Raw genomic sequence first — 144179 nt, 5'->3', positions numbered from 1 at the left:
GGTGGCACAAGAGGATGAGATAGTTAGGAAGCACAAGAAGAATTTCACGTACCACTCTTGGCTTGAAGATGGGGAGGGAGCACATGAAAAGATCTGATCATGGCCTCTGTGGTTCAGAGTGAGCCCCAGATCTCTGCCAGCAAGAATCAGGGACCTCAGTCCTGTATGGCAAGGAATGGGATTCTGCCAACACTCTGAATGAATTTGGAAGTGCATTCTGCCCCAGACTTTCTAGATGAGAACAGTTTGCTCAGAGTTTTGATTACAGCCTTTCAAGAACTAAAGGACAAAACCAACTCAAGACCCTCACAGAGCTGTGAGATAATAAATAATAAGTGGGTGTTACTTTAAGCCATTCAGTTTGGAGTAATCTGTCACATGGTGATAAACCTATTAGTGACACACTCCCTCAGTCTGTACCTCGGTCCCCATGGGGAGTACTCTCTAACCAGCGGACTGAAGAAGCAATACCTCAGGCCTGCTTTGCCGATACAGGTGAACAGCATGCAGACGCCACCTATGTTAGCTTTCAAACACAAAAGAGTGAGAGAAATCACATATAAATTGTTTACAGTGTCATTTGTTGGATTTATGCTTAGTTTACAATGTAACATACAGGAAGAGACAGTTCTGGAATCGTGAGGAAAGTCCTGTGGAAATTCACTCCTCTGTAAAACAGTGGCAAATATTGTCAACATGAACATTTTCAGGACACGGGAAAATAACGAAGCTCTGCAGCATTCTGAAGAATGTTTATTCAATAAAAATGGCTAAATCACAGTGAGCACAGCAAGCTTGGTGGCGTTTTAACTTGCCCTCTTCCCTCAGCTCCGTGGTAGCCTTGAAACCAACAAGCTCACAGCAGTGGTGGCTCTGAGCGCCAGCCAACTCTCAGCCTCTGGAGGGGGCTACTGGTTGGAGCTCCCCTAGAATGTGTGTGTCCAGACAACTGTCACTACATGACACGTCCCCAAACTCCCTGCAAAGTGCCATTCTCAGAGCTGGCGCTCAGGTAAACTGAGAGCTGGCTCTGCGTGAACAGCCCCACCTACTCTCTTCAGGTGCGAGCCGGCAACTCCTGCGGTGCAGTGCTGCCCAGAAGGGATGACAGTGGGCAAGTGTGTCCTTTGTGAGGTGACAGAGAATGCTTTTAATGTTCCTCCCCCGGGAATAATGTGTGCCGGGGGTTTCCCGTAGAGACCTTTCTTAAAAGCCTTTAATTTTTCTTCACGAGTGGCTGTTGCATTGGAACACAGGTGTTTTCTGCGTTGATTGGATGATCGTATGACTTTCCTCCTTGAATCTGCTAATGCAGTGTGCCCGTTATATAGCCTGGCAGCTCTGAATTGTCCCCTTTCTGCTGCTCTGTGGAAAGGTTCTGAGTCCCTTCATTCTTTTTGCTGTGGCAGGTGTGACCGAAGATTGTCTGTAGAGGGCGCCAGAGACAGTTAAAGGGAAAGGGGCTTCCTGGCTGTGGCAGGCTGGCACTGCAGGCCCTGCTGGGCAGGAGGCTTGTCCCCGCCAGGCTCTGGCACCTCAGGCAGCTTCCCAGTGCCCAGTCGGGGCAGGGCACGGTGGCCAGAAGCACTCTGGGCCAGCAGGCTCCCTTGCATCCCCCTTGGGCAGCGACATATCTGAGCGCTCCTGCTGAGATGCCCGCCCCCCACGCCCCCCCTCGCGCCCCCCCTCCATGCACATATTTCCCAGACACCCTAGGGAGCGCATTTCCACCCGCTCCCAGAGGGCAGATTTCTAGAAAGTTCCACCAGTGCTGGTGCTCCACAGCAGGTTTGCCGGCACCGTGTGAGGCGCTTCCAGGCTCCCTCACGGAGGTAGGGATTTCAGCAGTGGGGATGGGAACACTTTCCGTTGAGTGCTGCGTCTCGTGTGTGTCTGCGTGTCGGGGGGTGGATATTTGAGTATTCTGTAATATTTACGCTCTGTAGTGGGCAGCTGTTTGAACGCACTCTATCGCAGCAATGTTTCAGGAGAAACTTTTTCGGGGCAGTCCGTCTTAGCCCTTGGTGAAGGGATTCTTTCTTCGGTGCTACATCTCAAATTCCGGAGGGTGCATTTCCAGTGAGTTCTACTGGTGTGACGTCCCAATCACTTCTCAGCCATACACTGAGTCACAGCTTCTGTCACTATCCCCCACCAGACGGCTACACCCGTGGCAACTGATGAACCTACATTGATGCCATATGTAAAATGTATATTCTTTGAGACAGAGTCTCACTGTGTTGCCCGGGCTAAAGTGCCGTGGCGTCAGCCTCGCTCACAGCAACCTCAAACTCCTGGGCTCAAGCGATCCTCCTGCCTCAGCCTCCCGAGTAGCTGGGCCTACAGGCATGCGCCACCATGCCCTGCTAAATTTTTATGTATATTTTCACTTGTCCAGCTAATTTCTTTCTATTTTTTTTTTTTTTTAGTAGAGACCCGGTCTCCTTCTTGCTCAGGCTGGTCTCGAACTTCTGAGCTCAAAGGATCGGGCCCCCTCGGCCTCCCAGAGTGTAGGATTGCAGGCGTGAGCCACCGTGCCTGGCCCCATATGTAATATATTTAATCATTCATTTCTCAATGGTTACTTATAAGAGTGTTTTCAAATTTCTGAATGCATTTTGTTGTTGTTGCTATTGACTTCCAATTTAACTCAATTTTAGTTAAAGAATGCTCTTTTCGCAAAACTACCACGTATGTGAACATCGTTGAGACTGTGGTCCATTTTTGCACACGTGGTTGAGAAGAATTTATATTCTCGTTGTGGGTACAAGTTTCCACAAATAGCTATAAATCAAGCTTGTTAATTGTGTTGTTCACATTTATGTGTTTACTAATTTTTTTTCTGTTTGCACTAATGATAATTGAGAGAATTGTGTTTAAAATCTCCCACAATAATAGCAGATTTTTCAATTTTCTTCAAGAGTTCTACTTATTCTTGCTTTATATATTTTGAGACTTTTATTAGGTGCATACAACTATACAATTGTTAAATGTTTCTGGAGAAATAAACTTTGATTATTGTATAATGACCCTTTATACTCTAATAATGCATTTTTGTTAAAGTCTCCTTTTCTGGTATCAATATAACTTCCTCATCTATCTTTGGTTCTTTCTTTCTTTGTTTCTTGCTTCTTTCCTCTCTCCCTCCCTCACTCCCTCTTCCTTTCCTTTCCTTTCCTTTTCCTTTTCTTTTCTTCTCTTCTCTTCTTTTCTCTTATCTTTTATTTCTTTGGACAGTCTCACTCTGTCACCCGGGCTCGAGTGCTGTGCAGTGACGTCAGCCTAGCTCACAGCAACCTCAAACTCCTGGGTTCAAGTGATCCTCCTGCCTCAGCCTCCCGAGTAGCTGGGACTACAGGTGCACACCACCATACCCTGCTAATTTTTCCATTTTTAGTAGAGACGGGGTCTCACTCTTGCTCAGTCTGGTCTCAAACTGGTGAGTTCAAGAAATCCTCCCACTTTGCCCTCCCGAAGTGCTAGGATCACAGGCGTGAGCCACCGTGCCCAGCCTCTTTCCTTTTTCTAATGTTTGATACTTTGAGTTTTATTGGCACCACAAGGAGACATGTTGTTTGGATTGAAATTATAGGAGACTGGAGCACATAGAAGGTAGTACATGACAAAAGTGCTAAGCGTAACGAGAACTACATCTGGGGTCCTGCCCCTGACCACTCAAAGGACATTAGGCAAGTCATCCTTTCTCATCAGAAAAGTGAGAGAATTTGATTGGATGAGCTCCAGGTTTTATTCCTGCATTGGAACTATTCTTCCTAGCAATTAACACATGGTTGCTCTGACTCTACTCAAGTCAACTCCAATTTGATTTTGCAGCACACTCTCATACTTCCACATCTTTTTCAAGGTCATTCATATACATTGACTGTGTTCCATCCAACAGCTCTGTAAGATAAGAAAGCGAAGAGGCTGGTCTCCCAGTTAGAGACAGAGAAGACTCCGTTTTCTTTTGGTTAGTATTTGCCTCATACAAAACATTCACTTCCTTACTGTCAATCATGCTATGTTTTCATGTTTTAAATGTTTCTCTTATAAAGAGCATATAGCTAGTTGTTGTTGTTTTACAAAAGCCCGTTCTGGCAATCTGAGATGCCAAGTGTTATCTATGATTATTATTATTAGAGGTAATAGTTTGACTAGTATCTGGCAAGTCACTTTCTGCATTCTCTTTGTATTTTTATGTTTTCTCCCTTCTTTTCTATTTTTAACTTCAGATTTTCACAATGAATGAAAGTATAAATGAATATTGTCATGGGCTTCTTTCTTTTCTGATCACAAAAGCCTGCTTGTACTTGGCATTTATTGTTTGCTCATATTTAGGTCTACAATTCATTTTGGGTTAATTTTTGTATGTGGTGTAAAGAGGGGGTCCAACTTCATTCCTTTGCATGTGGATACCCAGTTCTGTCAGCCATGTTTGTTGAAAAGACTATTCTTTCCCTATTGAAGGATCTTGGCACCCTTGTCAGAATTAAGTTGACCATAAATTACATCAAGTAAGGGTTTATTTCTGGACTCTCAATTTTATTCCTCTAATCTGTATGTCAATTCTTATGCTAGTAGCAGGCGGCCATACTGTCTTGGTTATTGTAGCTTTGTAGTAAGTTTTGAAATCTGGAGATGATACTTCCTTTTATTTTTTGGTTTTCTATTTGGGATCCATTGCCTTTCCATATGAATTTCAGGATTACCTTGTCAATTTCTGCAAAAAAAAAAAAAAAAAAAAAGCCAGCTTGGATTTTGATAGGAAATGTATTGCATCTGTAGATCAGTTAGGGGAGTATTGCCAACTTGACAATAATAATTCTTTCAACCCATGAACAAGGGACATCTTTCCATTTATTTGTATGTCCTTTAAATTCTTCCAATATGTTGCATAGTTTTCAGAGTATAAGTTTTGTACTTCTTTTCATAAACTTATTCACAAGGACTTTATATTTTTAAATGCCATGGTAAATGAAATTGTTTTCTTAATTACATTTTCTGAGTGGTTATTGCTACTGTGTAGAAAACAATTGATTTTTTTATACTGCTTTGGTGTCCTGCAACCTTGCTGAACTTGATTATTAGTTCAAATATATTTTTAGTGGATTCCTTAGGATATTTCATGTACAAAATCATTTCATCTGCAAATAATGGTAGTAACAATTCTTCCTTTCCAAACTGGATGCATTTTATTATGATTTTGTGACTGGTCTCTCCTGCTAGAACTTACAGTCTGATATCAAATAGAAGTATTGAGAGTAGACATCTTTGCTTTGTTTCCAATAAGGTAGAAAGCAGTCGTTCACCGTTAAATATAATGTTAGGTCTGTGTTTTTTTTCAGGTATACTTCATTAGATTAAGAAAATTCCCCTCTCCTCCAAGTTTATTGACAGTTTTTATCATGAAAGGATTTTGATTTTGTCAGTTGCCTTTTCTGCATCTGTTGAGATGGTCCTGTGGGGTTTTGTACTCTCTGCTGTTAATATGATGATTCTAATACATTAACTAATTTTCAGAAATTAATCCAACCTTTAATTTCTGGGATAAATCCCACTTGATCTTGGTGTATAATCCTTTTTATATACTATGTAGCTGGTTTTGATTTGTTAGTATTTCACTGAAGATATTTGCTTCTATATCCCTGAAGGGTATTGATTGGTCTGTAGTTTCTTTTCTTGTGATGTCTTTGCCTGACTTTGATATCAGGGAAATGCTGTTATCATAGAATGAAGTCGTGTTCTTTCCTCCTTTACTTTCTTGAAGACTTTGCTAAGAATCGGTATTATTTCTTTTTTAAATGTTTGATAGAATTTACATGTGAAGTTCCCTGGGCTAGGCTTGTATTCGTGGGGTCATTTGAAAGTACTAATTAAATCCCTTTTCTTTCCTTTTTTCTTTTCTTTTCTTTTTTTTCTTTGGGCGGGGGACAGAGTCTTACTCTTTTGCCCAGGCTAGAGTGAGTGGGTGCCGTGGCGTCAGCCTAGCTCACAGCAACCTCAAACTCCTGGGCTCAAGCGATCCTCCTGCCTCAGCCTCCCAAGCAGCTGGGACTACAGGCATGCACCACCATGCCCTGTTATTTTTTTTCTCCATATATTTCTATCTGGCCATATAATTTCTTTCTATTTTTTGTAGAGACGGGGTCTCGCTCTCGCTCAGGCTGATCTAGAACGCCTGACCTTGGGCGATCCTCCCACTTTGGCCTCCCTGAGTGCTAGGATTACAGGCGTGAGCCACCGGGCCCGGCCTACATCACTTTTCTTACTATAGTCCTATTTAGATTTTATATTTCTTCCAGAGTCAGTTCAGTAATTTGTGTCTCCTGGGAATTTTTCCATTTCATCTAAATTGTCTAGTTTGTTGGTATAAAGTTCGTTATAATATAATACTTTTAATTTCCGTAAGGATAGTATTAATGTCCCCCCTTTCATTTTTGATTTTGATAATCTGTGTATTTCTTCCTTTTTTTCTTGGTCAGTCAAGCTAAAAGCTTGTCAGTTTTTTTTTTCATCTTTTTAGTCAACCAACTTTTGATTTCTTTGATTTTTGTCACTGTTTTTCTGTTTTCTATTTCATTGGTTTTCTGTTCTAATCTTCGTCATTACCTTCTTTCTGCTTGCTTGTATTAAATACATAAATTTGATACTTCAGGAGTAACTAAAATCATTTGTTTCATTTGAAGCAGGATTTGAAACCTCAGACATGTAGAAACGTTTATGATATTGCATATAGTGGTCACTTAGACCAGTGAACTAGAAGGAAATTTGTTTTGCTGAAAACAGAGAGGTTTTGATGTAGGACTTTTGTTGATTTTGAAAGTATCAAGTCTCTTTTGCAGAAAGGATTTAATGCATGAGTAGTTTATTTTTTTAAAATCTTAATATTTAGAATGTCCATTGTAACTGAATCACTATGTCCACCCCAAAGTTCATTTTTCTGAAGCTTAAAGGGAAGTGTGCGTTAATCAGCATATACACTATCCTCCACATGCTTCGTCTCTGGTAATCTTTCTAACAGCCTCATGAATTACATAGTGTTTTATGCCCATTGTATGGAAATAGAATCTTAGAGTAAGCATTTAAGTAGTTTCCCCAGGTTTAACCAGTTGGAAAGTAGCAGAACCTAGTTCTGTCAGATTGCAGAGACTACACACCCAAATATTATGTCACATTGCCTACCGTTAGAAGTTCAGCAGAGACTTCCTTATTTACTTGGAAATAATGAAATTGATAGTATCTGGCATAATTGAGGTCAGTTTACAAACCCTCTTTACCCTCATTTCGGTGATTTTAGGTGGGGCCGTGTGTCCACTAAATTAGGCTGGATGCACCCCTGAAACCATACACCAAATTTGTGTGTAAGGGTACTTTTCTGGGGAAAAACTTTATAGATTTAATCAAATGATCCAAAGAGGGTAGGCCCACTACTCAAAGTTGTCATATGATAAGAGAATGCCGTGGAGCCTCGTCCCTTCCAATGGGGAACAAGTATGGTTTTTGAGTTGAGATGGTGGTGTAAGGGAAGTCAGCACATTCTCAAACCTGGCTAGAGGCATAAAGGAGTTGTTCTGGACCTACTGGTTTGAACCTAGAGGCAGTGGTGATGGTGGACAGAGTAATGACTTAGATGATGGCAGATGACTCCAGATCCTAGAACATGATATAAATCCCACATATGAGATTCTAAACTCTATTTGGTGACAAGATACACATCGCTAAAACAATCTACGATCATATTCTCTCAAGAAGATCGTACATTTCAGCTGTACAGCATCAATTTCTTTTCCATTGACGTTCCACTTTTTCATCAGAGTGTTCTTGTCACACAGATAGTTACCTATGAGGAATATCTAAAGATGTGGGGTTCTCCACTTGAAGAGAGTAATCCAGATCAACCTGAAGAACTATACACTTTTGGCAATCTGATTAAAAATGATAGGCAGGTAGGATAACGATTTCTATTATTGCTCAAATTGTGACATTAATATTTTTTTTTTTTTTTTGAGACAGAGTCTCACTCTGTTGCACGGGCTAGACTGCTTTGGCGTCAGCCTAGCTCACAGCAACCTCAAACTCCTGGGCTCAAGCAATCCTCCTGCCTCAGCCTCCCGGTTAGCTGGGACTACAGGCATGTGCCACCATGCCTGGCTAATTTTTTTAATACATATATATATATATATATATATATATATATATATATTCAGTTGTCCAGCTAATTTCTTTCTATTTTTTTAGTAGACACGGTGTCTCTCTCTTGCTCAATCTGGTCTCAAACTCCTGAGCTCAAACGATTCTCCTGCCTCGGCCTCTCAGAGAGCTAGGATTACAGGCGTGAGCCACCACGCCCAGCATTAATTGTGACATTCTTACCACAATTATTTTCCTTTTGAAATGATGAATATAAATCGTAGGCATTACTTCTGTTTGTTTAAAAGATACAATATGACACAAGAATTTTTACGTGAACATAAAGCGAGAGTAGGAGCTTCCCAACCTGAGTGTGTTGGTTGAACAGAAATGGTAGTTGTAATTCATTGTACTAGAAATTGGTGTTTTTAATTACTACATTTAATGCTCACAACTGTTCTGAAAGTGAGTATTTCTATCAACTTTTTAATAAGAAGAAATCAAGACTGACAGTGTTCAAATGGCTTGCCCCGACTGACAGAGGATAAAAGATAGAGCCAGAGTTTGAACCCACATTTTTCTGAGTCTACAGTCTATACTCTATCCCACTCCCCACACTACCTACTTTAAGATCGAGATTACAGTCTACTTCCTGTGTTATTCAAGTCACTGGTGCTCTATCTAGACACTGACTAAGTCTTCCTCTTGAAATATGAAGTACTAAGTGATGTTGCCATAACTGGACTGTCCTAGTGGAAATCTCTATGTGAGGTATGTGCTGTGTGTGAGAGAGACATATTGACTTCACCATTAAAACAGGAAGACACAGGTGGTGGGAGTGGGGCAGCCCCCCACCTCCCTGAGCCCCACAGACACTAAGCTGCGACAAGTAGGACGGCCACTGCGGTCAGCCTGCCTAGGGTGTGGGCCCAGGTGGAGCCACCACAGGTGCAAATCTTGGTGGTAGTAGCAAAAAATAAAGAATAGAATCAAAACGATGAAGAAAAGAAGGGGTTGCATCTGTACTTGTGGGGGAGACATTTGATACAAAGACACAGACAGGCAATAATCTCTTCTGTAACAAAGCTAGACCTAAAGCTGTTCCACCTCAACCCCAGAAATCCTCAATTAATTGGAGTATTCCTTAATTTTCTGTGCTTTGGTTTTCTCATTTTTTACAATGCAGATAATAATCACACCTCACTCATCGGGCTTGGCCAAGGATTATGTAAAGCATTTTAACCAGCACGTGGAAGGTAGTAAATGCTCAGTGAAAATATTTTCACCCATTCTGAACTCCTCTTTTTATGGGAAATACAAATGGTTTGGAAAAGTTTTAACTAAAATTGTATTCAATAATGTAAGGGCATATTCTTGAGTTACCCTTTGATGAAAACAATTTTGAGCTAAACTACTGTACCCTTCAATTTCATCTTTTATCTACTACAGGCATTGAAGAGCATCTCCTACCCCTGCCTGGTTCCAAGGTTGACACATTTGAATCTCTATAAGGTTAGGGGTGAGAAGATTTCCGTTTTCAATCTTCCCTACCCTTCACTGTCGATATGTGTCAATTAATAAGTACTAATCAGTATTTGTTAATAAGTTTAAAGCACAACAGGACAAAAGCTATCTCCCCTTTTTCTCTCCTAACAAGGGCTGAAACAAAATCATGTGTACTTCACCAAGGAGATGACCATATGTTTATTGTTTTGGTTGATGAGAGCCACACATTCCCCAAGCATTCTCACTAAGCACGATTGTATTGTGTTTGGCTTTGGACAACACTCTGTTTTGCCTTCTTGTTTCACTGAGCATAGACAAAATTAGGTTGCATTTTTTGAAAACATGGTGTGTACTGGGTGATGATAAATCTTTGGCCTGTGATTAACACTTATATTAATGATATAAATCCATGGCTGTATATGCATATGAAGACTGCAATTTTGTAATCGTTGAATTTTGTCTGTAATGGAATATGTCCACCGATGTTTTTCAGGAAATGAGGAGTGAAGCAGATGAACTTGCAAGAGGACATCAACAAAAAAGGAAACCTCAGGGAGAACCCAACAGGCACTCATCTAAGAGAAGGCAGAGTATGTTCCTGTGGTTAAGCAAACAGGAAGGAGAGGCGGAATTCCATCTTTAGGACTCAGCCTTGTGAAAGGAAGTTTGCAGTCATGTACTTGAGGGAGGGACAGATATGAGCACATTTGCAAGTGGAAGGGCAAGGCTCTAATTAGGCCCAACAATTTGGGGCTGCTGGAAGAGTTAGAAGAATAATGTAGGTTCCTGAGACAGAGGATGATGGGCTCAGCAAGGGGATGGGTCTGCTCACTTTCTGCCTGTCCTCACATTCTACTCTAACCCACGGCAGTCTGGCTGCTTCTTACTGTGTTCCAATGGAACTTCTCTCCTCAAGTTCACCAGTACCTGCTGCACTTTGGCATTAGTTTCTCAGCAACATGTGATACAGCTGTTCATTCCCTCCTCCCTGGCAAACTTCTCGGGTTCCCAGATACCATATTGTCCTGGGTTTCTTACCCCTTACTGAAGATTCATTTTCCTTCTCCTTTTTCTGTTGTTTTCCCCCCTCTTCCTTCCCATCTCTAAATATTGCAGGGTCCCAAAGCTTGATATTGGGCCTTCTTCTCCGCGATATGCTATCCCCCTAGGTGATGCCACGTAATCTTAGAGCCTTAAATATGACCCACACTACAAGAACTCTCACCTTTATACCTCTAGACTACAGCTTGCTCCCGAAATCCAGACTCGAATACAACTGCCTATGCGGTAGCTCCATTGGGTACCTAATAGACATCTCAATTCAACTGGCTCTACGTGTTGAAACTGCTGACCTCCCTCTCTCCAAAGACATTCTACTTTCAGCCCTCACTGTCTCAGTTAGTGACACCAGCCATCGGGTGTAACATCCATAAAGCTGTAGCAACCAGCTGTTCACAGCTATGGGTCTTGAACAGTTCTGGTTTTTAGAGTTTGTAGCTATCCATAGAGTAAATAGTCCCACCATGTCCTAGTTCTTAAGCTGTCAATGTGAGGTCACGGAACCAGAATCCAGAAGGATTGGTAACAGTCCACTCTCCTGATCAGATGCCTAACACCTCCTGTACATAGCCCCGGCCCTTTTATCCGGTAGTTCAGGCCAAAACACTTAGAGTCACTCATGATTTCTCTTATTATTGTTTTATTATTCTCACACTTCCAATGTCTTGGCAAGTCCAACAATGAATGCCCACTATAAATACTGCATCTCACCATTTCTCTATAGCCCTCTATTCTACTCTGCCGTGATCTCTCAGCAAACTACTACAATAACTTCTTATTTGATCTCTCTGTTTCCTATTCCCACCCCCATCTCACCCCACACCCTGCAGCCAGAGTGATCATGTCGGCACATGTGTCACATCATGCCATGTCCCTCCTGAAAACCTGGCCTCAACTTTCCCAAGCACTCATCATAGACCCCGAGCTCCCTACTCTCTGGTCTGCAAGGCTCTGCATGGCCTGGTCCACTGCCATGTGTTCCTAACACGGGTCCCCGTGGGGCTCCTCGGGGTGCCCTCTGCCTCTGTCCTTCACTCTGTGGTGGGTGGCCTGTCCCCACTGCAGCCCCTGTCCTGGCCCTCCAGGCAGCCTGGAGCTCTCCCTGCACCTCTGCGCAGGCTGGCTCTCCCTCCTCCTCCAGGGCCTGCCCAAGGAGAACACCTCAGAAGGCCCTGCCCAGCCCCTGGGCTCCCTCTGCTGCTCTCCCAGGGGCCTGCAGGCTCCTTCCCTAAGCCCAGCCTAGCTCTGCGGCTTTCCTTTGCCCACTGTGCACTTCTTGCCTGACTTCCCCATGAGGGTGTGAGCCCAGTGAGGGCAGGCAAGTTTCTCTCTGTGCTGCTCACTGCTGATCCCTGGCTCCTGGCGGGGTGCTTGCACAGAGGAGTAATAAATGACACAGAGGGGCCAGACTTGGAGTCAGAGGAGAGTCACTTTTCTAAGACAGAAAGGAAGGATGGGGAGGATCATACACAGACGCACTTTTGGTACCACAGTGCATGTAGAACTTTCAGCCCTCATGGCCGGCTCTGTTTTCTCAGAATCCCTGAGGTAGAGGAGAGGCAGCTTGAGCAGGGCTCACTCACTCTGGCTTCCGGCTCAGTACAACATGACAGGACACTGTTAGTTTATAAGTAAATTATAAAACTCTTCACATTGAGAACTGTAAATGGCAGCAAGACGACAGTGAGCCCCGAGTACCAGGAATCTGTGAATGTTTATTAGTTGTACTGTCCTACTTGTTTTCTGTATGTATTCCTAGTGCCAGGAGGGAAAAAGTGGTTTTCTTGTATTATCTTTCCCGAGTTCTATTTGTGAGATATACCATTTCCACCTGATACATCCTTCTGTTTTATGAAGTAAATAATTCTCTAGAAATTGATGTGTAGTGGATGTTCCCCTGGCGGAGGCTGGAATAAAACACGTCTACCTCACAGCTCAACCTCTTCATTTGGTTTCCAGGTGCTACTGTCGTTCACGATGTCCACGTGAAGGAGATGGAGAATGATCAACCACCACCTGAAGGCTTCTTGTCAAAATATGTTCCACCAGAGCCTATGAATAAGGCAAAAGGCGGTATTCCACCTAACCAACTGGAGTCTTGGCCGAGTGACTCCATCAGTCACAGGGAAGATGGGCTGGTTCAGAAACCTGGTGGTAATGCACTTGGAGAAGGAACCAAACACTGCAGCGTCTCTATAGGTGACCCAAAAGTCACAGCAATGTCTTCAGTGGAAACTATGCCAAATACATGGAAAATCAGTCCTGCCATGCAAGGGAAAATTAATGATGATGTAAAATATCATTTAATGAAGGAAGTTCAAAAGTTTGAACGAAGTGAGTAGTGAAAGAACATCTATCGATAAAAGCATAGGAGTCGATCTCATTCCTGTGATTTAGAGCAGTCAAGCTACCTCTTCAGGTCATCATTTGGCTGAATTGGATTTTTACATAATTTAGGATGCTTTCTCTTTAATTTGACTAAAATTTCTAATACATAGTCTAAAATGTTTTACTTGGCTAGTATTTAATACAGTGCCCTTGGTAAATATGTACAGGTGTTGTGATTTATGCATTCAAAACCAAAACACTACATAACATTTTAGCCCATAAAGAATAAATATTGAGTTAGTGGATACAGTAAGATTGACTTCCATTTAATTTTGATAATTTTAGAAGTACTAAATGTTTTCTAATATCTTCAGACTATGAAAGAATTTTCGTTTTGCTTGGAAAAGTGCAAGGAAATTCAGAAGTCAAGAAGCAATTTGTTGAATTTACCATCAAGGAAGCTACCAAGTAGGTGTAAAAGGGAACTCTTCCATTGTTTTAAGCAATTGGGGCTAATTCACGGTGGGGGCAGGAACAGGTCCTGCCTCATTTTTCCTAAACCCTGGCCCTTGATCATACTTCATGCTATTTCCACAGGCATTTAGGTTGATAGTCTTTAAATCTAATGCATTCTTCCAAGGCCACAGAGCCTTCCAAACTTATCATAATCTGGGGTGGGCATGGGCCCTCAATTGACACACTTGCAATAATGCTGGGTGGTATCTTTACATGCGGATGTATTTTCTATTTGCATGCAGATTGTAAACTCTATTTTGTATCCACTACTATGTCTTACATATCATAGATGCTGTAGATATCTTGTGCATAACAAAATGCCTCTTTAATTCCAGGTTCAAAAGATTTGCCTTAATTCAGCAGCTTAAGGAGTTCCTTTAAAACATGGAGTCCTACCATCCTCAGCAAAAGTAATCACATGAAGGGAAGATAATTGTATTATTGCAAACAACAAAGGGAAACAAGAATAAGTTTTCTATGCTGTAGGATGGAATGGGATCTTGATGAAGCTCCCTAGAAGTTTGAAGTCAAGAGAATTCCCTTTTAGAAGCTAAGAAAAACAGTGGAGCTTTTTAAATTTTGTGGTTTGCTCTTAGTAAAAGCCCTAAAAGTTTGCTGTGAAAGTATAGTTTGTTGTTTGTTTCTTTGTGTGTTTTCCTACCTGGGTGGGGAGACTGATGAGTTAATAACTCAGCAGCTATATACTATTACAGTCCTAGTGTCTGCAGCAGATCACACGATCATAGCTGGCATTTACTACTGCCTTTTTTCACTACCCACTTCTTGTTCCTTTTGCCCTCAGATAGCACCTCCGCCGGTCACAGGTTTTGCCTGGTGGAATGACTCAAATCTTAATTGCTGAAAGGTCTGGGTCATAGATACCTTCCTCAATTGAGTTGTTGTAATTTTCCATTAACTGTAATCACAAAACATGGGAATACTAAGACAATGTCTAGATATATCAGACATACTCTTTCTTACCCCTTGTGTAGTGAGCACCCAATCTTCCTTTCATCACGGGTTTTCATCACCCCAGACAGGACAGGACTGCTTCCTTTGCCTATTGATTGAGAGGGATGAAGAGACCAAAATGGCCAGCTGGGAGTTTCAATTCCTTTTCAGTGAAATCACTATTGTGTCCCTTGGTGAAAGCATTTGTCCCTTTAGAACCAATCCCTGTAGTTCAGCAGAGCCTAAAGACAGAGGGATGGAAAGCAGTTTTGCTAGTGAATCACTGGAGGACACAGTGAGTAGAGGTAATCCTATTTCCACCCATTGATATTTGGACCCACGAATCCTGACCATGGGAGAGAACGCAAACTATGTAGGATTCTGATAAGTAGCAAACACTGCTTCCTACAAGTATTTGCTCAGCTCCGCAAGTTCTTACCATCCAGCTGGCCTCAGAACCAAGTCTTCCCAAGACCATTCCACTGTTCCAGTGATCCAGTCAATTAAAGATAACGGGGGCACATAATAAGAGCAGGGAATTCCCATAAGCATGGGCCCACTGCCGCTCTTTATTTCCTGTGAAGTGTGTCCCTTGTTTAGAGATGGTGCTGTGTGGAAATCCATCGTGGTGAATAAGGCATTTTCTACGTCCGCAAATGTTGGTTTTCTCAAAGTACTGTGGATGGGAAGGAAAATCCAAATCCAGGATAAGTGTCTATTTGAGTAACAACAAAGCACCGTCCCTTCCATAATGGAAGTGGTCCATTGTAATCACCTGCAACCAGCTAGCTGGCTGATCAGTCTGGAGACAGGTGCCACATAATGGGCTTCGTGTTGGTCTCCATTTCTGGCAGATTGAGCATTCAGCAGTGGCTGCCGTGAGATTGGCCTTGGTGAGTGGAAGTGCATGCCACTGAGCGTAACCTCCATCCCTGCCACCTTGGACACTTTGTTCTTGAGCCCATAAGATTATGACCCACTTGTTGGGGAAAGTGGCTGATTGATATCCAGATAATGGGGATCGTATCCATCAGATTATTAAAATTCTACTCTGCTGAGGTCAGGCTTTGCTGAGAACTCCCATAAGTCTCCAATATCTTCACATTGTATGTCTATTTGGACAGGTCTATGCACATACCTCTTCCCAGATCTCCTTGTCACAAATTTTCAATCATGTATCCTCAAAGTCCGTGACCATTCAGCCAATGAATGGAACAGGGCCTGTGCATTAATACGTGCTCATACCTCTGGCCATCTCTCCTCCAGGGAGAAGTAACAGCCAAGTGCACTGCTCAAAGTTCTTCCCTTTGGAAGATTTTCCCTTCACCACTGTTCCTTCAGAGCCGACCCAGTTGGGACTGTATTACTGTAGCTGTCCACTTTCGGCCTGTGTGGTAGGCAGGGGAATTTTGGTGTCCAAAGAATGCACATGCTGAAACCCTAACCTCCCATGTGATGGTATTTGGAGGTAGGGCCTTTGGGAGACAATTAGGCTTAGATGAGTTCATCAGGGTGGGGTCCCTATGATGCGATTAGTACTCTTACAATTAGAGCAGAGATAACTCGCTATTCGCCCACCCCCACACACAACATGTGAGGATATAGCAGATGGCCCAGTACAAGCCTGGAAGAGGGCCCTCACTAGAACGGCACCCTGATCTTGGACTTCCCGGTCTTCAGAACCGTAAGAAATAAATGTCTGGTGTTTAAGCCACCCAGTCTATGGGATTCTGTCATGGCAGCCTGAGATGACTGAGGCAGCAGCATTCCCATTATGCCCTTCCCAGATCCCATCTCCTGTATATTCAATCCAATACCAATGCTGGTACCTAGTAAAGGCTGCAGCTCCAGGGCACAGAGCAGTTCAAGGTGGGGCAATTACTGATTTTCAAGTATGTGTTCTGGGAAACATAGAAGACCAGCCATAAGGGCCAGAGGCAAGCTGAGTGAGGGTAACTGGGCCCTGTCTCACAGGAGGCAGCTTCCTGGGAGTACTCAGAGCTGGCAGGAGGAGGCAGAGGCAGAAATAGGAGCAGACGTGAGCTAGGCCCTCCCTCCCTGGGAGATCCTGTCAGGGAGGGTAAGTGAGAAATTTCTGGAACCAGGGTCATGTGACCAGTAGGATACCCTGGGAGACTGTGAGTCGGCAGAATCCTAAAGCTGCACCATCTGGTGAGACCCCATTGGAGGAGCGGAGAGCACTTTGGGGCCAAGACAGACCTGGCTTTGAGGTGTTGCTCTAGGTATGCCCTTAGTTGCCTCTTACCTGGGGCTACTTACCTAACCTCTGTGTTTCCATATACTCTTCTGTAAAGTGAGGGTGATCACAGCAGCTGCCTCCTAGGAATATTGTGAGGATTAATAAAATAACTCATTCATTCAATATTTACTGAAAACCATCTAAGTGTCAGGCACTTATCTAGACACGAAAAAAACAGAAAACTAAACCCTGTTCTCATGGAGCTTACACTTTACTTGAAGGCTAAGGCCCTAAACAACCAGAGCAACTGTAGAGTAACGGTAAATTCTCTGCCAAAAGCTGAAACGGGGTAAAGAGATGGAAAATGAGTAGATGATACTTTGAATTTGGTAGTCAGGGAAGGCCTCTCTGAGGAGAAGACATCTAACCTGAGACAGGAGTAAAGGGCCTCGGGCGTTTAGTTCTGCTCTGAAGGGCCTCAGCTTCTGCAGAGTCCCCTTGTCTCCAAGGTCAGAGAGAAAGAAGGGACGTGGGTTTTATAGTAAGTCTTCCCGGGGATTCCAGCCCATGTCGGTGGGTTGCAGCCAGCATGTAGTCTTTTCTTCCTGAATGTCTGCCCTGCTCCAGCATAAGATGAGGGCACAACAATCTTACAGAAACAGCTTAGTGAACTCCTGCCATTGCGTAAGACCATTTCCCTACAACAAATCTACACACACACATATTCTCTTCTACTGGTCCTGCGTTCCTGGTTGAAGCCTGATGCATACAGATTTTGGTATTAAGGATGGCTTCAGAAATACAGAATCTTAAGAGAAAATGATCTGAAATTGTTCTGGAATTCCTTCTTTAATCTGATTCAATTGAAAGACCTTAGTGACCCTGTTTGCAATGGTAAGAGGGCAGGAGTAGTCTACGGCAGGAAGTGGCAAGGGAATTTCTCAAGTGATCACATTTTGATAGCCGTGCTGACCCACCGATAGAACGCAATGGCCTAGATGACCAAGGAGGTTCTCCCTGTGAACACTGTAGCCAAAATGAGTATAATGGAAAGGACTGGTGGCCTCTGAATGTGCTGGGGAACATAGGGAAAGAAAATGATGTGCTCAGGTCCTTAAAGTCCCATATCAACGTCCACATACAGGACCTCAAACCTTCCATGACTGTCCACGAAAGAAACTCTTATCTCCTGGAGCCACAGGGCCGAGCTTTGGGAAGACTAAATCCAAAACCTAATCCTGTGATTGGCTGAATTACAATAAAGTGCAATTCCTAACGTCTCAAGGTCTCTTCTGTTAGGGCACTGATTGCCGATGAATTGGGATCCTGAAAACTGGAATGTGACACGTACAGGGACTCTGATGACTCTGGGTACCTTGAGACCCTAAATTCCATGAGATTTATTTCCCAGTAGAGAAACACACCTTCACTCCTGCCTGAGGAGTTTATTTCTGTTGAGTTATATTTTCCAGGTCATTAGCACTGCTCTAGTTATACAACTAGTAATCTAAAAGCAACATTGCTTTTCTGGAGGGACTGGAGTCATTGGTGGTACCATCAAGGGGTTAAAAGAGGAGGAGTGGTGGCTCTTCAGCAATCTCTTTTACCTTGCCTATTTGTCCTGTGCAGAAATAGATGGATCTTGGAGAACTACAGCCAATGATCATAAACATAATCAGATGGTGCCTATACAGCAGCTGCTGTGATTACTATGGCTGGTTTTATTGCTTTAGCAATCATCATACCCCTGGGCACGTGATGTACAGTATCGACTGTGTTTCAGTAATTATCACAAGGAGGAGTTTGGCTTCAGCTGCAAAGGGCAGCAATGCACCATCCCTTCCTACCTCAGGCTTATAGCAACTCTCTCACGGCTTACGTTCTAAACTAGTCCTTAGGGACCTTGATCACCTTTCCCTTACACCAGATGTGACACCATTCCTTCGCGTTGGTGACGTTATGCTGATTGAGCAGGCAGTAGCAACTAATCCAGACACATTGGCAACACAGTTGCAAGACAGAATGTGGGAAATAATTGCTACACACAATCAGGGATCTTTCAGCTGAGTGAAATTTTTAATGATCTAGTGATCTGAGGCATGTCAGGATGGTGCCTGTAAGGTCAACAGCAAGTTCCTACATCTTGCCTTATCTTACCGCTAAAAGAGGGACACAGCAACAAGTCGCCTACTACATGCTGGTTGCAGCATGCACCTCAGTGTTGTGTGCTACTATGACCCACTGACAGGGGACTGAAATCCCACTAGCTCGGAATAGGGCCCAGAAAAAGAGAAGGTTCTCTGGTCCTGTGCTTGTGGTCTCACGGGGAAATCCCTGTGATCTGCTGACTGGAAAATAAAAAATATTGTGCCTGATTTTCACTTGTTACTTCAGAATATGCAGGTACCTCCTGTATTAGCTTGCTGCTGCTGTACAAGAAACTATTCCCAATTTAGCAGCTTAAAACAACACAAATACATAATCAAGCAGTTCTATAGACTAAAAATCCTGGCAGGCCAGGCAGGGTAGCTCATGCGCGTAATCCTAGCAGTCTGAGAGGCCGAGGCGGGAGGATAAACTTGAGCTCAGGAGTTTGAGACCAGCCTGAACAAGAGTGAGACTCTGTCTCTACTAACAATAGAAATATTAGCTGGACACTGTGGTGCACACCTGTAGTCCCAGCTACCTGGGAGGCTGATGCCGGAGGATCCCTTGAACCCAGGATTTTGAGGTTACTGTGAGCTAGGCTGATACCACAGCACTCTCGCCTGGCCAACACAGTAAGACTCTGTCTCGGGAAAAAAAAAAAAGAAATCCTGGCAGGCTTGATTGGTGTGTCTGTTTAGGATCTCACAAAATAAAAGACCAGGCTGGTAATTAACTGCAGACTCAAAGAGAAACTGCTTTCAAACTCATTCGGGTTATTGGCGGGTCTGACTTCTCAACGTTGTAGAAGGCCCCCATTTGCTTGCTGTCTGTGCTGAGGCCACTCTAAGCTACTAGGAACACACCCATACTTCTTTAGGTGCACCCGTCTCTCTATAAAATGGCTAGTTTTATGAAACAAGGGCCCTGTAAATCATTGTGGAAAGGATAGTACTTTTAATAAGTCTACTTGATAACTACAGGGAAAATATAAATCTTGACTCTTACCTCTTCCCATTCTATAAAAATTTATTAGAGCTGGATGGAAAATCTAGCAAAAACTTAGGATATTATCTTCATGGCTTTAGGATAGGCAAAGAGGTTTCTAATAAGCATAAGAAAAGCACTACCCAGGCGGGGCACGATGGCTCACCTCTCTAATCCCAGTGCTTTGGTAGGGCAAGGAGGGAGGATCACTTGAGGCCAGTAGGTTGAGACTAGCCTGGGCAACATAGCGAGATCCCATTTCTTAACAATTATTAAAAATTCTGAGGTGGGAGGATGGCTTGAGTCCAGGAGTTCGAGGCTACAGTGAACTATGATTGCATCACTTCACTCCAGCCTGGGGGACAGAGTGAGACCCTGTCTCTAAAAGAAGAAAACAACACAAAAATCAAACTACTAACTATAAAGAATCAATTGTTTAATAAGACATAATTAATTTTAAAACCTTCTGTTCATCAAAAAGACACTCTCCGGAGCGTGCAAAAGCAAAGTGTATTTGTAGAAGATACTCAACATGAAATATTTTTTTCCAAAAAATATGAATGGAGTCCAGAACATACAGGGAAACAAAAATCAATTTTTAAAAGTACAAACATACTGATAAAATTGGAGGTAATAAAGCCGAAAATGCACTTCATAAAAGACATACTCAAACGGGACATAAACATATAAAATATACCCGGACTCTGACTTTATACATTCGACAAAAATTTATTTGAGATGAATGGAAGATCCAGAAGATCCACCCTAGGCTTAGAGTATCCACGGAAGCGTACCCATCCCACCCACCCCCGAGGGTGATAGAGCAAGGAAGGATGAATAGCCCTCAGCACTAAGAAAGACCACCTAGTAAGAGTCCCTGTCAGCGATGAGCACAACAAAAGAAAAGCCACCACAGCATAGCTGACATAGAGCACCCAAGGAAAAATGCTCCCCCAGTCTGACATGAGCACCCAAGGAAGAGTGTCTCACAGGCTGAGATGAAGTCCCCAAGGGAGAGTAACCCCACAGAGCAGAGACAATGCATTCAAGGGCAAGCCACCACCCCAGGGCAGACACAGAGCACCCAAGGAAGAGTTCCAGCTTCAGGGCTTACATACAGTGCCAGGAAACACTGCCATCCCCAGGAGTGAGATGGGCACCCGAGACAGAGTCCCCTCACCAGGGCTGAGGTAATATACCAGGAAAAGTCCCTCACACTACTGAGACACAGCAGCCAAGGAAGCCCACCGCCCTCCAACATAGCTGAGATAGGGTGCCCAAGGAAAAGTCCTTCCCCGGTGCTGAGATGAGCACCCAAGGAGGTTTAACCATAGAGCTGACATAGAGCATCTAAGGGACAGTACCACACACCGCACTGACAACACTCAAGGAAGGGACACCTTCAGGGGCTCAATTAGAGCACCCACGGACAAGCGTTCCCATCCACAACCCTGAAATCTTGACCTTCACACTTTACAAAATGGCAGCAAAGGTGCTGTGGAGCACCAGCACTGGTGGAACTTTCTAGAAATCTGCCCTCTGGGAGCGGGTGGAAATGCGCTCCCTAGGGTGTCTGGGAAATATGTGCATGGAGGGGGGGGCGCGAGGGGGGGCGTGGGGGGCGGGCATCTCAGCAGGAGCGCTCTGGTATGATGCAAGGGAGCCTGCTGGCCCAGAGTGCTTCTGGCCACCGTGCCCTGCCCCGACTGGGCACTGGGAAGCTGCCTGAGGTGCCAGAGCCTGGCGGGGACAAGCCTCCTGCCCAGCAGGGCCTGCAGTGCCAGCCTGCCACAGCCAGGAAGCCCCTTTCCCTTTAACTGTCTCTGGCGCCCTCTACAGACAATCTTCGGTCACACCTGCCACAGCAAAAAGAATGAAGGGACTCAGAACCTTTCCACAGAGCAGCAGAAAGGGGACAATTCAGAGCTGCCAGGCTATATAACGGGCACACTGCATTAGCAGATTCAAGGAGGAAAGTCATACGATCATCCAATCAACGCAGAAAACACCTGTGTTCCAATGCAACAGCCACTCGTGAAGAAAAATTAAAGGCTTTTAAGAAAGGTCTCTACGGGAAACCCCCGGCACACATTATTCCCGGGGGAGGAACATTAAAAGCATTCTCTGTCACCTCACAAAGGACACACTTGCCCACTGTCATCCCTTCTGGGCAGCACTGCACCGCAGGAGTTGCCGGCTCGCACCTGAAGAGAGTAGGTGGGGCTGTTCACGCAGAGCCAGCTCTCAGTTTACCTGAGCGCCAGCTCTGAGAATGGCACTTTGCAGGGAGTTTGGGGACGTGTCATGTAGTGACAGTTGTCTGGACACACACATTCTAGGGGAGCTCCAACCAGTAGCCCCCTCCAGAGGCTGAGAGTTGGCTGGCGCTCAGAGCCACCACTGCTGTGAGCTTGTTGGTTTCAAGGCTACCACGGAGCTGAGGGAAGAGGGCAAGTTAAAACGCCACCAAGCTTGCTGTGCTCACTGTGATTTAGCCATTTTTATTGAATAAACATTCTTCAGAATGCTGCAACCCTTCGTTATTTTCCCGTGTCCTGAAAATGTTCATGTTGACAATATTTGCCACTGTTTTACAGAGGAGTGAATTTCCACAGGACTTTCCTCACGATTCCAGAACTGTCTCTTCCTGTATGTTACATTGTAAACTAAGCATAAATCCAACAAATGACACTGTAAACAATTTATATGTGATTTCTCTCACTCTTTTGTGTTTGAAAGCTAACATAGGTGGCGTCTGCATGCTGTTCACCTGTATCGGCAAAGCAGGCCTGAGGTATTGCTTCTTCAGTCCGCTGGTTAGAGAGTACTCCCCATGGGGACCGAGGTACAGACTGAGGGAGTGTGTCACTAATAGGTTTATCACCATGTGACAGATTACTCCAAACTGAATGGCTTAAAGTAACACCCACTTATTATTTATTATCTCACAGCTCTGTGAGGGTCTTGAGTTGGTTTTGTCCTTTAGTTCTTGAAAGGCTGTAATCAAAACTCTGAGCAAACTGTTCTCATCTAGAAAGTCTGGGGCAGAATGCACTTCCAAATTCATTCAGAGTGTTGGCAGAATCCCATTCCTTGCCATACAGGACTGAGGTCCCTGATTCTTGCTGGCAGAGATCTGGGGCTCACTCTGAACCACAGAGGCCATGATCAGATCTTTTCATGTGCTCCCTCCCCATCTTCAAGCCAAGAGTGGTACGTGAAATTCTTCTTGTGCTTCCTAACTATCTCATCCTCTTGTGCCACCCGTTGGAGAAAGCACCCTGCTTTCAAAGGGCTCATATGTGCAGGCCAGGCCTACCGACAGAATCCCCCTATTTAGGTTAACAGATTAGTTAATTTAATTGCATCTGCTAAATCGCTTTTGTCAGGTTCTGCAACATAATCAAGGGGTGAAGTTCATGGGGATAATTTTAGGACACTGCCAAGCACAGGGGAGAAAAGTATTCAGCAGGAGTAGGATCCAGGGCATTTTGGTCACTCCTTCATGGAACTTACTTTTGCCTTCAAGACCTGCTTTAGTTCGATCTTGTACTTCCATTGATAAAAGGGTGCTTATGTGCATACATATCACTATGACATGGTGAGTCAGAAGAAAGCCAGGTTAGGCTGGGCAGTTCAGGTGGCATGGTCATGTATTCTCCCATGGTAAAGGGTTCGGTCTCTGCTAAGGCCCATTAGTAAGACAAATGTTTCTCAAAAGGACCAGAATGGCATTTATGTCTCCAGGAAATTGGTGCCAGTTCAGAGCTGGGGTCCCTAATCATTGAGAAATCTAATAATTTCTCTTCCCCCATGTACTCTCACTTCTGTAAACGGATACAGACTTTGTTTGAATAAGAATGGGGGAAAGATTAATGGTGGAAACTTTTCCAGCGTAGAAAGGTCCCTTCTCAAGGGGCCTCCTCTTAATTCATGAGGTCTTAGGTCTATAAACTCGTCAAATCTGAGATTTGATTGCAGCATAGCCACTCAATCATCATGAGGCTAAGGAGGGCTATGTCTGAAATGTACCTCTTAGTACTCCCAAGTCCAGTGATTAAGGTCAATGGAAACTGCAACAACCTAATTGATTTAGGACTGCTAATGGCCATGAACCTGAGGAATGAAGGTTTGCATCACCCCACCCGGAAATGAACCGTCACCAGGGTAGGTGCTTGCTGAGGGCAGAGGGAGTATGGAACAGGTAGTGGAAGGACTAACCACAGGACTATATGGAGAAATAAGGACTACAATAGTTACGAGTATTACTTCCTCATGTTGATATGGATTCACTCACATGTATATTAACCAAATATACTTGGTTTTGACCCTTCTTACCCCCTGATCTTCTACCACACGATGTGTTATTAAGTTAACTTCATTTTCCAGTATTTAAAATACAGGATATTGGGTGGGCGTGGTGGTGGCTCACGCCAGTAGTCCTAGCACTCTGGGAGGCCAAGGTGGCAGGATCCCCTCAGCTCAGGAGTTCCAGGCCAGCCTGAGCAAGAGCAAGACCGCATCTCTACTAAAAATAGAAAAAATTAGCCGGTCACGGTGACACATACCTGTAGTCCCAGGTACATGGGAAGCTGGGGGAGGAGGATGGCTGGAGCCCAGGAGTTTGAGGTTGCTGTGAGCTAGGCTGATGCCACGGCACTCACGCGGGCAACAGAGTGAGACTCTGTCTCAAAAGGAAATAGAATAAAATAATAATAAATAAAATAGAGGATACTAAAGGCAGGGTATGAATGAGGCAGCAGAAGAATGAACATGATTTAGAAAAATATAGGCCTGTAATATCCCCTTTGGGGAAGAGTTAGTGTTTACTCAGTTTTAGGTGGGAGAGTTGTATCATGTTAGGCAGAATTGTGACTTTGTTATTGTCTCTGCTTAGAGATTAAGAATGGTATAAGGTGATGTTCATGATACCAAAGTGACAAGGGGGGTATCACTTGTAATGTGCCAACTGGGCAAGGCCGAATTATATTACCCACAATTCTCTTTCTGGGACGTACCTGGTGTGCCACAGGAAGGTTCCTTGACGACTGCGGGTGATGGTTGAAGGACAGCGGCAGCCATTCACACACACTGCTGCTGGTCTGCCGATGCACCTTGTTGGTGTGAAGCAGCAGGCAGACCTGCAAGTTCTCTACCTTCCCCGGGATCCTTCTTCCGCTTCTCTATCTCCTGGGCCAGGTACGTGTGCTTACCTCCGTGACAAAGGGCCCTCCCTGGCTTCTGCAGGGTCTCACCAGGTCGAGGCAGCAAAAATGAACATGTCCTTGCAGGCTTGCAGATCATGTTGTGGGTTTCAGCCTGTTACCTCCCTATTCTCAGTTGAAGTGACCGAAGCCTTCTAGAGATTGCTGAACCCCCTTCCACGATTGCATAAGGCCAATTCCTTTTAACGAATCAGTCAACCTATCCCCTCCTTTCATTAAGCATCATTGTACCACCTGCTTATGGAGTTGTGTAGTTTTCCTCTGTGCTGATAGCTTGCGCACGCAGCCTGTCTTGAAAGCCAGCTTTTAAAAATTTTCCTGCTAAGTTCCATATTTCCTAATCAAGCATGAACAAATACCATTGTTGACAGTGAGTGATGTTTTGAAGTCTAAATCCTTATGCTCTCATCTTATGTTTTCAAAGAAAAGAGTACAAAGTATTTTTCAGTGAAGCAATAACAAAGCACAAGAAAGACAACTAGAAATTTCTCCAGTCTCAACGGACTTGTGAAAATCAATAAAATCTTTTATGTTTATATATGCAAAGTCATAATCCTTTTGTATACAAAATCTTTGCAAATTAATAACTTTACTGCTAAACATAAACATTAAACAAATACTACAAGATACTTTGTTTTTCTTTTTTAGTGCTTTAAAAGCATCGAATGTGCAAGTCATAGGTGGAGACACCGGCGTTATAGTAACTGCTACCACAGCTGCAAACAAGTACCTCAGGCCAAGTCCATGTAACAACTACCTTTATTATATATGTATCTGTATACACCCACAGGCACATAAGTATACATAATCACACCTCAAAATCTCCTATTAATTCTGCTTTTCTGGTTGAAGGCTGACGAATACAGATTTTAGTATTGAGACTGGTTGTAAAGGGCCAAATCTTTTTTTTTTTTTTTTTGAGACAGAGTCTTGCTCTGTTGTCCCAGCTAGAGTGCAGTGGCATCATCCTAGCTCACTGTAACATCAAACTCCTGGGCTGCGGTGATCCTCCTGCCTCAGCCTCCCGAGTAGCTGGAGCTACGGGCATGTGCCACCACACCCGGCTAATTTTCTCTACTTTTAGTAGAGACTGGGGTTTTACTCTTCCTCAGGCTGGTGTTGAACTCCTGGCCTCAAGTGATCCTCCCACCTCGGCCTCCCAGAGTGCTAGGATTACAGGCGTTTAAGTCTGGCAAAAGGGCCAGAATCTTAATGAATGATGCCTTCCTTGAATTCATTCTGTGTTTTCTGGAATGCATCTTTAATCTGATTAGAATTAGAGGCTTTAATGATCCTGTTCCCAGTGGTAAAGTGAGCACTGGTAGTCCACAGCAGGAAGTGGCAAAAGAGTTACTCAAATGTCCACCTTTAGATTCCTGTATCAAGTGCCTATAAAAGATAAGTCTCTGGGTGACCAAGTCTATGATACCTTAGAATAGTTGAATCATAATAATGAGTGTTAAGGAGTTGACTGGTTGTTTCTAAATGTGCCAGAGAACTTGAGGAAGGAAGATGATGACCGTGGGCCCTTAACATCTTGGCTCAAGGTCTGAACGGAGGACCTGAAAACTTCTATTACTGGCCTGAAACAAACTGCTGTCTCCTGTAGCCACTAGGCCAAAGTTTGGGAAAATAAAAACCAAAGTCTTTTCCTGTGAGTGGCTGAATTACAACACAAATTGAATCCACAACCTCACAGGGTGGCTTCTCTTAATGTTGGGGCACTAACTGGGAGACACAGGATACTGAAAATTGGAATGGGAAAATATGGGTGCACGCCAATGAATCTGGGCAACTTGAACCCTGTCTCAATAAGGGCTGGTATAATAAAATACCATAGACTAGGTGGCTTATAAACAACAGGAATGTATTTCCTACACTTCTGGGGGCTGGAAGTCCAAGATCAGGGTGCCTGCATGGCTGAGTTCTGGTGAGGGCCCTCTCCCAAGTTGCAGAATGTTAACTTCTTGGATCCTCACATGATGGAAAGAGGGCAGAAGAGCTCTCTGGGGTCCCTTTTAGATGGGCACTAATCCCATGCATGAGGGCCCCACCCTTGTGACCTAGTCCCCTCCCAAAGGCCCCACCTCCTAATACCACCACATTGGCATTAGGGTTCCAACATATGAATTTTAGGGCAACACAATCAGTCCATCGGAAACCCCTACATTCTGCGAGATGTCTTTGCCAACAGAAGCAGCCCTCCCACTCCTTCTTGAGAAGGTTATTTCCCCTTTGTCTGGAGAACCTGTACGGATCTCACCTGAGGTACTAGCTTTGCAAGGCACTGCTGATCCTCGTCTGGAGCTAACGCCACCATCGCTCATTGCTTCTTAACCTGCACTTAGACCCAAGTTCCCACAGGCCAAAAGAAGTGAGCTAAAAACTGAAAACCATGAGGCGTGACATTCATTACAAGAACTGCATGGTATTTTCAGTATACAGTATATACAATGGCCTAGAGTAAATGTGTGAGGATGGATCTTAAGGCTGGAGTATGAAGGCGGAAGCAATGTACTGCTGGATCTGGCATCAAATATTTGTGTACAAGTTTTTTTTAGACGTATGCTTATATTTCTCTTAGATATATAGCTGGAAGTGGAATTGCCAGGTCATTTGGTAACTTTTTAAATTGTTTTTTTGAGGCAGGGTTTCACTCTGTTGGCCCGGGCTAAAGTGCAGTGGCATCATCCTAGCTCACTGCAACCAGAATTTCCAGAGTCACCATTATCATAATATTCAAAATGTCCAGCTTTCATTAAAAACGGAGGCATACAAAGGAATAAGAAAGGATGGACCTATGATAGGGGGAGAAGAAAAATGAACAGAAAGTATCCCTCAGAAGGCGTTGCAATTGGACTTAGTAGACAAAGACTTGGTTTTAATTTCCAAACATTTGGGGGGTACAAGTGTATTTTGTTACATGGATGAATTTGTCATGCTGAAGTCTGGGCCTTTACTGTACCTGTCACCAGAATGGTGTACATTGTACCCAATAGGTAGATTTTTATCCCTCACCCCCTCCTATCCTCCCCTTCTTAATTTTCATTGTCCATTACATCACTTTAGGACCCTATATTTCCCTCGTTTGGCTCCCACTTACAAGTGAGACTATGTGGTATTTTTCCATTCCTGAGATACTTTATTTAAGATAATGGTCTCCAGTTCCATGCAAGTTGCTGCAAAAGACATAACTTCATTCCTTTTTGTGGCTCAGTAGTACTCCATGGTGTAGATATACACACCACATTTTCTTTATTCACTCATCAGTTGATGGGCACTTAGGTTGATTCCATATCTTGGCAATTGTGAATTGTGCTACTATAAACATTCAGGTGCAGGTGTCTTTTTTATAAAATCACTTATTTTCTTTTGGGGAGATACCCAGTAGTTGGATTGCTGGATCAAATGGTAGGTCTCCTTTTTTAGTTCTTTGCAGAGTCTCCATACTGTTTGCCACAGAGGTTGTACTACTTTACATTCCCATCAACTGTGTATAAGCATTTCATTTTCACTGCATCCATGCCTACATCTATTGGTTTTTTGACTTTTTAATAGTGGCCATTGTGATACGGATAAGATGGTATATACAAGTAACCAACAAGCACAGGAAAAGATGCTCAACATCATTGTTCTTTAGGGATACACAAATCAAAATTATAACGAGATAGCAATTCACACCTGCTGGAATGGCCATAATTTTTCAAAATGGAAAACAGAAATGTTCATGACAATATAGAGAAATTGGAAACCGCACACTGCTGTTGAGAGAGCAACATGGTGAAGCCACTGTGGAAAACATTTCTTCAAAAATTAAGCATTGGATTACCATATATATGACCCAGAAATTCTATTCTCATGTATGTACCCCAAAGAATTGGAGAAGAGGTGGTCAAAAGCTTGCACACAATTGTTCATAGCAGCACTATTCCCAAAGGAGAAAAGGTAAACATTGTCCAAATGTCCATCAATAGATGAGTAAATAAACAGAAAGTGATATATACATATAATGGAGTACTACTCAGCCATGAAAGGGAATGAAGTACTGATGCATGGTATAACATGGGGAACGCTGAAAACATTATGCGAAGTGAAAGAAGACAGAAAACAGAGCACATATTATGATTCCATTTTTAGGCAATATCAAGAAATGGCAAATCTACAGAGATAAAGTATGTTAGTGCTTGCAAGGGGCCAGGGAGAGGGGGAAATTGGGAGTGAGTGTCAGTGGGTACAGAGTTTCCCCTTGGGGTACCCCAAAATTCCAGAACTAGATAGTTGTGTGATGGCTGCATAACATTGTGGGTGTCCTGTAATGCCATTGAATTGTACACTTTAAAATTGTTAAAATGATGAGTTGTAGGTTGTGTGTATTTTATTCTAACAACAACAAAACTCCCCAGAGCAGCCCGGCTGCCATCTGAACACCACTGAGTGATGGCAGTTGATGCCACGTGGAGCAGAATGATTCTCCATCCCAGCGCCACTCAAATTCCTGACAGACAAGATCATGGAACGTATGGTGATATTTAAAGCAATCAGTTACCATCCGTAATGGTATTTGGTTATGCTTGATTCAAAAATGTTGAACTGAATACCAAGGAATTTATGAAAGACAGAATTTCAAAAAGTGCCTATCTACATAGAGACATATAGAGACCTATTATTATATTGATATCAGCACAGGGGGAAACAAGCAAAATTTAGAAGCAGGTGGATAATAAGGCTAATGAAGTTTTAGTGATCTTCCTGCCTATATCAATCAGAGTTCAACTGAAGAAGCAGAATGAGTAAGGGATATATATGTTTGTTGTTGCTATTTCTGCTGTTACAGAAAATTGGCCTTCTTAATTGTGGAATGCAGTTAAGAAAGAAGTCTCTATAAGGCTGCAGTCACCTCCACCGAGGTAGGGGAGAAAATAGGCTAAAACCCGCAAACGTGATCCGGAACCCCATAAAGACAGATAAATATGTCTCATTCTTGTGACCTCTGACCTTAGTGACAAGAATGTATTCAGTGGAATCTAGGACCCTGCCTAATGGAGCTAAACACAAAGACCTCATGCAAAAGTTATAGAAATTGAAGGAGAATCCAGTGGAAGATAGAGGAATCGCAGGCCTAGCTGTCCCTTCATGGCAAAAGGTGAATCAGCAAACTAGCAGCAATGGATGGCTGCTGCTTCTCGTCCTGCACATTCTCCAAATCTCTGAAGAACCTCCCTGTGGTATACTCTAGCTGGAAACATACAGGAAAGGCAATTACCTGTAATGAACTCATTTAGTCAAGTTGACACTTTACTAGGATACCTCTTCTCATCTGGGTACCGACGCACATCTCCTGAAACCATACCCAACCTCTAAATAAAGACAATTACTAAGTTGTATCTCTGTCTGACAAGAGACAAGTTTCTCTGCTCACAAATGATAACACATTAACCTTCTTCCTAAAGAGAATGCAAAGTCCAGTTGTTGTCTTGAGGACTTGTTCATTCTTCTGCTACCTGCTTTACACCCTGCCTTTAATATCCTGTATTTAAATACTTAGGAATACAGTTAACTCTTGGTAATACACTTTATGTTGACAGCTAAGGGGATGGAGGGGGTCAAAACCAAAAATGTTTGGTTAATAGATGTGTGAATGAATTCATATGAAGTTAAGGAAGTAATATTCCTAATTATTATAGTCCTTGTTTCTCCATATGGTCATGAGGGCACCTCTTCCACTCCTCATTCCATAGTCCCCTTGTCCTCAGCAAGCAGGTCCCTGGTGGTGGTTCTCTTCCTGTTGGGGTGACACACACCTACATTCCTGAGTTTCATGGCCATTAGCAGTCCTGGATGAAGAAGGGTGTTGTAGTTTCCACTGACTTTGATCACTGCACGCAGGAGCACTAAGAGGTGCTTTACAGGATCTTCTGCATTTCTGAATATTCTCCTTACTCTCATTATCATTAAGGGTCTCTGAATCAATCAAATCCCAGAGTTGACTTGGTTAAAGATCCAAAACCGTAGGTATGAAGGGGAGGCTTCTTGAGGAAGGACACTGGTACACTGAAAAGGTTCATACCATTACTTGTTCTCCCATTCTTACCCAAAAAGCCCTGAAACCCATTACTAGGGTGATGGTGCACTGGGGAGCGGAAATGGGCAACTTTACTACAGACCCCAGCCCTGAACTGGCACTAGTTTCCTAGAGACATAACGCCATTCTGGTCCTTTTGAGAAACATTTGGCTTACTGATGGGCCTTAGTAGACACTGAGCCCTTGACCCTGGGACGACACATTGCCATGCCACCTGAACTGCCCAGCCTAACCTGGCTTTTTCCTGACTCACCAAGTCATAGCGCTGTGTGTGTGCAGGAGCACCCTGTTATCACATGCAAGTGGCATGTACAAGATCGGACTCCAGCAGGTCTTGAGGGCGAAAGTAAGTTCCATGAAGGAGTGGCCAAAATACCCTGGCTCGGACTCCCGCTACGGAACTTTATCCCCCATGCCTGGCCCTATCCTAAAATGGTCCCCATGAACTTCACCCCTTGATTATGTTGCAGAACATGACAAACGCGATTTTGCAGATGCACTTAAATTAACTAATCTGTTAACCTATATATTATAGTAGGATTCTGTGGATGGGGCTAGCCTACATATATGAGCCTTTTAAAAGGCAGAGCATTTTTGACCAAACGCCAGGGCTCAGGCCTGTAATCATAGCACTCTGGGAGGCTCAGGTGGGAGGATTGCTGGAGCTGAGGAGTTCGAGACCAACCTGAGCAAGAAAGAGACCCCATCTCTACTAAAAATAGAAAACTTAGCCAGGCTTGGGAGCACGCTCCTGTAGTCCTAGCTCCTTGGGAGGCTGAGGCAGAAGGGTCCGCTGAGTGCAGAAGTTTGAGGTCATAGTGGGCTATGAGGACGCCACGTCACTCTACCTGAGGCCTGCTTTACCCATACAGGTGAACAATATGCAGACACCACCTATGTTAGCTTTCAAACCAAAAAGTAGAGAGAGATAAATAACATAAATTCTTTATAATCTCATTTGTTGGATTTGTACTTAGTTTACAATGTAACATACAGGAAGAGACAGCTCTGGAATCAGGTGGAAAGTCCTGTGGAAATCCACTCCTCTATAAAACAGTGGCAAATATTGTCGGCATGAACATTTTCAGGACACGGGAAAATAACGAAGGGTTGCAGCATTCTGAAGAATGTTTATTCAATAAAAATGGCTAAATCACAGTGAGCACAGCAAGCTTGGTGGCGTTTTAACTTGCCCTCTTCCCTCAGCTCCGTGGTAGCCTTGAAACCAACAAGCTCACAGCAGTGGTGGCTCTGAGCGCCAGCCAACTCTCAGCCTCTGGAGGGGGCTACTGGTTGGAGCTCCCCTAGAATGTGTGTGTCCAGACAATTGCGACTACGTGACACGCCCCCAAACTCCCTGCAAAGTGCCATTCTCAGAGCTGGCGCTCAGGTAAACTGAGAGCTGGCTCTGCGTGAACAGCCCCACCTACTCTCTTCAGGTGCGAGCCGGCAACTCCTGCGGTGCAGTGCTGCCCAGAAGGGATGACAGTGGGCAAGTGTGTCCTTTGTGAGGTGACAGAGAATGCTTTTAATGTTCCTCCCCCGGGAATAATGTGTGCCGGGGGTTTCCCGTAGAGACCTTTCTTAAATGCCTTTAATTTTTCTTCACGAGTGGCTGTTGCATTGGAACACAGGTGTTTCCTGCGTTGATTGGATGATCGTATGACTTTCCTCCTTGAATCTGCTAATGCAGTGTACCCGTTATATAGCCTGGCAGCTCTGAATTGTCCCCTTTCTGCTGCTCTGTGGAAAGGTTCTGAGTCCCTTCATTCTTTTTGCTGTGGCAGGTGTGACCGAAGATTGTCTGTAGAGGGCGCCAGAGACAGTTAAAGGGAAAGGGGCTTCCTGGCTGTGGCAGGCTGGCACTGCAGGCCCTGCTGGGCAGGAGGCTTGTCCCCGCCAGGCTCTGGCACCTCAGGCAGCTTCCCAGTGCCCAGTCGGGGCAGGGCACGGTGGCCAGAAGCACTCTGGGCCAGCAGGCTCCCTTGCATCATACCAGAGCGCTCCTGCTGAGATGCCCGCCCCCCACGCCCCCCCTCGCGCCCCCCCCTCCATGCACATATTTCCCAGACACCCTAGGGAGCGCATTTCCACCCGCTCCCAGAGGGCAGATTTCTAGAAAGTTCCACCAGTGCTGGTGCTCCACAGCACCTTTGCTGCCATTTTGTAAAGTGTGAAGGTCAAGATTTCAGGGTTGTGGATGGGAACGCTTGTCCGTGGGTGCTCTAATTGAGCCCCTGAAGGTGTCCCTTCCTTGAGTGTTGTCAGTGCGGTGTGTGGTACTGTCCCTTAGATGCTCTATGTCAGCTCTATGGTTAAACCTCCTTGGGTGCTCATCTCAGCACCGGGGAAGGACTTTTCCTTGGGCACCCTATCTCAGCTATGTTGGAGGGCGGTGGGCTTCCTTGGCTGCTGTGTCTCAGTAGTGTGAGGGACTTTTCCTGGTATATTACCTCAGCCCTGGTGAGGGGACTCTGTCTCGGGTGCCCATCTCACTCCTGGGGATGGCAGTGTTTCCTGGCACTGTATGTAAGCCCTGAAGCTGGAACTCTTCCTTGGGTGCTCTGTGTCTGCCCTGGGGTGGTGGCTTGCCCTTGAATGCATTGTCTCTGCTCTGTGGGGTTACTCTCCCTTGGGGACTTCATCTCAGCCTGTGAGACACTCTTCCTTGGGTGCTCATGTCAGACTGGGGGAGCATTTTTCCTTGGGTGCTCTATGTCAGCTATGCTGTGGTGGCTTTTCTTTTGTTGTGCTCATCGCTGACAGGGACTCTTACTAGGTGGTCTTTCTTAGTGCTGAGGGCTATTCATCCTTCCTTGCTCTATCACCCTCGGGGGTGGGTGGGATGGGTACGCTTCCGTGGATACTCTAAGCCTAGGGTGGATCTTCTGGATCTTCCATTCATCTCAAATAAATTTTTGTCGAATGTATAAAGTCAGAGTCCGGGTATATTTTATATGTTTATGTCCCGTTTGAGTATGTCTTTTATGAAGTGCATTTTCGGCTTTATTACCTCCAATTTTATCAGTATGTTTGTACTTTTAAAAATTGATTTTTGTTTCCCTGTATGTTCTGGACTCCATTCATATTTTTTGGAAAAAAATATTTCATGTTGAGTATCTTCTACAAATACACTTTGCTTTTGCACGCTCCGGAGAGTGTCTTTTTGATGAACAGAAGGTTTTAAAATTAATTATGTCTTATTAAACAATTGATTCTTTATAGTTAGTAGTTTGATTTTTGTGTTGTTTTCTTCTTTTAGAGACAGGGTCTCACTCTGTCCCCCAGGCTGGAGTGAAGTGATGCAATCATAGTTCACTGTAGCCTCGAACTCCTGGACTCAAGCCATCCTCCCACCTCAGAATTTTTAATAATTGTTAAGAAATGGGATCTCGCTATGTTGCCCAGGCTAGTCTCAACCTACTGGCCTCAAGTGATCCTCCCTCCTTGCCCTACCAAAGCACTGGGATTAGAGAGGTGAGCCATCGTGCCCCGCCTGGGTAGTGCTTTTCTTATGCTTATTAGAAACCTCTTTGCCTATCCTAAAGCCATGAAGATAATATCCTAAGTTTTTGCTAGATTTTTCATCCAGCTCTAATAAATTTTTATAGAATGGGAAGAGGTAAGAGTCAAGATTTATATTTTCCCTGTAGTTATCAAGTAGACTTATTAAAAGTACTATCCTTTCCACAATGATTTACAGGGCCCTTGTTTCATAAAACTAGCCATTTTATAGAGAGACGGGTGCACCTAAAGAAGTATGGGTGTGTTCCTAGTAGCTTAGAGTGGCCTCAGCACAGACAGCAAGCAAATGGGGGCCTTCTACAACGTTGAGAAGTCAGACCCGCCAATAACCCGAATGAGTTTGAAAGCAGTTTCTCTTTGAGTCTGCAGTTAATTACCAGCCTGGTCTTTTATTTTGTGAGATCCTAAACAGACACACCAATCAAGCCCGCCAGGATTTTTTTTTTTTTTCCCGAGACAGAGTCTTACTGTGTTGGCCAGGCGAGAGTGCTGTGGTATCAGCCTAGCTCACAGTAACCTCAAAATCCTGGGTTCAAGGGATCCTCCAGCATCAGCCTCCCAGGTAGCTGGGACTACAGGTGTGCACCACAGTGTCCAGCTAATATTTCTATTGTTAGTAGAGACAGAGTCTCACACTTGTTCAGGCTGGTCTCAAACTCCTGAGCTCAAGTTTATCCTCCCGCCTCGGCCTCTCAGACTGCTAGGATTACGCGCATGAGCCACCCTGCCTGGCCTGCCAGGATTTTTAGTCTATAGAACTGCTTGATTATGTATTTGTGTTGTTTTAAGCTGCTAAATTGGGAATAGTTTCTTGTACAGCAGCAGCAAGCTAATACAGGAGGTACCTGCATATTCTGAAGTAACAAGTGAAAATCAGGCACAATATTTTTTATTTTCCAGTCAGCAGATCACAGGGAATTCCCCGTGAGACCACAAGCACAGGACCAGAGAACCTTCTCTTTTTCTGGGCCCTATTCCGAGCTAGTGGGATTTCAGTCCCCTGTCAGTGGGTCATAGTAGCACACAACACTGAGGTGCATGCTGCAACCAGCATGTAGTAGGCGACTTGTTGCTGTGTCCCTCTTTTAGCGGTAAGATAAGGCAAGATGTAGGAACTTGCTGTTGACCTTACAGGCACCATCCTGACATGCCTCAGATCACTAGATCATTAAAAATTTCACTCAGCTGAAAGATCCCTGATTGTGTGTAGCAATTATTTCCCACATTCTGTCTTGCAACTGTGTTGCCAATGTGTCTGGATTAGTTGCTACTGCCTGCTCAATCAGCATAACGTCACCAACGCGAAGGCGTGGTGTCACATCTGGTGTAAGGGAAAGGTGATCAAGGTCCCTAAGGACTAGTTTAGAACGTAAGCCGTGAGAGAGTTGCTATAAGCCTGAGGTAGGAAGGGATGGTGCATTGCTGCCCTTTGCAGCTGAAGCCAAACTCCTCCTTGTGATAATTACTGAAACACAGTCGATACTGTACATCACGTGCCCAGGGGTATGATGATTGCTAAAGCAATAAAACCAGCCATAGCAATCACAGCAGCTGCTGTATAGGCACCATCTGATTATGTTTATGATCATTGGCTGTAGTTCTCCAAGATCCATCTATTTCTGCACAGGACAAATAGGCAAGGTAAAAGAGATTGCTGAAGAGCCACCACTCCTCCTCTTTTAACCCCTTGATGGTACCACCAATGACTCCAGTCCCTCCAGAAAAGCAATGTTGCTTTTAGATTACTAGTTGTATAACTAGAGCAGTGCTAATGACCGGGAAAATATAACTCAACAGAAATAAACTCCTCAGGCAGGAGTGAAGGTGTGTTTCTCTACTGGGAAATAAATCTCATGGAATTTAGGGTCTCAAGGTACCCAGAGTCATCAGAGTCCCTGTACGTGTCACATTCCAGTTTTCAGGATCCCAATTCATCGGCAATCAGTGCCCTAACAGAAGAGACCTTGAGACGTTAGGAATTGCACTTTATTGTAATTCAGCCAATCACAGGATTAGGTTTTGGATTTAGTCTTCCCAAAGCTCGGCCCTGTGGCTCCAGGAGATAAGAGTTTCTTTCGTGGACAGTCATGGAAGGTTTGAGGTCCTGTATGTGGACGTTGATATGGGACTTTAAGGACCTGAGCACATCATTTTCTTTCCCTATGTTCCCCAGCACATTCAGAGGCCACCAGTCCTTTCCATTATACTCATTTTGGCTACAGTGTTCACAGGGAGAACCTCCTTGGTCATCTAGGCCATTGCGTTCTATCGGTGGGTCAGCACGGCTATCAAAATGTGATCACTTGAGAAATTCCCTTGCCACTTCCTGCCGTAGACTACTCCTGCCCTCTTACCATTGCAAACAGGGTCACTAAGGTCTTTCAATTGAATCAGATTAAAGAAGGAATTCCAGAACAATTTCAGATCATTTTCTCTTAAGATTCTGTATTTCTGAAGCCATCCTTAATACCAAAATCTGTATGCATCAGGCTTCAACCAGGAACGCAGGACCAGTAGAAGAGAATATGTGTGTGTGTAGATTTGTTGTAGGGAAATGGTCTTACGCAATGGCAGGAGTTCACTAAGCTGTTTCCGTAAGATTGTTGTGCCCTCATCTTATGCTGGAGCAGGGCAGACATTCAGGAAGAAAAGACTACATGCTGGCTGCAACCCACCGACATGGGCTGGAATCCCCGGGAAGACTTACTATAAAACCCACGTCCCTTCTTTCTCTCTGACCTTGGAGACAAGGGGACTCTGCAGAAGCTGAGGCCCTTCAGAGCAGAACTAAACGCCCGAGGCCCTTTACTCCTGTCTCAGGTTAGATGTCTTCTCCTCAGAGAGGCCTTCCCTGACTACCAAATTCAAAGTATCATCTACTCATTTTCCATCTCTTTACCCCGTTTCAGCTTTTGGCAGAGAATTTACCGTTACTCTACAGTTGCTCTGGTTGTTTAGGGCCTTAGCCTTCAAGTAAAGTGTAAGCTCCATGAGAACAGGGTTTAGTTTTCTGTTTTTTTCGTGTCTAGATAAGTGCCTGACACTTAGATGGTTTTCAGTAAATATTGAATGAATGAGTTATTTTATTAATCCTCACAATATTCCTAGGAGGCAGCTGCTGTGATCACCCTCACTTTACAGAAGAGTATATGGAAACACAGAGGTTAGGTAAGTAGCCCCAAGTAAGAGGCAACTAAGGGCATACCTAGAGCAACACCTCAAAGCCAGGTCTGTCTTGGCCCCAAAGTGCTCTCCGCTCCTCCAATGGGGTCTCACCAGATGGTGCAGCTTTAGGATTCTGCCGACTCACAGTCTCCCAGGGTATCCTACTGGTCACATGACCCTGGTTCCAGAAATTTCTCACTTACCCTCCCTGACAGGATCTCCCAGGGAGGGAGGGCCTAGCTCACGTCTGCTCCTATTTCTGCCTCTGCCTCCTCCTGCCAGCTCTGAGTACTCCCAGGAAGCTGCCTCCTGTGAGACAGGGCCCAGTTACCCTCACTCAGCTTGCCTCTGGCCCTTATGGCTGGTCTTCTATGTTTCCCAGAACACATACTTGAAAATCAGTAATTGCCCCACCTTGAACTGCTCTGTGCCCTGGAGCTGCAGCCTTTACTAGGTACCAGCATTGGTATTGGATTGAATATACAGGAGATGGGATCTGGGAAGGGCATAATGGGAATGCTGCTGCCTCAGTCATCTCAGGCTGCCATGACAGAATCCCATAGACTGGGTGGCTTAAACACCAGACATTTATTTCTTACGGTTCTGAAGACCGGGAAGTCCAAGATCAGGGTGCCGTTCTAGTGAGGGCCCTCTTCCAGGCTTGTACTGGGCCATCTGCTATATCCTCACATGTTGTGTGTGGGGGTGGGCGAATAGCGAGTTATCTCTGCTCTAATTGTAAGAGTACTAATCGCATCATAGGGACCCCACCCTGATGAACTCATCTAAGCCTAATTGTCTCCCAAAGGCCCTACCTCCAAATACCATCACATGGGAGGTTAGGGTTTCAGCATGTGCATTCTTTGGACACCAAAATTCCCCTGCCTACCACACAGGCCGAAAGTGGACAGCTACAGTAATACAGTCCCAACTGGGTCGGCTCTGAAGGAACAGTGGTGAAGGGAAAATCTTCCAAAGGGAAGAACTTTGAGCAGTGCACTTGGCTGTTACTTCTCCCTGGAGGAGAGATGGCCAGAGGTATGAGCACGTATTAATGCACAGGCCCTGTTCCATTCATTGGCTGAATGGTCACGGACTTTGAGGATACATGATTGAAAATTTGTGACAAGGAGATCTGGGAAGAGGTATGTGCATAGACCTGTCCAAATAGACATACAATGTGAAGATATTGGAGACTTATGGGAGTTCTCAGCAAAGCCTGACCTCAGCAGAGTAGAATTTTAATAATCTGATGGATACGATCCCCATTATCTGGATATCAATCAGCCACTTTCCCCAACAAGTGGGTCATAATCTTATGGGCTCAAGAACAAAGTGTCCAAGGTGGCAGGGATGGAGGTTACACTCAGTGGCATGCACTTCCACTCACCAAGGCCAATCTCACGGCAGCCACTGCTGAATGCTCAATCTGCCAGAAATGGAGACCAACACGAAGCCCATTATGTGGCACCTGTCTCCAGACTGATCAGCCAGCTAGCTGGTTGCAGGTGATTACAATGGACCACTTCCATTATGGAAGGGACGGTGCTTTGTTGTTACTCAAATAGACACTTATCCTGGATTTGGATTTTCCTTCCCATCCACAGTACTTTGAGAAAACCAACATTTGCGGACGTAGAAAATGCCTTATTCACCACGATGGATTTCCACACAGCACCATCTCTAAACAAGGGACACACTTCACAGGAAATAAAGAGCGGCAGTGGGCCCATGCTTATGGGAATTCCCTGCTCTTATTATGTGCCCCCGTTATCTTTAATTGACTGGATCACTGGAACAGTGGAATGGCCTTGGGAAGACTTGGTTCTGAGGCCAGCTGGATGGTAAGAACTTGCGGAGCTGAGCAAATACTTGTAGGAAGCAGTGTTTGCTACTTATCAGAATCCTACATAGTTTGCGTTCTCTCCCACGGTCAGGATTCGTGGGTCCAAATATCAATGGGTGGAAATAGGATTACCTCTACTCACTGTGTCCTCCAGTGATTCACTAGCAAAACTGCTTTCCATCCCTCTGTCTTTAGGCTCTGCTGAACTACAGGGATTGGTTCTAAAGGGACAAATGCTTTCACCAAGGGACACAATAGTGATTTCACTGAAAAGGAATTGAAACTCCCAGCTGGCCATTTTGGTCTCTTCATCCCTCTCAATCAATAGGCAAAGGAAGCAGTCCTGTCCTGTCTGGGGTGATGAAAACCCGTGATGAAAGGAAGATTGGGTGCTCACTACACAAGGGGTAAGAAAGAGTATGTCTGATATATCTAGACATTGTCTTAGTATTCCCATGTTTTGTGATTACAGTTAATGGAAAATTACAACAACTCAATTGAGGAAGGTATCTATGACCCAGACCTTTCAGCAATTAAGATTTGAGTCATTCCACCAGGCAAAACCTGTGACCGGCGGAGGTGCTATCTGAGGGCAAAAGGAACAAGAAGTGGGTAGTGAAAAAAGGCAGTAGTAAATGCCAGCTATGATCGTGTGATCTGCTGCAGACACTAGGACTGTAATAGTATATAGCTGCTGAGTTATTAACTCATCAGTCTCCCCACCCAGGTAGGAAAACACACAAAGAAACAAACAACAAACTATACTTTCACAGCAAACTTTTAGGGCTTTTACTAAGAGCAAACCACAAAATTTAAAAAGCTCCACTGTTTTTCTTAGCTTCTAAAAGGGAATTCTCTTGACTTCAAACTTCTAGGGAGCTTCATCAAGATCCCATTCCATCCTACAGCATAGAAAACTTATTCTTGTTTCCCTTTGTTGTTTGCAATAATACAATTATCTTCCCTTCATGTGATTACTTTTGCTGAGGATGGTAGGACTCCATGTTTTAAAGGAACTCCTTAAGCTGCTGAATTAAGGCAAATCTTTTGAACCTGGAATTAAAGAGGCATTTTGTTATGCACAAGATATCTACAGCATCTATGATATGTAAGACATAGTAGTGGATACAAAATAGAGTTTACAATCTGCATGCAAATAGAAAATACATCCGCATGTAAAGATACCACCCAGCATTATTGCAAGTGTGTCAATTGAGGGCCCATGCCCACCCCAGATTATGATAAGTTTGGAAGGCTCTGTGGCCTTGGAAGAATGCATTAGATTTAAAGACTATCAACCTAAATGCCTGTGGAAATAGCATGAAGTATGATCAAGGGCCAGGGTTTAGGAAAAATGAGGCAGGACCTGTTCCTGCCCCCACCGTGAATTAGCCCCAATTGCTTAAAACAATGGAAGAGTTCCCTTTTACACCTACTTGGTAGCTTCCTTGATGGTAAATTCAACAAATTGCTTCTTGACTTCTGAATTTCCTTGCACTTTTCCAAGCAAAACGAAAATTCTTTCATAGTCTGAAGATATTAGAAAACATTTAGTACTTCTAAAATTATCAAAATTAAATGGAAGTCAATCTTACTGTATCCACTAACTCAATATTTATTCTTTATGGGCTAAAATGTTATGTAGTGTTTTGGTTTTGAATGCATAAATCACAACACCTGTACATATTTACCAAGGGCACTGTATTAAATACTAGCCAAGTAAAACATTTTAGACTATGTATTAGAAATTTTAGTCAAATTAAAGAGAAAGCATCCTAAATTATGTAAAAATCCAATTCAGCCAAATGATGACCTGAAGAGGTAGCTTGACTGCTCTAAATCACAGGAATGAGATCGACTCCTATGCTTTTATCGATAGATGTTCTTTCACTACTCACTTCGTTCAAACTTTTGAACTTCCTTCATTAAATGATATTTTACATCATCATTAATTTTCCCTTGCATGGCAGGACTGATTTTCCATGTATTTGGCATAGTTTCCACTGAAGACATTGCTGTGACTTTTGGGTCACCTATAGAGACGCTGCAGTGTTTGGTTCCTTCTCCAAGTGCATTACCACCAGGTTTCTGAACCAGCCCATCTTCCCTGTGACTGATGGAGTCACTCGGCCAAGACTCCAGTTGGTTAGGTGGAATACCGCCTTTTGCCTTATTCATAGGCTCTGGTGGAACATATTTTGACAAGAAGCCTTCAGGTGGTGGTTGATCATTCTCCATCTCCTTCACGTGGACATCGTGAACGACAGTAGCACCTGGAAACCAAATGAAGAGGTTGAGCTGTGAGGTAGACGTGTTTTATTCCAGCCTCCGCCAGGGGAACATCCACTACACATCAATTTCTAGAGAATTATTTACTTCATAAAACAGAAGGATGTATCAGGTGGAAATGGTATATCTCACAAATAGAACTCGGGAAAGATAATACAAGAAAACCACTTTTTCCCTCCTGGCACTAGGAATACATACAGAAAACAAGTAGGACAGTACAACTAATAAACATTCACAGATTCCTGGTACTCGGGGCTCACTGTCGTCTTGCTGCCATTTACAATTCTCAATGTGAAGAGTTTTATAATTTACTTATAAACTAACAGTGTCCTGTCATGTTGTACTGAGCCGGAAGCCAGAGTGAGTGAGCCCTGCTCAAGCTGCCTCTCCTCTACCTCAGGGATTCTGAGAAAACAGAGCCGGCCATGAGGGCTGAAAGTTCTACATGCACTGTGGTACCAAAAGTGCGTCTGTGTATGATCCTCCCCATCCTTCCTTTCTGTCTTAGAAAAGTGACTCTCCTCTGACTCCAAGTCTGGCCCCTCTGTGTCATTTATTACTCCTCTGTGCAAGCACCCCGCCAGGAGCCAGGGATCAGCAGTGAGCAGCACAGAGAGAAACTTGCCTGCCCTCACTGGGCTCACACCCTCATGGGGAAGTCAGGCAAGAAGTGCACAGTGGGCAAAGGAAAGCCGCAGAGCTAGGCTGGGCTTAGGGAAGGAGCCTGCAGGCCCCTGGGAGAGCAGCAGAGGGAGCCCAGGGGCTGGGCAGGGCCTTCTGAGGTGTTCTCCTTGGGCAGGCCCTGGAGGAGGAGGGAGAGCCAGCCTGCGCAGAGGTGCAGGGAGAGCTCCAGGCTGCCTGGAGGGCCAGGACAGGGGCTGCAGTGGGGACGGGCCACCCACCACAGAGTGAAGGACAGAGACAGAGGGCACCCCGAGGAGCCCCACGGGGACCCGTGTTAGGAACCCATGGCGGTGGACCAGGCCATGCAGAGCCTTGCAGACCAGAGAGTAGGGAGCTCGGGGTCTATGATGAGTGCTTGGGAAAGTTGAGGCCAGGTTTTCAGGAGGGACATGGCATGATGTGACACATGTGCCGACATGATCACTGTGGCTGCAGGGTGTGGGGTGAGATGGGGGTGGGAATAGGAAACAGAGAGATCAAATAAGAAGTTATTGTAGTAGTTTGCTGAGAGATCACGGCAGAGTAGAATAGAGGGCTATAGAGAAATGGTGAGATGCAGTATTTATAGTGGGCATTCATTGTTGGACTTGCCAAGACATTGGAAGTGTGAGAATAATAAAACAATAATAAGAGAAATCATGAGTGACTCTAAGTGTTTTGGCCTGAACTACCGGATAAAAGGGCCGGGGCTATGTACAGGAGGTGTTAGGCATCTGATCAGGAGAGTGGACTGTTACCAATCCTTCTGGATTCTGGTTCCGTGACCTCACATTGACAGCTTAAGAACTAGGACATGGTGGGACTATTTACTCTATGGATAGCTACAAACTCTAAAAACCAGAACTGTTCAAGACCCATAGCTGTGAACAGCTGGTTGCTACAGCTTTATGGATGTTACACCCGATGGCTGGTGTCACTAACTGAGACAGTGAGGGCTGAAAGTAGAATGTCTTTGGAGAGAGGGAGGTCAGCAGTTTCAACACGTAGAGCCAGTTGAATTGAGATGTCTATTAGGTACCCAATGGAGCTACCGCATAGGCAGTTGTATTCGAGTCTGGATTTCGGGAGCAAGCTGTAGTCTAGAGGTATAAAGGTGAGAGTTCTTGTAGTGTGGGTCATATTTAAGGCTCTAAGATTACGTGGCATCACCTAGGGGGATAGCATATCGCGGAGAAGAAGGCCCAATATCAAGCTTTGGGACCCTGCAATATTTAGAGATGGGAAGGAAGAGGGGGGAAAACAACAGAAAAAGGAGAAGGAAAATGAATCTTCAGTAAGGGGTAAGAAACCCAGGACAATATGGTATCTGGGAACCCGAGAAGTTTGCCAGGGAGGAGGGAATGAACAGCTGTATCACATGTTGCTGAGAAACTAATGCCAAAGTGCAGCAGGTACTGGTGACCTTGAGGAGAGAAGTTCCATTGGAACACAGTAAGAAGCAGCCAGACTGCCGTGGGTTAGAGTAGAATGTGAGGACAGGCAGAAAGTGAGCAGACCCATCCCCTTGCTGAGCCCATCATCCTCTGTCTCAGGAACCTACATTATTCTTCTAACTCTTCCAGCAGCCCCAAATTGTTGGGCCTAATTAGAGCCTTGCCCTTCCACTTGCAAATGTGCTCATATCTGTCCCTCCCTCAAGTACATGACTGCAAACTTCCTTTCACAAGGCTGAGTCCTAAAGATGGAATTCCGCCTCTCCTTCCTGTTTGCTTAACCACAGGAACATACTCTGCCTTCTCTTAGATGAGTGCCTGTTGGGTTCTCCCTGAGGTTTCCTTTTTTGTTGATGTCCTCTTGCAAGTTCATCTGCTTCACTCCTCATTTCCTGAAAAACATCGGTGGACATATTCCATTACAGACAAAATTCAACGATTACAAAATTGCAGTCTTCATATGCATATACAGCCATGGATTTATATCATTAATATAAGTGTTAATCACAGGCCAAAGATTTATCATCACCCAGTACACACCATGTTTTCAAAAAATGCAACCTAATTTTGTCTATGCTCAGTGAAACAAGAAGGCAAAACAGAGTGTTGTCCAAAGCCAAACACAATACAATCGTGCTTAGTGAGAATGCTTGGGGAATGTGTGGCTCTCATCAACCAAAACAATAAACATATGGTCATCTCCTTGGTGAAGTACACATGATTTTGTTTCAGCCCTTGTTAGGAGAGAAAAAGGGGAGATAGCTTTTGTCCTGTTGTGCTTTAAACTTATTAACAAATACTGATTAGTACTTATTAATTGACACATATCGACAGTGAAGGGTAGGGAAGATTGAAAACGGAAATCTTCTCACCCCTAACCTTATAGAGATTCAAATGTGTCAACCTTGGAACCAGGCAGGGGTAGGAGATGCTCTTCAATGCTTGTAGTAGATAAAAGATGAAATTGAAGGGTACAGTAGTTTAGCTCAAAATTGTTTTCATCAAAGGGTAACTCAAGAATATGCCCTTACATTATTGAATACAATTTTAGTTAAAACTTTTCCAAACCATTTGTATTTCCCATAAAAAGAGGAGTTCAGAATGGGTGAAAATATTTTCACTGAGCATTTACTACCTTCCACGTGCTGGTTAAAATGCTTTACATAATCCTTGGCCAAGCCCGATGAGTGAGGTGTGATTATTATCTGCATTGTAAAAAATGAGAAAACCAAAGCACAGAAAATTAAGGAAAACTCCAATTAATTGAGGATTTCTGGGGTTGGTTGAGGTGGAACAGCTTTAGGTCTAGCTTTGTTACAGAAGAGATTATTGCCTGTCTGTGTCTTTGTATCAAATGTCTCCCCCACAAGTACAGATGCAACCCCTTCTTTTCTTCATCGTTTTGATTCTATTCTTTATTTTTTGCTACTACCACCAAGATTTGCACCTGTGGTGGCTCCACCTGGGCCCACACCCTAGGCAGGCTGACCGCAGTGGCCGTCCTACTTGTCGCAGCTTAGTGTCTGTGGGGCTCAGGGAGGTGGGGGGCTGCCCCACTCCCACCACCTGTGTCTTCCTGTTTTAATGGTGAAGTCAATATGTCTCTCTCACACACAGCACATACCTCACATAGAGATTTCCACTAGGACAGTCCAGTTATGGCAACATCACTTAGTACTTCATATTTCAAGAGGAAGACTTAGTCAGTGTCTAGATAGAGCACCAGTGACTTGAATAACACAGGAAGTAGACTGTAATCTCGATCTTAAAGTAGGTAGTGTGGGGAGTGGGATAGAGTATAGACTGTAGACTCAGAAAAATGTGGGTTCAAACTCTGGCTCTATCTTTTATCCTCTGTCAGTCGGGGCAAGCCATTTGAACACTGTCAGTCTTGATTTCTTCTTATTAAAAAGTTGATAGAAATACTCACTTTCAGAACAGTTGTGAGCATTAAATGTAGTAATTAAAAACACCAATTTCTAGTACAATGAATTACAACTACCATTTCTGTTCAACCAACACACTCAGGTTGGGAAGCTCCTACTCTCGCTTTATGTTCACGTAAAAATTCTTGTGTCATATTGTATCTTTTAAACAAACAGAAGTAATGCCTACGATTTATATTCATCATTTCAAAAGGAAAATAATTGTGGTAAGAATGTCACAATTAATGCTGGGCGTGGTGGCTCACGCCTGTAATCCTAGCTCTCTGAGAGGCCGAGGCAGGAGAATCGTTTGAGCTCAGGAGTTTGAGACCAGATTGAGCAAGAGAGAGACACCGTGTCTACTAAAAAAATAGAAAGAAATTAGCTGGACAACTGAATATATATATATATATATATATATATATATATATATATATATATGTATTAAAAAAATTAGCCAGGCATGGTGGCACATGCCTGTAGTCCCAGCTAACCGGGAGGCTGAGGCAGGAGGATTGCTTGAGCCCAGGAGTTTGAGGTTGCTGTGAGCTAGGCTGACGCCAAAGCAGTCTAGCCCGTGCAACAGAGTGAGACTCTGTCTCAAAAAAAAAAAAAAAATATTAATGTCACAATTTGAGCAATAATAGAAATCGTTATCCTACCTGCCTATCATTTTTAATCAGATTGCCAAAAGTGTATAGTTCTTCAGGTTGATCTGGATTACTCTCTTCAAGTGGAGAACCCCACATCTTTAGATATTCCTCATAGGTAACTATCTGTGTGACAAGAACACTCTGATGAAAAAGTGGAACGTCAATGGAAAAGAAATTGATGCTGTACAGCTGAAATGTACGATCTTCTTGAGAGAATATGATCGTAGATTGTTTTAGCGATGTGTATCTTGTCACCAAATAGAGTTTAGAATCTCATATGTGGGATTTATATCATGTTCTAGGATCTGGAGTCATCTGCCATCATCTAAGTCATTACTCTGTCCACCATCACCACTGCCTCTAGGTTCAAACCAGTAGGTCCAGAACAACTCCTTTATGCCTCTAGCCAGGTTTGAGAATGTGCTGACTTCCCTTACACCACCATCTCAACTCAAAAACCATACTTGTTCCCCATTGGAAGGGACGAGGCTCCACGGCATTCTCTTATCATATGACAACTTTGAGTAGTGGGCCTACCCTCTTTGGATCATTTGATTAAATCTATAAAGTTTTTCCCCAGAAAAGTACCCTTACACACAAATTTGGTGTATGGTTTCAGGGGTGCATCCAGCCTAATTTAGTGGACACACGGCCCCACCTAAAATCACCGAAATGAGGGTAAAGAGGGTTTGTAAACTGACCTCAATTATGCCAGATACTATCAATTTCATTATTTCCAAGTAAATAAGGAAGTCTCTGCTGAACTTCTAACGGTAGGCAATGTGACATAATATTTGGGTGTGTAGTCTCTGCAATCTGACAGAACTAGGTTCTGCTACTTTCCAACTGGTTAAACCTGGGGAAACTACTTAAATGCTTACTCTAAGATTCTATTTCCATACAATGGGCATAAAACACTATGTAATTCATGAGGCTGTTAGAAAGATTACCAGAGACGAAGCATGTGGAGGATAGTGTATATGCTGATTAACGCACACTTCCCTTTAAGCTTCAGAAAAATGAACTTTGGGGTGGACATAGTGATTCAGTTACAATGGACATTCTAAATATTAAGATTTTAAAAAAATAAACTACTCATGCATTAAATCCTTTCTGCAAAAGAGACTTGATACTTTCAAAATCAACAAAAGTCCTACATCAAAACCTCTCTGTTTTCAGCAAAACAAATTTCCTTCTAGTTCACTGGTCTAAGTGACCACTATATGCAATATCATAAACGTTTCTACATGTCTGAGGTTTCAAATCCTGCTTCAAATGAAACAAATGATTTTAGTTACTCCTGAAGTATCAAATTTATGTATTTCATACAAGCAAGCAGAAAGAAGGTAATGACGAAGATTAGAACAGAAAACCAATGAAATAGAAAACAGAAAAACAGTGACAAAAATCAAAGAAATCAAAAGTTGGTTGACTAAAAAGATGAAAAAAAAAACTGACAAGCTTTTAGCTTGACTGACCAAGAAAAAAAGGAAGAAATACACAGATTATCAAAATCAAAAATGAAAGGGGGGACATTAATACTATCCTTACGGAAATTAAAAGTATTATATTATAACGAACTTTATACCAACAAACTAGACAATTTAGATGAAATGGAAAAATTCCCAGGAGACACAAATTACTGAACTGACTCTGGAAGAAATATAAAATCTAAATAGGACTATAGTAAGAAAAGTGATGTAGGCCGGGCCCGGTGGCTCACGCCTGTAATCCTAGCACTCAGGGAGGCCAAAGTGGGAGGATCGCCCAAGGTCAGGCGTTCTAGATCAGCCTGAGCGAGAGCGAGACCCCGTCTCTACAAAAAATAGAAAGAAATTATATGGCCAGATAGAAATATATGGAGAAAAAAAATAACAGGGCATGGTGGTGCATGCCTGTAGTCCCAGCTGCTTGGGAGGCTGAGGCAGGAGGATCGCTTGAGCCCAGGAGTTTGAGGTTGCTGTGAGCTAGGCTGACGCCACGGCACCCACTCACTCTAGCCTGGGCAAAAGAGTAAGACTCTGTCCCCCGCCCAAAGAAAAAAAAGAAAAGAAAAGAAAAAAGGAAAGAAAAGGGATTTAATTAGTACTTTCAAATGACCCCACGAATACAAGCCTAGCCCAGGGAACTTCACATGTAAATTCTATCAAACCTTTAAAAAAGAAATAATACCGATTCTTAGCAAAGTCTTCAAGAAAGTAAAGGAGGAAAGAACACGACTTCATTCTATGATAACAGCATTTCCCTGATATCAAAGTCAGGCAAAGACATCACAAGAAAAGAAACTACAGACCAATCAATACCCTTCAGGGATATAGAAGCAAATATCTTCAGTGAAATACTAACAAATCAAAACCAGCTACATAGTATATAAAAAGGATTATACACCAAGATCAAGTGGGATTTATCCCAGAAATTAAAGGTTGGATTAATTTCTGAAAATTAGTTAATGTATTAGAATCATCATATTAACAGAAGAGAGTACAAAACCCCACAGGACCATCTCAACAGATGCAGAAAAGGCAACTGACAAAATCAAAATCCTTTCATGATAAAAACTGTCAATAAACTTGGAGGAGAGGGGAATTTTCTTAATCTAATGAAGTATACCTGAAAAAAAACACAGACCTAACATTATATTTAACGGTGAACGACTGCTTTCTACCTTATTGGAAACAAAGCAAAGATGTCTACTCTCAATACTTCTATTTGATATCAGACTGTAAGTTCTAGCAGGAGAGACCAGTCACAAAATCATAATAAAATGCATCCAGTTTGGAAAGGAAGAATTGTTACTACCATTATTTGCAGATGAAATGATTTTGTACATGAAATATCCTAAGGAATCCACTAAAAATATATTTGAACTAATAATCAAGTTCAGCAAGGTTGCAGGATACCAAAGCAGTATAAAAAAATCAATTGTTTTCTACACAGTAGCAATAACCACTCAGAAAATGTAATTAAGAAAACAATTTCATTTACCATGGCATTTAAAAATATAAAGTCCTTGTGAATAAGTTTATGAAAAGAAGTACAAAACTTATACTCTGAAAACTATGCAACATATTGGAAGAATTTAAAGGACATACAAATAAATGGAAAGATGTCCCTTGTTCATGGGTTGAAAGAATTATTATTGTCAAGTTGGCAATACTACCCTAACTGATCTACAGATGCAATACATTTCCTATCAAAATCCAAGCTGGCTTTTTTTTTTTTTTTTTTTTTTTGCAGAAATTGACAAGGTAATCCTGAAATTCATATGGAAAGGCAATGGATCCCAAATAGAAAACAAAAAAATAAAAGGAAGTATCATCTCCAGATTTCAAAACTTACTACAAAGCTACAATAACCAAGACAGTATGGCCGCCTGCTACTAGCATAAGAATTGACATACAGATTAGAGGAATAAAATTGAGAGTCCAGAAATAAACCCTTACTTGATGTAATTTATGGTCAACTTAATTCTGACAAGGGTGCCAAGATCCTTCAATAGGGAAAGAATAGTCTTTTCAACAAACATGGCTGACAGAACTGGGTATCCACATGCAAAGGAATGAAATTGGACCCCCTCTTTACACCATATACAAAAATTAACCCAAAATGAATTGTAGACCTAAATATGAGCAAACAATAAATGCCAAGTACAAGCAGGCTTTTGTGATCAGAAAAGAAAGAAGCCCATGACAATATTCATTTATACTTTCATTCATTGTGAAAATCTGAAGTTAAAAATAGAAAAGAAGGGAGAAAACATAAAAATACAAAGAGAATGCAGAAAGTGACTTGCCAGATACTAGTCAAACTATTACCTCTAATAATAATAATCATAGATAACACTTGGCATCTCAGATTGCCAGAACGGGCTTTTGTAAAACAACAACAACTAGCTATATGCTCTTTATAAGAGAAACATTTAAAACATGAAAACATAGCATGATTGACAGTAAGGAAGTGAATGTTTTGTATGAGGCAAATACTAACCAAAAGAAAACGGAGTCTTCTCTGTCTTTAACTGGGAGACCAGCCTCTTCGCTTTCTTATCTTACAGAGCTGTTGGATGGAACACAGTCAATGTATATGAATGACCTTGAAAAAGATGTGGAAGTATGAGAGTGTGCTGCAAAATCAAATTGGAGTTGACTTGAGTAGAGTCAGAGCAACCATGTGTTAATTGCTAGGAAGAATAGTTCCAATGCAGGAATAAAACCTGGAGCTCATCCAATCAAATTCTCTCACTTTTCTGATGAGAAAGGATGACTTGCCTAATGTCCTTTGAGTGGTCAGGGGCAGGACCCCAGATGTAGTTCTCGTTACGCTTAGCACTTTTGTCATGTACTACCTTCTATGTGCTCCAGTCTCCTATAATTTCAATCCAAACAACATGTCTCCTTGTGGTGCCAATAAAACTCAAAGTATCAAACATTAGAAAAAGGAAAGAGGCTGGGCACGGTGACTCACGCCTGTGATCCTAGCACTTCGGGAGGGCAAAGTGGGAGGATTTCTTGAACTCACCAGTTTGAGACCAGACTGAGCAAGAGTGAGACCCCGTCTCTACTAAAAATAGAAAAATTAGCAGGGTGTGGTGGTGTGCACCTGTAGTCCCAGCTACTCGGGAGGCTGAGGCAGGAGGATCGCTTGAACCCAGGAGTTTGAGGTTGCTGTGAGCTAGGCTGACGTCACTGCACAGCACTCGAGCCCGGGTGACAGAGTGAGACTGTCCAAAGAAATAAAAGATAAGAGAAAAGAAGAGAAGAGAAGAAAAGAAAAGGAAAAGGAAAGGAAAGGAAAGGAAGAGGGAGTGAGGGAGGGAGAGAGGAAAGAAGCAAGAAACAAAGAAAGAAAGAACCAAAGATAGATGAGGAAGTTATATTGATACCAGAAAAGGAGACTTTAACAAAAATGCATTATTAGAGTATAAAGGGTCATTATACAATAATCAAAGTTTATTTCTCCAGAAACATTTAACAATTGTATAGTTGTATGCACCTAATAAAAGTCTCAAAATATATAAAGCAAGAATAAGTAGAACTCTTGAAGAAAATTGAAAAATCTGCTATTATTGTGGGAGATTTTAAACACAATTCTCTCAATTATCATTAGTGCAAACAGAAAAAAAATTAGTAAACACATAAATGTGAACAACACAATTAACAAGCTTGATTTATAGCTATTTGTGGAAACTTGTACCCACAACGAGAATATAAATTCTTCTCAACCACGTGTGCAAAAATGGACCACAGTCTCAACGATGTTCACATACGTGGTAGTTTTGCGAAAAGAGCATTCTTTAACTAAAATTGAGTTAAATTGGAAGTCAATAGCAACAACAACAAAATGCATTCAGAAATTTGAAAACACTCTTATAAGTAACCATTGAGAAATGAATGATTAAATATATTACATATGGGGCCAGGCACGGTGGCTCACGCCTGCAATCCTACACTCTGGGAGGCCGAGGGGGCCCGATCCTTTGAGCTCAGAAGTTCGAGACCAGCCTGAGCAAGAAGGAGACCGGGTCTCTACTAAAAAAAAAAAAATAGAAAGAAATTAGCTGGACAAGTGAAAATATACATAAAAATTTAGCAGGGCATGGTGGCGCATGCCTGTAGGCCCAGCTACTCGGGAGGCTGAGGCAGGAGGATCGCTTGAGCCCAGGAGTTTGAGGGTGCTGTGAGCGAGGCTGACGCCACGGCACTTTAGCCTGGGCAACACAGTGAGACTCTGTCTCAAAGAATATACATTTTACATATGGCATCAATGTAGGTTCATCAGTTGCCACGGGTGTAGCCGTCTGGTGGGGGATAGTGACAGAAGCTGTGACTCAGTGTATGGCTGAGAAGTGATTGGGACGTCACACCAGTAGAACTCACTGGAAATGCACCCTCCGGAATTTGAGATGTAGCACCGAAGAAAGAATCCCTTCACCAAGGGCTAAGACGGACTGCCCCGAAAAAGTTTCTCCTGAAACATTGCTGCGATAGAGTGCGTTCAAACAGCTGCCCACTACAGAGCGTAAATATTACAGAATACTCAAATATCCACCCCCCGACACGCAGACACACACGAGACGCAGCACTCAACGGAAAGTGTTCCCATCCCCACTGCTGAAATCCCTACCTCCGTGAGGGAGCCTGGAAGCGCCTCACACGGTGCCGGCAAACCTGCTGTGGAGCACCAGCACTGGTGGAACTTTCTAGAAATCTGCCCTCTGGGAGCGGGTGGAAATGCGCTCCCTAGGGTGTCTGGGAAATATGTGCATGGAGGGGGGGCGCGAGGGGGGGCGTGGGGGGCGGGCATCTCAGCAGGAGCGCTCAGATATGTCGCTGCCCAAGGGGGATGCAAGGGAGCCTGCTGGCCCAGAGTGCTTCTGGCCACCGTGCCCTGCCCCGACTGGGCACTGGGAAGCTGCCTGAGGTGCCAGAGCCTGGCGGGGACAAGCCTCCTGCCCAGCAGGGCCTGCAGTGCCAGCCTGCCACAGCCAGGAAGCCCCTTTCCCTTTAACCGTCTCTGTCGCCCTCTACAGACAATCTTCGGTGACAACTGCCACAGCAAAAAGAATGAAGGGACTCAGAACCTTTCCACAGAGCAGCAGAAAGGGGACAATTCAGAGCTGCCAGGCTATATAACGGGCACACTGCATTAGCAGATTCAAGGAGGAAAGTCATACGATCATCCAATCAACGCAGAAAACACCTGTGTTCCAATGCAACAGCCACTCGTGAAGAAAAATTAAAGGCATTTAAGAAAGGTCTCTACGGGAAACCCCCGGCACACATTATTCCCGGGGGAGGAACATTAAAAGCATTCTCTGTCACCTCACAAAGGACACACTTGCCCACTGTCATCCCTTCTGGGCAGCACTGCACCGCAGGAGTTGCCGGCTCGCACCTGAAGAGAGTAGGTGGGGCTGTTCACGCAGAGCCAGCTCTCAGTTTACCTGAGCGCCAGCTCTGAGAATGGCGCTTTGCAGGGAGTTTGGGGACGTGTCATGTAGTGACAGTTGTCTGGACACACACATTCTAGGGGAGCTCCAACCAGTAGCCCCCTCCAGAGGCTGAGAGTTGGCTGGCGCTCAGAGCCACCACTGCTGTGAGCTTGTTGGTTTCAAGGCTACCACGGAGCTGAGGGAAGAGGGCAAGTTAAAACGCCACCAAGCTTGCTGTGCTCACTGTGATTTAGCTATTTTTATTGAATAAACATTCTTCAGAATGCTGCAGAGCTTCGTTATTTTCCCGTGTCCTGCAAATGTTCATGTTGACAATATTTGCCACTGTTTTATAGAGGAGTGGATTTCCACAGGACTTTCCACCTGATTCCAGAGCTGTCTCTTCCTGTATGTTACATTGTAAACTAAGTACAAATCCAACAAATGAGATTATAAAGAATTTATGTTATTTATCTCTCTCTACTTTTTGGTTTGAAAGCTAACATAGGTGGTGTCTGCATATTGTTCACCTGTATGGGTAAAGCAGGCCTCAGGTAGAGTGACGTGGCGTCCTCATAGCCCACTATGACCTCAAACTTCTGCACTCAGCGGACCCTTCTGCCTCAGCCTCCCAAGGAGCTAGGACTACAGGAGCGTGCTCCCAAGCCTGGCTAAGTTTTCTATTTTTAGTAGAGATGGGGTCTCTTTCTTGCTCAGGTTGGTCTCGAACTCCTCAGCTCCAGCAATCCTCCCACCTGAGCCTCCCAGAGTGCTATGATTACAGGCCTGAGCCCTGGCGTTTGGTCAAAAATGCTCTGCCTTTTAAAGGGCTCATATATGTAGGCTAGCCCCATCCACAGAATCCTACTATAATATATAGGTTAACAGATTAGTTAATTTAAGTGCATCTGCAAAATCGCGTTTGTCATGTTCTGCAACATAATCAAGGGGTGAAGTTCATGGGGACCATTTTAGGATAGGGCCAGGCATGGGGGATAAAGTTCCGTAGCGGGAGTCCGAGCCAGGGTATTTTGGCCACTCCTTCATGGAACTTACTTTCGCCCTCAAGACCTGCTGGAGTCCGATCTTGTACATGCCACTTGCATGTGATAACAGGGTGCTCCTGCACACACACAGCGCTATGACTTGGTGAGTCAGGAAAAAGCCAGGTTAGGCTGGGCAGTTCAGGTGGCATGGCAATGTGTCGTCCCAGGGTCAAGGGCTCAGTGTCTACTAAGGCCCATCAGTAAGCCAAATGTTTCTCAAAAGGACCAGAATGGCGTTATGTCTCTAGGAAACTAGTGCCAGTTCAGGGCTGGGGTCTGTAGTAAAGTTGCCCATTTCCGCTCCCCAGTGCACCATCACCCTAGTAATGGGTTTCAGGGCTTTTTGGGTAAGAATGGGAGAACAAGTAATGGTATGAACCTTTTCAGTGTACCAGTGTCCTTCCTCAAGAAGCCTCCCCTTCATACCTACGGTTTTGGATCTTTAACCAAGTCAACTCTGGGATTTGATTGATTCAGAGACCCTTAATGATAATGAGAGTAAGGAGAATATTCAGAAATGCAGAAGATCCTGTAAAGCACCTCTTAGTGCTCCTGCGTGCAGTGATCAAAGTCAGTGGAAACTACAACACCCTTCTTCATCCAGGACTGCTAATGGCCATGAAACTCAGGAATGTAGGTGTGTGTCACCCCAACAGGAAGAGAACCACCACCAGGGACCTGCTTGCTGAGGACAAGGGGACTATGGAATGAGGAGTGGAAGAGGTGCCCTCATGACCATATGGAGAAACAAGGACTATAATAATTAGGAATATTACTTCCTTAACTTCATATGAATTCATTCACACATCTATTAACCAAACATTTTTGGTTTTGACCCCCTCCATCCCCTTAGCTGTCAACATAAAGTGTATTACCAAGAGTTAACTGTATTCCTAAGTATTTAAATACAGGATATTAAAGGCAGGGTGTAAAGCAGGTAGCAGAAGAATGAACAAGTCCTCAAGACAACAACTGGACTTTGCATTCTCTTTAGGAAGAAGGTTAATGTGTTATCATTTGTGAGCAGAGAAACTTGTCTCTTGTCAGACAGAGATACAACTTAGTAATTGTCTTTATTTAGAGGTTGGGTATGGTTTCAGGAGATGTGCGTCGGTACCCAGATGAGAAGAGGTATCCTAGTAAAGTGTCAACTTGACTAAATGAGTTCATTACAGGTAATTGCCTTTCCTGTATGTTTCCAGCTAGAGTATACCACAGGGAGGTTCTTCAGAGATTTGGAGAATGTGCAGGACGAGAAGCAGCAGCCATCCATTGCTGCTAGTTTGCTGATTCACCTTTTGCCATGAAGGGACAGCTAGGCCTGCGATTCCTCTATCTTCCACTGGATTCTCCTTCAATTTCTATAACTTTTGCATGAGGTCTTTGTGTTTAGCTCCATTAGGCAGGGTCCTAGATTCCACTGAATACATTCTTGTCACTAAGGTCAGAGGTCACAAGAATGAGACATATTTATCTGTCTTTATGGGGTTCCGGATCACGTTTGCGGGTTTTAGCCTATTTTCTCCCCTACCTCGGTGGAGGTGACTGCAGCCTTATAGAGACTTCTTTCTTAACTGCATTCCACAATTAAGAAGGCCAATTTTCTGTAACAGCAGAAATAGCAACAACAAACATATATATCCCTTACTCATTCTGCTTCTTCAGTTGAACTCTGATTGATATAGGCAGGAAGATCACTAAAACTTCATTAGCCTTATTATCCACCTGCTTCTAAATTTTGCTTGTTTCCCCCTGTGCTGATATCAATATAATAATAGGTCTCTATATGTCTCTATGTAGATAGGCACTTTTTGAAATTCTATCTTTCATAAATTCCTTGGTATTCAGTTCAACATTTTTGAATCAAGCATAACCAAATACCATTACGGATGGTAACTGATTGCTTTAAATATCACCATACGTTCCATGATCTTGTCTGTCAGGAATTTGAGTGGCGCTGGGATGGAGAATCATTCTGCTCCACGTGGCATCAACTGCCATCACTCAGTGGTGTTCAGATGGCAGCCGGGCTGCTCTGGGGAGTTTTGTTGTTGTTAGAATAAAATACACACAACCTACAACTCATCATTTTAACAATTTTAAAGTGTACAATTCAATGGCATTACAGGACACCCACAATGTTATGCAGCCATCACACAACTATCTAGTTCTGGAATTTTGGGGTACCCCAAGGGGAAACTCTGTACCCACTGACACTCACTCCCAATTTCCCCCTCTCCCTGGCCCCTTGCAAGCACTAACATACTTTATCTCTGTAGATTTGCCATTTCTTGATATTGCCTAAAAATGGAATCATAATATGTGCTCTGTTTTCTGTCTTCTTTCACTTCGCATAATGTTTTCAGCGTTCCCCATGTTATACCATGCATCAGTACTTCATTCCCTTTCATGGCTGAGTAGTACTCCATTATATGTATATATCACTTTCTGTTTATTTACTCATCTATTGATGGACATTTGGACAATGTTTACCTTTTCTCCTTTGGGAATAGTGCTGCTATGAACAATTGTGTGCAAGCTTTTGACCACCTCTTCTCCAATTCTTTGGGGTACATACATGAGAATAGAATTTCTGGGTCATATATATGGTAATCCAATGCTTAATTTTTGAAGAAATGTTTTCCACAGTGGCTTCACCATGTTGCTCTCTCAACAGCAGTGTGCGGTTTCCAATTTCTCTATATTGTCATGAACATTTCTGTTTTCCATTTTGAAAAATTATGGCCATTCCAGCAGGTGTGAATTGCTATCTCGTTATAATTTTGATTTGTGTATCCCTAAAGAACAATGATGTTGAGCATCTTTTCCTGTGCTTGTTGGTTACTTGTATATACCATCTTATCCGTATCACAATGGCCACTATTAAAAAGTCAAAAAACCAATAGATGTAGGCATGGATGCAGTGAAAATGAAATGCTTATACACAGTTGATGGGAATGTAAAGTAGTACAACCTCTGTGGCAAACAGTATGGAGACTCTGCAAAGAACTAAAAAAGGAGACCTACCATTTGATCCAGCAATCCAACTACTGGGTATCTCCCCAAAAGAAAATAAGTGATTTTATAAAAAAGACACCTGCACCTGAATGTTTATAGTAGCACAATTCACAATTGCCAAGATATGGAATCAACCTAAGTGCCCATCAACTGATGAGTGAATAAAGAAAATGTGGTGTGTATATCTACACCATGGAGTACTACTGAGCCACAAAAAGGAATGAAGTTATGTCTTTTGCAGCAACTTGCATGGAACTGGAGACCATTATCTTAAGTAAAGTATCTCAGGAATGGAAAAATACCACATAGTCTCACTTGTAAGTGGGAGCCAAACGAGGGAAATATAGGGTCCTAAAGTGATGTAATGGACAATGAAAATTAAGAAGGGGAGGATAGGAGGGGGTGAGGGATAAAAATCTACCTATTGGGTACAATGTACACCATTCTGGTGACAGGTACAGTAAAGGCCCAGACTTCAGCATGACAAATTCATCCATGTAACAAAATACACTTGTACCCCCTAAATGTCTGGAAATTAAAACCAAGTCTTTGTCTACTAAGTCCAATTGCAATGCCTTCTGAGGGATACTTTCTGTTCATTTTTCTTCTCCCCCTATCATAGGTCCATCCTTTCTTATTCCTTTGTATGCCTCCTCTTTTAATGAAAACTGAACATTTTTAAATATTATGATAATGGAAATTCTGACAAATCCCCAGGATTTATTGTTGTCATGTGGCTTTGGTTGTTTTTTTAAAGTCACTTGTGTGAACTACTTTTGTAAAGACTGTATTTTTTGTTGTGTATGGCTCCTGAAGTTTCTTTTCCCTGAGCTTAGTGATCAACTAGTAGTTCAACAGAAATTGCCGCAAATGCCTGGAACAAAAAATAAAAGAAAATACTTTCCAGGTCTTAGTAGACTAGCTCTATCAAAACACTCCTTCAACACTTACCCATGTTGTTTATAAGTTTGCCTTAGTATTCACTTCCTGCTTGTGCTGAGTCTAAAGATTAGCCAGAGGTGAAATCTTGTGGTCTTTTCAGGTCTTTTCTGGGTGTGAGTCTTGCCCTGGGCATGCACATGGTTTTCCAGATACCCAGGTATACATGGGAGAATGTTACAGCCCTTATTCTCCAAAGTATCTTAGTCCCCAGCTTTTCCTCCCAGTCTTTTGTCATATCTATTGTTTGCCCTAGGCAGCAGCAGCTTATTCATTTGCCTTTAAATGTTTTTGAGAAATATCTTCCACATAGCTGCTTCTGCACCCTGAGAGAGTTTGGAGTTAGGTAAAACAAAGGCAATCAATCCCCTTGTGTCATTCCAGGGAGAACCCCAGAGAGGGTTAGACTAATGCAATTCCTTGGGAATAAGGTCCTCTTTCTTCCCTCCAGAAACAGGAACCCATACTTGGAATGTAGGCTGCCATCTTCAAAACCACTGCCATGCCAGGGAGGGGAATGGGGCAAGGGTAGGTTGAAATGCCACAAAACTCCATCATGTTTCAGTGACTTTTCTCCTGATCCAGCATTCACTTAGTTCCTGTAAACCTTCAACTATATTCTAGAGGTCCAATAAATTTGATTCCGACAGGGTTTTTTTCCAGTGTTTTCTGAAGGGACTGGCTCCCCGAATACCCTGCTCTGCCATTTTCCCTAACATCTCTCAGTCCTGTGAGTGATGTTTTGAAGTTTAAATCCTTATGTTAATATCTTAATTTGTTTAATAGTGTGTGCTTATTTCTGAAAAGAATAACAAATCTCAAGAAACACATAACTAGAAATTTCTCCAGCATTAATGAACTTGTGAAAAATCAATAAAATGATTTATTTTATATATGCAAAGTCAAAATCTCTTTGTACACTTAAATTTTTGCAAATTAATACAGACATAACAATACTGCTCCATATAAACTTTTGTATAAACATTAAAGGAAATATACACGTTATTTTTTTTTTAGTGCTTCCAAAGCACAGAGCATAAGTCCACCCTGAAGACTTTCTATCATCACATGCAAGAACAAATATCAGAGGTTGGGGCAGGCTCAAGTGCACTTTGTAATGTCTTTAGAAAAAATTAAAGAGAGTAGGAGGTAGATTGTTTGGTGACTCTCCCTGCCCCTTCCCACAGAGAAATAAGTTTCTTGAATAGCAGCTTCTTACTCTTTGATTCAAACTATCCTGAATATTGCATGGTTTAAAAGGCACAACTAGGAATTGTTAAAAACTTTGTTCAGCACACACAAGAATATCACTTCATTCTGTACACCTATTCTTTCTAAAGGACATAATAAAAGCACCAGGTAGTGCTCCACTTACAGGTAGCCCCTAGTCACTCTGAAAATGCCAGGAATGGCAAAGTTCAAATGAGTTAACCCTTATTATCTGGGGTGGGGGCAGCAGTGTTTACTGAATTTAGCCTGCTAAATTAATCACATCCCCTTACTCAATTGGGAAAAGAAACAATAAAATAAAAAATTAATACTTTCAAAAAGTTCTTTAGGCAAAAGCTTAGCTTTTACTGCCAGATAATTTTTTTTTTTTTTTGAGACAGAGTCTCACTCTGTTGCCCGGGCTATAGTGAGTGCCGTGGCGTCAGCCTAGCTCACAGCAACCTCAAACTCCTGGGCTCAAGCAATCCTACTGCCTCAGCCTCCCGAGTAGCTGGGACTACAGGCATGCGCCACCATGCCCGGCTAATTTTTTCTATATATATATTTTAGTTGGCCAGATAATTTTTATTTCTATTTTTAGTAGAGACGGGGTCTCGCTCAGGCTGGTCTCGAACTCCTGACCTCGAGCGATCCACTCACCTCGGCCTCCCAGAGGGCTAGGATTACAGGCGTGAGCCACCTAGCCCGGCCAACTGCCAGATAATCTTTAAAAAAAAAAGCTCCACTGCTTTCTGACAGCATCTGGAAGGCAATTCCCTTGACTCAAACATTCTAGGAGGCTTCACATTCCATCTTATAGCACAGAGAACTTGTCATTTTTTCACATCTGTCTTTGCATTAACATGATGATCTGCTGTTGATGTGATTAATGTTGTTGAGAAGGTGGTAGGAATCTATTTTTTCTAGTACCTTCTCAAGGTACTGAATTAACACTCGTCTTTTAAACCTGAAAATAAAGAGAAATTTTATTAACCAGAAGATACTTAAAACACTTACGATGTGCAAGGCACTGTGCAGGATACGAAGTGAAGTTTACAATCTACATGGGAAAGATATGGTTTAGCAAATATCAGTAGTGCCAAGTGAGGGCCCAAGCCTACCTCAGACTATGGTAAGCCTAGAAGGATGAAAGAGTTGAATTCAGAATATTCATAATATTCAGGTAATATTAATCCAAATACTTTTGGAGACAGCCTTAACTATGAGTGAGGACCAGGGTTTGAGAAAAGCAAGGCAGAGCCTGTTCCTCTCTCTCCTGCATTGGGCTCTACTGCAAAAAAAAAAAGAAAAAAAAAAAGAAAAACACCCCAAAACCAAACAACAACAACAGCAAAAAAAAAAAAAAAACAAAAAAACCCAAAATGGAAAAGTTCCTATTTATACCCACCTTGCAGCTTCCTTGATGGTAAATTCAACAAACTGTTTTTTCATCTCCAGAGGTCCTTGTACTTCTTCAAGCAAAATGAAAATTCTTTCATACTCTGAAGATATTTAAAAAAATTCAGTATTTTTATAAATATAAATGGGAAATAAAATTCAACTGTAGTATATCCTCAATATCCTCAATAATCATTCTTCATGGGTGGAAAGTTAAGTTTAATTTGTATTTTAAACATGCAAATCAAAATATCTGCACACATCTACTAAGGAAACTCTTGTAAACACTAACCAAATGTGGTAGGCTGAATAATGGCTGTCCAAAGATGGCCACATCCTAATTACTGGAGCCTCTGAATATGTTACCTTATATTATAAAAGGGACTTTACTTTGCAGATATAATTAAGTAAAGGATCTTGAGATCAGGAGATTATCCAGGTTTATGCAGATGGGCCCAATGTATTCACAAGTATCCTTATAAGATGGAGCAATAGCGTTAAGGTCAGAGAGGAAATATGTAAAAACAGGAGTAGGTCAGAGAGGTGAAAAAGTACTAGTGCTGCTGACTTGAATATGAAGGAAGGGACCATCGGCCAAGGAATACAGGTGGCCTTTAGAAGCTGGAAAAGGGAAGGAGAGAGATTCTCCCTAGAGCTTACAGAAGGAACGCTGGCCTGCCAACATCTTCATTTTAGCCTAGTGAAAATGATTTCAGAACCGTGACTTCCAGAACTGTAAGATAATAAATTTGTGTTGTTTTAAGCTACGAATTTTATGATAACTTGTTAGAGCAGCAAAAGGAAACTATTATAAGTAAGGGGGGGGAAAGAAAAGTGCATAATGTAAAAGGGTATATTGTATCTTTTTACTTAAAGCATGAGGAATTGCTTTAAATTATGTGTAAACCCAATACTGCCTTAAAATGCACCTTAAGAGGTGCTTGAATGTATTGTGAATCAGAGAACGAGGGGGACCTCCTGCCGCATTATTGATAGATGTTCTTTCACTACTTACTTCGTCCAAACTTTCGGACTTCCTTCATTAATTGATGTTTTATATCAGCATTGATTCCTTGTGCCATAGCAGGAGTTATTTGCAATGTATTTGGCATAGTTCGTTCATCTACAGAGAGATTGCAGTTTTTGGCTCCTCCTCCAAGTGTATTACTACCAGGTTTGTGAATCAGCCCATCTTTGCTGAGACTAGTGAAGTCATCAGAGAGAGAATCCAACTGGTTGGCTGGAATACCATCTCCTGCCATGTTCATAAGCTCCAGTGGAGATTTTGACAGGAAGCCATCAGGTGGGGATTGACCATTTTCCATCTTCTCCTCATGGACATCGTGAATGACAGTAGCATCTGGAAACCAAATTAAGAAGTTGATCTGTGAGGTAGATGCATTATGTCAACCCCACAGGTATGTCCCTGAGTTCTTCAGCTTCTAGGAAATCATTTATTTCATAAAGCAGGAGGAAACACCTGGTGGAGATCTGAGAGCCCTCAAATTCAGCTCAAGAAATATAATACAACAAAACCACCTTCTTCCCTTCATGACACTATGAATACATATGGAAACCAAGTAAGACAGTACAATAAACACACATTCATAGATCCCTGGTACTCATGGTTTAGTGTTAGCTTGTTATGCTTTATAAACTGAAAATCAGCAAGTCTCAATTGATGTCAAGATTTCTATAATTTACCTATAAACTGCCATGCTGTACTGAGCTGGAAGCCAGACTGAGTGTGCCCCCCTCAACCTGCCTCCTCTCTATCTCAAATATTCTGAGAAAATAGAGGCAGCCATTAGGGCTGAACACTATCTCCTCACCCTCATGGGCAAGTCAGGCAAGAAGTGCACAATGGGCAAAGGAAAGCAGCAGAGCTGGGCTGGCCTTAGGGAAGGAGCCTGCAGGCCCCTGGGAGAGCAGCAGAGGGAGCCCAGGGGCCACACATGGCTGGGCAGAGCCTTCTGAGGCGATGTCCTTGGGCAGGGCCTGGAGGAGGGAAAGGTGGAGGGAGCACTTTGGACTGCGTGGAGGGCAAGGGGCAGGGGCCACCGTGGGGCTGCCTGGCACGATGGAGCGTAGGACAAAGGGAGCCAGGAGGAGCCCCATGGGACACGTGTTAGGAGCGCAAGGCGGCAGAGGGGCCAGGCCATGCAGAGCCTTGCAGACTAGAGTCAGGAGCTCAGGGTATGTGCTGAGTGCTTAGGAAAGTTGAGGATGGGTTTTCGGGAGGGACATGGCATGATGTGACTCGTGTGCTGAAACAATCACTCTGGCTGCAGGATTAGAGCATGGGTTAGACCAGGGAAAGAAGGGGAATCAGACTGATAAGAACCTATTGTAACAGCTCAGTGAGAGATCACGGCAGAGTGGAATAGAGGGAGAGAGAGAGATGGTGAGATTTAGGGATTATGTTGAATGTCCAGTTTCCTGGACTTGCTAAATGCATCAAAGTGAGAAAAGAATAAAAAAAATCATGATTACTCTAAGGTTTGTCACCTGAACAACTGGGTAAATAAATAACAGTGCCAGGGGTGTGCAGGAGCCAGTGAGTGCACTACTACACATGAGGTTGAATCATGCCCCATTCTTCCTGACTCTGGTTCAGTGACCTCAGGTTGATAGCTTGCCACTGATAATATAGTGTTATTCGCACTAGGGAAATCTGCAAACGTGACAGTCCAGAGCTTCTCTACCCTCCCAAGCCCCTGTGAGTGTTATAGCTTCACTGGCACATTGCTGGATGGTGTCGTTAAGTGCAGTGTGGAAGGCAGTGAGTGGAGCTGTCGTGGAGAGGGGCAAGGTCAGGAGTTCAGTTGAAACACATGAAACCTACTGAGTGTGATATGTCTACTAGACACCTAAGTGGCGATGCTATGTCCATAGTTAAATGTGAGTCTGGAGTTGAGGAGCAAACTGTAGTCTAGAGGCACAAATTGATATTGGAGTGGTTGAAATATAAATCAAACTTAAAGCCCCAAGACTGCATGGGATCACCTAGGGAGAGAGTGCACCGAAGAGAAGGGTCCCAGAATTGAGCGTTGGGGCCCTATAATATGTAGAGGTGGGAAAGAAAGGGAGAAACCAGAAAGAGGATGGAAAGGAGTTGTTTGTAAAGAGAAAACAAAGCCCTAGGAGCTCTGGCATCTGGGAACCCAAGAAGGTTTCCCTGGTGAATAACTGCATCAAATGCTGCTGAGCAGGAATGGCGTATGGCAGGCACTGGGAACCTTGATGAGAACTTTTAGTGGGGTGGAAGAGAGAGACACCAGGCTGCACCAGGTTAGAGTAGGAACAGGAGGTGAGAGCAGAGGGAGCAGGTGCACAGCCGCCCTACTGCCTCAGAAACCTGCTCTATCCTCCTTGCTCTTGCAGCCTCTCCAAATGGTTGGAGCAAACACACGCACATCTCTCCATTTCTTCATTAATTACTGTGTTATTTACTTCCTAAGTACTGTATTAATTACTGTTAATTACTATGTTAATGACCCTGTCTTAATTACTGTGTAATTATGGATCTTTCCCTCCTCATATAGACTGAGATCCCTGAACTAGGGTCACTGCCCCACATGGGGCATATTGTACCTACCACATAGATGATTTAGCAATGGTTTACTTAATGAATGAAAACAGAACACAACAGAAAGGAATAGAAAGGAAAATAAAAGTGTTTAGTGTCTTAGTCCTCTAGGAGCCATAAGGAAATCACAACCACTACTCTATACCTGTATGTACAAGGGTGGGTTTTATGAGGTTTGGATAAGATGGGAACCACGAGGCTGAGGGTGGTCCCTTTCCGCCCACATGGTTAGTTACAGTAGGTGGTGTTTGTGGTTTCCTCAACAGCAGGGACATACTCCGCCTTCTCTTTGATGACATAGGACTGTTGGGTTCTCCAGGACGTTTCACTTTGTTTTGTGGCCCTGCTACAAACTCATCTGCTTCATCAATCATCATTCCCTAAAAAACATCAATGAACATATTCCATGAAAGACAAAAATTCAACCTTTACAAAACTGCAAGCACTCTTAATATGCATGCATAATCAATCATGTATTACATCACTAATGTAAGCCTTAATCATGGGCCAAAGATTGACCACACTCCATACCAATTCTATTCTCAGAAAATGCAACTCAATTTTAATCCACTCTAAGTGGAACAAGGAGTAAACTAACATACAAGGTGTTGTTCAAGGCCAAACATACCATGATAATGATTGATCAGAAAGTTTAGGAAGGAGCAGCTCTAATCAACCAGAATGGGGTAAAGCCACAGTCAGTTACCTTTTTGAAGAAGTACAAACTATTTTGCATCAAACCGTGGTAGGGGAAATAATTTCCTTTTTTGGTGCCTTTGTGCTTTAAACTCATCATTAAGAAACACTGATTATCACTGTACAGGATGCTGCATCGATTGTGAAAGACAGGTAGATGGAAAATGTAATTCTCCCAACTGCAACCTCACAGGGATTCAAATATATTTACCTTGGTGCTGGGCAGGGACTGAGGAGGCTTTTCACTCTTGGGGGTAGATAGAAGATGAGAGCCAGCCACACAGAAGGTTAGCTAAAAGCTGTTCTCATCTAAGCATGACCCAAGAACATATGCCCACCTTTTTTGACAAAAACCATGATAAATGACATTTCCAAAGGATTTTTTTTTTTACCCATACGCAGTACAGAGAGCGGAAAACATTTTCACTGAGCATTTACTACATGTCTGGCAATATTCTAAACATTGTACATATACTAACTCATGCAATGTCACGCAGAGTTCTATCAATTAGGTGTAATTATTATCCCTAATACTACAAATGTGGAAACCAAGGCATAGACAGATAAAGAAAACCTCCAGTTAATTGAGGATTGGAGTGAGGTGGAATACCTTGGGTCTAGTTTGGCCACAGAAGAGATTATTGCATGTTCTGAGCCTTTATACCAATGGTCTCCTCTGTGAGTGCAGATATAGTCTCATCTGTTTTCATGCTTAAATAGTCAAGTCAGTATATCTCACATGTACACACACAGACACACACACACAAACACATGCCCCACATTTATTTATTTATTTGTAGAGATGGGGTCTTGCTATGTTGCCCAGGCTGGTCCCAAACTCCTGGGCTCTAGTGATCCTCCTGCCTCAGTCTCCCAAGTAGTTGGGACTACAGGTGTGCACCACCATGCCTAGCTCAGGCCCCACATTTAGATCTTTAGTAGGACAATTCAAATAAAGCAACATCATCTATACTGCATATTTCAAAGGAAACACTCATCATTGTCTAGATTGAGCACTATAGATATGAATCATGGAAATAGAGGAAATAAATGGTGATCTCAATATTAAAAAAAAATTAGTATGTGGTGGTGGGAATGAATATAGACTCTGGAGCCAGAAAGAGGTGGGTTCAAATTCTGGCTCTTACCAGCGACGTCACAGAGTAAAGCATTTGACTACTGTGAGCCTTGATTTCTTCTTATTAAAGGACAGACAGTAACATTCACCTTGCAGAAAGGTTGCAAGCATTAAATGAGATCACTTAAAACACCAGCTCCTACTAGATACTCAATAAACGACAGCTATAATTTTATTCAACCAACACACTCTGGCATCAGGAGGCTCCGACTTTCCATCCACAAAGAGCTTTGGTGTCATATTTTATCTTTTAAGCAAATGAAGAAGAGACTCTCACTTGTATTCATCTTGCCAGAAAGAAGAGAATTATAGCAAGAATATCACAATTTAGGCAGACACAGAAATAGGTATACTACCTTCTTATCTTGTTTAAATGGATTGCCAAAAGTATGCAGTCTTTTTGGTTGATCTGGATCGATCTCTCGTAGTGGAGAAGGCAACGTCTTCAGATATTCCTGATAGTTACCCATTTGTGCAACTGGAACACTATGAAGGGAATCTGCAAAATCACCAGAAAAGAAATTAATGCTATATAGCTGAAGTGTATGATCCTTTTGAGATGACATGATCATAGTTTGGCTTAGTAATGTGTACCTTGGTATCAAATAGAGTCCAAAATCTCGAATCTGGCATTCTGGGATCTAGAATCACCTCTCTTCCTCCCAATCATTACTTAGTCTACCATTACTACTGCCTATAGGCTCACATCACTAGAACCACAACAACTCTCTTACCTTCAAACCAGGTTTGAGAAGGGGATGACCTCCCATATACTGCCATCCCAATTGAAAACACCACATATTGTCCGCATTTTGAACAGCTTAGGCTCTGTGGCATTCTCTTAGCATCCAGAGAACCTTGGTTGGTGGGTCTTAACATTTGAGGATTTAATGAAATCTGTAGGTTCTCTTCCTAGAAAAGCCCCCATAAACACAAAACTTTGTGTATAATTCAGGAGGTTGGCTAGGCTAAAATTTCCTCATTTTAGGGGACAGGTGACTGTTTAAAATTAATGACATGGAGTAAAAGGAAATTGAATAGTCACAATTATCCTGGATGCTATCAGATTCGTTACTTTCATGTAAATGAGGTATTCTTTATTGAACTCATCACAGTAGGCTGGGTGGTATACAGTGCTTGGGGGTGCACGTTGGGAAATCTGACAGACCTAGATTCTGCCATTTTCTGAACGGCTAAACCTGAACAAACTACTAAAATGCTCACTGTTAGTTTCCATGTTCATAAAGTGGGCATAAAAACAGTATCTCCTGGGGCTGTTTGAGGCTTACAAGAGCTAAAGCACAGCAAGTGCAGTGTATATGCTGGTTTAATGCACTCTTGTCCTTAAATTTGAGAAAAATAAACTGTGCCTGGGTAGACATAGGGAGTCAGTGAAAACAGGCATTCTGAACACTAAAGTACTACAAAATAACCTACTCATTATGAAACAAACACTTTTGTGTAAGTCACGCCTGGCATTTTCTTAATCAATGAAAAGTACTTCATAGTTCATTTACCTTCATCTTGTCCAACAATGAACTTGTGCATTTTTAGCAAATTGGATCTCATTCTGGTCAACTGGTCTAAAAGACCTCTACGTGGAATATCATAAGCATTTCTATATGTCTGAGGTTTCAAATCCTATTTGAAATGAAACATAATTTCAATAACTCTAAGACTTTTAATACAGAAATGTAATACTTAATCCTCTTAAAATCTTATTGAAGAGAGCTATATTGAATACAAATAACCACAGTAGAATTTCCCAAGTGGAAAATTTTCATTTGTGTTCTAAATTCTAAAACATCTACACAGTATTAAAGTCACTGGGAATATCCCTTTTCAAGTATGTCATTTAAAACACCAAATCCCAAGATTTATACCCATGGTAGCCTTGCAGGACCATTGTTTGGACTCCAGATTTATTCCTCAGACAGCCATAGAGGTGAGCTGCTGGGATCCCCCTTCAGGAAAGCAATGCCTGATGCCGCAAGGAGTGCAGTAGCTGAGAGCCTCCTGCCACAGTGCCTTAGGGATCTGCTGCAACATTGAGCTGAGGCCGTGCTCTTCCCAGGCTGCCCATGGCCAGTGACTGAGAGGCAGGGGTGTTAGGGCCTGGCCAGCTCTGCCCAACATGGCCCTCTTCTATGGAAAATCTCGGTGCCAGAGGTCACCGTTGTGTTGGTCAAGACTTTCTCCACGTTTCATTAACGTCTGAGCCTCTTCACATCACTTTCTCCTTCCTTTCCCCCTCCTCTCACAGGTGCTAGATCAGCTCTGTGGCCTGAAGGCTCTCCCTGCCCATTCCAGCTCACTCTCCCCTTTACCTTTCAGGGGTTTTACCCTGAACATCTTGTACATTTCATTCCATATTGGTACCTGCTGGCAGGGCATTGCTAAACTGGTCCATTAATAACTACTAACTCCAAACAGGATTGTTATTATTTCAAAATGAAAGAAATATGAAAGACATAAATGTATCAGATATGTTTAAACAAATGCAAACTATTTGTCACCAGTTACCTTGTTTAAGAGCCCTACTTGGAAGCCAGCAAATTCTTTGGTATTCAATTCTGTTGGTCTTGGTACAGTCTCTCCTGTGATTTCTTTCAACAGTTTTCTAAAATTTTTATTGTGAATCAAGGACACACCACCTCCAGAGTGATTTTTCACTTTGATTCCAATTTCCTGGGGAGGTTTCTTCCCCACTGATGCTAGTATTCGTTCTGATTCTAGTTTGGTCTAAAATGAAAGTATATAGCATGTTATGAAAACATCTACATTATCACTGTCACTTTTACTACTTAAGAAAGATAATTTTAAGAACCACACAGAATAATTTTCAATTGCAAATCACAGAAAAATGGGTAATTAAGCATTTTCCTGTGCTTCTCTGTACTACCACAGCAAACAGAGAGAGGGGGCTAGAAAGACAAATAACTCTTTTTTTTTTCTCTTGTCTAGTGTCAAAATTATGATTGAATCATTGAGAGAATAAAAACATGGGTAAGAATTTCATTCATAGACATTTAAAAGTACATTTTGTTATCATAAAATCTACTCTAAGTGAACATACTCATTTCAGACCCAGACATAAAGGTTTAAGACTCTATATTTAAACATGTAAACTAATGCTAAAATTCAGATCACATAGATTGGGATTACACCTGAAAAAATTAAACTGTTTATTTCCAATATTAGACTATCCAAAAAAGTCTTAGAAGGTAATGCTTAATTAAATAGATATTACCAAGTAAATAATTTGTAAAAATCCTCTTAATAAACACTATTATACCATATTGGTTAATATTGCTTGAGTATATTGCAGCAATATATATTTGGCATATTTTGTATTTTACATACATCTGAGATGGTTCAAGAAACACTGGTGGCATAGTTATTAAATTAGTAATCAAATTAGTGATTAGAGCTATTACAAATTAGTAATGACCTTTTCTCTTTCTCTAAAAGAATCTACCAATGTCCAGTAAGCCCCCCAAAATTTTGGATTTCTTATGGTTTGGTCAGAGATATTTATTAATTTTCTCTAACTATGGGAGTTAAGTCTATGTTTATTATCTCTAAAAATATTTTTAAGCCATGAAATATGAGGTAAGAGCAAATGAAGGGTCTGTTTCCTTAAACGGTCTTAAAAGCTCATTTATAACACTATACAAGCAATGTTCCCCCGAAGGTCCCAGAACTTGCATTAGTTTCGCCTCTGTTCACTATTCTTGCTTGTGGCTACATCTGCTGACACAGCCTTAAAGGCCTAAGTTAAACATCAAATAAAAAATCAATAGATCAATAGATACATAAATAAATAACCAAACCAAAACATTTACAACAACAACAAAAAAATCTATTAGCAAAGAGGAAAAGGGGTCAGGGGGACACTTGGTAGATGAGAAAATCTGGGTTTTCCTTTAGTTTCTTTTGCATTTATGAGCACATTGGACTGGTAGGAGCTGGTAAGCTCCAGACCATACTGAAGTTTTTGCCATTTCCTGGCAAGGTGTGTCAGCATCCCAGTTGAGGCGTCCCTTTGGTCCTTTAGTGAAACCTAACTCTTTGCTTACTACTCTTCATTTTCTAAAGGCCAAACTTCCAAATATATCCAACTTGAACATTATAATATCACTGCAAATGCTACTACGGTTCCCTACCTGGGAATACACTTGTGCGTAAGATAGTAAAACTGTGGCATTAATTTGTCATATAAAAGAACACATTCATATGGCAGTAAAACTCTAACTCAGTAGTTCTCAAACATTTCCATCCTACAAGAATGGTCTAGGTAGAGGTGAGAAGTATGATAAGGAGGGGTGAGTGGAGGATGAGGTACTAATAGAGGGGGCAGGCAAGGGACAAGGTGAATAATGGTAAATGAGGAACAGATGGAGGGTGAGAAGAGAGGAGGCTCAACTCCACTCTTCAGGTCCCCTTGGGGCCTATCACCCTCCAGTTTGAGGAACACTAGTCTCATCTCCCCACTCTCCAGGGAAAAGCATGTAGCTGTTTATCCAAGGGCTAGCATGCGAGTGTAAGTCCTTCATGTGCCTGAAAACTAATTTCAGGCAAGTCATTTAATCACACCATGCCTCAGTGTGCTGACATAAAAAGGGGGGATGCTCTAGCCCAATGTGATCTGAGGAGAAACTAGGTTGAGGATAGACCAAAAAATGTGACCCGTGAGGGGATTCTATTAAGCCTCTGCCCCTCTTAGGCCACAAAATATCAACCAGCTTGTGGGGAGGACAAACTGGCAGGCAAAAGGAGAAATGGCACAGCATCAAATGATACTGACAGACCCTTAACTGCAGTTTAATGGTGAAGCTAGAAGCCATAGAGAATCACATTATTACTAATCCATAAAGTGTAGAGATATATACACATTTAATTTGAAAAATTACAGTTACACTAAAGAATAAGGAAATGCACTTCTGAGGGCAAAGGATTTTTGTTTGTTTGTTTTTACCAATACTACCTGTTGGCTGAGTTTTTTAAGGTAAGAGATAACACTGTAACTAAGTCCACAATCTAAATTATCTGATATCAGATTTGGAGCTCCCATCATCCTTAGTGCTTTCTTTAATGGCTATAAGGAAACAAAATACACAACAGTAAGAATAGAATAAATCTTAAAATACTCAAAGTTCAGTTATAAGGGGCAAAGGGACATGATTCATTTCTTAGAAGTCAAGGTGCTGCACATAAAACCAAACATGGAACATTAAAAAGTGGCAATGAAAACAGCAGAGAAGGAGCAGAAAGTAAAAAAATCAGAAGAGAGTGGGATAGGAAGAGCAAGTAACAGCAAATTCAGACAGGTAAATTGCGTTCAGTCTTATTTCCCAATCATAAAATCATTTCACGTTGCATCTTATTGCGCACCCCATTCCAGCCATGGTAAATATGAACACACCCCAATTTCTCCTCCCAGTGACACAAATGGCACCATTTGAGATCTGCCTTTTCACCTCTAGAAACTTGGCTTAAAGTTTACCACATCAACCTCTGAAATGGTTTTGATAGTCTTAGATTATATTACCAGTTCAAATCATCATGAATACTTTCCTCCAATTATAAAAACCAAAATGAGGCCAAGTATTTGTGTTTTTTACTCTTTTTGGATCACACCCACCACCAGTGCCCCAACTTCATGCTGTGTCTAGGACACGCTTAAGAGGCAATAAGCAACTATAATGTCTTCAGATTTTTTTTCCAGAGGTAAAACCCATATTGAGCATTTCTAGAGTTAAAAAGGGAAGTTGACGTAATATATGAATCTAGACCTATTTATTCTTAAATTCCAAAATTATAATTTCATAAGGTTACTTTTAATAAGAGAAACACAGATGTGTTTTATAAAAATAACCATGGCAGTTAAAGGAAATAAAATAGAAAAAACAGTTCTTTTTTGATGCCACTATGACATCTCCAAACTCTTACACATGATTTGAGAGGGCAGTGATAACACAAATATCTGCAAAATAAAAACATAGCTATCTTATTGCAAGGGTAAAGATTTTGACTCATTGGTTTCTTGTGATTAGAATTATCACTGATACATGTATATACATACAAATACATACTAATAAGTAGTATGGAGGCAGAGTTTTTAAGTAGCTGTCAAAAGCCTGTCGCCACTTCAGATTTGGCTTAAGCTTGTGAACTTTAAACAAGTCATCTGTAACAGAAACACAAATAAAATGTTATATCATTCCAGTCCTGAGTTCCAAGATCTAACTAAGTAACTCACATTTAGAAATTTCAGATTTCCATTACAGTAGATAAACTTTTCATTGGAGTTTATTTGATTATCTTTTTTGGTGGTTGTAGTATTTACCAAAATTATATATAGTATTTCTCCAGAAAATGAAATAAATTCTCAAGTTACATGTTCCTCTTCTGTTTGCGATGCTACATAAAATATAATATTAAAACATCAACTCTGATCCACTTGAAATATTTTCCCCATCTCTTACATATTGGTAACTTAACTGAAGTAATTTTCACTCAAGATAGAATCCATGGCCACAGGTTGATGGAATAACATTTCTTTCATTTAAACATAGAGGGTATTATACTTTTTGCTGAAAGGTCAAGGTAAGAGACTTTACAAAGTATATGAGAACAAAAGCTAAGCCTCTAATCTCTAGCCAATGATGGGCAAGCTCTAATTACATTTTGGATTTTCCTTAATCAGTTCATACTTTGTTTAGCCATATTTCCACCCTTCTTCATTTCTTTGATTTCTGTGGTCAAGCATTTTGAGCCAAACTTTTGGGTCAGTCAAATGCGAGTTAACAGTTGGGTGATAGTAAAAGCAAATAGAGATGTTAGATCAAAGTTTAAAATTCTGTACAACTAAACATGTTTCTTGAATACCATGTGCAGTAATATAACTAAAAATATTTACCTCAAATAAGCAGACATTCCCTATCTTTTCACACTTAAAATTTGCTTATTTTAATAATCCAAATAGATTATATATACTGCATGAACAGTTCCTTCACATCTCATAATTTCCTACACATCTCATTATTTCCTTTCAAGTAATTAAAAATCAGTATCCTCAGACATCAACATGAACCTGCCATATGTATTGTAAAGATACTATACCAAAGATACTATAAATTTACCCTCTATTTTGTTTTGTCAGGTTTTATTAGTTCTCATTTAAGAAATGCTTTACTTCCAGAGACAAAACTATCCCTATGCCAACATGCATCATTTCTCTACAAATAGGGCTATCCTTTGAAATTCTAAATTACTTGAGTTAAGAAAAGTGACTACATATTTCCTTCCTTTTACTGCTATAATAAATTATTCACTCTTGCTAAAATGAATTTACAAAGTCATAAAATGTAAGTCTTTTGTTAAAGATCTGAAGAGATTTCTGGCTCATTGCAGCAAGCAGGTCCTTTAAAGACCATTCATATCCTGACAAAAAGGAATGAGAGACCATGGACATAGCCCGTTACACTGTGCCTTTACCGTGGGGTCTGTTGGGAATTGGGCAGATTTTAAAAAGTAACTGACAAATGTAAATACTGGAGAGACTTTTAGATATAAAAAGATTAGATAATCTGAGTCAATAATATTCTGTATTTCTAACAATGCCCCAAGGGCAATGATCCCATCCAGCAGCTGGTTTAGTCTAATTATTTCTTGTCAGATTTTTTTAAATGAGGGTCAGGAGAACGAAAATCTTCCACAGTCTAGATTAAGGGTAGCAAGCTCTTAGGGTTACACTGCTTTAGTCACAACCTCTGTAGCTCAAAAATGATTTCCATGGCATTCTATTCATATGGAGTCTCTAGGATGGTACAGTAAAGATGTCATAAACAATTAGCTGATCAATATTTGAGAGAAGAGTAGATGAGAAAGAAGAATGAGAGTCAAATGATGCTTCCAACACCTCCCAAACAACTGATATTTTCTCTTCTAATTCCTTTCTCTGCATTTCCCTCTTCAAAGAGAAGGAAGACCTGGGTTTGAGTCCAAGCTCAGCCACATCCTTAGCGGAGTAAGTTTGGAGAAATTACCTTTTTGAGCATCCATTTCGTCTATAAAATGGGTTAAATAATAATTGCCTTACCACAAGACTATTCTGAGGAACTAAATTATGTATGTCTGAAAATACTGTATAAAATGGAAAACAAACCAGTGTAAGCTGTGACACATCAGATATACAGTGACTGATACATATCAAATTATCCAGCTTCTATTCTCTATTCTCACACCCCTTCCTTTCTTCCTCCTCATCATAACTGGTCTTAATATGGAGCTAAATTTTATTTTTTACACAAGCTCATTTCTTAATTTAAAAAAAAAAACAGGTGTATTGAATGTGGTACATTTAGGAAAAGAAAAAAAAAGAAAAGTTGTTACAAATGTTCTAGTTTCTGCAGTTATTAGGCCTCAATAGAAAAAATAATTTCCTAATTTCCTGATTGAGAGAGATCTTTTGCCAATGACAATAATCTGATGACCTCCCTCTTGACATGATTCTTCTGGTAGCTCATTGATACAATTAAGCCTCATTTACCAGGCCCAGAAAATAAGATATATTATATTCTCAGTTAAGTTTTAGTGGTTAAATAATTAAACTTTTGTTAACTACTTTTGATGGAAATCTTGTATTAATAAAGAGGAAACAAGGGGCACCATTATGGACATTCATACGATGCAGTAATATATTAACCTTTCTGGGCACTATAAAGTATGTGTGACTTAACTTGCCTTTTTACTAACTATCCCTGCCCACGAAAACTGCAACACTATACAATAGCCTTATAGTATATCTTTAGTATGGAATAGCAGTACCTTCAGAGTTACTAAGGTAATGTGGATATTAATAATAGCAATAATAATAATAATAATCACATTTACTGAGCACTTACTATTTGCCAGGCAAGTTCTAAACAATATAATTGTATTAACTCATTTAATTCCAACTAAATCCCTTTGAGTTAGGTATTATCATTATCCCCATTTCACAGATGAAGAAACTGAGGCACGGAGAAGTTAAGTATCTTGCCCAAGTTTATAAAGCTAGCAAGCAGCAGAGCCAGAGTTCATACCTGAGTAGCTATGCCCTACAAGCCCATACTCTTAACTATTATGGATGTTATACTACCCAGAGAATGAAGTTATGGTAGAAATGTTGAGTTCGTGCCTATTTCAGAACCTCAACAGGAAATCCAAGTTTGGGATTCAGGGGCACAAGTGCCTCCAGCCTCAAAGGATGTAAAAAACCCTATGCTCCTCAGACACAGATTATAGAAAAGCCTGGAGATGGATATTTGAAGACAGGGGAAGAATGAGAACTGACTCAAGAGTGCAATGGCCCTCAACTGGATGTGTGGGGTTAGGGAAGGGGCAGTAGTCAAAGATGCTCCCAGGGCTTCTGGTTTGGCATGTCTGCAGAGAGATGGTAATGCTACTAACTAGGCTATGGAGAGAAGAGGAAGAGCATGGTAGGGGTGGGTTAAGAAGTTCTACTTGGCTTGAAGTCACCCTTGAAACACCCAGAAGGCTGTTGGGCAACTGGAATCATTTAGGTCACCATGCTCTAGGCAGGGGTGGATTCTCAGTGTTGTAGGCTGAGGAGGACCAGGGACACATGCCACACATGTCTCACCAGTGACAGAAAGCATTTCAACCAGAAAGAGAACTTGGCATTTGATTCCTCAATGAATGAAACAGACTAAAAGATGACCAGAAAGACAGTGTCAGGATTTGACTTGGCATAGTACTAGGGAGTCTGGAGATGGGCAACATGTGGCAACTTAGGCACAGAAGGTTTTAGGCAAAGGAAGAACTGAATGCTTAATCACACTATACTGCTTTGTGATCTCCAATACCTGTAGGATCAGCAAAGGCCAGGATTAGAGGATGTGTCTTACTATTTTAAAGTGCTATACACCTCAATTTCTAGTGGAAGACCAGCTATTCTAGTTAGAGAAATTTTCATGTAATAATTTGGAAGACAGGCTGAGTTTAGACCAAAGATGGGATCCTGGAGTTCAGTTCCTAATAGTTCTATAGGACGTTTACCATTGCTCTGTGCTCTGTAGTAATGAGGCCACCTCCACCCATGTGGTGTCAGTGGAGGTCAAGTGGGGAAGCATAACGAAGCATTCCTACCTCTCCTAGCCAGGGAGGTATCATTTTAGTGAGGATCTAGAACTCTCACCCCCACACAGTAATAACATGGACACTTCCCTCTTTGAGTATCAATGAAAAACAAGAACCTGGACATCTACCCCCACCTTGCATTAGCATTAATGAGGCAGCACGTCCCAATCTCTGCCTGGGGTGTGTGAGAGGAAGTAAGCTAAAATGTAATATGAAAAATGTACAAGTTTCAATTGAAAATCACTCATCATACCAAGAACTAAGAAGATCTCAAAATTAATTTAAAAAGACAATCAAGGATGCCAACACTGAAATAACAGAGATATTAGAACTACCCAACAAAAAATTTAAAGTAGCCATCATAAAACATGTTTCAACAAGTAATTATGAACAGGCTTGAAACAAAAGAAAAAATATAAAGCCTCAGCAAAGAAATAAAAAATAAGAAGTAGAAGATATAAAGAAGAACCAAATGGAAACTTTAGAACTGAAAAATACAATAACCAAAATAAAAAGCTTGGTGGATGGGCTCTACAGTGTAATGTAGGGGACAGAGGAAATAATCAGTGAGCTAGAAAATAAAACAATGTAAATTATCCAGTTTGAATAGTAGAGAGCAAATAGACTGGGAAAAAATGGACAGAACCTTGGGAACCTGTGAGATTATAAGAAAGGATCTAACATTCATGTCATTGGAATCCTGAAAGGAGAAGAGAAAGAAAGTGGGGCTGAAAGAGTACTCAAGGTAATAATGGCTGAAAACTTTGCAAACCTGGAAAGACACATAAACCTACAATTACCCACTGGGTACAATGTATACTATTTGGGTGACAGATACACTAAGTGCCCATACTTCACCAGTATACAAATCATCCACGTACCAAAAAATCACTTGTAGCCTCTAAATCTATTGAAATAAAAAAAGAAAAAAAGAGAGACATAAACCTACAGCTTCAAGACTTAGCTGAATTAACCTCCAAAAGAATAAATCCAAATTAAACTTCTGAAAAGAAAACTAAAGCTATAACTAAATCTTGAAAGTAGAGAAAAACAACACCTCACTGACAGGGAACAAAACAATTAGAACGAAAGTGGATTTGCTATTAGGAACCAAAAGAACAGTAGGAAGTGACACAGCATTTTTTTCAAGTGCTGAAATAAAGACTGTCAACCCAAAATCCTATACTCAACCAAAAAATCTTTTAGGAATGAAGGAGAAATCAAGACATTCTCAGATGAAGGGAAACTAACAGAATTTGTCACCAGCAGACCTATCCTTAAAAAATGGCTAAAGGAAGTTCTCTAAACAGAAATGAAACAGTAAAACAACAAATCTTGGAATGTCAGGAAGGAAGAAAACAATAAGCCAAAAATAAGGGTTAACACAACAGACTTTCCGTTTCCTCTTGGGTTTTCTAAATTATGTTTGACAGCTGAAGCAAAAGTTATAATATTGCCTCATGTGTTTCTAAATGTATGCAGAATAGTTCAGATAATTTTATTATAAGTGGGGGAGGGAAATGTGATATAAAGAGATTAAATTTCTATACTTCACTTAAATTAGTAAAATAATAACAATGGGTAGACTGTAATAAGTTATTTATATATAACACCTAGAGCAATACTAAAAAAGCTATCCAAACAGATACACTCAAAAACACTACAGATAAATGAAGATGGAATCCTTAAATATGTTCAAGTAATCCAAAAGAAACCAGGAAAATGAAAACAGAGAAAACAAAGAGAAAAATATAAAATGGCAGACTTAAGCCCTAACATAACAATAATTATATTAAATGTAGATGTCTAAATACACCCATTAAAAAACCAATATTGGCAGACTGGATTAAAAAAACATGATCCAAAATTGTGCTGTCTACAAACAATTCACTTAAACATAATAGTTATAGGCAAGTTAAACAAAAACAATAAGAAAAAATATAGCATGCAAACATCAAAGAAAAGCAGGAGTCTATATATTAATATCAGATAAGGTAGACATAAGAGCAAAGAAAATTAGCAAAGATACATTATATAATGATCATTCCAGGAAGAATACACATGGATACTAAATGTGTATGCACCAAATAACAGAGCTGTAAAATATGTGAAGCAACAATTGATGGAACTGAAAGAGAAATAGACAAATCCACAAATATAGTTGGAAACTTCAACAGCCCTCTTTCAACAACTGATAGAACAAACAGACAGAAATTCAACAAGGATATAGCAGAAATGAACGACATCATTAACCAACAGGAATGATTTAATAATTATAGAATACCCCCTAATAATAGGAGATCTACATTATTCTCAAGCTCCTATGGAATATATACCAAGGTAGACAACATCCTCTATATAATACAAATATGTTAACATATTTATAAGAATGGATATCATACACAAAATGTGTCCTCTAACCACAATGGAATTCAACCTAGAAACTAGTAACAGAAAGATAACAGGTAAATTTCAAAATACTTGAAACTCAAATATACACTTCTAAATAATTTATGGATCAAAGAAGAAATCTCAAGAGAAATCAAAAGATATATTAAAGTGAACGAAAATGAAATACAATATTTAAAATTTGTGGGAAGCAGCTAAATTAGTGCTGAGAGAGAAATTTATGTCACTATGTACTTACATTAAAAAGAGGAACAGTCTCAAACCAATAATCTAAGATCCCACTCCAAAAATCAAAAAAAGAAAAGCAAACAAACCCAAAGCAGGGAGAAGAAATTGATGAAATTGAAAAAAGAAAAACAACTGATAAAATTAATGATACAAACAGTTGGTTCTTTGACAATATTAATAAAAGTGACAAACCTTTAGCAAGGCCAACAAAGAAAAAAGACATAAGACTCACATTATCAATATCAGGAATGATACAGGTGATATCATTATAGATCCTGCACACATCAAAAGGATAGTGAGGAATCACTAAGAATGACTCTATACACATAAATTTGATAACTAAGATGAAAACCAAATCCTCAAAAGTACAAGTAACCACAATTCACTCAATGAAATACATAATTTGAATAACCCTATAACTATGAAAGAAATTGAATTAATAATTTTAAAATTCCCAAAAGGAAGGTCTAGACCCATGTGGTTTCACTTAAGAATTCTTTAAACATTTAAAGAATAATTAACGCCAATTATATACAATCTCTTTCAGAAAGCAGGAGAAACACTTCCCAAGTTGTTTTATGAAGCTAGTATTACCTTGATACCTAAACCAAAGACAATACAAAAAAGAGAAAACTACAGATGAATATCTTTCATGAATACAAACACAAAAATACTCAACAAAATATTAGCACACAGAACCCACTAATATATAAAAAGAATTATACAACATGACCAAGTGAGGTTTATTTCAGGGATGCAAGGCTGGTTCAATATTTGAACATCAGTCAATGTAATCCATCATACTAATAGGCTAAAGAAGAAAAATCATATGGTCATATCAACTGATGCAGAAAAAGCATTTGAGAAATTTCAACACTTATTTATGATTAAAAATACTCTCAGAAAAATAGAAATAGAAGGAGAACTCTTTAACTTGATAAAGGAAATCTACAAAAACATCATACTTAATAAAAGAATGAATGCTTCCCCCTCAAGATTGGGAACAAAGCATAGTTGTCCGTTCTCACTACTATCATTCAGCATGGTGCTAGAATCTCTCTACAGTACAATAAGGCAAGAAAAGGAAACAAAAAGCATAAAAATCAGAAAGGAAGAGGTAAAATTATCTCCATTTGTAGATGACATAATTGTCTACATTGAAAATTCCAAGGAATCTACAAAAGTCTCCTAGAACTAATAAGTGAGTTCATCAAGTTTGCAGGACACAATATAAACATGAAAATCAAATGTATTTCTATATACTAGCAGTGAACATGTGGATACCAATGTTAAAAATAGAACACCATTTGCAATCACTCAAAAAATTGAAATACTTAGGTGTAAATCTAACAAAACATGCATAGTACTTGTATGCAGAAAACTGCACAACATTGGTGAAAGAAATCAGAGAAGATCTAAATAAATATTTGCAAGTCACATATCTGACAGAGGACTAGTATCTACGATATATAAAAAACTCTCAAAACTCAACAGTAACAAAAGCAAACAATCCATTTAAAACATAGGCAAAAGTCAGTTCTCCAAAGAATGTATAAGATGGCACATAAGTGTATGGAAAGATGGTCAATACCATTAGCCATTAGGGAAATACAAATTAAAACCACAATGCTATATCACCATACACCTATCAGAATGGCTAAAATAAAAAAAAAATACTGACAACACCAAAGGCTGGTGAAGATGCAGAGAAACTGGATCACTCATGCACTGACAGTGGGAAAGTAAAAGGGTATAGCTGCTCTCAAAAACACTTAAGCAGTTTCTTAAATAACTAAATATGCAACTACCATGGGATCCAGCAACTGCACTCCTGGGCATTTACCTCAGAGAAATGAAGACCTGTCCTCACACAGAAACCTGTACACAAACATGTTTATGGTAGCTTTATTCACGATAGCCAAAAAGTAAAAACAGCACAGATGTCCTCCCACAGGTAAATAGCTAAAGAAACTGTAGTATATTCATGCCATGGTTTACAACCCAGCAATAAAAAGGAATAAACTACTGATATATGTGACAACCCTGGATGAATCTCTAGAGAACAATGCTGAGTGAAAAAAGCCAATACCAAAAGGTTACATATTGAATGATTTCATTTATATAACATTCTTGCTTGATATGATGAAATTATAGAAATATAGAATAGATTAGTGGTTGCCAGGGGTTAAGGAGGAGGTGAGGACATGTGGCTATAAAAGAGCCACATGAGGGATCCTTGTGATGATGAAAATGTTCTGTAACTTCATTGTATCAATGTCAATGTCATAGTTGCGATATTGTACCATAGTTTTGCAAGACATCATTTGGGAAAACTGGATAAAGAATACATGGGATCTGTCTGCATTATTTATTTTTTAAAAAAAATGTTATTTAAAAAATTGTGTTAAAAATACATAACATTTGCCATTTTAATTTTTTAAGTGTAAAGTTTAGTAGTGTTAACTATTTTCACATTGTTGTGCAACAGATCTCTAGAACATTTTCATCTTACAAAACTGAAACTCTATACCCATTGAACAACTCCCCCTTTTCCCTAGCCCCTGTTTCTATGAGTTTCACTACTTTTAATACCTCATATAAGTGGAATCATACAATATTTGTCTTTTTGTGACTAGCTTATTTCACTTAGAACAATGTCCTTCAGGTTCTTCCATATTGTAGCATGTGACAGAATTTCCTTTTTTAAGGCTAAATAATATTACATTGCATGTACATACCACACATCCATCAATGGACATTTGGGTTATTTCCACCTCCTGGCTATTGTGACTAATGCTTCAGTGAACATGAGAGTGCAAATATATCTTCAAGATCCTGGATTCAATTCTTTTGGATATATACTCAGAAATGGGATTGCTGGATCAACGGCAATTCTATTTTTAATTTTTTGAGGAACCTCTATACTGTTTTCCGTAGTGGTTGCACCATTTTAAACTCCTACCAACAGTACACAAGGATTGTAATTTCTTCACATTTTCACCAACACTTCTTATTTTCTGGGTTTTTTTTTTTGATAGTGACCATCATAATGGGTGTAAGGTGATATCTCATTTTAGTTTTGATTTGCATTTCTCTAATAATTAGTGATATTGAGCATCTTTGATATGCTTATTGTCCATTTGCATATCTTCTTTGGAGAAATATCTATTCAAGTCCCTTGCCCATTTTTTAACTGGGTTATTTGTTTTGTTGTTGTTGAGTTGCAGGAGCTCTTTATATATTCTGGATATTAATCCTTTAACAGATATGATTTGTAAATATTTTATCCCATTCTATAGGTTGTCTCACTGTTATGTCTTTTGATGCACAAAAGTTTTTAAGCTTGACATAGTTCCATATGTCTATTTTTACTTTTGTTGCCTTTGCTTTCAATGTCATCTTTCTCTGTATAATTTCTTACAACTGCATATGAATCTATAATTATCTCAAAATATAAAGTGTATAAGTGGTATCATGTAGTATTTATCCTTCTGTGTCTGGCTTATTTCAGTCAGCATAATGTCCTCCAACATAGTGCCTATAGTTAACTGTATTGTATACTTGAAAATTTACCAAGAGAGTAGATCATATGTTAAGTGCTCTTATCCCAAAAAATGACAATAATAAATGAAGAGGGCAGGAGGAAACTTTTGGAGGTGATGGATAGGTTTGTGGCATAGACTGAGGTGATGGTTTCATGGTTTATACTTATCTTCAAACTCATCAGGTTGTATACACTATATATGTACAGGATTTTTGTATGTTAATCAGACCTCAATAAAGTGAATAAAAAAAACTGTACTCAGAAAATACAAAATTAATACCATTAACAGTCTAAATGAACATTATCTAATCTCTTTACAGTTGTGGAAACTGAGGTCATAAAGGCATATTTAAGAAAAGGGATAAATAAGTCTGCAAAATACAGACACTTTTATATTGGTGGTAGTCTTATTAACCTCAAAGACATAAACTGGATCTTGTATTAATGACAATAACTCTTAGAAAGAGGATAGTTTTAGATTGGACTAAGAAATAAAATAAATAGGCTATACAAAACAGTCACACTAACATATTTATGATGATTCATTTTGAAACTTCTTAACTCTCAATATTTTAAAATATTGCCTTATCAGTACATAATTTGCATGTAGTATTTATAACACTAAAAGTCTTATGCCTTTCATGATCATATGAAAACTTGGTAAAGATTTGATCCTTTTTTCAAAAATTAAGAAACCCCACCAGATAAAAACATTCACAACTTTACAACTAGAAAGATACCATGCAGTATTGCATTACTCTAAATAGATGTGACTCTTCAAATGAGAAAAAAATTTCTGTACACATTTTCAGTAGTATCTGAGTAACAGCTTCTTGAGTTGTTCTTTTTAGAGTTTTGCCATGGAAACCGCATCTTCTACAACCACACTTATTCCAGAAGTTACTCTTGCACCTATTTCCTTAACTCACCACTCTGCCTAAAACAGATGCCTCAAGAGCATTTAATCTTCTGGGGAGAAATGAGTGCAAGCCAATACTCCCGTGGAAGCTCTATTTTCTGAAGAAAACCATCTGATTCTTAGAATGTTAACCCCAATTAATGGTATTTTTGGTCCAAATTAGTCTGCAAAAAACTCAAGTGCACTTCAAACCGGGGGCTGGGAGAATGTGCATTGCAGCTTGTAACCCAAAGAGCAGCGTAAGAATCACACATCAAAGGTCAAGTATCTCTTCTGTTCAGTGTAAAAACAACAAAAAGAAAACACACAAAATAGAAAACAGTAGGCAAATTATATACTTTCAAATCAGTTTTTGGACTTTTATCTATCCTGGTATCAATTATTCTTTGACTACATTTAAAATGCTTAGTCCATTATCTAGTTTTCATTTTGTTGTATTTTAAAGATGATTAAATAGCACATATTTTACTTACCTAAAAGAGGAAGTAAAACTGGGTAATTGTAAGGCATCACAAAGAGGTTTACACAAGTTAAAGTCGTACTGGCTTTTAAATAACCAAATGGATATCCAAGTTCATTGTATTTTCCACTGCTAGTAACAAATACCTGAGAACATGAAGTAATATACAGTGCTGACAATAAGGATTTTATGTCAAGCCAAACTCACAGCAACGTTCTATAGCAGCATCTATGGCACAATGGAATTGTAATTTAAAAATAGGAATTGTGCTTTTAGTCTACTGTTACATCAAAATAGATCACACTATATGAATATTCAGATTGCAATTCTATAAATTATATTAAGAAGTGAAACTGTACTATGCAACAACCATTCAGAGACCATAGGCCACATCAAAAATACAAAAATATTCAGTTGGTTAGTACAATGGAAAACAGGCTGAAATACCATTAAGTGACACCAGCCATTAAAACAAATTAACTTCTTAAAAGAACAAGTGGTTAAAAAAAAAGGAACAAAAGAACAAGTGGTGACCAGAGTGTAGACTTTTAGAAAAATGGAACATGGCCCCATGCCTAAAGCACAAAATTATAAAAATAAAGCCCACTTAAAGGATTATGTAAACAGTCCTCATATGTACTATTATTATTAAGTCTTTGCTCTATTTCCCTTTGCTGCCCTATTCCCTTACCCATTTATTCATCTTATATTTACTGAGCAACCTATTATAAGCCAGGCACTACTGCTAATTATTTTGAGGCAGTAAGGAAATGCTTTGGTTCAATCTGGAAGGCATTTTCTCTTACAAGTTACACTGGTAGAGCAAACATTCAATAAGATTAAAACATTAATCTTTATTCCATGTGACTATCTTCTTATTCCTTATTGACATTCTTGATTTGATATATATATCATCAGCCCCCATACACTTGATATGCTGTATCAGAGTCCTCTAGCTACCATGTTTTTTCTCTGTGTTCCATGTTCAGACTGTTTGGTCCAAATCAGGACACCAGTATATACTTTTAGTGACCTTGACTCTTACTTTTGCAAGATCCTTTGGTAGGATCACCTAAGATAAAAGTCAAACCCTGATGTTGAACAGAATTCATTTACCTTGCTAGTTCTTGGTACCAGCAATATCACCTGCCAATTCACTAAATTCTTGTTATATTTAGTTATCACTGAGAATAAATCTTTCCTATGTAATTTATGACTCCTATGTAATTTATGACTTAAAACATGAGTTGTGCTAAAACATGTTCTACTGGATTCTGTCCCATAATTTAAACCCTAATAGAAACAGATAGCTATAATAAAACATGCTGGATTTTATTTCCTATGTGTATATTAGAAGAGGGAAAAATTCACCATGAAGGATAAAAAATTTATATACACACAGTGTAAGGGGTCAGCCTTAGATTCCCATGAAGGGAAAGCACTGTTTTTAGTTCTCCTTCCTTCCTTCCTTAGTCCCTTGAGTTTTTTCAAAGTCCTTATCACTCACAGATTCATAAAATTTGGGGGTTCCAAGGGATCTTTAGAGACCATCTAGTCCAGAAAAAGTAAGTGCCTGGTACAAGGCCACATAGTTGATGGCAGAGTCTCCATTATGGTTTTGCCAAATTTGCTGGCTCCTGGTTCATTTTATTCTTTTTCACTCCTACTGATTCATCACATTAAAAATACTCTAAAACAAAGTAACATAAGGTATAGGAAAAAGACATATGGCGTATTTAAGGGGCTGTATAGGAGCGAGGACAAGATTTAAGTTTCTTTGGAGAAGGTTTACAAGGAATGTGCTATATAGAAAAGAGGGGTTATTTTAGGGAAAAAGTATAATTTGTAATTTTATTTGCTTTCATTGAAAAAATGCTTTTCGACCTATAAATTTAAACCTCATATATTTATTTTAAGTTAGCAATTTATCATCCACATTTCTACATTTCTTGCACTTTCTGGGCAAATTATTAAGTATATGGCTCAATGAATGCTCACAAAGTGAATGTACATGTATAAACAGCACCCAGGTTAAGAAACACAACATGACCAGAAACGTCCTCGTGTTCTCTTCTGGTCACTAACCTGCACCCCCCAAGAGAAACCACTATCATAACTTCTAACAGAGTAAGTTAGCTTTACCTCTCTTTGGACGTATATAAAATGGAATCATACAATATGTGATCTTTTCTGTTTGGCTTTTTTTGCTCAGTATTATGTTTGTGCGATTATTCTGTTTCTTGTGCTTTTACATCCTTGCTTTAAGTCTGCTCCTTTTTTATAACTCGTTTTAGCACCTTGGGAGAATTTAGCTTGCAGACATTGAATTATTGTAGCAATAATCTCACATTTGAGGATAAAACAGATGGCAGTCTGAAAATGTTCTTTGTGTAAATAGAGCCTAACAACTACTGATTGCTATATGATCCTGGAGTTTAGAAATAGAACAAACATCTTTACAGCGTAGGTCTTTTTTGTTGCATCTAAATTAAAAGGCTGTGACTTGCCATGTCTGGATTTTTACAAATTAAACTCCATAGGTGACTCCATTAGCCAATCAGAAAGTCCTTCTGGCTGAAGTCTAACACTTGGAAGAGCCAGGGTATGATATCTCTGTGCATTTGTCTCCTCCAAGTAGTAAAATACATACTACACACACCAGTGTGATCTGTACTACAGGAAGAAGGGTTCTATTACATTACACTAATATAGATATTAGTTTCAGGGCTTATGGTTATCTGCCCAAACTATCCTGTACTTCCAATCTGTCAAGTTCAAACTAAGGGCTGAGAACCTTGCTTCAGCTGCAAAAGCCATACCTGAATAAAATTACATCCTTTAGGTTAGGGATTTTTAACCTGGTGTCTGTGGATGGGCTTCAGGGTGGAGAAGGTCTCCCAAATCTTCAAATACATAGTTTCATCTGACTTTATTGGATTAAGTGACAATTTACAGTAGACTAATGATTCATATGAGTCTGAAATTATTTGCTTGGTGCTGTCGCTTATTTGATAGCATTTGTGAGAAATATGAACAGATTCAGTCTAATTATTTCAAGATTAACCTCTTAAAACAATTCCTAGATCTCAAAGTGGTTACAGACATTTGGATAATAGGTAAGGATAGGTACCTGCCAGCAGGTATGGGGAGACTTTCGTTCCAAGATGTACTGAGTTAAGGGTGAAGGTTCAAGTTCATATTTGTCAAAGGGAAGTTTGTCTATTACCATTGGCTCACAATCTACACAGGAGAACCTCACAATAGGATGAGATGTTCGTGGAGGCTAAAAAAAGAGTAGAAAAGATGATCAGGTATCAAGAAAGCTTACATTTCTGACAATTCTGCAAGCCATTTTGTATTTTGTTAAACCATCACTGAAATACAAACTAGTGTTTTGAGAAAGAGCATTACTAGAATCACCAGTGCATTCTAGTAATCACCAGTGGCTTTCATGGGAGAGGGTACTCAGATCCTTTCTCTCTACCATCTACTTGGCATTGGGAAGAGGAAAAGTAAATTACAAAACTCATAACTAGAGTTTCAGTGAAGTAAAAAAAAACTGCTTTGAATATGTTTAAGAAGTAATTATGATCTGTAGGATGAACTCTGAATTTCATATCTACTTTGCAACCTCAAAGCATTGTCTACTCTTCATTCCTTTACACCATGAGGTTACAGATAGTTCAGATACTACTGGGGAAGAGGAATTCATGCAACTTTCAAATGAAATAATGACAGAGCTCAAGCCACTAACAAGCAAAATGAAAAATAGTAAAGGCATGGAACGGGCAAGATAGAGAACAATAATGAGCCAGCCACAATTCCAGGGATCAGATGAATTTTTGCAGCACTGCTAACACCCACATGCTTGCCTTGAATAGCTGCAGCTAGGGATGCTTTGGGCTAGGCTGCAAAGGCCTGTGTACCTGGGTTACCAGAGCAGATTAGTTGAGAAGTCATTTTATGAACAGGTTTAGCTTGTGTGACTGGAGAGCACCAGAGAGATAAAGGAGGACAGCAAGGGCAATATGGAAAGACAGGTAGACAGGACAAGTCCCAGGGACAAGGGTGAGAAGTGGGTCAGCCTATTCTTGCTGAGAGATCTGTAAGGCTAATATGAATATGCAAAATATCTTTGCTTCCTTTGTAAAAAATAAAAACAATCTCATTTGCCTTTATAATTTACAGACTTACAAGATGTTTTCGGGTTGAGAAAAATAGCCCTCAAATGAGCTTTTAAAGATGGAGGAAAGGTAACACGAGCTATGTGTGGATTATCTGGAATTTCTCTTACTCTAGTTTTTCATGATCTCAGTTTTAATTGGCCTTGTGAAATATTTCTGACTTCTTAGATTTGAACATGTATTAATAAAAAAGCAATAAACACATGAGTGAAGCCTCTTCACCAGCAATAATGAAGTAAATGCACCATAAAACCTATTCTCTGGGGTTTGAAGGGGCTGAGATTTGACAGGTGTGCCACCTTGGAGCCCTGAGGGGAGGAGTGGGACATTTATCCTCATGCACAGCAGGAGCTGAAGGGCTCTTCAGTCTTACATTCAGGCCTTTCATGGCTACTCCTGAAAAAAAATTCAGGAGCCTAAAAACAGTAATCCAGTGCCACTCCACTCTAGCCTGGGTGACAGAGTGAGACTCTGTCTCAAAATAATAATAATAATCCAGGAGAAAATGAAGTTCACTGTCAGAAATTTCTAAAACTTAGAATGATTAGCTGAAACAGGAAGGTGTTAAACTAGAGAAGTGATCTGTTTGCTCAGTGGCCCCCATCCCCTGCCCACACAAGAGAAATTACTCAGGCCTTCTTAAATTTGGAGGGAGAGGAGGAAGAGGAAAGAGAGAATAGGTTTCGTACAGTCTCCCTGAATACTAGGCACTGTCCCCCCACAAAAAAGCCACTTGATCTGGTATGAGGAGCAACTATAATATCAAACCCTCTTCTACCAAACTCAGTGACCAAAAAGACAAGTCCTTGCTTAGGGATCATTTTAAAAATATTGCTTAATTACCCGTCATTGCTACAGAAGTCCATTGATTACAAAAAAGATGAAAAGTAGGAAGAAGTAGAATTGTGAATATGTTTTGAATATGTTCCTGGAGCCTATTTAAGGTGTGAATTAGTTTTGAACTTCCTGCGGCTGTGCATGAAAATCAATGCCAGTACTTTTTAGACATTGTGTTTACTACATAAATCAAGTCAGATGCTCTAAAATGAAAACCAAGTCACAAATTACAACAGCATCAAAAATAACAATGTTTTAACATCCAAAGAGGGCAGTTCAAGTGGCAAAGACAACTGAAAGAAAGAATAAAAAGTGCCAGAAAATAAAGGAAGTCCTCGCTTGCTTTTAGGCACGAGTTAGACTTGCAGTAAGAGGCAGAAGGCAAAGGAGGGAAGACCTACTTGCCTGTGGCTTGGCTTAAAAGCCTGAAAGCTATTTTAAAAGGTTCACTGTAATCAGCAAATTGAAAATCCAGAATGATGTTTACCTTTTTGTTTTATGACACTTACTAGTGAAGGTAAATTCTGATCTGGCCAAAAAGATTCTGGAATTGGCCAATGTCCAACAGGAACACCAGTTTTAGAGTTAGGTCGTACATAAATGAGTTTATGACAACTATGCCATGGTTGAGCAGCAAATGAATTGCTTGGCCTAGATGAATCCATAAGTCCATCTAAAAGTTAAACAAAAGACAAACTAAGGCATGAATTTCTTTTTATAGCTGCTAATCTTCTTGTACAAATGTTACAGCTGAAAGCAAAGTCCAAAATAAAACAAAAACAATGATTCATGAAAAATGGAAGGAAAAAAGTGACTACTAGGATTTTTTCATGTTCTCTCTGGCAACTCTTTTCATCAAATCCATCCCTTCTAATCTAACACCGCCCACCATCGTAACCTACTATGAGGATGGGTAGCTATGTGGAAAACTAGTGTAAAACTAGTTTTAAATTTTCTGAGGCTTAGACACATAAATTAAACACACCAAAACATGACAGTTATTTTTTAAGAATTCAATTACCAAATTAGGCAAATGAAATTGGTCATTTTCTGGCATAATTTTTATATTTTGGGAATCTGAAAAAATAGATCATAAATTCCAAGTAGATAAAAAAAAAACTCTTTACTGAAGAGCTAGACCCAATGACCACAAAGGCAAAATAAAAACTATCCAAATTCACTTAAAGGTAGAAGAAGTGTTGGCAATACAATATATATATATATATATATATATATATATATATATACACATATATAGCTGGAGGGGGGAGGGAACACAGAGCAAATGCATCAAGTTTATTATGGATTAATTCACTATAGTTTCCCCATCCACCACTAAAATTCCATGGAAACTGGGCATTGTATGATGCTAAATAACATATCCTGAATGCATTTTAACGATTTAAACTAGCATATTTCATTTGCTCCTCCCCCCCAAAAAAAAAACAAGGCAAAGCAGAGTCACATAACTTTTTATGCAATGATTTATTAGTCTAAATAATATTTGTAAAAGATATGCTTTAATGATTTGAGTCTCATTTTTCTTAAATTATAGGTCATTTGATTTACTTACTTAAGTATTACTTTAAACAAATAATTACTTTAGACCAGATCTACTGGGTCCATTTAAGCTCTAGGGAAAACACGTAATGGCTTTGGAGGGCCCCCCTGAAGTTTAGTTCACAATTCTCAGAATGTGCACTTTTCTGAGGAAAGGCTCTTTGGCTTTCATCAGAATCTGGAAGGTTAAGAACTCTGGACAAAGGGGAACTAGAGCTAGAAAGAAAATCTGAGCTATTCACATGACACCAAATCCCAGTAGGATTTCAATATGAAAGTTTCCAGTTTATGCTAAGGTAGTGAGCACAAAATTATGGACTGAGCAGTCAATCACTAGCAATATAACATGTCCTTCCTATAACATTAATTTAAAATAGGCTGTGGGGCCTCAGTCTTCTATAGCAGGTGTTCTTAACTTGGGAGTTCAAGAAACCCCTGAAATTATTTATAAAATTGTATGTGTGGCCTATGTCCATTTTTCTAGGGCAAGAGGTCTACATTTTTCCAACAACTTCTCAAAGGAATCGGGAAACTAAAGAGAAAACAACAACAACAAAGGTCAGGAACTGCTTCAGATAGAAATGCATAGCTTTCTGCTATGTGGCACTTGGCCCCTTTGTTCTTGGTCAAGGCAATGAAAATATATGGGTGGGATCAGACAAACACTGTTAATAATGGAGCCTATATATACACATGTACGTATGTGTGTGAAATGAGAAGAAGTTATAACCTAGAACAGAGCTCTAAGGAACTCTTGCAAAGCATTACCATGGTGCTATTTAGTCTCCTGATCCCTTTGAAATCCATATGCATTCAAGTGGTTACAAACATCCATTCACAAAATATCTGGAGATTCACTATATTTAACTTCGTCTACGCAAAAGTAACTCAGCTTTTATCTCTTTTTAGATGTTGAACTTTCTGTAAAATCTCATTTGAAGAGAAAAGGTTCTGCAGTTAAAAAGTGACCGGAAAAATACTAGTGTAGGATATTAGAGAACACAAGCAGTTCCTGGATAAACACTCACAGTCTCATTGAGGAGCAGTAACTAACACAGATTTCATAAAGATAGCTCAGCATATTTGGTGCTCACAAGACCAAAACCAGATTACTACTTAAGTGGCACGCTGTGGCGAATTTCCAGATATTCTGTGAACAGAGAGATAAATGAGTCAGTATCATCCCAAGACTGGGAACAGGGAATATAAAATGGGCTGGTAAAAGGAGAAAGTGTCTTAGGAACATTGGACATGAGATTAAAGTTGTTAGAATTTGGCCACCTGACATGTATACACAGGCAATGAAGGTATGGTAGTTGTTTGGACGGATGCTTGTAACCGCTCCAATGCATGTGGATAGTGAGGTCTGTGTCTCTTATAATTTGTTTCACGTCTTCTCAATCTCAGATCATTCTCCTATACAACACTTTGGGTTTAAAAAAAGTTTTGTACTGTACCTTCTCCAATAGGAAGTGGATCTGGTCCCGTTTTTTCAAAATTAATAACTACACCACTCTGAACTTTTTGAACTAGAGATTCTAAACATTGATTCAACATTCTCTGTGTTCTCACACAGTAGGAGCGACCTATGCCAGAAGGAAAAACAAATAGCAAAATGTTGAGCAAATAAAATACTATTTTATAATACAAGTATTTAAAATCCTAAAATTAACTTGAAACAATCATAACTACATTGCCAGCAAATATCATACCAATGAGTTTAAGTAACAGAGTTAAAAGATTTTGAAAGAAAACAAGCAAAGACTGGATATAGTATTTAATGAAAACTATACTCTGCTGCTCTGGATTCTTTCTTCAGAAATGTTAAATATTGTCAATACCTCCTGTGACTTCACACATCTGTGTGATGGCAGATTCATCAGTTGGTACGCTCCCTAGTTGCTCTGGTTCAGTAGAAGCCACTCCAGGCAATCGCAACACCAGGGCAAATAACCGTTGATCCCAACGAAAAGGTTCTTTGGTTAGTTCACTTCCAGGCAGAGGAGAATTCAAAGGAAGATGAAGCTGACGAGGCAAAATTTGAAAAGGTTCATCATAACAACCCATACAAAAATGAATAAACAAAGAGTTAAAGGGTTCATTTTTCTTTCATGTAACTCAATAAAATTAAGCAATTTTTTAAAAGGATTACCAAAGTGGGAGATTTGACCAAACTCATGCTTAACTGGAAATGCCTCCCACAGAAATAGCTGCATGTTCTCTGCCATTTGAACAAAATTTAAAAAAAAAAATCTCACCTCTTCCTGAACACCAGCAGTACTTGTTAACTTGTTTCCATCTGTGATGGTAATTAAAATAGATGGTTCTAAAAAAAATGGATTTCTCCCCTAAAATACATTTAAATAGCATTAGAGCCATGTAAAGTAATAAAATTGTATTTAAACTTTTACATGTGCCTTACCAATGATCTCTCAAGTATATGACAAAACTTGTCTGGATAAATATTACAAGAAGGAAAAGATTAGGGAACAAAATGAGTAGGAATCAAAATAACAATCCCTGAAGAGGTAACATTCAGTATAAACTGAGGAATTCTTATAATTCAGAAACTCCCCAAACTATTAACATTCACATACCTCTTTCCTTGCTTTCCAAGTAATCACAAAATAATGACATTAAATAGATTATAATGGGAGTATTATCCACGTCATGAATCCATTCACCTGAGTCAAAATCCTGGCACAGATAGGACAATTAGCCTCTGCAACCTGGACAGCGACTCTGGTTACTGTGAACAGAGATTTTAGGGGAGGAAAGGACAACGGTAGCAGCAGCAAATGCTATTCTGCCTTTCCTCTCATCCTAGAGCCTTTTCATCAAATCAGGAGGGGCAGGGGAGTTAGGACACTGAAAGTTTTCCTCCAATTGTCTTCTTCTAATATTTCTCAGCAATTTATTCACCCCACTGTCAGACATCTGATAATCTGATGGTAGGCAATTTTAACTATTTTATAATCAAGACACATAAAAGAACCAAAAAAAAGAGCGATTTTTTTAAAGTATGTATTTAAAAGGTATATGAATTTCTACTGGGAGGTTATGAAAAATAACAGAAAACTTGGTAATCATGCTCAATTTTAAATTCTTACCCCAAGTCACCAAAATAAATTAGCTGTACTCACTTAAAATTTTTTTACCTGTCCATAATTGTCTATTCCAGATATTAATCTATTGAGATTTAACAAATCAAATGAGGATCTTAGAGCCTGACCAAGAGTAGTCAGTCCAGAAGCCTGAAGATTTTTTAGTTCACTCATGAATGTTGCGTGGTTTTCCTTCCAACCAGCCTGAAAACCAAACATTTACAAAAAAATTCCCAATTATGCAATGAACAATATATGAAGTGCAAATAACCACTAAACAGCAAGTATCAAACCTCTAACAAATTGATTGTTCCTTAACCTAATTCTATTCTACATCTTGACTGATCAAGTAGAACTAAAGTAACCAAGCAGTTTCAGAAAGATCTGCCAGCTTTAATGACCAAAGCAAAGAATTCAAACAATGCGTTAGTCCATTAAGGCTAGAGGGCTTTGGCTCAAGATGTCCAGTTTTCTATTCAAGCTCAACCAAACCTATCAAAATACCTCAGTTCCTTTAGCTTGTCACTGATGATGACCATGAATAAGGGGGTGAGGAAGTTTAGTTATTTTCTAAATGCATTGTCCTTGGTAGAGACAATTAACTATATTGAGTGTCTGATCTATATGAGTTTTTCTAACCAAGATTCTTCCTCCCAAGCAAGATTTTCACTTTTAAACAAGAGTAAAAGAGGACTTATAGAAATAGAACCACACTTATTTGGAGATAACCCTTCTGGCATTGTCAAGCATTCAGAAAGCCCAAAATCTTGTATGAGGGGAGAAAAAAAAGAAACAAAACGTTTTGGCAAAGAAGCAGCATCCTCTAGGCACCCCCAGCAGCTGTGAACAGCAGCAAAGAACCAAAGACCCAAGGTCAACAGCCAACATGCTGTGATTGATTCATTTGTAGAAGGGAAGAAAGGAAAGGATCGTGCTTACTGGTGAGGGATGGCTATAAAAATAAAGCAGCACAAAATGCCAAGAAGAGAAGCCAAACAAGAAGATGGCAGCTAACAATAAGTCACAGAGGAATGGGCCAGCAAGGGAGGGAGCAGACAGCACAGCTTGGCAACAAAGTGGAATAAACAACCACCTGAGCCCCAGTAAGCCTGAGGGCAGCAGAGTGATATGCTGAATGCTGAAGTTATGCCAACCAGACCAGTGCAGCTAGATGTGGAAAGCAAGAGCAAATAATACAGAGGTAAACTCAATTATTTGAATGTCATGTTTAGCTGAAGGCATATTATTGTTCATTATCCATATGACTACAGCAAATACTCTTTTCTAGTTTCATGGTCTTCTAAAGCAATTTAGATTGGCAGAATGCCTGAGAAGTACAAAGGGGGCAGGTTATTGCATATGGATGCTATCAAAAAATATGTGTGTGAGCTTGAGCAAACCTGTTGGCTTCTTAAGACCTAAGTTTCCTTATTTGAAAAGGAGGAGGATTAGATAAGCAGGGACACCGTGTAAGGTTGCAGGTTGCAAATGATACCACCCTGGGGGAGAGTGTCATTCACACCGTAATCTATGAGTATGGCGCCCCCTAGGGTTAAACGGTTTACAACCTGCACAAATATACAAGATGAAAGAGGTTCTGGTTAAAATTCATTCCGGGTCCAATAATTGGGGATGCTGTGAAATTAAAGATGTGCTTAGGTTGTTGGTTTTTGTTTTAGTATTCCTATCATATCCTATAGGTTGAAGGATCTAAAGGTAAAAACTTTCCATGTGCTCCTTTGGCCAAACTGTATATATGACTTTTAGTACCTGGGAAAGCAGGGGATGAGAATACTTCTTTATGGCCCAAGGAAAAATCTTACTGTACCAGACAAACTAAAATTTAGTGAAAAGGAAGAATTACGATTCAAAATGTCTTGTCAAGTACCTAAAACTATCAGTAGGTGACTGTAAATCACACTGAATTTGGAAATTAGATTTTTTCTTTAGGGTAGAAGAGAAAGGTAGGAGGAGGACAGTATCAATTCTTTATTTATTCAACAAATTTTTACTGACCAACTATACTATAGTGGGCAGAATGCTACATGCTGGGGACATGGAGAGGAATTAGCTTTTTTTTTTTTTTTTTTGAGACAGAATCTCACTTTGTTGCTCAGGCTAGAGTGAGTGCCGTGGCGTCAGCCTAGCTCACAGCAACCTCAAACTCCTGGGCTCAAGCGATCCTACTGCCTCAGCCTCCCGAGTAGCTGGGACTGCAGGTATGTGCCACCATGCCCAGCTAATTTTTTCTATATATATTTTTAGTTGGCCAGATAATTTATTTCTATTTTTTAGTAGAGATGGAGTCTTGCTCTTGCTCAGGCTGGTCTCGAACTCCTGACCTCGAGCAATCCACCCACCTCGGCCTCCCAGAGTGCTAGGATTACAGGCGTGAGCCACCACGCCCGGCCAGGAATTAGCCCTTGAGGGGCTCCTGCCACAAAGGAGTAAGAAACGCACTTATGGAGACTGAAAGAACAAGTGACTGGAGAGTTGAGGGAAGGTGTCTCACAGAAGATGGGGCATTTGAGAAAGCCTAACGGGATCAAAACAAGATCATAAGACTCACTGATGTGAGGGGTGGAGGGGACTGTCCAAGGGAAGAGAACAGAGTTCATGAGAGGATAGGGCTTACTGGAGAATCATCAGCAATCTGATTATCATTGCTCTGGGCACTCGGCAGGAGGCAAGGCCGATAAGATCATTTGGGCTCTAACTGTAAAGTATTTTATACACCATATTCAGTAGTTTGGATTTTATTTGTTGGCCCTGGGAAGAATTCAAGGTTTTTAATTCGGGAGCAGCATGATCAGATCTGTGTTTTAGCAAGATCATTCTGCTGGTAGTTAGAGAATAAATTGTGGGGTGGAGGGGAGCCTGAAGCTTGAGGAGGCAGGAAAACTGGTTTGGACACTGTTGCAAGATCTTATGAGAAAAGTGATGAAAGCCTGGCAGAGGGGATGGAAAGGAGGTTGCAAATTAAAGAAGTATTTCAGAGGTGGAGTCCTAAAGACTTAGTAGTTAATTAGAGGGATGGGCGAGAGAGAAAGGGTCATGCATTCGGTTGAGGTTTCTGGCTTTGGCAAACTTGTGAATGATGGGGTCTTTTACCCCAAAGCCACTATATGAAGTTGACTTTTTTTTTTGAGTGACTTCATTTAGCAAACTTATTTCCACACTGTAAACTTATGGTTATATTTATATTAAATATTGAACTCCTTAAGGACCACGTGGTAGTTCAAGGTATGACTAAAGCAAAATTAGTGGACTATTTGATTTGGAAAAGGGCTGGGACAAGATTTGGGTACCACTTTACAACTCATCAGCATTTAAAATAATGTGCCCTGATTGTTAGTAGTCTTACACATGAATCTGTCAGAATAATTACTCTTTAAATTTTCCTTTATAATATAGATTGAAAGCATTTTAAATACAGTTTCTACGTCTTAATCTCTGACATTCTGTTTTTAGGTCAATTCCTATTCTTTGCAATGAACTGGATAATATGAGAAATTTTTTTTTTTTTTTTTTTTTTGAGAGAGTCTTGCTCTGTTGCCCAGGCTAGAGTGAGTGCCGTGGCGTTAGCCTAGCTCACAGCAACCTCAAACTCCTGGGCTTAAGCGATCCTACTGCCTCAGCCTCCCGAGTAGCTGGGACTACAGGCATGCGCCACCATGCCCGGCTAATTTTTTCTATATATATTTTTAGTTGGCCAGATAATTTGTTTCTATTTTTAGTAGAGACGGGGTCTCGCTCTTGCTCAGGCTGGTCTTGAACTCCTGATCTCGAGTGATCCGCCCGCCTCGGCCTCCCAGAGTGCTAGGATTACAGGCGTGAGCCACCGCGCCCGGCCAATATGAGAAATTTTTAATGCCACTCCTACCTCAGTACTACAAAGTGTGTTGGCCACATTTACTATTCAGAGCAATGAAATCCTTGGTAGCAATGCAGCTCCTATATCAAGAGAAGTACTAAATGCCCATACAGCCATTTCTCAAAATGCTGAAGGAAAAAAGGCCCACAGATTTATTGTAATATTTAGAGAACCTTATTAAAGGGACAAATTTCTTCCAAAAAGGTAATTATAAAGAGATAGCCAGAAAAAGTATGTTTATACTCTGCATTCATTGTTTAAAGCTAATTTTTTTCATAAATGAATTCAGGACCACGGATTCACCTTCCTAATATAGTTTATTCTTTCAAATTACTTTCTTTACTCCAAATCTATCCTACTCTCCATAAAACCTTTACTTCTGATAACTTCTATGCATTCTTACAGAACTTTACAGCTTACAAAGCACTTTTACATTTCACATTGGCTTAGGACAATCCTATAAAATAGGTACAGTATTACCATCTCTATTTTGTTTTAACAAAGAAGGAGGAAGTGAGACTTAGGTATTTGTGGGGGTGACAGCGGTGGCAAGTCACAGTCTACAACTGCACTATCTGATACACTAGCCCTTAGCCACATGTGGCTATTGAGCACCTGAAACGTGACTAGCCTGCATTGAGATGTGATGTAAGTGCAGAATACACTTGGGATTTTGAGGACACAGAACAAAAAAATGCAAAATATCCATTATTCATTTTATATTGATGACATATTGAAATGATAATATTTTTTATATTTTCAGTACTAATAAAATATATTAGTAAAACTAGTTTTACCCATTTTTTTACTCTTTAAAGTGGCTACTAGAAAACTTTAAATTATGTGTATGGCTGACCATTATATTTCTATTGGACATTTTTTTTTTTGAGACAGAGTCTCACTCTCTTGCCTGGGCTAGAGTGCCGTGGCATCAGCCTAGCTCACAGCAACCTCAAACTCCTGGGCTTTAGCGATCCTACTGCCTCAGCCTCCCAAGTAGCTGGGACTACAGGCATGCGCCACCATGCCCGGATAATTTTTTTTTTCTATTTTTAGTTGTTTGGCTAATTTCTTTCTATTTTTAGTAGAGACGGGGTCTCACTCTTGCTCAGGCTGGTCTCAAACTCCTGACCTCAAGCAATCCTCCCGCCTTGGCCTCCCAGAGTGCTAGGATTACAGGCATGAGCCACCGCACCCAGCCCTCTATTGGACATTGATGTTCTAGAGAGACCTGAAGGTCAGGCAAGAGGACTTGGTCCTGATGCAGCAGATAATTGAGGCATTACAGATACCAAATCAAGGGAGAAAAGGATAAAAGTTCAGGAAGACCACTCTGGCGGTGACATATCGGACAGAATGGAGGAAGGTGAAGCTGTAGTCAGAAAAAAAAGCTCGGAGGCTTGAACAATAATCCAGGCCTGCGGGAATCAGGCCCTGAATTAGGATGGGCATGGAGAAGAAGGAGTTAAATGAGAAAGATTTGAAACAAACAAGATAGGACTTGGTGACAGACAGAGCATGGGCCTAAAGGAGAGACAGAGTAAAAGATGATTAGGAAGCTTCTATCCTGGGAGGCCCAAATAATGGAGGTTTAGGACAAAGAAGTAACCTGGGATTCATAAAATCCTGAACCAAGAGTTTATCATCTTCACAGGTCAAATTTTAAAAGTCTCCCAGAGGTAAAAGATGATGATGATGATGATGATGATGAATAATGATAGCTAATATTTACCAGTGCTTATATGTTAGGAACTCACCTATGCTAAGCACAGCATCTTATTATATACATCTTTCTCATTTGAGCCTCATAACCACCCTCAAGGCAGGTGCTCTTATTATGTCCATTTTATACATGAGGACACTGAAGCTTGTGGGAGCCAAGCAACTTGCCCAAGTCAAACAACTAATAAATGGCATAGCCAGGATTTAAACCCAGGTAGCCTAACTTCAGAGCCCAGCAATTTAAACCACCATACTTGAGACTCTTCCGTACATTTCATATACAAGTATACCTCATTTTATTGTGCTCTGCTTTTTTGTGCCTCACAGATAATTATGTTTCTCACAAATTAAAGATTTGGGGCAACCCTGCATTATTGGTGTCATTTTTCCAACAGCATGAGCTCACTACGTGTTTCTGTTTAATGTTTTGGTAATTCCCACAATATTTCAAATTTTTCCATTATTATTTTATCTGTTATGGTGATCTGTAATCAGTGATCTTCAATGTTACCATTGTAATTGTTTGGGGTGCCACAAACCATGCCCACATAAGACTTAATAAATGTTATGTGTGTTCTGACTGCTCCATCAACCAGCACCCCTGTCTCTTTCTCTCCTCTCTCTCCTCCGGCCTCCCTACTCCCTGAGGCACAGCAATATTGAAATCAGGCCAGTTAATAACCCTACAATGGCCTCTAAGTGCTTAAGTGAAAGGAAGAGTCACAGGTCTCTCACTTTAAATCAAAACCTAGTGAAATGATTATGATTAGTGAAGAAGGCATGTCAAAAGCTGAGACAGGCTGAAAGCTGCGCCTCCAAAAAGTTAGCCAAGTTGTATCTGCACTCTAATGTTTATAGCAGCACAATTCACAATTGCAAAGATGTGGAAACAACAGAAATGCCCATCAATTCATGAGTGCATTAGTAAAATGTGGTATATGTATACCATGGAGTATTACTCAGCTATAAGAAATAATGGTGATATAGAATCTCTTTTGTTCTCCTGGAAAGAGTTGGAACCCATTCTACTAAGTGAAGTATCCCAAGAACGGAAAAATAAGCACCACATGTACTCACCAGCAAATTGGTTTCCCTGATCATCACCTAAGTGCACATTTGGGAATAACACCAATTGGGTGTCGGGCAGATGTGGGAAGTGGGGGGAGGGGATGGGTGTATACCTACATAGTGAGTGCGATGCGCACTGTCTGGGGAATGGACACAGTTGAGGCTCTGACTCGGGGCGGGGGGGACATGAGCAATATACATAACCTAAACTTTTGTACCCCCATAATAAGCTGAAATAAAAAAAATTAATAAGAGTTAGACAAGTTGTGAATGCAAAGGAATAGTTCTTCTTGAAGGAAATTAAAAGTGCTACTCAAGTGAACACATGAATGATATGAAAGCAAAACAGGCTTATTACTGTATGGAGAAAGTTTGAGTGGTCTAGATAGAAGATCAAACAGGCCACAACATTCCCTTAAGCCAAAGCTTAATTCAGAGAAAGGTCCTAACTCTCTTCAATTCTGTGAAGGCTGAAAGAGGTGAGGAAACTGCAGAGAAAAGTTTGAAAGTAGCAGAGGTTGGTTCATGAGATTTAAAGAAGGAAGTCATCTCCATAACATAAAAGTGCAAGAAGCAGCAGCAAGTGGTGATGTAGAAGCTCCAAGTTATCCAGAAGATCAAGCTAAAGTCATTACTACACTAAACAACAGATTTTCAGTGTAGATGAAACAGTCTTCTATTGGAACAAGATGCCATCTAGGACTTTCATAGCTAGAGAGAAGTCAATGCCTGGCTTCAAAGCTTCAAAGAACAGACTGACTCTCTTGTTAGGGGCTAATGCAATTGGTAGACTTAAGTTGAAGCCAGTGTTCATTTACCATTCCTACAATCCTAGTGCCCTTAAGAATTATGCTATATTGGCCGGGCTCAGTGGCTCACGCCTGTAATCCTAGCACTCTGGGAGGCCGAGGCGGGTGGATCGCTCGAGGTCAGGAGTTCGAGACCAGCCTGAGCAAGAGTGAGACCCCATCTCTACTAAAAATAGAAAGAAATTATCTGGACAACTAAAAATATATATACAAAAAATTAGCCGGGCATGGTGGCGCATGTCTGTAGTCCCAGCTACTCGGGAAGCTGAGGCAGTAGGATCGCTTGAGCCCAGGAGTTTGAGGTTGCTGTGAGCTAGGCTGACGCCACGGCACTCACTGTAGCCCAGGCAACAGAGTGAGACTCTGTCTCAAAAAAAAAAAAAAAAAAGAATTATGCTATATTTATTCTGTCTGTGCTCTGTAAATGGAACAACAAAACCTGGATGGCAGCACATCTGTTTACTGCATGGTTTATTGAATATTTTAAGCTCACTGCTGAGACCTACTGCTCAGGAAAAAAAAAAGATTCCTTTCAAAACATCACTGCACATTGACAATGTACCTGGTCACCCAAAGCTCTGATGGAGGTGTACAAGGAAATAAATTTCATTTTCATGTTTGCTAACACAACATCCATTTTGCAGTCCATGGATCAAGGAGTAATTTTGACTTTAAAGCTTTATTATTTAAGAAATATATTTCATAAGCCTATAGCTGCCATAAATAGTGACTCCTCTGATGGATCTGGGCAACGTAAATTGAAAACCTTCAGGAAAGGATTCATAATTCTAGATGCCATTAAGGACATTTGTGATTCATGGAAGGAGGTCAAAACATCAACATTAACAGGAGTTTGGAAGTAGATTCTAATCCTCACAGATTACTTTGAGGGGTTTAAGACTTCAGGGGAAGTAACTGCAGCTGTGGTGAAAATAGTAAAACAACTAGAAGTGGAACCTGAAGATGTTACTGAATTGCTGCAGTCTCATGATAAAACTTTAATAAATAAGTAGTTGCTTCTTATGGATGAACAAAGAAAGTGGTTTCTTGAAATGGAATCTACTTCTGGTAAAGATGCTGTGAACATTGTTGAAATGGCAACAAAGGATTTAGGATATTACACAAACTTAATGTTATTGTGTAAAGCAGTGGCAGGGTTTGAGAGGATGGACTCCAGGTTTGAAAGAAGTTCTAATGTGGGTAAAATGCTATCAAACGACTTTGCATGCTACAGAAAAATCTTTCATGAAAGAAAGAGTCAATCAATGGGGAAAACTTTTTGTTGTCTTATTTTAAGGAATTCCCACAGCCAACCCAACTTTCAGCAACCACCCTGATCAGTTAGCAGCCATCAATATTGAGGCAAAGCCCTCTACCAGCAAAAAGATGAGGATTCTCTGAAAGCTCAGATTGATCATTAGCATTTTTAGCAATAAAGTATTTTTAATTAAGGTATATACATTGGGTTTTGTTTAGATATAATGTTATTGCACACTTAATAGACTATAGTATAGTGTAAACACAATGTTCATATGCACTGGGAAACCAAAAAATTCTTGTAACTCACTTTTAACACGGTAGTCTGGAACTGAACCTGCACTGTATTTGAGGTATGCTTCATAGACACGTCATGTTTGATTAGCACAAAAGTTCATAAGTTTAATGAAATTTCTAAATTTCATTTTAATTTAAGCCTACTTTCCCTAATGTCTAAGTATAGAACAATTGGGTCTGCAAACCAGTACATTACGAATTGGAAGACCCTGGTCTATCCCTGACTGTCACTAACTAGCGTGGCAAGTGGTCCAGAGTAAGTCACTTAACCACACTGTGGCTCTGTTTCCTCATCCAAGGAACAAAAGAGCTGAAAAACCAGCTCTAAGATCCCTTCTAGTTTTCATATCCTATAATTCTATACTTTGTAACAATCCTTTATATAAATCTGACTTACAGAAAGAAAACATCTCCTGTCTTAGTAAATATGTTAATTTAGTCTTGGCTTAAATTTGTATAGTTAACTAAAAATGTTTTTTCATACTAACAGAAAAACATGGGCCTTTCAGTCTATCAATGACTGGGTTCTGGTCCCAGCTCTATCTGACCAGCCACTAGCCATTTATTCCCCACTCATATCACTACAGAAAGCAGAGATTTTGCACTCCTTTCCTCAGAAGGGTAAAGCCTAAATGAAATGTTTTTTACCACTCTCTGCACCCTCATTTCCATCTTCTAATCTGACTGGTGGGTTTGGAAACAGGAAACCAGCATGCTCTCGCTGTATCTGTTGCTGAAGCTCTTTTAAATTTGCTGGTATGTTCTTTGGCATGTGGTGCTTGAGGAGCAGGCTCCACACCTACAACAGACCCATAGGGGAGGTCTGTCAGTATGTGAACTATTTGGAAGGTTTTTGTGAGCACACATCTAGGCTAGATCCTCTGTCTAGCTTTTACCAGGAATAAGGCTGTTATTTAGGACACTGGCTAGCTCGTGTATCTTGTTTCTCCATTGGTTTCAAGTGGAGGAGGGAAAGGAGAGGGTGTTATTTAGTGCCTCCCCCAAACCTCAGCCTCCTAGTACTTGTCCTTCCTGAACTTCATCTCATTTTGGCCAAACCATTTCTCTGATCCATTGATTTTTATTTATTTTTATTTTTTAAAACAGAGGAACCCTTTCCTCTGTTGAAATCTTGCCAGGAAGTATAAACAAGTAAAAGAGATAACAGCAGATCAACTGTCCAGAAGGCGATGTGAGAGTGGTGCTAGTGCCCTTTCTGAAAATTCCTGTTCTATCTCTAAAGGTCACTTGTAATCCTTTTCCAAAATATTAGTGACCTTGCTAGACTTCGTATAATGTGCAAGTTTAATAAACACGCTATTAATTTCCCCAGCCAAGGTAACTGATAAAGATACTTAGGACATTTGTACCTGACTTTCCACAGAAGTGCCCCTTACAAACTGTATGTAAATTGAATATTCATACATCAAAAAATGAATAATTAAGATCTTCTAGGGTGGTTTTTAAAGAGAATGACTATGAATCTTTTCAAAGAGCAAAAAGAATCCTTGTATATTACAGATTGTCATAAGCCAGGCTCTTTCACACAACAGTGAGAGAACTTTTCCAGAGGGAGGGCTCCACTTGCTGGGTCCCCCTGACTTGGTACTGAGCCACTGCACTGACCCATTTTGGGCACACACCCCGCAGTATATCTGGACATTCCCCTGAACAGTTTAGTCCAGTTCAAGTCCTCTTAGCTCATTAGCAAGCCCTTCACAATGAATGAATAAAAAGCCTCATTGACATCCAGAGAGACAATATGTTGCTTTCCTCTTCCTCGACAGGACTTTATCTTTTATTAAAGGAAATGAAATCAGCCTGGTAATATTTGCCCTTCATAAGCCCATGTTAGAGGGCAATCCTGGACCTTGGGCTCTTCTAGGTGGTTACAAACTAGATGATTAACGGATTTGAGTATTTTCCCAGATGTCGCAAGTTAAAGCCGAAGAGTCTAAATTTAGCAGGGCCATCATTTCTCTTGTTGAAAGATAAATTATTTTCCTTTTTCCATCTGCTCTTCGTAAGTTTGGGGAAAACTTGCTCTGCAACAATCCAGACAATTTGCATAAATCAATTCCAGCAGTATTTTTCAACCAACTTTACTTTCCTCTTCAATTTAACATTCTATCATCTTTGTCATCACAAAATGTTCCTGTGTTGGGAAACTGACCAATGAGATGGAATGACATCAAAAATAAGGAGCCCTGCTTTCCAATCAACTCTGTCTCCTGAGGAAACAAATGACTTTTCCCTTGGTCTTTGCCCTTAGCCTTATATCTAGTATCTGTGCAAGTTAAAACTTTTCAACGTCAAGAATTTTCTTCTCGGCTGGGCGCGGTGGCTCACACCTGTAATGCTAACACTCTGGGAGGCCGAGGAAGGAGGATTGCTTGAGGTCAGGAGTTCGAGACCAGCCTGAGCAAGAGCGAGACCTCGTCTCTACTAAAAATAGAAAGAAATTATATGGACAACTAAAAATATATATAGAAAAAATTAGCCAGGCATGGTGGTACATGCCTGTAGTCCCAGCTACTCGGGAGGCTGAGGCAGAAGGATTGCTCGAGCCCAGGAGTTTGAGGTTGCTGTGAGCTAGGCTGATGTCATGGCACTCTAGCCCAGGCAATGGAGTGAGAACGTGTCTCAAAAAAGAATTTTCTTCTCACAATTAAAATGAACTCCAATTCTAATAAGATACAAGACAAAGTTTACTTGCCCTTTTAGGCAATAGAACACTGTGACAGCAGTGATATCTTTTTTTTTTTATTTCAGCTCATCATGAGGGTACAAAAGCTCAGGTTATATATATTGCCCATGTCCCGCCCATCCCCCTGAGTCAGAGCCTCAAGCGTGTCCATTCCCCAGACAGTGGGCCTGGCACTCACCATGTAGTGATATCTTAAAATGTTAAAATATCTTTTAAAAATTATGTTTGCAGCCAGCAAACCTATAAAGGGGGCTGTTAATATTATGAAGGACACATTAGGAAGATGTTTTATCATTATAAGAATGATATCTTATTTCTTACACCTCCTTTTAAAACTCCCTTCTTGCATAGTCTTTTCTGACCCTGTCTGACACATTTTTTTCCCTGAATACTCTAGCAATTTGGCCTGATTTCATTTTTTTGTGTGTGTGCTTTTCTTACTTGGCTCAAGGCACTGATATACTTCAAGGCTCAAAGGAGGCATTTTATTATTCTGTGTCCTATATGTACTATGTAGCTTTTTCTGATAAAATTACTTGTTTCAAGAATGTCAAGTTATCTTGGATTCCCTTTGGTCAAAGTTACTTCCCCAAGGGCTTTTCTTAGTGTCCTGAACTTGCTAAAATGTGCGAAGTCCATTTTATTTGGTTAAACCAGTTCTCCCCCTGAGAACTCTGCATCATTCTGTGGTGCACTCTACCAATTTACGTCCACATGTAAATACTACCAGGAAATACTACTAGTCAAGAGCACATGAAAGAAGTTTAGCTTACTTAAATCTTCTACCCTCTAAAGATGTTCTTAAGAAATTGTCCCGCTAATAAATTGCAGAAAATTATTAATCTGACAGTCTGTAGCCTGCTGAATTGTTTTTTAGCAGACAGTTAAAGACTTCCATGACCACATATTTTAAATAAACTGGGCAAAGAAATGATTCACAGTTTGATTTCACTGACAAACAGTACACCATTTTGCATTTGCTCTCTGTAAAATAATACCTAGTATGAGGTTTTTAGTGTATAAACAAATCATAAGGATCAATCTAGAAAATTTGCAAATTCTATTTATTAAGTTTTCAGTTCTTACCCCCAGGGAATTAGGATAAAATCGTGAAGCAGCACACCTCTCAAAGTTCACTGGAAAGCATGATAACATCAAAAGAAATCTGACCTTCACCAGTGGATGATAACATGTAGAAACCAATAATTTTAGAAGGCTTTCTCCTCTGCCCAAAAGTCAACTGCATTGCTACTGAAGCAGAAACATCTTAAAACTTACCAAACTTGGTCAAAGATAAATGTTACAAGTTTTCTTTCCCAGTCTCAGACCATTTCAACAGCAGCTATCAACCAATACTCATTATTAGAAAGAATTGCTATTGTGCACATCACATGTTTGGTTGTTTGGATTTTGGCTTCTAATAAGAGACACTTTTCTGGACACATACACAAAATAAGAATTAACAAAGGTGGCCTTAGAAAATATACACATGAACAGGAGTGAGATTAAGCCCCCCAAACACTGCAGAAAGAGTTAAACATGAGGTAGCAGAATGGCCATGTATTACTTTCTAAAGATTATATAGCATCCTTTCCTCCAGACTAATTCTCTTTAAAAAAATTCAAAAAAATTTTATGAGCTGTTTTTTACAAGGTAAAAGTAACATGCATTCATTGTTAAAAATCCCACAGTTAGTCTGTTCACCAAACCTTCACTTCCATTCTTCTAAAGTAACCATTGATAAGATTTTGTCCTGAACATTAAACTGTTAGCACCAAACAGAAACCACATCAATAAGATAGAGTGACATTTACCAGTTTAATCAATAATGTGGGATGTAGCACATTAAGCATATCCAGGAACTGTTTTCTAAAACTTAAAGTAATTTTGAAATCTCCCTGAATTCTAAGCCTCAATTATTCCACTTCCTGCCTTTCACTTATACAACTCTCTCCTGTACTTCCTCAGAAGGAGCCCTGGAAATAATCTAGTCTAATTCCTTCATTTAACAGATAAGGAAACTGACACCATAAAAGGTTAAGTGACTTGCCTGGGGTCATGTGTATAATTAGTAGTAGACTCAGGTTAAGAACTAGGATCTCCAGCTTTCTAGTCCAGCACTCTTTACAGAGCTGCTGAAGTGACAATGACACTTGTCTTATTACACCACGGCAGAGGGTGTGATCTACCAGACAGGATGTACTGTGACCACTTTTTAAAATCTAATTCTTACAAAAATACGTAGCAATAGTCTAAATCCACTTCTAACATACAGCTCAAAAATATCACTATGAAATGGAGTTTGCACTGTCTATGCACATACTTAAGCTTTTAAGGAAAATGGACAGCTGTGCTCTGCACATTGTCAGCATTCTTGTTCAAGAAATAAGAGGAGGGAGCCCCAACTTTCCGATGCCATGGCTGTTTTAAAAGCTAGATATTCTCCCTAGAATCCTATTGTATACTGTCTAGTTATATGGGCTATCTTCAGCAGAGACAGAAATGCAAAGAGAGACTGGGGTTCTTATTAAACAGCAGTGCCTCCAGGCAACTTCAGGCCAATTTAAATCAAACCATCTTGGTCTAGTTCAGGCTAATCAACCACTAAAGGTCATACCCCAACTCCTTCCCCCTTGCCTACAGCAACTTCTCATCATTATAATAGCATTTTAAAGCACCTTCTGTCACATCCTCCCCCTCAAGTCACGCCCTTAATTGACCGCTTTCACTTGACTTCCTCTCCTCCCCCAGGTCTCTAGCTTTCCAGGCTCCATATCTCCTCTTCCTTTGATTAAGGGCTGGTGTCAGGAATGGAGAGACACTCAGAGAGCGAAAGAAACAGATCTGGCTGAAGAGTAGGGCTCTTGTGGGAAATGATAGGAAATAAATTTATACAGACACATGGAGCAGATCCTAGAGCTCTGAATGGCAGGCTGGGCCATTTAGACCTGACCCCATAGGCATGAGGAGTCTTGGAAGGCTAGTGGGGAGGGTGAATGATATAATGAATCCAGATTTTTTAGAAAGTTAGCAGTTGCTCTGAGTGGAGAGTAGGAGTTTGGGAGGCACTTGGGAGCCCAGTTAGAAGGTTGGTACAGTGGCCAAAACTTAAAAACATGAGACCCAGATTAAAGTGATAGCAGTAGAAATTGAGTTGAAGGAACACATGTAAGAGACATTTCAAGGGAATAACAGATGGGCCACAGAGGATAGAAGGAAAGAAACAAATCTGAATAATGACTAGCTTTCAATGCTGGGTAACTAAAAGATGGGGAATATGGAAGAGGGGATGAGTTTTAGAGACAGGTCTGACTGTGAGCTGATGGCAGGATAGACAGTGGAGATGTCCTGTAGTCACTTGAGATGCCTAGGTGAGAAGGTGAAGATGGTGAGGCATCAGTATAGATGGAGTATTTGAAATCATGAATGAAATTTAAGCAAGGTAAAAAATTTGGAAGATCGGGAAAGAATTGTCAGAGAGACTGGTAGAGAAACAGAATAGAGGAGGTGATCAATTTCTGGAAGGAAGGGGTAGTTGGTTTTGATTGTAGTCAAGGACAAAGAAGATAAACATTAGTAATGTGCCCAAGTAGCTCTATAGTAAATCCTAGGACCTTAATAAATGATATTTACTTTTCTCAATAGTACTAGTGCACAAACAAAAATGTTTTGAGTCATTTGTTTAATAGCATTCAAATCCAGAGTTTGGCTCATTGTACCAAGTTCGCCAAACTATTCAAACTACATGGCAAAATATAAGTAATGAAAGAGCAACTGGTATTAATGAATAGTATAATCAGGTGAATATGGTTTCAGATATAGAACACTACTTTTTCTATGAACATCTGACACATGACCATGAAAGTCTTCATGTAACATTTCTCTGGTTAAAACTCCAGTGGCTGAGTTGGCAGCATCTCCATTTCCTCTCTGAAATCCACCCCTCCACCCCAGGCCACCTAACTGAACAGACAGAAAAAATCTGGCTGGCTACGACAGGGGTGTGGCTTGAGGAGAATCAGGAGAGCTGGATTAAATGAGGACCACACCAGCAGGTGAGGCTCAGGCTGATACACAAAACTCTGCAAAGGCATTATGGTGCATCCAGGCCTTTTTAAAAAACCACTTCTGCCTCTTCCGCAGTTTATGGATTAGAAGAAACTAAATGGCTACTGCAGAATACATTGAAAGTCTTTCTTTTCCCCACAGGAAAGACATTTATTGGGAGATTGGTAAAGTGAAGAAGGCATATCAGTTTCTGGCGACCATTAGATAGCCAAGGACTACCCTGTTGCTTTTACAAGCCTACCCCTCTTCCTACAGGGCCTGCTCAGCCTAGGCCACCAGTCCACATCCTCTAGTCTCCAACATATACATACTGTCTCAAGCTCCATCAACTGAGAGTCTCAACAATTCCCCATCTGTCCCGAGTAGGGGCACAGCTGTGACATCAAAGACAGAAGTGTTTTACAAACAAATGCACCATAATACACAGAAGTAGCCAGAGAAATAATAAAAATAATAATCCTAGCAGTAATAATTTTCATTCATTGAGAGATTGCTACAATACCAATCAGTATCATATTAAAAGCAGCTAGAAATAATAGCATTATAATTCTGTCTAAAAAGCAGTGACTCTGGACATATATCATAATGAGAAAATACCAGTGAGAAGTTATCAAAAGGAATGTTCTATCACAATTGATAGGAAAGTGAAGTGGTTAATTACTTAAGACTCTGGAGTAAAGGCAGACCTGGGTTACTATCAGCTGTTACTTAACCTCTCTGGGCCCTGGTTTCCTTATCTATTAAATAGGGATGATAATAGTACCTAGGAATAGCACACAGGCTGACTAGGAAGATTAAATAAACACTTTATATTCATTGGCACATTGCCCTGTACATAGTGTTACTCAATAAATGTCAGCTGCCATTATTAGAAAGCTATTATATGAATGTTCATTATTACAAGGAAGCAGGTATAAGTCAAATTAACTGAAATGTAGGGATATGCTGTAAGAGCCAGATAACACCTTTTTGACTATAAGGCAGGATTTAGGAGGATCCGAACCTAGGCCTATAAAACGGGCCTATCTCTTATATATGCTATTCATCAGCACAACTGTATTTCCACCTGGCCTCAGAATTAGACATTGCTATTTATTCCTTAAATGGGAGCCATGATAGTAAAAATAACATAGCCAGTCATTCCTATAACCCCTCCTAGGAGGACCGAGGTTACTACTTTCAGAAGTAAGAATCCTGGGAGCCCTCTGGTCACGTGGACCTTCCCCTTCCCCTCCTTTTAATGCTACTGATAACTGCCCATGATAAGACAAGGGCTCTGCTAGGGAACATTAAGAGCGGTGATACAAACTCCCCTTTGTCTCCTAGCTTTTACACTATGCCTAGCTAGAGAATTTATTCTGTGCCCTGCAGTTCCTGAAGAATGCTGTTCCTGGGAATTCTTGGGCAAAGTAGCTATGTAAATCTAATAAAGGACATGTTACATATTTCTAATGCACTGAAAGCATGAAACATTTAGTGCCACTGGTGAGTACATGTTATAAATGGAATTCCGAACTACTGTAGTTACACTAGTTCACATATATATTCAATTGTACTTAGCCCAGGAAAAAAACTTCTAACCCAACCAGTTGGATCACCAACTGCATCCAAAAGTCTAAGCAACCAAACTGGCTTCCAATGCAAACAAGAATGAGATGCTTTCATATTTTGCCCCAGGGCCAAGGGTTATCAAGCCATCAACTCTGAACTATATGATAACCTTTCATGCATAAATGAGTCCTTTATGGTGATGTTCATTTTAAACAGAACTTCCAGAGAAAGGATCCTCCTTCAGAAACAATTTCTAGAATATGAATCTCATAAAATATCTGAAGAAAAAATATAGACCAACACTGCTAATAGAAATACGGTACAAGCCACATATGAAATTTTAAGTTTTCAAGTAGCCACATTAAAAAGGTAAAAAGAAACAAGTGAGATTAATAACATTATTTAACCCAATATATCCAAAATATTATATTTCACACTGTTTTGTACAGTATCCACTTAAGGACGAGCCACCTTTCAAGTGCTCGATTCCACATGTGGCTAGTGGATGCTGTGCTGAGCACTGTAAATGTAGACGATCTACAAATATGAATAACTGGCGTATGTGAAGGGCCATGCCTACCTCCACTGCCATCTCAGCCCCTCACCCTCTCTGCTGGAGCCCTTCTGGTGTCACTACCCCTCACTGGAACCACCAGTCCACAGGGAGTTGTGAGGAAGAAGTGGGGAAGGATGTGTTTTTAACAAATCAAGTTGGAAACCCAAACCCATTTCCCAGTAGAAACAATAATAAACAAAATAGTTCAATGGCTATGTGACATTAAGGGTTAAAAATGCTTTCCTGAGGAGGAAGGTCTGGGAACCTAATCACCACTTCCAACATTGTACCCAGGGGGTAATGAGTTCCAAGCTCCCAATGCACATATAAAGGGACTGCCTGGATCTCTCATTTACATTCTCTTGGTAAAAGGGAACAGGAAGGAGCCCATGTTTACAAAGAGTTTTTCATTTAAGCACTTAAACTAGCAGGTTCCTTTCTTCACACCCCCCATCCCCATACAGAGGGTCCTTTAATCCTGCCCTTCTCTAGAAAGCATATTTCTCCCTGAGATGTGGAACTGCTGCCATGTTTGGTCACTCTGTGAAACTGAGAACCCTGTATTCTGGGCAGTTTTAATTATCTTCCTGAAGCAAAGGAAAATATTTGCCTTTTCCTTACCTGTGCCCTGCCTTCTACCACTCCCCCACCCCAACCCAATCCCAACCCCATGTCCAAAAGCTCTCAGGTAGCAAGTACTAATGCAGAACTAGGCAATTTAAACTACAGCTTCTGGATCTCCCTACCCTTTCGTTCTCTCCTCCCTCCAGCCCACCTCAACAGTAATAACCAAACAAGCACACAGACAACAAGCCTTGCCCTATTTCTCTCCAAATCCACCTAACAGCTCTTCATCCTAGAAGAAATGTACAAACTGTAGCCTGTAGATCTCAAAGCCCTTTTGTCGGCCAGTCTCAACTAGTTACAATCTTCACCAGATAAACCAAATTCTCAGAATCCTGTGCATTCCCCCCCTCCAGCCACTTCCAATCCTTTGGTTAAGAGTGCACTGCTCTGGACACTTCCCATCCCTTAACCCACCTTCTCCAGTCACCCTTTTCCAATGACTATCCCCAAAACTTTTGAGGACTAGGACCTTGTCTTTTACTATTCTGATCCCTCCCCCTTAGGCCAGGTCTTTCCTGGTGTCACTTTAGGCCCCTGTGACAGCCGGGTGCAGAGGAGGTACTCAATAAACATGGTAAATGACTGCCTAGACTGCTGTAGTGGCAATCCATGATCAGACTTATCTTTTGGAAATACCACTTTGATCATATCACTACAATGGTGATAAAAGTCAGACCAGGAGTTACCTGTAGGGGAGGGAGAGATTGTAGGAAGATGCAAGAGGCATTTTCCCAAGTTTATGGAAATGTTCTATATTTTGGCCTGGGGTGATGGTTACATGGATGTATAAATATAAAAATGCATCAAGTCATTAGGATTCATGTATTCTACTGTATATAAGTTATACTTCATTAAACAAAAAGAAAAGGGAGGTATATACATTTATCTTGTAAAAAATACAATTCCACCATGTTATAAAACTGAACCTATATGAAAAAGCTAGCTATAATAAATGTTTGCTATATCAAATTGTTAGTAGTGATTACCCTTTGGGGAAGAGCAGTGGAAATGGGGGAGGCTGAGTAGCTTTCACACTAACATATTGCTTGAAATCTTTTTTCAAGCACTTTATTGAGTGCCCACTAAAACCTAGGGCAATCCCTTAAGTACTAGGGGTACAAACATAGAGAAGTTCAAATATGTGCCCTTTAGAACTTACATTTAGGGAGGCCAACGTGAACCCTAATACTCACCATATAACATGCTAAATGCTATATAGTTAAGGTGTGAACAAAGTGTTAAGGGATAACCACGGGAGTTGTTACACTGATTAGAGTGGGGTGAGGCAGAAGGATAAGATGACTTTTGAGAATGTAGAAAGAAGAGTTGAGGCATGTCAGGACAACTGTGTGTCCTGTGCAGAGGGAACAACATATGCAATGGCACAGAAGCAAGAGAGATAGTGTGTTTGGAGAAGAGGATCTAATTTCTCATTGTAGTTGGAGCCTGAGGTCCGTGGGAAGAGAAGGGAGTGGAAAGACATGGGTGGAAAGGTAAGACAGGGCCAGGTCACAAAGGGACTTGGAGGCTAGGTCAAGGAGTCTGCTTTTATTCTGAAGTATAATGGGGAGCCACTGAATGATTTTTCCTAGGGGAATGCCATTTTATTTTATTTAAAGAATGATCAGTCTGGTGGCAATTAGGGGGAAGAATCAGTGGAAAGCAAGACTGGAAGTAGGGAGACCAATGGAGTGGCTGCTGCAACAATGGACCAGGTGAGAAATGATGAAGGTTGAAATGAGGGACAAATAAGGTAACGGATACAAGAGAGGTTGAGGATACAAAATAGACAGGCTTCCACAATTTTGCCTGTGTTCCCTAGTCATCTTCCAGCAGATCCCTAGAGTGAAGATTGTATTTACTTCCTCACCCAGAGATCTAGTCTTCCATCATTAACTCTCCCCTTTTCTGATTTCAAAATAACTATCACCAGTCAGTAAAAGAAGGTGAAAAGGAAATCAAGATCATGGGAGAAATAATTCATCATAAAAGGCAGTGCACCGCCTTTGTGGCATTTTGAGTTTTAAAAGCATCTTCCATTGTCTAAGATTGCTCTCACAAGCCGTGTTGCTACTATTTCACCCAAAAACACTTCCATAGCTTCCTAAATACAATGAAAGTCTCCCCTAAAAGTCTCTCCTTTCCAAATAAGGCCTACAAAATATACTCATGGGCACATGAAAAAGTTATGCCTTAGCTGAAATTCCAATAAATGTCTAATACAGATCATTTAAAAAGCTTAAGTTTACTTTCTAAATCTGTAAGCCAAAATTCTGCCTTTATCTAATATATGTTGACAAAGGCATGCAGACATCAGTAAGCAAAGCTAGCTACAGGATGTGAAAAAGAAACACTCAAGGGAAAATTTTACTTTTTCAAATGTATGTTTTCAAATTACAGGCTTAGGATATTTCTTTGAAATATTATCTCTTTCCATTTACAAAAAGAAAAAACCCTTGTGACCAGTATTTATACATGTGGTTCAACTATTTCTAGAAAAATTGATTCCACTTTGTGTTAAAAAAATAATTTCCTTAAATAAAAAATAATTTTAAGAAAGTAGCTTCAAACATAAAACTATTTTGAATACTTATGTTAGTATATATCCGAATCTTGTGGCTTACTTTCTTTCAAGTTAATAGTAGTGACAAGCCTACCTCTCCTATTCACTGAATAAAAGGAAATTATGATTCATAGAAAAACAAAACATACAAGAAGCAGAGCCTCAGCCAAGACTAATAAGAACTATTAAACACACACACACACACACACACCCAAAACACACTTTTTAAAACCATGTGCTAGTCTTACAAGGATACATTAGAAATTTTAAAATATTACATAGGGTTTAATCCTAGCCATGTATACTAAAGACACCAATGTATAAACGTAGCGTTAACACTTGTAACACCATGTATAAAACTTGTCTACAAAGCAACACTTAAAACAGATGTAACACATGATGTTTGCATTTAGCATGTAGTACAAAACTTGTCTACAAAGCAACACTTAAAACAGATGTAGCACATGATGTTGGCATTTCACACATTTTTTGTATGGTACCCAAATCAAACTTAATTCCATATATGCAAAGCTTGATTGCAAGTTATAGGCATAACCAATTATAAAAGAGCACACAGCTATGTACTAAGGGGTATGCAGTAAAAAGTTCCTAAGTCTTTGGTGAAATACTATATTCACATAATCAACAGTATACATTAGTGAAAAACTCCAGTCACAGTAACTTTTCACAAGATTTATTGTCAGAGCTTGTAAGTGGATATACTGGGAATAGTTGCACGCCTATTAAGAAAAAAACCTTCCAACCAAATGCATAACTCATGCCTGTTACAATACCAACAGAAACGAATCTTCTAGTAGAAAATAAAATTCATTCTACAGTGTTTAGACTTGGATATAACCAAAACCTGAGAAGTAAGCAGTTATTCTGAGAAGAGGGAAATGATGGCCCTCCGACCTTAGAGAAATTGAAAAAATACATTCACATTATTCTGCAGAATAAGCTACCAACAAAACCCTATCCAACATCACATTTCTGAAAGAGCCTCCTAATGAGAATGAAGTTTTTAAAGTAGTAACTAAGATGCCTGCTGACAATCAAAGAAAGACCTATTTGATAATCAGTGTGACAGAAAACAGACATTTATGGCTCCCAGCTATTAGCAAGTGAAAGGCTAGACTAAATTTTAAGAAAAAAAATCACCAGATGTTCTAAAATTTCAGACCTTCTAAGCTGGCTAGATCCTAAAAGCAAAAGAACAAATAGTTACCACATGCTGAGAGGAGGGCTGGGGTAGACAAGAGAGAGTGACTGAAAAAGAGACTCAGAAAAAGAAAAAGCTACCAAATTTTGGCATATCAGCAGTAAATCAGGCATAGAAAGCAAAATGACAAAAACATCATTAAGATCATTAACCTTTTCCTAGAACATGTACTTATCACCTAAGAGTAAAATGAAAAACCTAAATAACCTTGGAAAAGCACAGACTAAGAAGTTAACCAATCATTAGTAACTAAACATATTACATAAAGTATCTTCTTTGTATCTAACCTACATAAGAAAAAAAAATCAAACTTCACTTGAAAGAATGGTTTTTGCTTTCGAAAAAAATGTAGTATATAAAACAACAGGATTAAAAAAGCTAAAAGGTGAAATTTCCACTAAAAATAAAACCCAATGTTTTCTCTCTGTTCCATGGAACTATCTGGAGCCTTTAAAATACCAAGGATAAGTTACACAGCCACGAAAAATTTTAAGTATGAAGGCTATGTGGTGACCCGGAATAATTCATGAGATAAAATAGGTGGAAAAGGCAGAATACAAAGTAATATGTGCACTGTGATTACAATGCTAGGTGAAAAGATGTGAAGATGGTTGTTAAGCGTGGGATGAACAGCAACAATAATTTATGGTGTATTTTAAAATAACTAAAAGAGTGGAATTGGAATGTTCCTAACACAAAGAAATGATAAATGCTTGAGATGGTGGATACCCCAATTACCCTGATTTGATCATTGTACATATTGTATGCCTGTATCAAAACATCACATGTACCCCATAAATATATGCACCTATTATGTGCCCATAATATTTTTTTAAAAAATTTTAATGAAAAGGTGGGATGAAACTTTTTTCCTTTTCAAAGGTTCTGTAATATGGCTATGTTTAAGTTTCATAGACCAAAAACTATTTTTTTTTTTTGAGACAGAGTCTCACTTTGTTGCCCAGGCTAGAGTGAGTGCCCTGGCGTCAGCCTAGCTCACAGCAACCTCAAACTCCTGGGCTTAAGCGATCCTCCTGCCTCAGCCTCCCGAGTAGCTGGGACTACAGGCATGCGCCACCATGCCCGGCTAATTTTTTCTATATATATTTTTAGTTGTCCGGATAATTTTTATTTTTATTTTTAGTAGAGACGGGGTCTCGCTCAGGCTGGTCTCGAACTCCTGACCTCGAGCGATCCACCCGCCTCGGCCTCCCAGAGGGCTAGGATTGCAGGCGTGAGCCACCGCACCCGGCCCAAAAACTATTTTTAAACTATCCTTCCTGGCATTTGGAAAAATGGTAAATAAGCTGTTCCTTTAAAGAAAAAAAAAAGGCACACTTCTTTGTAGTTTACCCTTTTTACTACTTCAAATTAAGGAGCAGGTGGTTTATTATCTGTCTTAGTAGTCAAAGGGTACAGATATTCAGACTTAGGGTGTATAAACATCTGCTTTTCTATGGGGAAATAAATGATCACATCCTTTTTGGGAAACTGACATTTTTTTAAAAGCTATGGCATTTTGAAAGATGTCTACTTGCTCAATTTTTCTAAATGGATAAATCAAAAACTGAAAGCAAAACATTGAAACCAGAACAGTTTTAGAGGGAACCCACTAATCAAACTGTTAACCAAAGCTACAAGTTACAAAATTAAAGTCTCCCTTTGGTTTCCTTATGTCTGAAGGAACACTCTCTTTGGTCAACTATTCAGTTTGGTAGGTTTCATTCATTAAAACACCTTACTCTACCGAAACAGATCACAACATATCCAGACTGTGCCTCCCCCGGCACTATTAAGGTAATTCTGAGGGGTGAAGAAAAAAGTCAGGCGAAAGACATCAAGGAATATGGTAATATTTTTAAAATTTCAATATGCAAGCAGGACTCTTAAGCAGGTTGATTTAACAGTTTTAAGTTCTATTTTATCTGACCACTGCAGGCAAAGCGGTTCCTTATCTCCTCACCATGGGAACATAAATTAAGTACTCCACAAAGGCTAATTATTCCCTACTTTTCTGTAGGTCAGAATCAAATCATCCAACTTGACTATTATAAATGATCACAGTTGAGCCCTCCCTTTCCTTTCTTTCTTGGGCCTGTACAAATCGCTCTATGTGGCTTAACACAAACCTAATAGGTAGGCCAGGTCCCTAAGAAACTCTCCCCTTCTGGGTTTGAACTCGGCATCCCGCCCCGTCTTTGCTTTGCTGGGATCTCCAATGAAACAGTAACAGTAGCTAAGGTAACTGAGAACCGGGTTGAACCCGATCAACTCGGAGCAGAAACGAAACGACTTTCTCCGGGCCTGGGGGTTGGGAGGCTTGCTCTGCGGACAGATTTCCGATTGGGCGGGGGTGGGTTAGAGGCCAGAGAGTGCAAAAGCAGTTGTCTGGTCTTTGAAGGCCGGTAGCAGGCTTTGCCACGCTCTCAGTAGGAAGGGAAGGGGAGAGGGAGGGAGAGGGGGAGAAGAGTCGTGGGGGGAGGGGGAGGAAGACAGGGAGGGGCGGGAGGAGGTGGAGGAAGGAGGGGCCAGAGGAGGAGCCCGGGCTCCAGGAAAGCCCGCGCGCCAAGCCCACAGCAACTCTGGGCGGAGTCGCAGGCCCCACCCGTCCCCTGGGTCGCAGCCGCGCGCGGTGCGCCTCGAAGGGGCGGGCCCGCCTCGCAGCCTCCCTCCGGGTTTTGGGCCCTCCTTCCCTTCTCCACCCTCCCTCCCTCCTTTCCATCTCAGCAGCGCCCTCAGTCTCCCTCTCGCTGGCTCATACAAAAGCAAAATGTCCGCCATCTTCCGAGGCGGCTGCGGTCGTCGCGCCACGAGCTCGGCCCTCCTGCGATTTCTCCCCGGGCAGTCCCTCCCCCGTCCCCTCTCCCTGACCCCAGGCGCCGCAGCTACTCGGAAGCCGCAGGCAGCACCACTCTGCCCGCCCTCTGCCCCCCCACATCCCCCCCCGCCCGCACGCCACCCCAAGCGACGCAGGGCTACCTTGGGCGGGGGCAGGGGGCAAGCCAGTCCCCGCCGACTTGCTCCCGCTTTCTGCCCGCTCCCCATGCCCACTTACCTTGATGCAATACGGGGGTTCGTCGTAGGTGACCAGCATGTACCTGTCTCCGCGGCTGGCCGGGTCCCGGGCGCGCAGCTGCAGGATGAGGGATGACAGAGGGGGTCGAGTAAGAAAAGAGGGGGAGAGAGCGAGACAAACGTTACAGAAGCACCTAAATCCACCCCCTACAATCCCTCGGGAGATCTCCCCATCTCTCCCCTCCCCTCCCTTTACCTTCAAGAATAACTCCACAGCGCCTTTGGCAATGTCCAAATAGGAGGTGCCCAGGTCAGTGCGCTGGTTCATAGAGGCGGACGTGTCTATGAGGAACAGCAGGATGGGCATCTTCCCCCGCACCCCTGGCTCCACTCCCCACTCTCCTCTCCCTCTTGCCCTCACTGCCACGTATGGCCACCCGAACCCTCAACTCTCCAAGAGCCAGGGGGCAGGGAGCAAGAGGAAGACGGGGAGACGGGACGGGACGGATGGGACTGCTCCTGGCCTCCTCTTTCTGCAGCCCCACCTCCTCTCCCTCCAAGGGAACTTGAAAGTGTGTGAGTGTGTAGCTCTCGGGGCCCTCCCCCTTCCTCTCTTCTGCTGCCACCACTACTGCCGCCGCCGCCGCTGCCAGGACTACTGCCTAAGCATCCGTCCGCACTCACTAGAGCGCTAGCCCCAGACTGAGCGCTGTCTCTGTTCACCGACACACAACTTCTGTCTGCTCACCTACCATCGGCACCACGTGACTAGAACACGAGCCATTGGCTGCCAATTATGTGGTATTTGCATATTCATTAGATGACCGGGCAAGGGGAGGGACTTGAACGAACCTGGGAGTTGAAGTTTGAACCCAGGCAGGGGATAAGGAGAAATGTTAAAGACCCACGTTAGGGTTGTTCGGCAGGTTTGGATGGATTTTCTCTTGCTCTTCAAAGATGGTGATTCGAAAGGAAGAGTGAATTTGAGCAACAGTTGTACAGAAGCACAGAAGCAGATGCTTGGACAGGCTGCACAGAAAACGCTTTGCTAACTGCAATCGATCAATTCTGCCAGTGGCTAAGACCAAAATATTTCAGAAACAGCAAACTTCTTTCCTGGCAAGACCTACTCGCATTCCTTTAGATCCCTCCCCCGTCCTGATCAGTATTTGTGAGTCGGTTTCTGGCCTTGCATTCCACATATATCATCTACTTAGAAAGGAAAGTAAAACTTAAAACACAGTTGCCTAAACTGGCCTTTTGTATGCACAGGCTTCTTCAGTTTCACGGAGCTCTTTGAAGCATTGGTCTGCCTGTGATAATTCCATCACTGTTGTGTCTGCACAGCCTTTACACACTAGACGTTTGCCAACCTAAATTCTGATTCAACTCACATTTATTAAGCACCTATTAAATGTCAGGCGCCAATGGTAGCCTTGTTTAATCTTTGATTTAAGTATGGCAGATGGCATTATATTAAATTCTCAGTAAAGGCAACTGCAGCTCTGCGAGGTTAGGGTAACAAGTAGAGAGGCTCTCAGGTCTGGCTCTGTGGAGAGGCTTAATAAGTGGCCAATCATACTTGGTTGACAATTTCATATGACACCATTTTTAAATATAGAAGTGTGTATTTCTAGCAGTATACTATGCACAATGTGGAATCCTGGGCTTCAATGAGTTTACAATTTCATTGAAGATATATATATATAATCTTTTACATATTCTATATACACATTAATATGTTCAATGTATTATATATATTCTCTATATAATATATGTACACATTCAATAACATTTTCAGAGATATAAGATTTCAAAAGAGGTCACATGGCAGTACATGGATCAAAGACAAATTAAAAGTGCTATGGAAACAATGGTATAATAGTCTAGAAATTCAGAAGTTTTCATGCACAAAGTACAAAGGGATAAGGGAGGGAACCTGGACTGGAAGGAATGCCATGAACAAAAATTCAGCCAGAGATAGTATTATGTATGGTGCATTTCAGGCAGTCTAGTGGAATGTAGGGAATTAATAAGGAAACAAGGATTTAAAAGACACCAGAAGGCCCCGTTTCCATTCTGATACAAACATTATTGGGGAAGGGCAATGAATGAGGGTGTGAAAATATAGGACTGATGGGGGCTGGTGTGTTAGTTTTCTATTACTGTGTAACAAGTTATCACAAGTTCAGCAGCTTAAAATGACACACACATTTATTATCTCACAGTTTCCATGAGTCAGGAGTCTGGGTTTAGCTGGATTCTCAGTCTCATAAGGTACAATCAAGGTATTGGCCAGGCTGCGTCTTCATCTGGAGGCTCAAGTGGGAAAGAATCGGCTTCCAAGCTCATTCAGGTTGTTGGCAGAATTCATTTCCTTGTGGCTGTATGCTAGCCGGAGGCTGGAGGCCCCTCTCAGGTCTACCTGCTGCTTCAGTTCCCTGCCCCATGGCCTTCTCCATCAGCTGTTCACAACATGGCTGCTTGTTCAGGACCAGCAGGGAAATCTCTCATTCCAAGATGGAGCCTTATATAATGTGCTGTAATCGAGAGAGTGACATCCAATAGTTTTGCCATATTCTATTTACTACAAGCAAGTGACAGGTCCCACCCACACTCGGAAAAGAGATTATACAGGATGTAACACCAAGGGGTGAAGGTCATGGGGGCCACCTAAGAATTCTGCCCAACATTAGGTGGTGATGGGATTCTTACCTGAAAACAGATTTTGCCTAGTTTACAGATTTTATTAAAGTGAATTCCAAGTAATTATTAATATTATTAATTAATAATAATTACCGGGCATGGTGGCTCATGCCTATAATCCTAGCACTCTGGGAGGCTGAGGCAGGAGGATTGCTTGAGGTTAGGAGTTCAAGACCAGCCTCAGCAAGAGCAAGACCCCTATCTCTACTAAAAATAGAAAGAAATTAGCCGGGCAACTAAAAATTGAAAAAATTAGCCGAGTGTGGTGGCACACGCCTGTAGTCCCAGCTACTCAGGAGGCTGAGGCAGGAGGATCACTCGAGCCCAGGAGTCTGAGGTTGCTGTGAGCTAGGCTGATGCCACGGCACTCTAGCCCAGGCAACAGAGTGAGACTCTGTCTCAAATAATAATAATAATAATAATAATAATAATAATAATAATAATAATATACCACTTTCAGCCTACCAAATAAGTGAATTGGGTTGATCGGTTGCTTGGACTATGCTTTGGTTGAAGAATTACAAGATTTCCTTTTATGAGTTTATATTTTATTTATATATATGAATAAAGACTGCTGAGCCATGATATGCCCCGGTTCACAAATGGTATTTTAAGATAACGTAAAGTAACTCCTTTATACTTTCCTCCCAGCTTTTCTATGAGAGTGCCTCACTTTTGTAATCAAAAAAAGAGGCTTTGTTAAAAATTACATAAAAAGTATTTTTAAAAGTCCCTCCAAGGTGAATATTACTGAAACAGTTTTCAAAAATAACTTACCAGCAATATCAAAGCACAAATAGTTTCAGTCACACGATGCTTTAGTGGTTGGAGACATGCAGGTCTCACAGGGTGGCCCTCTGAGGAAAAGATATTCTTCTCCCTATGCAAGTGAATGACTTTTAATGTATTTTTTTTCTAATGAGGCATGTTATTGATTCTTCTTGGCATAAGCTCAAGTGCAATTGAAATGATGTAAACATAAAATCTGAAAAATATCCATGTCTCATAAACTACAAAAATGACAATGTACCAAAAAATCACCATTTAGTGGATTTATGGGCTTATTCAGATTAAACCAAACCCCAAGCTGTCACAATGAAGCCTCTCTTCTTCACTTCCTGGAGAAAATTGAACTCTGTATTATGCTAGAATGTGTGTAGACTTCTTTACTGTGTATCTTTAGCACACATCAACACTGAAATCTCCAAAGCCCCTTCTATATCTCTCTGTTATAGAACATTGGCTCCTTGTGTGATAGGTTATTTGTGCCTTGGATTTGTCTCTCATGCTAGAATGTAAACTCCTTGAGAGTAGGCAGAACCTATATCCAATGCCTGGTGCAAAGTACTTGCTCAGTAAATGGTTGTTGAAAGAAATTGTTAAATATGCTGTGGTTTTCCGTCTTTCAATACCCAGGTGCTTGGGTATTATCCTGTAGCTTGTTTCCTAGGGTTACCTCGTTGCCCTCTGCCTGCCATCCTCCACCCTAGCAGAGTGGTAGGCCCAGCTCCTTGTCCCTGTGGATCAGGGGCCTTTTGGATTTGGGCTCTAGTTGGCCCCTTTAGGCCAGGTCCTTGAACTGACACTGCCAACCCCAACCCCAAACCCTGGCAACTTCCCTTCCATTCTACTCAGGCTTCCTTCTGAAGTGGCTATTTTCTGGGCTGCTGCTCAGTGTTTATCTCCCTCAGTCAAATCTTGTTCCCAACTGCTCCCACATTTTCAGCCCTTTTTCACTACCAGGCCTCTGGCCAGTTAGTGGAAAAATTTGTTTTTTCATTGCAGCTCTATGACCTGCACTAACCATCTTGTCTTCTCTGCAGTTTTCACATGTTTTTTGAACTCGTGAGCTCTTGAAAAGTTTCGTCTTTCCTTTTCTGTGCTCTCCATCTGCTTTTCTCTCACTAGTAGCCCCTAAATCAATTCACTTTAATACCTCCCCATACTCCCCCATTCCAGACCTTTCTGCCTCATGTTTGGGGTTCCCAGATATCTCTTAGGAGGGAATTGCTACCAAGTACTGTTCCCCTGGCCTTTGTTCCCTTCACACGAATGTTAGCAGACAGCCCCAGGTTTATATGCCATGAAGTTGGCCCTGGCGTGGTCCCCACCATACAGCATGTGCTTTGTTTGGTGCAGGCCAGTCTGACTTCTCACTCTCCAAAGATCTGTTCCCTCTTGCCTTTTAGCAGGCCCTAATCACTACATCTTGGCAAAAAGACCTTGCTTCACTTGATGACTACCCCCTTCCAAATCCCTCCTTTCATGGTTCAGGGGGAGTAAAATATCCCTGTCTGGCTTTCCCATCACCTCTCCCTCCTCAAGCCCATGCAATCTGGTTTTTCTCCCCAGCACTCCACGGAAACTGCTCCAAGGTCTCCAGTGGCCTGCTCTTGGCCAAGTCCAATGGTCTGTTCTATATTTTCCTTTGTTGACTGCTGAGCTATTTGTCACTTGCCTCCCTGAACTCCCACCCCCACCTACCTTGCTTTTCATCACCTGCCATTTCTCCGGGTGTCTTCCTACCCCTTAGACCATTTCTTTTCACCTCCAATGACTCTTAAGCTTAATCTCTGTCTCACTCTGTGGCTACCTCTTTTCCTCTCACTGCCCAAGCAAAGGACTGTGCTATTTCCACAATTGTTATTCATTTAGCCATTCTTTCTTTTATTCAAATACTTCTTGGGTGGGCCTTCCTTATGACAGTCTATGAGGAACAAGGAGAACAGTATATTGTAGTGGTTAAGAGCTTGGATTTTGGGGTTCAAATCCCAGCTCTGCTGTTTACCAGCTGTGCGACCCTGGCCAAGTTACTTAACCTCTCTCTGCCTCAGCTTTATCATCTGTATAACTGTAATAATAATAGTACCTCATAGGATTGTAATGAAGATTGAATGAATTACTAAAGAGCTTATAGAAGTGCTTAGCACAGAGTAAGCTCTGCATAAGTTTTAAATAAAAGCAAGAATAGATATAGCCCATGCCCTCTTAGAGCTTGCATTCTATTAATAGTGGGGGAAATAATCAAAAGAGCAGATGTGCTTCCACATTAAATGCTATCAGAGAGGAGACACAGGGTGATATAAAACACTGAGAAGGAGCATATGTTCTATAGGGGTAGAGAGATCAGCAGGGGCATACAGAGAAGGTTTCCTGAAGGATCTGACTTTGAAGCCGTCACTTGCGGGAATATAGGAATTAACCTGATGAAGAAGACTGAGGGATGGTGCAGGGAAGGAAGAAGAGTGTCCCAAGCAGGGAATCATGATGTGGGTGAGATGGTGAGAGAGATTGAAAAAGGCCCCTTGCAAAAAAGGGAAGTTCTGTATGGCTGGAGTGCAGGGGATCTGCCGCAGGGCACTAGAGAGAAGCTTGGAGAGGTGAGCAGCAGCCAGGTCATGCAGGGCTTAGTGGGCCCTGTAAGAAGTTGAATTTTATCTTGAGGGTGACGAGGAACCATTGACTGATTCTCAGCAGACTGTTTTGGTAATATCATTCCATCTTCAGCACAGAGAATGCATTATTTTTGTACTCAAGGGGGGCTGAATTGTAGTGGTGACAAGGGGGTGGAGAGAAGCATATGGGCACCAGGTGCACTTGGGCAGGAGGATAGCAGGCCCTAGCCATTGACTGAACACCCAGTGTGGGGAAAAGGGAGGAGTCAAAGGTGACCAGTATTCTGGCCTGGGCAAGAGGGAAATTGTGGGGCCATTTACCGATGCAGGGGACAAAGGACGATGCACACTGGGGAGAAAGGCTGTTTAGCAATTATTTATTAAGCATCTACTATTTGCTGGGCATTGTTCCGGGACGAAGGTATACATCAGCAAACAAGACAGGTCAAAATGCTCTTGGGACAGATGATAAATAAACAAGCAAATATCTAGTATGTCAGATGATGGTAAATGCTGTAGAAAAAATAAAGTAGGGTGAAGGGTCAGTCTGCCTGCAGGGGGACAAGGTGTGTTTGACTTGCTTGTGGGCCACCCAAGTAGAAATAGCTAGGAAGCAAGCTGGCTAAGTATAAAATAAGCCTCAGAGTGGTGAGAAGCTGCCCATGCAGATTTTTTTGGAATATGCTAGACTTGTGGATGCTTCATTTTTTAAGCAATAACTATGTACGATGCAAGGGGCTTGGCACTTTGTATACTTTATCTCAGAGCACCTGACCTATTACTCTTCTATTACTTCTATTACTCCAGGTGAAGGTAAGGAAACTGGAACCCCAGTCAGCTGCCAGGGAGAGCCCTGAGCCCAAGCTCTCCTTCCGCACTCTGCAGGAACAATACCAGAATGAGAGGGATGTGCTGGGTGCCCAGGAGCCCAGACACACATTAGAAGAAGCCCAGAATGAAACTTATTCTCCAGCAGAGAGGCACAGGAAGCCAGGGAACTGCCCAGCAGGGAGGGCAGCTGGGTGCTGAGGGGTTAGGGAGGGGAGGATGTGAGTGAGTCAACCGGGCCTGGAGACTGCTCTCCCTCATTCCCCAAAAGACCTGCCTTGTATAACCCATCTTGTGTGACTGTATGGGACCCGGGTTTGCTGTGATCTGCCTACTGACACCTGCTGTTCTATCTGTGCTCAGGAAACCCTCTTTCTGAAACCTGAGGGGAGAAGGTCTGCTGAGGTCTGGTTGCAATGGTGGGACACCCAGAGAATTGAGGTGGACTCCAGGCACATGTTGATCAAGGGCAGCCAAGTGCCCACCACAAGGCCTAGCACAATCCTTCTTAGCTGCTGCCTTCTGCCTGGGGCTCAGGCACAGCAAGTCATATGGACATTTATAGACCTGGTTACTCTGAGAGGTGGCGTAGGCTAAATATAAAAATAGCTAGTGATGAAACTTGGCCCAGGGAAGTCTCCACACAGACTCCCCAGCGAGTTTGGCCACTTGGGTAACTTCCTATCCCAATTCAGGGTATAGGAGCCTCTGGGCTGAGTCTCTGGAGTCTTGGTCTTTCCCCTTCACATTTTCTGTGCTATCCTCCTCCTTCGATGCCTCATCACCCTGAGGCCACTGCCCTGTTCCCCCTGTGGTACAGAACTGTCAGGACCTCACAGGCAAAAGCATCATTATTCTGTGTGTGGAGCCCCAGGGAGGCACGGGACACACAGAGAGGGCTTCTAAGCACAGCCAGCCTCAGCCTCTCCTGCCCCGAGAAACCTAGAGGTTTCCGCTCCTCCCCTCCTCCACATCCACCAGGCCATCAAGTACTGTGGAGTTTTTACCTTTTAGGTATCACTCTAATTTGTCTCCTCACTGCTGTTCCCTCGCCGATAGTACTGACATACCCTTAGTTCCCTGTTAACTTCTGGGGAGGATTAGTGTTCTGAAAAATTCTTAAACAGCTTGTACACAAAGGCATTTCCACTAATAAAAAACGAAACAATTTGATTTCTGCCAAAGCATAGATTTCATCATTCTTACCTCTTCCCCTTAAGGCTATTTTTAAAAAAATTGACAACCTTTAAACCATGTTAGAACATGTCCTTTAAAATGTAACAATAGTAGAATTGTATTTTTACTTAGGTGTAGCAAGAACCCTTATAGTTAGTTTGTCATAAATCACTTAATTTGTCCCAAACATATTGCTAGTTTCTTCATTTTCCCTCCTACTACATGGAGATGGAAAAACTCTTGACAGCAGAGCTGGCTGGCCTCGCATGGCCACAGAAGTCACTTACTTGGTATTAAGTTCATCAGATATATACTTATGTCTGCTCTCCTTGGCACTTTGCTAAATATCTGGGATAAAAAGACAAACAGGACATGGTTCCTGCCTTGGTGAGCTTCTACTCCACTGGGGATGGCCAGTGGGAGAGAGAGAGAGAGAGAGAGAGAGAGAGAGAGAGAGAGAGAGAGAGAGAGAGAGAGAGAGAGAGAGAGAGAGAGAGGAGGTTCTATGTGAGCACAGAAGGCTAGGACTTAGCTGACCAGTTATCAGGGAAAACTTACTGGAGGAGGTGGTATCTGAACTTGATTTGCGATGAAGAAGAGTTAGTGGTGAAAAAGAGAGTCAATTGTATCCCAGGATAAAGGACTAGTAGGAGGCAGGATCTGAGGCTTTGAAACAGATTAATGTATGTGGTGGCCCCCACTGGTGGCCTGTCCAGGTCCCCTTTGCTGGCTTATGCACCCATCCTACAGCTGCGGTGAATGTGGGCTTCTCTGAAATCCCTTCTCTGAAAAATTGTCCTCAGTAGTGGGAACCACCTTGGCCAGAGGTTAGGCACCACGCCATATTGCCACATTGGCAAACTGCCACCTGTCTTCTCCCAACCTGTATCCAATGACTGCATCACACAGCCCCCTTGCTTCAGAATGGGGTCACCTTTGTGGTGTCATTCCTGTTTCCCAGCTTTAGGGATCCAGCCAAAGCTTGACTCCAAATGAACCCATATCCTTGCTTAGCTCCATCTCCTGCCCTATGCTGCTCCTCTCACTCCTTTCTTCCTGAAAGCTCTCCTCCAGTAAATTACAAGGACCTGAATCCCTGCCTCAGGCTCTGCTTCTAGAGAACATGACTTAAGATAGTATGTTCAATGAACTTCTAAACTTCTGGCATACCTTGCATTTTAGGTGTGAGTTAAAGAATAGATGGAAGATTAAACCCAAGAATTAGGCAAGAGCCAGATCACAGAGAACTCTGCATGCCATATCAAGGACTTTTGAGTGCTTTCCTTTTTTTATATTGAGCCTTTTAAAGACTAAAGCACCCCTCCTCAAATCATGGTCCCCACCTTTAAATATGTAGCTTCCCCACCTTTAGTGACTTATTCATTTAGGTTAAAGTATTGGGGGTTACTGGAGTCCTTAACCCCCTCTTATCCCCCTTAGCAAATATCTCTGAAAGCAATAATCCATTGAGCCATGAATAGTCTAATTCACCTTAGGGTATGATGCAGTATGACAGATTTATTTTTTAAAAATGGCCACACCTATGCTTATATGCCACCCCACACACTCTGTTTCCCACCCTTAGCTGTGGGAAAGGGGGCTTGTAACTACACTGGCCAATGGCGTACAGTGGTAGGGTAGGCTGCATGATGTCCAAGGCAAGCTCCTAAAAGGCAATATGGTTTCCATCTGGATGTGAGTGTGTGTGTGTGTGTGTGTGTGTGTGTGTGTGTGTGTGTGTGTGTGTGTGTCAGAACGCTCTCTTTTGGAACCAAGCCACCATGTCATGAGGAAGCCAGGACACATGAAGAGGCCACATGATGGTGTTCTGTTTGACATTCCTAGCTAGGCCCCCAGCCGACAACCAGTCACCAGTCTGACATCAGTTGTTATACATGTGAATGAAAGAGCCATCAGGCGATTCCAGCTCTCAGCCTTTGGATCATCTAGGTGAGGGCACAGACAACATGGGGCAGAAACAAGTTTTCTCTGAATTCCTGACCCATAGAAACTGTACAAATAATAAATTATTATTGTTGTTTTAAGCCACTAAGTTTTGGGGTAATTTATTTGTAGCAAAAGGCAATTTCTCCCTCAAAATCAGCTCCTTTAGCCTCCCTAAGCAGGTTCATGTTATCTCCAAAGTTCTTTCAGTGACTGAGCTTTTTTTAAACTCACTCTTATCTCTCCACTTACATAGAATTAGTTGTCAGGTCCTATGGATTTTCCTTTCTACAGTGTCTCTGCCATCTATCCTTTCCCTCGGTACTTGCCTTTCTCCAGATTAAACTAAAGGCTAACTCTAATCATTTTCATACTCCTGCTTAGTCTAAAACTGTCAACTTTTACAAAAACACAGCTTTCAGATGGAATTATATATATATATAATCCTAAATATATATATTTCCAGAAATAACACTTTGCTTGTTCATTGTAACAAATTCAGATTTGTTATCATATAGATGTGTCCAAGAAAAAGCAAATGTCTCACTTTTCAGAGGTAATTACTGTTAACATTTGGTATGTTGCATTCCAGACATTTTTCTAGGTGTGAGTATGAATTCTAGGTATGTATGTGTATGTGTATGTGTGTGTGTATGTCATAAACACACAGCTACATATTATATACACATAAATAGAAACAATTAAGAAACATTTTTACAAAACTACGATCATAGCACACATTGTTCTGCAATTTAACTTATTTTATTTTATTTTATTTTTTACCTAACATTATTTCCTGGATGTCTTTTCAGGATAGCACATGCAGATCTACTTCATTCATTTTAAAAGTTGTATATTGTTGTACCATGATTTAAGTGTTTCCTTATTGAAAAACATTTGGTTATTTCTACATTTTGTTATCAAATAGCACTGCAATAAATATTGTTATAATGTCTTTATATACTCATACCATTTCCATAGGTTAAAGTCCTAGAAATGCAATCACTGGATCTTAGGGTGTGGACATTTAACTGTTATGTTTTTCTAGGTGTGAGTGTGTGTATTCTAGGTTTGTATGTGTGTATCACACACACATAGCTACATATTATATACACATATATAATAGATATAGTGTATTTTTACCCTCATAACAGTGTGTAAATGCCTACTTTCCCACACTCCAGCCAAAACAGGGTACAATTAATCATTTTTAATTTTTACAATGCTAGTGGAAAAATGCTATTGCATTGTTGTTTTAATTTGTTTATTTAATTAGTGCAATTGAAAAGCTTTTCATAAGTTTATGGGCCACATGTATTTCACTTCCTCTATGAATTGGCTCATATCCTGTATCCATCCTCCTATTGAATTTTGAATTTTTCTTAATACTTTCTATGAGCTTCATATGTCATAAAATTGTTACCTCTACCATGTGCTGTAGCTATTTAATTCAATCAGTTAATACATGTTTTAACTTTGTTAATGGTGTCAGTTAAAAGTTTTAACGTTTATGCTGTAAAGTTTGATTGGCATATTCTTTACGGTTTCTGGGTTTCTTGTTGTGGTTTAAGAAGGTCTTCTTAATCCATGGTTATAAATGTGTTTTATATTTTCTCTGTTTCATTCATGGTTTTATTTTTTAAATGTTTAAATCTTCATTCCAAAGGTAAAAAGCACAGTAGCAACAAAATGGACCACAGTGTAAGTCTTTCAACAGGGTACTAATTACATAAATTAGGTTCTGAATCTGCAGATTCAACCAACTACAGATGAAAAATATTTTTTAAAAATACCAATGCAACGATAAAAATAATACAAATTTTAAAATAATGCAGTATAACAACTATTTATATCACATTTACATTATATTAGGTATTATAAGGAAACTAGAGATGATTTAAAGTATATGGGAGAATGTGTGTAGGTTACATGCAAATACTGCCATTTTATATAGGAGACTTGAGCATCCTCAGATTTTGGTATCCTCAGGGGTCCTGGAACCCAATCCACTGCAAACACTAAGGGATGACCGTATACATACAATGATAAAGTAGATCTTTAATGCATTGACATAAAAGATGTTCAACACATTAAGTAAAAAAGGCAGAAGGTATAATGTGATTCCACTTTCGTATATATGCATAAAATGTCTGGAAGTATATATGCCACGAATTGTTTGGATTTTTTAAAAAATACCGTCAGAAAGGAGATTTCCCATTTTGAAAAATATTGCACAAGTGAGGTAAATATTAGAAATGCGCAACATATGGATAAAAGGAAAAAGGAACAAGATGTAGGAAACAATGAGAAAGCAGTTAGAAATTTACAGTTGACACAAATTCACATCTGTTAACTGTGGGAACTGACTACAGAGACATAATTAGACTTAACATCAAATAGACTTTACAAATACACAGACCATTTCCCAGTGCTTAACACAGCTCAAATATAAGAACACGTAATTGCTCTTTGACAAACATGTGTGGTAAATTAAAATTGTTATTAAATTAACTCTATTCTAATAAACTACCAAAACAATGAGACATTTGAGAAAACAACAATTTTCGATTAAAAGAGAAAAAGCCTTCAGTGGTTCCCCGTCACCTAAGGCTATTTCCCAAACTAGCTTGAACATAAAAATCACTCCAGGTATTTTTAAAAGAACAGATTATAGGCACCACCCTTGACCTAAATCTGATTAAAATCCAGATTCTAAATTCTGACAAGAGCAGTCTGCAACTCTATAGTTTTAACAAGCTCTCAAGTGATTCTTCTAATCAGACAAGTTTAGAAAACACTGATCAACAGAAATAAATACAAACCCTTTACCTGGACATTTAAAAATCTTGGTGACTCCTGTCAGCATTTGCAACTCCTTGTGAGGTATAAAGCTGCATTGTTCCAGTTACTGGAATATATTAGATACCACCTGGGAGGAATTTTTCATTGTGATAGAATTCACATCCCATAAAATTCATCCTTTTTAAAGAGTAAAATTCAGTGGTGTTTAGCATGTTCCCAAGGTTTAATATAACCATCACAGCTCTCTAATTCCAGAACATTTTTTCATCCCCCAAAGGAAACCCTATAGCCATTAGCAGTCACTCCCTAATTCCCCCGTCTTAGCCTATTTTCTGTTGCTTATAACAGAATACCTGAAACTGGGTAATTCATAAAAAAAAAAGAATTTATTTCTTGCAGTTATGGAGGCTGAGAAGTCCAAGGTTGAGGGACTGTATCTGGTGAAAGCCTTATTGTTGGTGGGGACTCTCTGTAGAATCCTGAGGTGGTGTAGGATATCTCACGGCAAAAGGGCTGAGCGTGCTAGCTCAGATCTGTTTTCTTCTTCGTATGAAGCCATCGGACCCACCCCCCTGATAACATATTATTGAATTAACCATTTAATTCATTGATCCATTTATGTATTAATCATGACCCAATCACCTCTTAAAGGTTCCACCTCTCAATACTGCCACATTGGGTTTAAGTTTCACCACGAGTTTACAGGGGACATTCAAACCATAGCACCACTCATCTCTAACAACCACTAATCTAAGTTCTAGTTCTATGGGTTTGCCCATTCTATACATTTCATATAAATGGTATCATATAATATGTGGCTTTTTGTGATTGGCTTCTTTCACTTTACATAATGTTTCCAAGGGTCATCCATGATGTAACATGTATCTGTATTTCATTCCTTCTTATGACTGAATATAATTCCACTGTATACATATAACACATTTTCATTATCCATTCATCAGCTGATATTTACGTTATTTTCACTTTTAGCTATTATAAATAACTATGCTATGAACATTCATGTCTGGGAAACTTTTAAAACTACCACATTTCTAGGTCTCATTCCACATCAATGGAATCAAAATATCTGGGTGGTAGGGGATAAGTTAGTGCCTGGACATTCTTTTTTTTTAATTAAGCTCACTAAGTGATTCTAATAAGTAGCCAGAATTGAGAATCACTGGGTTAGGTGTCTTAAGACAGTGGTTTATTTTTGTTTTGTTTTGTTTTGTTTTTTGTTGTTGTTGTTTTTTGCAGCGGCTCTATTTTTTTTATTTTTTTATTTTTTTATGTTTTTTATTTTTTATTTCAGCTCATTATGGGGGTACAAAAGTTCAGGTTATATATATTGTCCATGCCCCCCCATCCCCCCAAGCCAGAGCTTCAAGCGTGTCCATTCCCCAGACAGTGTGCATCGCACTCATCATGTAGGTATACACCCATCCATCCCCTCCTCCCACCCCCCACCTCTGTCCGATACCCAATTGGTGTTATTCCCAAATGTGCACTTAGGTGATGATCAGGGAAACCAATTTGCTGGTGAGTACATGTGGTGCTTATTTTTCCATTCTTGGGATACTTCACTTAATAGAATGAGTTCCAACTCTCTCCAGAACAAAAGGGATTCTATATCACCATTATTTCTTATAGCTGAGTAATACTCCATGGTATACATATACCACATTTTACTAATGCACTCATCTATTGATGGGCATTTGTGTTGTTTCCACATCTTTGCAATTGTGAATTGTGCTGCTATAAACATTCAGGTGCGGGTGTCTTTTTTATAGAATGACTTTTGTTCTTTTGGGTAGATGTGCAATAATGGGATTGCTGGATCGAATGGTAGGTCTACATGAATCTGTTTAAGGTATCTCCATATTGCTTTCCACAGGGGTTGCACTAGTTTGCAGTCCCACCAGCATTGTATGAGTGTTCTTATCTCTCCGCATTCACACCAACATGTATTGTTTTGGGACTTTTTGATAAAGGCCATTCTCACTGGAGTTAAGTGATATCTCATTGTGGTTTTGATTTGCATTTCCCTGATGATTAGAGATGAATGGGAAAAATTTTTCACATACTACACATCAGATAAAGGACTGATAACAAGAATCTATTTAGAACTCAGGAAAATCAGTAAGAAAAAATTGAAACAACCCTATCAAAAAGTGGGCAAAGGACATGAATAGAAATTTTTCAAAAGAAGATATAAGAATGGCTAACACACATATGCAAAGTGCTCAAGACAGTGGTCTTAAAATGTGATCCCTGAACCAGCAGCATTGGCTAGGACTTGTTAGAAATGCAAATTTCCAAACCCCACCCACATTTACTCAATCAGAATATCTGGGAGATAAGCCCAGAAATCTGTGTTTTAATGAGCCCTCCAGGCAATTCTGATACACACATGTTTGAGAACCATTGTTCATCACATTACTGTAGTAAAATCTGCCAGCTTCTGAATTTCAGAATACATTTGGAAACCTCCATTTCCAGAAAGATGGAGTAGATATGTTTCCTCCCCACTCTTCTTCCTATTAAGTACAGCTAAAAACTGTGGACTTTAAATAATAATAATAAGAAGAAGAAGACACTGAAAAGTGGAGAGAAGGCAGCAAATGGAGTAGGGACTTTGGGACCCAAGGCACTACATGGTGGTAAGTTCCCTCAGCTTTCTTTTTGCCTCATATATCCTGGACTGGGTGCTGGAGAAGCTAGCAACACAAAATGCCAAAAGGTGCAGACAGAAAAGCCCCAAGGAAAGCCTTTTCTCTCCAGCTAGAAGACAATCAGAATATCTGGAGAAGCCTAGCAAGAGAGAAAACTTTTAGATAATAACTGTTTTACTCTATCCAAACTCCACAGAAAACCCACCCATGCCAGTAAAGTCTTAGTGAGGATCTTAGACTTCCACCCTCAACAGGCTGTAACAAGGTGCTCCAGTGCACCTGCTAGGGTGGTGGTAGAGGAGGCCTAGTGGAGAGTCAGGACTTTACCATTGCCCAGTGGAAAACAGTTCGCTGCATACTCCCATACTCCCTCTGTGTCAGTGAAGCCATGGGAGGAGCAGTAACAAGGCACTCCAACCTCCCCTCCCCAGGCAGGTATCAGGGAGACCACGTGAGGATCCAGAACTACCAACTCTTCACAGCAGTAGTGAGGAGCCCCGACCAAATTTCAATGGAGGCCAAGTGGAGAGCCTGGACTTCTACTTCCATCTGTCAATAAGAAGGCAGTGTCTCCTCTCCGCCTGCTAAAACAGTACCAGAGAAAATCAGCTAAAACCAAAGGTTTAAATAAGAGCCAGAGTCTTGGAAATAATATAAAAATGTCAGGTTTCAATAAAAAAATCACTTGTTATCCAAAGAACCAGGAAGATCTATAGCAATGAAGAAAGAAAGGCAATCAGTAGATGCCAACTACTGATGATGACAGATATGTTAGAATCAGCTGGAAAATATTAAAGGAGTCATTATAAAAATACTTCAAGGAGCAGTTATAGACACATTTGAAACAAATAATAAATAGAAAACTTCAGAAAAATTAATATATAAAGAAGGAGCAAGTTGAAATTTTAGAGTTGAAAAATACGAAAACAAACTAAAATATTTGATGGACAGCCTAATAATAGAATAGATAGGAGAGAAGAAAGAATCATTGAAGTTGAAAATAGAGCAATAAAGATTTCCCAATTTGCGTAACAGAAAGTATATAGACAGGGAAAAAATGAACAGAGCCTCAGAAATATGTGAGACTATAATGAAAACGTTAACATTCATGTCGACTCTCCTCTGAATCCCAAAAGAGGACAAAGAGGGAGGAGTTTAAAAAGTATTCAAAAAATAATAGATGAAATTTCCAAAATTTGTCAAAAGAAATAAATATACAAATTCAAGAAGCTAAGCAAACCCCAAATGGGGTAAACTGAAAGAAATGAGGGACAAGGTAAATCACAGTAACAATTCTGAAAGCTAAATACAAAAAGGAAATTTTGAAATCATAAAGAGAGAAATGACTCCGTACAGATGGGGGAAACAATTCAAATAACAGTGGCTTTCTCTCATCATTGAAGACAGAAGGAAGTGACTTTTTCAAGTGCTGAAAGAAAAGAACTGCCAACCCCCAATTCTATATTCAGCAAAAATATCCTCTAAGAATGAAGGGGAAATCAAGACCTTCTCAGATGAAGATTAAGAGCATGTGATACCAGTGAGAAAAAATGGTTCAGGAACTTCTATAAACAGACAATTAATAATAAAAGGAGTCTCAGATTATTAGAAAGGAAGAAAGAATAACAGCATGAATAAAAATAAACTTGAATATAATCGACTTTTTGTCTCCTCTTGAATTTTCTAAGTTATGTTTGATGGTTGAAGCAAAACTATAACACTACCCTGAACTGGTTGTCAATATAGGCAGGGGAACTATTCAACACAACTGTGTTATAAATGAGGGAAGGAAAAGAAACATAAAGGGAGGCAAAGTTTCTACCTTCCCCTAAGTTGGTAAAGTGATGACACCAGTAGAATGTGATAAGTTACATATGTATTAATGTAATACCTAGATCGACCACTAAAAAGCTATACAAAGGCATACACTAAAACTGTCATGGATAAATCAAAATAGAATTTTAAGAAATCCAGAGCTGAAAAATTTGTGAACCCAAAACTGATAGAACTGAAAGGAAAAATAGACAGGTCCACAATTGTAATTGAGACTTCAGCAGCCCTCTCTCAACAATTGAGAAAACCAGGCAGAACATCAGCAAAGATATGGAAGAACTCAGTAACACCATAAACCAAAAGGATCTAATCAACATTTATAGAGTGCTCCAGCCAACAACAGCAGAAGGCACATTCTTTTCAAGCACCCATGGAACATAATACCAAGATAGACTATACTCTGGGCTATAAAGCAAACCTCAACAAGTTTAAAGGAATTGAAATCATTCAGAGTTTATTCTCTCACCACAATGAGATATAACTAGAAATTAATAGGGGAAAGATAACAGGAAATTTTCTAAAGACTTGGGAACTACAGAACACACTTCTAAAAAATCCATTGATCAAAGAGGAAACCTTGAGGGAAATTATAAAAATACATTAAACTAAAAACAAAACAAAAATATACTGAACTGAATTAAAATGAAAATACAACATATTATAATTGGTGGGACCCAGCTACAGTAGAGTTAAAGAGAAAATATATAGCACTAAATGCTTACATTAAAAAAGTATCAAATCAATAATTTAAGCTTCCACATTAAGGAGCTGGAAAAAGAAGAGCAAAATAAAGCCAAATGAACGAGAAGGATGGAAATAATAAAGAACAGAAATCAATGAAATTGAAAATAGAAAAAAATTACAGAAAATCAATTGAAAAACAACGCTGGTTCTTTGAAAAGATATATAAAATTAACAACCTCTAGCAAGACTGAAAAAGAGATAAAAGAGGTGATACAAGTTACCTTCATTAATTTCAGAAATGAAACGGGATATCACTGCAGACTTTGTAGCCATTAAAAGGATGTAAAAGAATACTGTAAACAACTCTTCACACATAAATTTAAAAACTTAGATAAAATGGATTAATTCTTTGAAAAGCACAAACTACCAAAACTCACCCAACATGAAATAGATAATTTCCTATGAAGGAAATTTTATTTGTAATTTTATATGACAATTCTACACTATAACCAAATGGGGTTTATTCCAGTGATGCAAGGCTAGTTCAGTATTTAAAATGTCAATGAATGTAATCCACCATATTAATTGGCTAAAGAAGAAAAATCACACAATCATATCATTTGATGCAAAAAAAGCATTTGACAAAATCCAACACCTATTCATGATTTTTTAAAAACTCTCAAAAATAAGGAGGGCAACTTCCTTAACTTGATAAAGAGCACCTACCAAAAACCTTCATTGAACATTATGCTTAATGGGGAAAAACCTGGCCGGGCGTGGTGGCTTACAATTATGATCCTAGCATGCGTGGGAAGCCGAGATGGGAAGATTACTTGAGGTCAGGAGTTTGAGACTAGCCCGAGCAAGAGGAGCCCAGGAGTTTAAGGTTGCAGTGAGCTATGATGATGCACTCTACCCAGGCTGGAAAGTCTAAGGTCAAGCGGGTCTGCATCTGGCAAGGGCCTTCTTTCTGCATCATCTGAGGATGGAAGGTGGAAGGGCAAGAAAGCAGAGAGAGAGAGAGAGAGAGAGAGAGAGAGAGAGAGAGAGAAAGGAGGGAAGGGAGCCAAACTCATCCTTTTATCAGGATCCCACTCCTGCAATAACTAACCCACTTTGCAATGATGGCATTAATCCTTTCATGAGGGCAGAGCCCTCATTGCCTATTCACCTCTTAAAGGTCCCACCTTTCAACACTGTTGCAATGGGGATTAAGCTGTTCAACATCATTAGCCATTAGGGAAATACAAATGAAAACAATGATGAAATATCACTACCATACACCTATCAGAATGGCTAAAATAGAAAAAAAATAGTAACAACACCAAATGCTGGTGAGGATGTGAAGAAACTAGATCATTCATACATTGCCAGTGTGAATGTAAAATGGTATAGCCATTGGAAAATAGTTTGAAAATTTCTTTAGAACTAAACATGTACTTATCATATGTCCCATGATAAATGCTGCTCCTTGGCATTTATCCCACAGAAATGAAAACTGATCTACACACTACAACCTGGCACTATTGATAACCAGTGCACCTGACCAGTGCATCCAGGGATGGGGGATGCTGGTGTGGGGGTGCCTTTTTCTATCTCTATTTCCATCTATTAAAGTTTGCCCATCCTCAAACATGTTTGAATATCAGTAATTTCATATTTTGCTATTTAAAAACCTCTGGTATGGTACTTTCCTTACTATACCATAATTTTCAGTTATTCATGTACAGCTTTCCTCTCTCCTACTAGGCTGTGAGGTCCTTGATTTTTCTTTATGTAACCCACCACATCACCTAAAACAGGACTTTGAACTCCCAATTGGTGGGAGTGGCCAATCTCTAGGACCCAAGGTTCTCAGACTATAATGTACCTCAGAGACATGGTGGATGCTCGTTTCAATGCAGATTCTTGGGCCTCGTCTCAGACCTGCAGAATCAAAACCTCTGGGTGTAGAATGCAGAAGTCCGTGTTTGACAAGCTCCCTGGCAGATTCAGGCTCTCAGAGGATCATGCACTGAGAACCTCTGGCTAGGGCTGAAGTGTTCAGCTGAGAGTAAGGTCTTGTTAAAAATCACAGATGTTCAGGTCTCCCTGTGTCTTGCAGTATTCTTTCTTATGCAGCATCTCAATCTTAGCTACACATGAGAATCACCTTGGGAACTTTAAAAATCCCTGCGCCCAGACCACACACCAGAGCAACTAAATCAGAATCTCTGGGGGAAGGCAGTCTAGGATATCAGTATTTTTTAAAGCTCCCCAAACAATTCTATTGTGCAGGCATAATTGGAAACTACAGTGAAAACAGGAAGGGCAATGACCTGATCAAGATTCAGGTCTAAAATACAAGGTAGAGAGAATCAAAGTGATCAGGCCAGGGTGGTACTTCTTTGTACTTGCTAGGCTTTTAAGTGTGGGGTGGAGATACAGTAGGTAGAGTCACTGCTACAGATCGAGCCCTGGATTATCACTACAGTCCTGACATTATATTAGACAGTACTTGGCTTATTTTATTTTGTCTCACACTCCACTAGAATGTGAATTCGACGAGGGCAGGAAAGGTCTATCTCTTTCCTTGCTGTCTCCCCAGCACTCAGTGCTAATCAAATACTTATGGCATGAACCAAAGAATGAGTACCATTTTGGGGCTATCTCCCTCAGAATTGTCTGGGGCATTCATTAAAACAGATGTCCTTCACTATTGCACTATTGCTCTTCTTTCTACTCTGTCCAGAGCAGTTCTACTAATTTTCCTTTTTCTTTCTCATTAGGCCAGTCTTCACAACATCCTCCAAAATAAGCCATCATAAAACCCTTTCAAGCTATAATAGCTAGCAGGATGAGTGCATTCACTCATTCATTTACCAAACATTTATTGGTGAGTGAGTGCTAGACTCTGGAGAAACAGCATTCTAATAGGGAACACATGCAATAAAAAGTGAACACATCAATAAATATAGAACTATAAATGATAATACATTCAATGAAAGAAAAGAATACGATGTACTATAATAATAACTATCAGGAGACCCTAACAGACTGGAGAATCCGGGAAGGCTTCTCTGAGGAAATAGTATTCCCCAGATTTGCAGACTGTGGGAGAGTTAATCAGTTGAAGAGGGGCAGGGAAGAACTTTCTGGGCAGAAGAAACAGCCTGTGTGAGTGTCCAGAGTCAGGAAGGAGCTTGATACTTTTGTACTGAAATAAGGCCAGAGTAGCTAGACCACAATAATAAGTGGCAGAGTGGCTGGTGAGGAGGGCAGGACCAGTTCATGCAGGGCTTTGTAGGACATAGGAAGGAGCTTGGATCTCTTCCTAAATGTGGTAGGAAGCTGTTGGAAGGTTTAAACATGGGAATGATATGATCTGACTGATGAAACTGCTGTGTAGAGAAAGGATTGTAACAGGGCAGGATTGCAAGTGAGGAGCTCACATGGGAGGCTCCTAATGTGTTCGGGTGGAGTAGTGAAGGTGGGGAAGAGTGAATGGATTCAGGATGTTTTTGCTGGAGAAATGAGTCTTTTTCACCACAGGTGGTGACAGCCTCATATCAATCATTTCAGTTGGAAACAAACAAGCATCTTAGGTTAAACCAGTGACTCACAGGTTCTTTCAAAGCATAATGTACACATTGGTTCATTAACTTCTTTCATGAGGTAAAATTTACTTCAGTTAAAGGCACAGATCTAAGTGTACAGTTTTATGGTCTTTGGAAAATGTATACATCCATGTTACTATTACCCAAATAACCCCAGGAAGTTTCCTTGTGTCTTCTTATCTACCACTCATAGACACCCCCATTCTGAATTATATCACCACTGGTTATTTTTGCCTGTTCTTGAATCTTATATATTGTATATATTCTTTCATCTCTGGCTTTTTTGGCTCACCATAACGTTGTTGAGATTCACCCAATGTTGTGTATAACAGGAGTCCATTCCTTTATATTATTGAATAGCATTCCACTGTATGAATACATCACAATTTCTTTATCTTCCTGTTAATGGACATTTGAATGGCTTCCCATTGGTTAACTTCCAGTCTGACTTGTTTCATTAGTAGACTAAGATATGGCTTCAATTCACTTCTTAGCTATATATTAATACCATCATTTTATACTTCAAACTTCCACTCTATCTTACATATTTCCCCTTCATTCATCATTTTCCTTTCTTAAAATTTTTAAACCTCTTCTATGGGAACTCTCTTCAGTTTTTATCCAAAACAATTCTAGTTAACATACTTTCCAGAAATTCTCATATTCTTACTCTAGTTGTGTCTATCTCTAGAAAACAGATGATAAGAGTCAGCTAGATTCTTATTTATAATACATTTTCTTTCAGAATGATGATTCATAAATGTGCCAATAATCCAGGTAGGTGATGAGGGTGGTGTCTTATTTGTAATTTTAATTTCATGCTGAATTTAGATATTCTCAAAACTGGTAAAATAAATTTAAAGAACTCTGCATTTTTCAAAAGAAAAAATTAGTGAGAAAAGTGGCATTGTTTTATATTTTTCGCAAATCTCTTTAAAGTCTGATATAATAAAAGAGAGCTGGATTCTCAAATCTGCTTCTGTGTTTAATCAGTTGCCATATGTTGTTTTTGTTGCAGTGTCTTAAAGAGAATCAGGACTCTCATAGATACATAGTTGGAAAAAAGAGGAGTATTTTATAACTTTTGAAGATAATTCTGGATGTTCTTCTTTGATACTACACCAAAACTCAACAAGTGGTAGTTTCTTTTTTTCTTATTACAACTTTATTGAAATATAATTGACATACAATGAACTATACATATTTAAAGAGTACAATTTGATGAGTTTATATATATATACATATATATATATATATACATGCATCCAATATATAACTGTAAATATATATAGTTGCTGTGTAACAAATTAGGCCTCAGTTCCTTGTCACATGGGCCTTTCCATAGGGCTATTTGAGTATTCTCATGCTATGGCACCTGGATTCCCCCAGAGTGAGTGATCCAATAGAGAATGCAGAAAGTAACTTGCAATGCTCTTTAGGACTTAATCCTGGAAATGATACCCAGTCACTGCTGCCATATTCTATTCATCAGAAGTAAGTCACTAATACCTGCTTATACTCAACAGGAGGAGAAGTAAGCTACATCTATTGAAGGCAGGTGTATCAAAGAATCTGTACACATATTTTTAAAACTATTATATCCATGAAATCATTGCTACATTCAAGATAATGATATACCCATCATTCACTAAAGTTTCCTCATGCCCCTTTGCAATCACTCCCTCCTGCCCCTCCCAGCTCACCACTTGTTCCAGGCAACCACTGATAATGCTTTCTGCTGCTATAGATTTATTCACATTTCCTTGAATTTTGTATAAATTGAATCATAATATATTAACTCTTTTCTTGTTTGTAATCTTTCACTCAGCATAATTATTTTGAGATTCATCTATGCTGTTGCATTTATTAATAGTTAATTCTTTTTTTATTGCCAAGTAGTATTTAGTTGTAAGAACATACAACAGTTTGTTTATCCAGTCACCTGCTGATGGACATTTGGATAGCTTTCAGTTTGAGGATATTACAAATAAAGTTGCAAATAAAGATTTCATGTACAAGTCTTTGTAGGGACATATGCTTTCATTTCTCTTGGGCAAATACCTAGGAGTGGAATGATTAGGTCTTATGGTAGGTATATGTTCAGGTTTTTAAGAATCTATAAAACTGTTTTCCAAAGAAGTTATATCATTTTAAGTTTCCACCATGAGTGTATGAGAGTTCTAGTTGCCCTACCTTCACACCAACACTTAGAATGATCAATTTTTATAATTTTAGCCATTCTAGTGAGTATGCTATAGTATTCATTGTTTTAATTTTAAGTTAATGATGATTTTAGTTAATGACTAATGATGTTGAGAATCCTTTCATGTATTTATTATTATCCATATACATTCTCTGGTAAAATGTACGTTAAAATATTTTGCCCTCTAAAATAATTGGATTGGCAGCTTTAAGATGGTACCTGACACTCATGTCCCCCCACAAAGAAGGATGAAAACAGCAAGTAGATCACCACATGATGAACAGAGATTCTAAGAGAGAACACTGGAATTAATCAGGGAAGGGAAGGGAAATTTTGAGGCATGGAAGGAGAGGGAAGCAAAGCAGCTGGCCTGGCCAAGATTGGCTTGGAGCCAGGAGGAATTCCCCATTGCAGGGAAAAGGTAAGGAAGAGATCCAGGTCCCCAGCAGTCCACATTCCCATCACTCCTGCAATCCTAGCTATGGGAGAGCTTCTCAGCCCTTGTGGGCCCTGAGCCTAGTATAGAGAGCTGCCTGGAGTCCACGAAACAGCCCTGTTCCAGAGAGAGAGCTCATGCTGGGTCGTTCACACTCTCCAAGACCCAAGCAGCTCCAGCACAATGTTACTTTGAGAGCCCAGCCCTCACCAGACGGTATCCTGCTATGGGGCTCAACAGCTCCTGAATCTTCACATCCCTGAAGCATGCTGTTATCCCCCACATCCACCTAGAGGGCTGCAGTATTGTGACTCTGGTTGGGTCCAGCAGTGTGGCTGGGTTCCCAGCACTCTAATCCATGCAGTGTCCTACACCCCAGTAGAAAAGGTAGTGCAGCACACAAAGGGAGCTGTAGCCTGTACTCTTGAGAGCCTGAGAGCCATCTGCCTGGGGCTATTGCCACTGACAGAATCCCTGCCTCCTCCAGGAGCAGTGCTGCAGTGCACCTGCATGCACTTTCAGGGGGTCTGGAGACTAGCCCTGTAGCACCACCCTGTGGCCCAA

The 144179-nt window shown here is 40.7% G+C and overlaps 2 protein-coding genes across 7 annotated transcripts; both read right to left on the bottom strand.

Annotated features, from left to right (window-relative positions):
• Positions 1-40210: 40210 nt before the first annotated feature.
• Positions 40211-44503, bottom strand: SAGE1 (sarcoma antigen 1). The gene is made up of 3 exons (XM_045537844.1): positions 44367-44503; positions 41564-41938; positions 40211-40251 (listed from the first exon to the last, which is right to left on the bottom strand). Exons 1-3 carry the CDS (start codon positions 44482-44484, stop codon positions 40211-40213), a joined length of 534 nt encoding a protein of 177 aa, XP_045393800.1. The 5' UTR covers positions 44485-44503.
• A 15961-nt stretch (positions 44504-60464) lies between these two features.
• On the bottom strand, positions 60465-120072 carry LOC123628576 (integrator complex subunit 6-like). Of its 6 annotated transcripts, none has more exons than XM_045538369.1 (18): positions 119597-120072; positions 119381-119458; positions 94059-94208; positions 93159-93248; positions 92742-92925; positions 92358-92486; positions 89850-90013; positions 87450-87602; positions 84333-84465; positions 72709-72803; positions 71601-71711; positions 69137-69355; positions 68131-68254; positions 66970-67112; positions 64925-65159; positions 62206-62550; positions 61201-61294; positions 60465-60759 (listed from the first exon to the last, which is right to left on the bottom strand). In XM_045538369.1, exons 1-18 carry the CDS (start codon positions 119705-119707, stop codon positions 60651-60653), a joined length of 2667 nt encoding a protein of 888 aa, XP_045394325.1. In that variant the 5' UTR covers positions 119708-120072; the 3' UTR covers positions 60465-60650. The 6 variants fall into 6 exon arrangements, with proteins under 6 accessions (XP_045394325.1, XP_045394327.1, XP_045394326.1 ...); XM_045538371.1 differs by having other exon boundaries at positions 65057-65159; XM_045538370.1 differs by lacking the exon at positions 71601-71711.
• Positions 120073-144179: the final 24107 nt, after the last annotated feature.

The sequence above is a fragment of the Lemur catta genome, chromosome X (genome assembly GCF_020740605.2).
Source record: "Lemur catta isolate mLemCat1 chromosome X, mLemCat1.pri, whole genome shotgun sequence".
Taxonomy (NCBI): domain Eukaryota; kingdom Metazoa; phylum Chordata; class Mammalia; order Primates; family Lemuridae; genus Lemur; species Lemur catta.
This window is presented reverse-complemented; position numbering and strand designations above follow the sequence as displayed.

Coding starts and splice junctions, on each gene's coding strand:
- SAGE1 (XM_045537844.1), bottom strand. CDS start 44,484: ATGTCCACCGATGTTTTTCAGGAAATGAGGAGTGAAGCAGATGAACTT. Junction 41,939..44,366: donor CTCATCTAAGAGAAGGCAGA/GTATGTTCCTGT, acceptor TTTGGTTTCCAG/GTGCTACTGTCGTTCACGAT. Junction 40,252..41,563: donor AGTTCAAAAGTTTGAACGAA/GTGAGTAGTGAA, acceptor TTTTGCCCTCAG/ATAGCACCTCCGCCGGTCAC.
- LOC123628576 (XM_045538369.1), bottom strand. CDS start 119,707: ATGCCCATCCTGCTGTTCCTCATAGACACGTCCGCCTCTATGAACCAG. Junction 92,487..92,741: donor GATGTGTGAAGTCACAGGAG/GTATTGACAATA, acceptor CTTCTGGCATAG/GTCGCTCCTACTGTGTGAGA. Junction 69,356..71,600: donor TTAAAAAACTCAGCCAACAG/GTAGTATTGGTA, acceptor CTTTCATTTTAG/ACCAAACTAGAATCAGAACG.